This window comes from Limanda limanda, chromosome 11 (genome assembly GCF_963576545.1).
Source record: "Limanda limanda chromosome 11, fLimLim1.1, whole genome shotgun sequence".
Classification (NCBI taxonomy): Eukaryota; Metazoa; Chordata; class Actinopteri; order Pleuronectiformes; family Pleuronectidae; genus Limanda; species Limanda limanda.
In genome coordinates this window covers 23,231,593-23,374,828 of record NC_083646.1, presented here as the reverse complement: position 1 = coordinate 23,374,828, position 143,236 = coordinate 23,231,593, and the positions used below count along the sequence as shown (strand labels likewise).

Here is a 143,236-nt window from a genome sequence, read left to right as displayed (position 1 = left end):
TTTTGAAAAATTTAAATTTTTTTGAAAATTTTTAATTTTTTTCAAAACTTTTCCTTTCTCTCATTTGGTATTGATCCTGATTCGTTGTTGAAGAAGAAAATAGTTTTGGAAATGTATTCTTCTTTGCAAAGTTTTATTTTTAATTCATTTGAACTTTTACCAAACCGGTATACCAGTGCCTGGTGTATCCGTAATTGGCTGCAGATTGCAATCGGTGGTTGTGTTCTCGAAGCACAAGAATCATAAATAATTTAAGAAAAGAGAAAAATAATTCTAGGAATTTATTTCTCTTTGAAAATTTTTATTTTAATCCCTTTGCACCTGTCCCAAGCAGGTATACTAGTGCATTGTGTATCCGTGGTTGGTTGCTTCTAGCATATAAGTGGTTGTGTATCTCAATGCACAATAATTATGATTAAAATTTTGAAGAGAGACATAGGTTCGAAACTAATTTCTCTTTGAATTTTCTTTATTCTTAATTCCCTTTGCTAAGCAGACTTTTGTGTAACTTTGGTTGGTTGCTGACTGCGTTTCAGTAGTTGGTAATTTTTATAGGAGATTTTCTGCATGCTTTTTGATCTTAAGGAGACAAACTAGATTTGAGAGACTAGTTTTGAGGAGACTAGTTGTTGAACAACTAGGTCTTAAGGATTGAGCCACCGAGCTATCCTTCATTGACACTTTATAGACACAGGGTGAAGCTCACCTGTGCATCTTGTTGTGTAGTTTTTTTAATTAAGTGTTTTACCCACTTTTTCTAAGCAAGCGTGAGCAGTCCACCAGGTGCCTTTTCGCACTCAGAAGATGAGTAGCATGTAACACCGTGGGGCAAGTGCTCCCTCAGGACCAGAGGTCCTATTAGAGACTGTAGCCAGTCTGAGTAATTTTTTTTCTAATGATGCGGTGAGTGAGTTGAGTGAGTATGAAATAAGTACCTGCGATCGTAAGATCAAGAACTGTCCATGCACTCATCAACCCCACTGGCCCGCATCCAAAAATACCCCATGCTCTGGGTCAACTGACACTCCTCTACCAGCAGAGAGCCGAGCTGCAGACCCAAGAACATGCGAAGGCGCTCATAGCCACGCAAGCAGCATGTCGAGCGGAGCAGGAGAAAAAAACTCCCACCTGCGGCACATCATCGAGACCCGCAAAGAACAGGACCAGGCGGTGCAGGAGCATGCGCAGGTCAAAGGTCAGCAGAAAGGGGGGCACAGTCAAACAGAGCTGTCCCCCCCTCCAGCTGAGATCCCTGATGACAGGGCCAGGAGCTGACGTCATTCCCGGTGGAGCCAGCGGAACAGAGACACTGGGAGAACAGCTGCGAGCACAGCTCCACAACCCTCATGCAGAGGGAGCTTTGCTCTGGAGAGCCAGACACACCCAGCAGTCCACCGCTCCGACCCACTCAACACCAAAGGGGGAGCAGGACTCAACCCCTAGACGTGCAGTGACCTGCGACCGCTATGAGGCAACATCAAATGCCTGTCCAGCGGACACTAAGCATCCACTCCAGCCAGAAGGAACACATCCTGCACGGAGCCATGCTGATCCACATCACAACGACGGAAGGACTCCGTCCTGGAGGGCTGAAGGAGATTCCCAGTCTGCCACTCAGGCAGAGGCGCACCATGACTCACGGTCGCGTCCTGGATGGTCCGCCAACCCCGGTGCAAGAGATGGTGGCCACGAAGATGAGTACCGTGGCACATTCGAGTCAAAAGACACTGATGACTCAGCACCCCCTCAAAGAGAGGAAATCCGCAACCGGCGGCAAGAGCCCCTTGAAAAAGACATTTATCGCTTCGACCCAGACAACCGAGGGTGTAACGAAGACGACACCGTGGTTCTGGCAGTTCAAGTCCAACTCAATGTGGACCCGGCGCTGGAAGATGACAACTTTCCCCACGCCAGGATGAACCCCAGCAAAGAGAACCAGAAACAACGACCCTTCCAACAGGGTGCCCCTCAAAACCAAGGGGGTGAGGATTTCAACCAGCCCCACAAACAGTTTCGACCTCAGCACCTGAATCCCTCTCCACAGAGAAGTAGGGGCTGTAACCAAAGGAAACCTCATCAATACCAGGAGTATAGTGATGGTGACCGAAATCCAACACATGGGATGCATCCTGGCACAGAGGAATTAATACGGAGATGTGTGGATGAAGCAATGAGAGACATTGTGCCACGTGTTCCTCCAGGCTCCCCTAAGAGACCAGACACTGAACCCCGTTGGCGAAACTAGAAGCAGTTGCCCTCCTTCTCCACTCCTAAAGATGACTTCAATGACTGGGAAGGACCGAGGCGCTGCCAGAAACCCCCTCTCACCTCCACACCTGAAAGGGGGGGGGAAGAAATCCCAATTTTAAAACAAAGACCGCTCAAACCACTCACTCCATCAATAGCTGCATGCTTTAGACCCTCTGTCAGTAAATTGTATAACGTATGTTCAGGTAGTGAACTCCTTAGACCTCGTTGAGGATTTTGAAGTCGTTACCACTACGGTTGTGCAGCCCTCACGGGTACAGTTGGCAATTCAGTCTTGGCAGAAAAATTTCAATATCTGTAGATTTGCAAACCTAGAAATAGGATTTACCATATATTCACAGATTAGCGAACAACAGAACGTGACTCGCCGTTCTAAATGTTTTGGTTTGACAGAATAACACACATGTTTACCTCAAAACACCAGCACCTACTCAAACATTTTCTTCTGTTCCTTTTTCCACTTTTCTTTCATTTCACTCTTCACCGAAATTCATCAGTATGTTAACAATAACTGCCGATAAGCATTATGTGAAATTGAAATGTGCGCCGTGTTTTAGAATATATGTTGTTTAGCCTCTGTCTGCCCAGACAATTACCTCTCTCTGTTTAGACTCATGCCTCAAAGACATTTATGCCTCATGATGAACTAACTTTCAATGCTTCAACTCCACTCAAGGATTACCTCTCATGGATTATCACTGGACTCTCGACCCTAGCGTGCCCTGGAAACTGGGTAACGACCCACTTCCCAGGTCAAAGGGGGACTGTTGGGCAAGGCCCAGTGATCCGACTTAGAACAAAGGGTCGTAAAACCTTAGGCCAGGCTCGGGTAACCCCTTACATTTAAAAACCCAGCATGGACCCTTATCTCCATGTGGCAAAAGATCACGTCCTGGTCCCCCACGGTAAGCCCGCCCCTGGGGGCCAAATCCTGACAACTCAATTGGCTGGAGGGCCACACTGACCCCTGACCCCTCCTCCCAGGGGGGAGTCACCTGAGACATGACTTAAAAGGGCTGAACTCACAGACTTCTCTCTCTCTTCACTCAGATGCCCAAGCGACAACAGAACCCCTCCGGGGTTCTACTAGTTAACTCGGTATTTTTAAGAGACTCTTTTTGTCTTCTTTTCCACGCTGCTCAAGTTGTTTTCTGACCTCAAGAGGTCTAACCACACGACTCAGTAGCTAATGGAGGCGATAAGACATTTGTTTTGTTCATTTCAATTCATTTCATTCATTTCTTCTTTTACCTTAGATGACGTTTTTATTTTGAAAAGGACTTTTCCTGTTTTTAACTTAAAAAGACCAAAACAGGAAATTGCTCGCTGGACGATCTCAGACTGTTTCCTTATCCACACGGACTTTACTTTATTCTTTCTCCACACGATCTACAACGGCTACAAGCAGCCGAACGTCCCTGTGAGGCAGCACGATCTCCGCTGCTGCAGAAGAAGACGAAACCTCATCTCGCCACGGAGCACAACGGATCGGCTCCGGCCCAGCTGCGGTGCTCACGAGAGCCCGTCTGAGAAACTTCAAGCGATTCACTGAACCTCCGGGGATTCGCGCCAAGTCGCATGCAACCCACGAAATCACGGTCACAGTAAGAGGCTTATGTTGTCTGGGCAGATGTTAGTTTTAATATGTAGCGTGTTGATTTAATACTTGAGTGTATTTTGTTGATGGAACTTCCGTGTTCCATTGTTTTAGCCGGCCACTACTCCGAGCCGCTACTTCCGGTTGGATCGCAATGTTTTGTGTTGCAGTAAATAGGGCCGCGAGAAGCGCCTCCGCCCGCACTGTTAACGTCTGTGTGAGTCTGCAGTGATTTCACCGATCAGAACCTCGGCCCACAACGCTCGCTTGAGGGCTGAGGGGTGAATCACTGTTAACTCATCTCAGACGTATTTTTAAGAGCTTCTTTGAACTCTCCTTACATGTCTTCTCTCTCTCTCTCTCTCTCTCCTTCTAAACCGACCTATACACACTTCTGACCTGTATTTATAATACAGGTCATGTCACATAGTTAAATCTATGCTTAGAGAGGCTGAACACATCTGGAAACCATTCGGCCCCCAAAGCCAAGCAGAGATAAGAATTCTCTTTGTCTAAAATTTCCTTTGTGTAATTCATGTGACGACCACCAGTGTGCGCTCCGGCCACATGGTGTCATTAACATAGACTCCATCTTGAATAACGCAAGTTAACCCACCATTTTGAGTCTATTATTGCCACGCCTCCGCTCTCTCTCTCCTCCCATCCTGGCTCTAAATTCATAACGGCTCCGCCATCTTGTTTTGTAGTCAATCCGCCATTTTGAGAGTTTTTAGGCCTTGATTCCACGAATCATGATCGGCCTCCATCTTAGATGTGATGTCACTACGCGTCATCGCCACCCCCCTTCTTTTTCTCTCTCTCGCACACACACACACACACACACACACACACACATTGATAGACACAGACAGATACACACACACAGAGACACATAGATGGACCAGAGGTTACATGCGTGTTCTAAATTGTGATAAGCTGCTGTTGTTATCTTTGAAATATGGGAGTTTGTTAAGATGATGAATCATTAAATAACACTAACTTTATTTCACACACACACACACATAGACACACACACACAGAGAGACACTTTGACACAGACACACACACACATAGAGACAGACATACATAGGTAGACCGCAGGTTGTCCATGTATTTTCTGAATTGTGATAAGTGCTGCTGCTGTGTTTACCTTTGAAATATTGGAGCTTGTTAAAATGATAAATCATTGAATAACATTATAACTTTATTTCCCCTTTTTAATAAATACTTTTGTAATTAAAGTATCTGTAGTCTGTGATTATTTGTGCATATGTATGTGATTGCAGCTGGATTATGATCGCCTGTGCTCGAACTTAGAAGCCTTCACTGTTTATTAAGTAATCGTTAATATTAAAATATTGACATTATTAATTTGACATTTATCATTATGAGACTGATAATTATAGCTTGACATCGTTGGTCCCTGGTAACCAGGGTGGTGCCCCCCTTTCTCAATTATTAATATAGATAGTATTATTCTTAAATTGATAATTTTATTGTTTTAGACTAATTATTTTCATTATTCTTGGTTGATAACCTTATCATTGTTAATTGACAGCTTGTACTTTCTAATTGATAATTCCTATTTTCTCATTAGTGGTTTTATTGTTATTTGATTACTGATCATCTTCAATTAATAATTTAATTATTTTTGATAGATAATTTTTATTATTTTAATAATCCTATTTCATGATTATTAATAATTAGCCAACGTCAAGTCTACTCCTATTGCACAACAATATGTACTGTTACACACAATGAGAGCATTCCGCTAATTGGGCAAATTGTCACATGTCCACACTATCTATTTGAATGACTGTAATTCTGTACTGAATCAGATTGGAAAATCAAAACAAAATATTTACTTTAGACTCTAGTGGGGCATTGGGTATTGTGGGACACCTGAGCTTCAGTCTGTTTATTTCCTGATCATACAAAATCTAGTCAACAGGACTTGGAATGTAATTTAGCATGGATATCATGTGACTGAAATTACATGACTTCATGGTGGCGATGTCACAGAAAGTGGCAATCAGAAGACTGCCTCTTGGCATTGAATTACATGACAATAACTAAGGATTCTGACAAGATTACTGTTAAGGATATAAATATGTCTTTAATAAAACAATGTTACAAATTGTTATCAAATTGTGTTTGTGATGTATTCAAGCAACAAAATATGCACTGAGTTGTTTAAAACATGTTTTAGATGTCCCACTTTATCAAATCTGATGGATATTCTGGGAAAGAATGCTTTGGGTATTCTAGGACAGTCATTCAAGTTATCTTAATGAGGGAAATGTGTATTTAGGGGCTTCCTGAAGTAAAAAAAAAAAAGCCTTTGCCAAGGGTACAGACTGAATTATGGTGATAGTATTTAAGAATCTGAGTCCAAAACAAAGGACATCCCATCTCTATGAGGGAGATAATCAAAGCTGTGAGTAATGAGTTAATAAGAAGCTACAGCCTGGTCAGTTATACGTCAGCATGTATCATGTTTATGCTTTAATAGAGTGAGAAGGGTCAAGCTGACAAACATAAACAATGAATTTCTACAGCAATCCCAAAACACAGAGGAGTGTTATTTGGGCCAAGGGTTCTTTATGATGATTCATTTTACATGTTAATTTGAATTATTGCCATTTCTATAAATTGAGTGGCCCAAATATCCCAAAACAAATGTGGGCCTCTTTTGGAGGTGCTCTAGGCAAGATTTGATCTGGATGTGAACCTAAGCGTGGCCCACTAATGGTGAATATGGCCCAAATAACACAGAACATATTTCCTTTGGCTCCTTTGGTCGACATGTTGTGGCCCAGATCTGGCAAAGTGTGGAAAATGGCATGTGGGCCAAATGCCTCCTCTGCCTCAATAACAGTGTTTGTTTTCTCAGATTTCGAAACACTGGCTGGCTCTATATGTTGATGTTATTTCTTAAGATGCCTGTCGCATGTAAGATCAAAGATTTTATTTCATTTTTAAAACGCAATTAACAGCCTCCTCATCCTGGCGCCGGGCCTGATGTGAAGTTATTCAGTAACGCCAAACTAATCTTATTACCGAGGAACCTCCTCCTGACAGTCGGGGGCCACGCTGCGGCCGCGGTGCGCTTATATAATGGCAGACCGAGTGCGCGCGGCGGCACACACCTCCACGCACTGCGCATTGATCCGCTGCCTGTATTCATCCACACTGACCCTGCTGAGCTCAGACCTGGACAAGACCACAGGACTTAACCATGGAGAAAGACGCAAGACCCAGCTGGGACAACCCCCTGGAGTTCCTGCTGGCCTGTGTGTCTTACGCAGTGGGACTGGGAAACGTGTGGCGGTTTCCATACCTGTGCCAAATGCACGGTGGAGGTGAGTGACCGATTCCACAGTGGACACCACTCAGGCTCCATGCTGTATAAACAAAGTGTATCTGATGATTTCCATTGAAACCAGAGGGGCTGTGTTCTCCTCCAATATGCTCGATCCTGATGTGACACATCTGGCCCTGAATATTCTTCTTTTAAGTGTTGTCTGACTCTTCGTGTCAGTGTAAACAATCTCCTGTAGACACATAAACATAGCTGGGAAAAGAACATTTGAAAAATAAATAGCCTAAATAAATAAGATCTTAACCACTGCTTTACTGACGTCTTGCCAATAATCTGAGTCATGCAGGTGGGCTGTATCTGGTGGTTAATATCCAAACGAATCCTTATCACGCTGAATGAGCTATTGTTAAACACTCAGTTGACTCAGAGTCTAAACTGTCAATAACTAACTGGAGTTCAAAATAGGGAAGCCTCAGCACAGATGTATACAGTGTAAAAGCCATATTCACAGACACATTTAAAATAACACATAGTAGGAAAACACAAAAATGGATAGAGGCTAAGAGACAAATTAAAAGGATCTTGGTGGAAAACAATAGTGTACCTTTAAAACATTCATTATAATTGTATTATATATTATATATATTTTTTTACACTAATAATAACAGTGTTTAACTTTTACAAAACAGGTGTGAAAGGGTGTTAAAGTCATGATTTGCTCCTCTAAAGGACTTCTTGACATTCTCTCTTTAGTCTGATTTGGTTTTGGATTTCACTTGTGTGGACTTTTGAAAGACATCTGAATTATCTTTGTGAAATTCAGTGCTGGACTTGTTATGTTTCCTATAAAGAAAACACTGAGCCTTATGCAAGAATAGTTTAATATTTCCTTAATCTTTTGTATCATTTGTTGCTATGTTGAGTTTGCACACATGCCACGTCAGATTCAGCCAGCGGCTCAAACTTCAGATAAGGGTGTAAATAATCTGAGAAAATGCCACCTGTACATAGTGGAACAAATTGCAGGAGGATAGCAAATTAGCATAATCAGCACCCAAACAATACCATATAAGGTCATACTTCCTGCCCCATGTGACAGAAGTGTTCATTCATCCAAACGGCTTCAAGAGTAAAAGAGAAAAATGAGCTGATGATTGAAATCCTGCTTTCAGAGACCCTGCCAGGGGAGACTATCATTTTTAACAGCATCAGAAGTGGAATTAAGAGACTGACTAAAGCAGTGCTGTTGATGCTGTGTCAAATGTTGGTCGCACTCTCACTGAAGTAAAGTAACAATAGTTTGTTGTGAAAATAGCTTTAAAATGGAATGACTGCACTTGGAGGAGGTCAAGGTAAAGTCTCCATCAATGATATGGATAAAATATATATGTGCAACATATTCACTTATGTGCTGGTTTGGGATCAGGCAATTTGTTCACTGCAATATTATACAATATGCAGCATGTAATAATACAATTATAGTTTGGCTTCAGGCACCACAACACTAACTGGGGATTCTACCAGAGCACCAGTGCACTTTTGACCCTGGTTGTATGGGCGCTCCTGTCTTGTCTGCAGGTTGATTAGAGGTTTCATGAGTCAGGGAGTTTCAGCTCTCCCCTGGAGATTGTAGTACATTTTAGACAAGTGATCTGAATGATTGCTGATCCACCTGATGGGGGTCTGCAGCATGTCAGCAACATGTCTGGGACATGTCTGTAACGTGTCTATGAAGGGTTGGTCAGCCTCACTAACTCGATCTTCTAAGACTGCACACAGCAATTGATCGAGGGCTTTCGTCGGCTTCTTGCAAAATTCGTCAACGACTTGCAATCGGGCTGATAATTAGTTGTGTGAACTAGCTTGACCCCTAAAATTTAACCAGTAATAAGTAACATGTAAAACATGAAACATAAAGAATATAACAGGTAACGTGTACAAGTAACATGTAACATGGTCGTCTGCTAGCTAGTTTGGCTTCAACTGGTAAAACATAACTAACTTCAGATGCAGTATCTTGAATATAATAGAGCTCTGTGAACATGGTGAACAGTGAACTGATGCACAGCCTAAACCGTTTTTACTTTCTCCTCCATCTTTCTCTTCCAATTCCCAGATGTCATGAATTTACTGTTTAACTATACATTTACAATCATTAATGCAATATCTTAATTCAATTGAAACACTTTATGATGTTGCTTCACAACATTTGAATCATGTGATTATGATAAAAATGTGTAGATAGGCTGTGTAATTACCTTATTTCGACTGAAGCGGCATATCTGTCCATCTCCAGGGGGGTTCCTGATTCCATATCTTATCATGCTGGTTCTGGAGGGCGTGCCCTTATTCTGCTTAGAGCTCGCCATCGGTCAGAAGATGCGTCTGGGAAGCATCGGGGCGTGGACTGCAATCAACCCTTATTTGGGAGGAATCGGTAAGTACTGATTGAAGTGGCAGTTGGAGGGTAAAGATTCCGGAACTGAGTGAAAAATGAACAGAGATCTTCCTCTCATCGACCTGCTGCCACTGCTGCAGCCTGTTGAGCCCTCATTCCTTTAATAATGGACTAATTTTCACGTTGAACAATATAACACATGTAAATCCAGAAATTCTAATTCTAGTTAAAGTCAGTTAAAGCTGCATTACACATGACTATTTCTAATCCTATTGGATGGATCACACCTGTGGTAAAGGGTAGGCTAGTGTTTTTAGCTCAATATGGATAGTTGCCCTTAGATTGACCCCCAGGGTAAGGAAGCAAATGTGAGGGACTGCTTCATCCTTCCCAGACGTCTCCATTTGACCAAAGTCAACAGCCCCAGAGTTTTCCAACTAAAATGGGATTAGCAGCATTTTCAAACTTCTAGGTTTTACATGCTCTGGAGTCCTGTGGACGGGAGGCGTGAAAGTAGCGAAAATGATGCATTTTCTATCTGAAAAGGATGTAGCCTCTGTCATAGCGCTTCAACCTACAAGAGCAAACTGACTTCGAAGCATTACGGGTTGAGAGGTGGACATAGAATGTGTAAAATGGCACAAAAAATGTCATATAACAACAGTATAATAATTTGTTTTCTTTTTAGGTCTCGCTAGTGTTGTGACCTCCACGTATCTGTGTCTCTATTACAACATCATCAATGCCTGGAGTTTCTGGTACCTCTTTAATTCATTCCAAGTGAGCTGCTATTTAACTAACAACTTTTCAATGTTTACAACATGTGGGGGTCGACATTGGTTTGTAAAACTCTTCTGTGTTCATATCTAACCCAGTCAGTCCTGCCCTGGGCAGACTGTCCCATCAATGCCAATGGAACAGGATACGTAGAGGAGTGTGAGAAGGCCACACCCACCCAGTACTTCTTCTACAGGGAAACACTGGATATTTCTTCTTCTATTGAAGTGAATGGAGGCATTCGAACAAGCCAGGCATTGTTACTTCTGCTTGCTTGGACGATTTCTTACCTGTTTATAATCCGAGGAATAAAGTCAACTGGAAAGGTAAGAGAACTCAGAGGTGCACACACACACACACACACACACACACGCACATATATACACACACACACACACACACACAGATATGCCTCATTGTACAATGTCGACTTTAGTTTGCCAGTCATGACTGATGACATTAAAGTAGTAACACTTGAAAAATCAAGGACTGTGAATATGATGAGAAACACTGGCAACAAAGTCATAAATGATTATCAATATTCCTTCAGAATAGTACTTCTTCTACATTTGTATTTCTACATTATTATTGAATACAAACTTGTTTGTTGTTGTTGCTAATAGTTCTTATGACATTTTATGATAGCAACGCTATTTTTGATTGATTAAGACAATGGAGAATAAGGCATGTTCATGTTACCAGTTTGAAGAATTTTACCACAAAGCCACTATGAAGACCTCGATTTCAAATGTCGATTGATGCAACCTTATATTATGACAATTATCAAAACTTTAACATAAGTCAAAACATGCCACCACGGTGCTACACCCGTTCACTCCTGAATTTGAATGTTAACATTTGGCTCCATCCTCAGGTGGTGTACTTCACAGCCACATTTCCATATGTGGTCCTTCTTATCTACCTGATCTGGGGCTTCACTCTGCACGGTGCCGTAAATGGTGTCAAATACATGTTCACACCCAAGGTAAGTTTTCGTTGCAGATTTGACAGCAACAAAAACAAGACCATGCTTATTCTTAGGTTGCATGAGGTGTCTGTGCATACTGTTGACATGATGTTAAGGAGTTTATCACCCCATTATAGGAAGGGCCAATAAATGATATTTATAAATATGGTGTTATAGGTCATATAAACCACTGAGTGTAGTTTCTATCTCGAACATAACGGAGTATGGACCCACACATCTCATGAATAATCAGCTTGAAGGTGTCACATTAGATTCACATTAGAACCCTCTGCAGAACTATCAAATAAATGTGTTATGAATTGGCAAATGTATGTATGCTACAATGTGCTTGAATATATCTGTGTGTGTGCCTGTGTCCATACATGATGTGCATCTGCTTTTAGATGGAACAACTTGCCAACCCTACCACGTGGATCAATGCGGCCACTCAGATCTTTTTTTCTCTGGGTTTGGGTTTTGGGTCACTCATAGCTTTCGCCAGCTACAACGAATACAACAACAACTTTGAGCGCCAGGCCATCATGGTTTCCCTCATCAACAGTGGAACGTCCGTCTTTGCCAGCATTGTCACCTTTGCCATCTATGGGTTTAAGGCCACATTCAACTATGAGAGCTGTCTGGAGAGGTGTGTGTGTGTTTTATATATATATATATAGAGACAACCTCAATGGCATCTATAGCCTTGTATATATTTTATATATATGGTTGTGTGTATGGGTGTGTTTATAATCTGGATAGGTATGGGTAATAGACGGCCCTCCAGGGCAGCTGCAAAGAGTGGCTTTGGTAGGAGTTAAGCACAATTCATGCATTACATTTAGTCAGAGTACTGTTCATGTAAGAGTCTGTTTCTTTGCTTTTCTAGGACACGCTTGCTGATGCTGAATACCTTCGATCTAGCAGAGGACACCATCTCCATGGACACTGTCTTTGAGTGGATTGAGAAGCTGAATGCAACATACCCGCAGGAGTTTGCTGAGATCTCCGGCAAACTGGAAACGTGTGACCTGGAGAAGGAACTAGACGGTGTATGTTCCTCTTAATTACACTCTTCTTATATAAATATCTAAAGCACTTTATAAATATTTTTATTTTTATTTTATTGTTTAACTTTTTAAAGAATGGGAAATATCGTCTTTGGAATCACCAAAAACACAAAAGTCTTCAATGAACATCTATGTAGTTTAACACAAATAATCAGTCCAATTCAAGCAAACAGTAACAGAGGGAAATAGGGTGTAGACAAATATCAAATCTCACAACAAAGAGGCAAAACATTTTCTAACTCAAAGAGGATGAACAGACAATCTAGTAAGGGAATGACGAAAACAGTGAAGTAGTATATACAATGTTGTACAACAGAAAAGAAACAGAGGCAGGTAAAAGTGATTGGAAGCAGGTCTTAAAGATGATGGGATATTAGATATGTAAAAAAATAAATCAAATTAATTTGTGACTAATGTTTGACCTGACTGCTACTGGTCAGTTAAACGGGGGCAGACAACAATATTTGGCCATTTTTGTGATGCCAGCAGATCCATTTGGAAACCTTCCAATCAAGCTTTAGATAAAGTGCTGCTGATTTTACCTAGTGTGTGAACACGTCTACAAAACATCATCAATGGAAACAGTAGCCTGACACATACTGTAGGAAACAATTTTCCCTCTGCACGCACTTGCTTATCACACATCTTTGAGCTGTTATCTTGTATAAGCCCATATAAAGTTATAGACATCAAACCATCAGCAGACCGAGGAGCATAAAGCAAGAGGTGCGGACTGATCTGTCCTCGTTTTCTATTCACACAAGGCAAAAAGTTACGGAACAATTTGAACTAATACATTCTGATTAATGTTCTTTGGAGAAGCAATAGTCATATGAATGCAGCAAATTCACGTCTGTTCTCTCAGGGGTGTTCAAGAGGCCATGGTCAAATGGGTCAGCTTCCATTCCAGTCATCAATTGTCTCTTTCGTCTGTTTCAGGCAGTAGAGGGGCCAGGTCTGGCCTTCATCGTGTACAGCGAAGCTATTAAAAACATGCCTTTGCCTCAGCTGTGGTCTGTGCTGTATTTCTTCATGCTCCTGCTGTTGGGAATGGGCAGCATGCTGGGCAACATCACTGCCATCATCACCCCGCTACGAGATTTCAAGGCCACGTCCTGCTTGAGCAACGAGGTGTTTAACGGTAAGATCCAGGTTGATATTGTATGTGGCGCATTAACAAGAGAGAAAAAACATGCTGAGACTCTGCACTACCCTTAAAGTAACCAGTCTGGCTCGGGCATTTTAGGAAATGCTGTTTTTGCCGTCACACCCAAGTCAGAGTGAAATCTGGTTTCTTTCTTCAGGGCATAGAGAGCAGGTGTCTGTTTTAATTTATTTATAGAGGTATGAGACTTTCCCATAAGTATAACAGACAAATGTATGTATTATTGTGACCAATTAGAAGATGTAGTTAAGTCCTTACTGCATTATAGTAATCCATGTGTTGCTATGTGAATGTTTAAGCTTACTAATTGTAATTCAATAGTTAACAGTGACTGAATTGTTGTGTTCTGCTCGCAGGTTTAGTGTGTTTATTCTGTTTCCTGCTCGGCCTGGGCTTCACTACCACATCAGGGAGTTATTGGTTTACCATGTTCAATGATTACGGAGCCACTTTCTCGCTGCTGTTCGTTGTCCTCTTTGAGGTCATCACCATCAGTTACATCTATGGAAGTAAAAGGTTTGTGCATTTGTGTGTAGTACAGTAATATCCATATTTGTTGCCTTCAGTTCAGCTTAAGTTTTAGCTCAGATAGTGGCTTGTGCTATCTGCTTGTGTATAAAGTAATCACCAATGCTCTTATAAATTTTGCCAGATTTGAATACAGCCTCTTCTCATTTTAGGTTTGAAAAAGACGTAGAGGATATGCTTGGTCATCGCCCAAACTTGTACTGGAGAATCATGTGGAAATTCGTCAGTCCCCTTCTCCTTATTACAATATTCATCTTCTACATCGTCAGCTATATCCAGGGAGGGACACCTACTTACCAAGCGTGGAACAAAGAGCTGGTAAGCTAAGGCTTCTTTTGTACATATATCCAGGTTACTTCAATGGAAAGATTAGCCTGTAATAATACACAGAGACAAGGTGAAGTTAGAACGAAAATGTATTAAGTCCAAAATAATAGTAAGTGACAATGAGACCAGAGAACTGCTGTTTGTTTCAACTGCATCTGGTTGGGTATACTGAAATTAGCTGGAGTTCGGAACAGAAATGGCAAGTGATGGTCCAAAAAACCTGAACATTACTAGTATCACACAGAAATATGAATTGTTCCACATCATATCCTTAACAGGAACATGTGTGAATGTAAAGAAAGACGACACAGCCCAGAAGTTGGATGAAGAAAAATGTCCAGGAACACGCCAAATCTATTTAGTGGCAATGAGATGATTATTTGTTTTCGTCAAATGTTTGCTGTCATTCTACTGTTGTTTTTTAAACTTTTATCATGTGACAACAACCAATCGACCAATGTCAAGTCAATTAAATGATCAAAATCATTGTAGGCTACATGAGAACCAACAGTAAAGGTGCTGCTGTTTACTGACAACTGAGACCTGCTTGTTTGGAGTCAGCTGAAAGGGACTTAGAGAGGCTGTGCTCAAACGAAACTTTTCTTAATACTCAGACAAAAAGCTCTGTTATGGGAATTTCCAGAGACATAAAATGTTGAAAAGTGCAAAGAGCATTAGGTCAGACTTGCTGTTACACAACACAAGATCCCCTCCAGGTTATATAAGGTTGTGTGCACTCACCATCGGTAATAATGATATTGCTGGCCTGGACTGCTTTCTAATACTTTAGGAAGCTTCAATATAGTGGATTAGGATATCTAAGCTCTAGGTTGGTTATAAAGAGGTTTTTAACAAAACGACAGCTGACCTACGTTGTTACCTCAGGGTTGTAACACCGTCCAGGGATCATCTCATGTTATTTCTGACAGGGACAGTACTCGTTCTAAAACTGCCCGTTTGACCTGTAGTGTTGTTCCGGAGCTACTATCATTCTGTGTCATTAATGAGTCCTCCGTAAACAGTTACTACAATACACTGTCATTTCTTTCTGTTTGTGTGTTGGACATTGTACGCAAAGCTTTTTATAAACAGTCTAAGGTGCACAATTAAGATCATAAACGTTGCGTTTATTACCTGATTTATCCACATTGAAAATGTTATCGTCAATGTTTTTCATAAAATAAAACTGACATACGTGTCAGCTATATCAGTGCTCTGATGATAAGAAATCAACACAATCAAAGGAGCCAAGTTCACAACTTTTCAAAGTAAAAGCTTTGTAATTCAGCTCAATGTAAAGCATTGCAGCAACAATTAAAACATTCCTCTACTGTGAAAACAAATTGCCAAATAGGAAGGGATTGGATGGATCAGCATCCATCACTGGCCAGTTTGTGATTCATGATGTCAGTCTGATATATTGAGATAGCAAAAGAATCCAATATTCAAAAGCCATGAAAATTGCCCTGCATCTGCATTTGTGATAACAGGGTTTAACACAGATGCATCTTAGTGCCAGCTATAGACTGATGACAGATTTACATGTGAAGGCTGTTAACTGTTCCTGTGGTTTCATCAGGGTAAGTCTGAGGTAACAGAGTATCCGGTCTTTGGTCAAGTCTTCATCGGACTGCTGCTGCTGTCGTCAGTGAGCTGTGTTCCCCTCACAGCTCTCTACGTCTACTGCAGGAAGAGGAAACATGGACACCATCCGAGGGAGCGGACTGTAAGCACAGTGTGTGATTAGGGGCCACACCATCTCAACACAGCAGCAGAACACCATCGATCTGCTCACACATGAACGGACAGTGGCACACAATCAGTGCTCATTTGTGTTTTCTTTCCTTTATTTCTCGACTTTCACCACAGTTTGCATTGCTGAGAGCATTTTTGATCTCCTCTCTCCCTGTCAGAGGACTTCTTTAAGTATGGACGGTACAAATACCCCTTGGAAATGGAAACAGATCAACTGGAGGCATGGGCAATAAACCCAGTTGAAGGCATCAAATAAATCTGCTCCTTAAGATAAAGAAAACTGGGTATCTGGTAAATGAGCTGTATTTATATAGCACTTAACAGCCGCTCAAAGTGCAGTATGAGTCACATTCACATGAATTCTTCTGTCAAGTGACAATATTTGATTGTATAACTTCTTCCAGTATTAAAGTCAGACTGTTCCGGTCAGTTTTCAACACTGGAAGAGATTCCAGCTCATCACATTCCACAGAGAAGGAAGAATTCCTCCCTCAAACTCAGCTAGTCCACAGCGTTATAGTGGAATATGTTTATTAGTGTAGATAGAGTTTGTTTGATTATTCAACTTTTATGGCAAATGTTGCTGTATCATATGACACTAGTTTCCTAAATGGTGTTAATATGACGGATGATTGTATGTAGATAAGTATCTTGTTCCTTTGTGATATCTAGGATTTGTGTACGGTAGTTATTTGATGTTTTAAATCATGTTTAACAGCTAACCTCAAATATTAATGTCTCTTATCAGTGGGATCAAGCCAAACACGTTTTTGTTAAAATATAAAACCCCACAATGGGATTTTAGTCCAGCGAGATTATTTCAGAGGGGTTTTGAAGAGAAGATGAGAGAAGGAGAAGCTCAGTTCACACCACACTGACTGAATGTTTTCACTTGTCTTTAGAATGTATGCTGGACTTAATGATTAGCAGGACCTTGCTTGTATTGGCTGTCTATATAGTAAGCACATTTACGTTTTCTCCTTGTAAGAACTCTGTACAAATGACCTGTTTTACTATGTTAAATATTTTGGATAAGTAGTTTTATATCTGTAATCTATCTATAAAGGACTGATATCTGCTTTCATATCCTCTCCAAAAGAGTAAAGCTGAGCACTTGTATTAACCAGCAGAGGAACTTCTGTGCCAGATATAAACAAAATACTGAAATATTTGCTTTGTACACCCTCAAACATGTACACTGTGTACATATTGTAGATAAGTCTTCAAACTATCTCTTGAATACTCAATAAATATGTGACTTTTGCTTTTATCCTGCCATTATTATTTACGAGTCAAAACCCTATCATTCAATTGTCAACATGAACATAACCAGTAATCAATAGTATTTTATGTCATTATCCATCTATATCATAGGGATTATTATTGGATGGGGGCTAATTTATAAGTCGACCTGTCTGTGTGTGCATCAAGGTTTAGTTGTTATCACAGGATTGAAGTGTGGAACTTTGGTCACATGCTAAAGGTGGTTTCATAAGGGGGGGGGGGGTTTCAACCAATAGCCTTTGTGTACCATCATCAGAACATACACCTACATATCCAGTTGAGAGCAAGAAGATGATGTTAAGCTACAGTTTAACCCTCACTTTATCTGAGAGTCTGGAACTGTTAAATTGTTACCGTCGGAGGATCTCAAGGTGCAAGCAGGGTTGTATGGGGATAACTGATCAACGACACAATGAGGAGTCAGACCATGAAGTGCCTTATAAGTAATAAAATAATCTTAAAATCAATTCTAAAACGTAAATCGTGACGATGTGTTTCATCCTGGAGACATCGACGTAGAGGCCGTCAAACCAGATTGTGGAGAAGGTGAGAAGGAGGAGGTTATTCTCTTAAGAAATAGAGTCTTCGATTGGCCTTTTTGATATTAGGGTCTGTGTTGGTGTTCCATTTGACTGTGTTATTAATGGCTCCTGTTGTTTCCAAACCACCACTACACAAACAGAGGGCACAGCACAGGAGAGTCAGTTCCTCAGGCCAGAACTCAGCAGTTCACCCACTCATGGACGAGGGACATTCTTTTGAGGATGGCTACGTGGGTATTATGGCCAGAGAAGAGAGGTGTTTTGAAAGAGGCCATCTTTGTCAACCTGGAAAAAACATCACTTAACAGAGGAGGTGCAGGCTTAAACCATAACAGGGTGGGTGTACGACACACTTTACACACTCTCTTTACTATAGAGGAGCCCAAAGACCCACTAACCGATGGGGGGGTTCAACAACCTGCCTGTTTAATGTAAGAACTCCAAACACAGGTACAGACCCACAGGTTAAATACCTGAAAATTCCCACTGGTCAGTTAGAACTGAAGAAGCAAAATGCATGATGGATGTGGATGTGGATGTGGATGATGCTGCTCCTGCACAGCCTTACAGGCTTCACGAAAGATCTTACATTTTTTATCAAGACATCTGGATACTGTATTTTATTGAATGAATTGAAGTCCTTGGTTTGACCTGTGGCAGCTCCACCTGCAGGTTTGTCCTCCTGCTCACTGGGGGCTAATCTGAACCGGTATTTTAAGCTTGTTGTTTCTTCATAATCTGATCCCCGTCCTGGCAAATGAGCCAGAAAAACATTACAGTGTTACCAGAGTTAGAAAAAACACTAAAATCCTTTACAGAAAAACAAGAATTAATACCCCAGAGATTATATGGCCTACTACCAAATACATGGATTCAAAAATAAAAAGAGGATTTACAGCACAATGTACCACTTGGGTGAAACAAGTGTCAAATTAATTATTTTGCGAGGGGCACACCAGGAAAGGCTGGATGAGATGAGTCACTAGAGAATAGACTGAATAGAAGTAATGAATAGTTCATTGGTATCTGGGAATCAGAATAATGACCACTTTCTGTGTTTATAATTTCTGATCAAATCAGAAACAGCTCCTTCATTACTGGTTTTGTAATCGTTCCTTCCTGTAAAGTATCATCAAATAAAACAGGCACTTGAATGTTGTCTGAGATGTTTGTGAAGCTTTCTGAACCACAACGCACTTCCTGCAGTCAGTGTTGCGTTAGAAGTTTTTTTTTACAATGTTACAAAGTACAAATAAAAATGAAATTGCACGAGCAGTAAAGCACTAAATACAGTTACAACAAAACAGTAAACCGGTTTGGAAGCAATGAGGATATAATAAAGCTACCATTGAGGAATCAATGTGTGCATCATTTACTGTAAGATCAGGACTTACCAAAGTATGATTATCATTACAGTGCCCAACCTGATATAGTGATCATAAAATACACTCTAGTTGTAAACTTGGTTCACAAGCTCCAAACCTTTCAGCATTTGAAGACTTTTTACTTGTGGAATGGATAACTGATCAACTTATCGCCTACTGGAGCTTAAATAATGTCTAATAACATGTAATGCGTCTCGTTTCACCTCCGATCTTAAATTGTTTCAGTCATAACAAAAAAGCACAAAGAAAAACTGGGATACAGCAAAAATCATCTGCCCTGTTTATGACTGCTCCGCTACCTCAAAGAACGCACGTCATTAACAGTCTTGAGTTTTCTTAGTGACGGAAACATCAGGCAACAAGAAGGAAAAACATTAATGAGTAGCTTTCTACAATCTCACTTCGGCGGATGTCATATATGCCGATAAGGAGGAACTTACCTCTGCAGCAGTAAATGATTGTGTACACTCAGACAAATGTCTGACTACTTGAAACAGCAGCGTGAGGTGTGAGGAGGGGTTGAACTGAAAGGGCAGAAAGGTATGTAGCCTGAGTCCGTTTGTCCTGCATCAGTCTGTACAGGTTCAGACCCAATGTACAGACTGATGATCTAAATCTGATGTGGTCACAGCAAAGACTGAACATTGTTGTTTGTGACGGTGTGTCCATCCACTTCATTCTTTCTGCACACTGGCATCTTTCCGTAAAGGTGATATTACTTCACTTATGGGCTCAGACATATGAAGCGAGAGAAGGGTTAGTGAGGAAAACGATCTTCTTGTGAATGCCTCCTTAGTCAGAGCCTGAAACAATCGTCTTGAGTCAATCAACTGAGCTGTTTAAAATGTTTCCCCTCAGCTGTCCTTCAGCAGTCAGTTCACTTCAGTGACACTGAATGATCCACCCCTGCACCACTTCAATTCTGGACTCCATCGGCTACAAGCATCATCCAGAAGTCCCTCATTGACGTCCCAACTCTTTGCTTTATTGCTCATCTTCACCACCCGTGTCTGGCCTCTAGGGGAAGTCTATTTCATAAAAAGTTCACTATCATTTTATTTTTCATTTTAATTTATCCTCTGTCACCAGTCTGTTTGTTTTGACTGAGTTACACACACAGATCAATCAGCTGCTACAAATACTCACTACAGCATCAAATAAGGAATCATTCACCACGGATAATAGTGCCTAAAAACTGTTTTTAAAAAGGAAACTATGTATTTAAGGTTTTTTTTTACACATAGCGTACAGATGTGGTCCACTTCAGTGATGATGCAGCACTTCTGGCCTTGTTGTGACCAGAACAAAACAGACGTGAGCCTAAAGTGGCCCACTTGGAACATAGCAAATGCAGCCGAATAACCCGAAACAGATGTGGTGCTTCAGGCAAGGTGTAACCTGGATGGGAACCTATGGTGGCCCATGTGGTAAAAGGAGAATATAGCACAAAACAAATTTGAGCCACCTTCGGCTTACGTTTAGTAGTGCTATGGCTTACCTGTGGCTTACAGTAGAGTACAGGCTAAAGGTATTGTGTATAGTGTGTTATCATATCATAAGCTACAATACATAAATAGAACAACCTCAAACCAATAAAGAAGACTCAACTCAGGTGTTTAATCCTACAATCAGGTGGAACCCTCAGAGGACGGAAGTGGGCTGAACCAGTATTTCCTCCCAAAATGACAGTCCCTGTCTTCAGGCAGATTCACATGTGTCCATGAAGGTGGTGCAGTCTATCCAGAAAACATCCACGTGATTCAAACTGGACCTCATGCAAATAATTGTATAACAGGCTAATTATTCCCCTCCGATACATTATCAAAATTGTTATCAAGGAGTGAAAATAATCATTTAACTCTTTGCAGCTTCGACAGACAAAATGGCAACCTGTTCAGTAGTATCAGCAGTCCTAATAAAGTATCAAAACAAAATATGAATACAGCTTCCCATCATCACTGTGACATAAATAAAGGTGTGATATGTTTAACAGGTGATGCAACACTGTCATGTACAACAGAGGATGACACTGGAGAGAGCAGACCCTCAAACACCTAGTTTAACCAAGATGTTGATTTGATGAAAAAAAAGAAGAAACCTCATGTGTGGCAGCTGTGATGAGGATCACAATATTCATCTTTATTAAGTCTATTTCATTTATATATTTTATTTGAGTTAAATACAGTAAAATACCTAAACCCCCCCACACCAATTCATTCTGTTTAAGGCTTTAAGATTTCAAGTCAGATGTCGAGTCAGAAAATGTTTGACAGATCTGGACCATAGCTCAGGAAATCTTAGAACAAAAAGAAAAAGTGGTGAATGCCGAAAATTACCACGAATCGCTCATAGAACAAATATGTTCTTGCATGAGCCTGATTTATAAAGAAGCAAAAATCTACAGTCAGAATTTAGATAAGAATGTCCACTGGCTGTGTTAAGTTTTACTTTCAGACATGCACTGATCTCCGGATGGGCTGTATGTGAGAACGCAAATATCCGACTGAGAGCCCCGAGACTTTCTGCTGAGTTTCCCCGGCCAGACCCCTACTAGACTCAGAACGTTTGGAGGAAGCGATGTAAGAAATCAGCTTGATTTCCCTAATCGCGAATGAGTGGGTGTGTTGATGAGATTTTTAACACACAACAGGTGCAAACATCAAAAATCGAAAACAAACAACCCAGGACAAATTCTTCCAGCCTTTGGACACCTTATTGACCCGTTACTGCTCTGGAAATGACATAGTAACTGCAAATGGACAGGAACATATTTGCAATGACAAACATAAAAACACTAAAGGAAAATCAACAGTAGAAACACTAAATCATTTGAAACTGTGCTGTGATATCACAGTTTCTGTTCTGAATCTGATCCCAAGCATCCATTAGGAATGCAGGAGGACAAACATGGAATTTAACATGGGTCCCACCACAATCTTCTGAAATCAAGAACAATGACATCCAGTTAGAACAAACACCAGAGGTTCAGTGTCCAGTAAAACGTGTGGACAGACAGTCCTGTCCACAAACATCGCTACAGTGTGGACAGCAGCAGGCTCATGCACTCCCAGTCTCTTTCTTTCCACCATCATCGCACATGAGGCCGGCCCTGCTGCTCACCGCCCTCCTCCACTCCCCCCTCTCTTAGTAAAGGCTCCAGGTCCGCTGATGCTGGGGGTAAAGTGATGACGAGCTGGTGGATGAGGCGGTGAGCTCGCCAGGGCCTAGCTGCTTTCCACACACACACATTCAGTCCAGCTTCTCCTTCTGGACCAGTTTAGGAGCATCTACAAAGTCACGTCCATTGAAGAGGATGAGGCCACCCGTCACCACGCTGGCTGATCCCCAGAACAGAACGTAGGCCAGAGTCTCAGTCCACGTGTCCCCTGAGGAGGGACAGCAGGTCACAGAGTCAGTGGAGGAATCAAAAACTACATTTTCATTCAACAAATACTGTATAAAGTTACCAAAAATACTTATAAGAGGATTAAAAAAATAAGTAATAATGTGGGCATGAAAATGTCAGTTAACCGGACTTAGCTGCAGTTTGTCTTACCAGCCATTAGCAGGCAGATGATGCACATGGAGAACGCCACCACCATGACGATGGGCAACTAGAGAAGGAGAAAACAAGGTTCACATTAAACATATTGGGAAAAAAAGATTGGTCAGTCCAACTTCCTGAGCTTCTCTTACCGTCAAAAACTTCCAGTCTTTGGGGTCACGCAGTGGGGTGGTCCGATCAGCTTCATCTGCAGCATAGTTCCCCAGGAACAGATCAATGGAGTCCTGTGTAAAAAAAGAACAACCGTCTCCAACTGTTTCACCAGTTACTCATTCCTGCATTGATGGTTGATATTTTCATCCAGCATATCCAGCACTAACTACTCAGCTACCCTGTGGTCATTAATACCTCTGATTAAAGAGTGGATGGGTTCTGAAAAACATCAACCTGATCCAAGGGAACAGCCCCGTCCAGGTGTGGTTCAAATTACACTAACATTACACTAAAATCAATAGGATATGATGCCCCTAAAACTAATACATTCATTGTATTTATTTGACTGTAAAATACACATCACTATCCACGAATATACTGTAGCACTCACATCTATGAAACTTTGGACCCACCTGTCTGAAACCATCAGAGAAGTTGTTCTTGTAATATCGAATCATGGAGTTCCAGCCGTCCATCAGCAGGCCCCACTGAGTTCTCTTCCCCGTCCTGGAAGATCAACGTGTCAACACCACATAGAAACTCTCCACAGTCCCCAGAGGATTAATCTGAACCAGGTATCTGAAATGAAGCTTGTTGAGCCAATTCGTGCTCCCCAGAGTATACTCTTTTTACATGTGACCACAATTCACATGTATTCCAACTTCTCACTACAATTTTGCCCTTATCAAGTGAAATGTGGTCAAAGCAAATAGTGAATGATAATAAAGGGAGATGGTAATGAAAGGTGGTATTATTATAATTGTTTCTGAGGATGGAACTAAGGGACAGTTAAGAATAACCAGAATATATCAGGAGGTATCTTCTATAATATTTACTTCCCCAAATCTCTATTTTTAGAAATCTGCACCTTGTTTGTTGCAATGTCTGCACTGGAACCAGGTGTTAGGAGGAGTAAACAGTTGCACATGTATGTATGTGATATATAGACAATCTAACCAAAATCAAGATGATTTCTATGTCATTAGCAAGCAGTGATCATGTGTTTAACTGGATGTCAGCTGTGTGAAACTCACCTGGTGAAGTCTGTCTTCAAGGCCCCAGTACCAGCATACTGCTTAGCACAGGCATCAGCATTGTCGGCCCAGGCTGCACGAGGACAGACAGGGACAAAACACAAACCAGAAAGAGAATTAAAAGAAGTAGATCATGTTAATATAGTATGACTTTAAATGTAGCTGTGCCACGTGACTGAATTAAAAAACGACACTAGTGGAGCCCACCATTCTTGTAGAACTTCTCAAAGTCCATCTGCTGCTCAATCTTCTGGCCCATGTTCAGGACTCCCATTTTCTGCAGGCACAAACATCCATGTCAACCTAGTGACTCATCTCTCAAAAGGCTATTTAGCTAAAAGCTACAGGTAATGTGTCATGATATCTTAGTACAAGACCTCCCTATTTTCTGCCCCAATTGTAATTAATATAACACTTCATCTTTATTTATCTGGGGTTTTGATCTGTTCAGTGTAATGAAGATTCCAACAGAACAAACTGTATTATGTGAGCTGAATCCAGGCAAAATCCAGACCTACCCACCCAACTTTGCGTTCATGAAGTCAAGTTATTATTTGAGAATGATTGGTAAATATACAAACAATGTGCAATTATTCAGTCAAGCAGATTAATTGAGTTTTAATAGACTCTCATTGAAATAATGGTGAATTCTAATTATTCTGGCCAAATAATATCTACACCTTACAAATTACAAGAATTTGTGGATAAATAGTAGTCAGAGACTTTTTTCCCCACTTTATGTGATACAGAATGTCAACACTGGAATTATTGTATCCGACATGACTTTGGGTAGAGCACAGCTACTGCTCCCCCTTGTTCAGTGCTTTTTATCATTGTGTTCACAACTTGCATGATTGGCTCCTACCTGCAGCTGTGATTGCAGTGACTTTCGGGCCAAAAGGCTCTGGATGACATTGGTGCGGTCCAGACAGTCCATGCAGTTGCTCCGAAAGATCCCCTCCTGACTCAGCTGCACCTTCCCATCTGCATCCACCAGGAAATACCTGAAGCCAGATGCACAACATTACGTCTGATGTTATTTGCGACTGCTGTAATCAGGAGGTAGAGCGGGTCTTCCCCAAAGCGGAAGGGTAAATCGTTTGATCCCCTGCTCCTTCAGTCTGTGTGTCAAAGTGTCATGGGCCAAAACAATGAAAAAAAAATACCCATGATGTCTGTGCTGTCAATGTGTGATAAAGAAGGCGCTGCACATGGAAGTGCTATTTAAATGTGAGTGTGAATGAATGAAAGCACTTATAGTGATCTTAAGCAAGGATGCAGGAAGTAGGGGAGCTGAAGTACCCCCTGCTGCCAAGTGGTGTGAATGAAAGACAACACAATTTAGTTTTATTTATAGATAAATCTTTAACGTCGCATTACTAGCAATTTTGTATTCACATTTGTTTAAAATTTTGGAAAAGTTAGTGTATCTTGTGTGTAGCTTATCTGATCCACGAATGTTAAACATGAGTTTAAATAACATTAGACACAACTCCTGATGAAGAATAAACCTTCATTCCATATGTGAACTGTCTATTGCTGAATATGCTACTATACTGTAATAACCTACAATAGGTTTGTTGAAGTGCAACTGTTATAAAACTGATGTAAAATGTTGTTGGCTGTTAGAACAACTACTATTATCATAAATATTGCACTGCTACTCTACAATTAATATATTGACGTTCTCCCTTCAGCATATCAATTCACACACAATGCAAAATACACACTGACCCAAATTCATCCTGCATGTCAGCGACCATGTCCAATAAGAGCTGCAGGCGGTGCCACCTCATCCGACTGCACTCCTTATGGAAGTCAAACGCGATGTACCTGCAGAAAAGTGAGCACTCCCTGAAAATACAACAACCTCAACCATACCTGGGGTAGAGTAAACCAGAGGCCCTAAAGGAATGCAGCCATACATGAGGTGAAAAGTGATGTAATTGATGGTAATCTTACTTGATCATGCCATTTCCCAAACTGGTCACCATCTTCTCAAAGGCCAGCTCCAATGGCTTTTCTGAGCCCTTTTGGTTGATCTGACAAAATCATCACAAATTAAGTGTTTTTATATGGAAAAAATATGCAAACAACCATAAAACAATATGTGCTTTTGTTATTGCATTATATCCCCTGAATGTTTTTTTTAATCCAGGATAATATCATGGATTTTAAAATTAGGAACCGATATCTAACTGGTAAATTGGTCGCATAAAATGAAAGCAGTAGAAGAGTGAAATGTATCTTTTTACCCATCTTACCAAGTTCAAAATGACTTGTCTTCCATAGAGAATAATCTGTGAGTCAAAGTGTCTCTGGAATGCATCCAACTACAGAGAGAATAGAAACTGCATGAGAAATCAAGAAAAAATACAAACACAATGATGGCGGCCTTGTTTTGTAGTAGAGCTTACATGGTTGACTGTTTTGTTGATCTGGGGTTTTGGCTTGTACTTGAGGTTGGGCCTTTGGGACCAGTAGAAGGGGATGGAGCCTCTAGTCTGTGCATAAAGAGTGAACAATACATCAATATACTATAATCCAGCTTTCCTTCATCCCTCCATTATAGCATATACAAAATATATAAGCAACATCCGGAGTAGGAATACTGTCAGAGTTTCATATCACTGTCTTCATTCTAATGGGGCACAATTCAATGTGGGAATGACCATGGACCACAACATGAATGTGGACTGAGTGCAATGATCTGCACAGCAAAGTCAACACAGCATTAGCACATCATGGGGGGATATCACCACACAAATTGGCCACAAACTTCAGATCTGCTCAAATTGTGTATGCAATATTCTGAGGGATGATATTTTAATACTGTAGTTTTTAATGATATAGTTTTTACAGTGTTGGGATTAAAACTAAAAGGAGAAACCTCAGCAGTGAGAATTCTTCACTTACTGTTCCTCCTAAATGATCTTTCACTTCTTCCTAATGGTGAGACTGAACAGCAGACTTCACTGTGTCGCTACAGCAGCATTATTGACTTGAGTATCTGACTCACCTGAACAAATGAAGCCTTGGCACTGTTGAACTGCACAATCTGCTCCGTTTCTACATAGTTAGCAGCGTGGCCTTCAGAATCGATGCCTGCAGACAAAAACACAGAGACCCTTTTAAAATGTTCTACATTGTAAAGGATCAATGTCCCACTACTGCAGAGACAGTCTTGTCATCTTTGACTTAATGTCCAGCACATGAGCCTGAATAGCATAGATATGCATGAAATTCACTTAAATATTTGTTCACCCACTATTCACACGAAACTAATATGAAATGACGTTCATCATTTATTGTTTATTGTCTTCTCGTATATACAGAATAAGTATTTTTTGTCACAGCAAGCAGTGGTAGAAGAATACCAGGATGTGACGTGTACAGGACAGCTGTGACAAAGAATGTGAGGTGGATAGGTGTCTGGGATTCTTTGACTCAATGCATTAAGTGATGTGTATAACATATTATGGGCCTGACCACAGTTCTGTCTCATGAGGTTGACCAGAGACTTAAGGAAATGGAATATTTTAAAATGGGATGTTGTGTTTTTATGTTTTGTGTCATCCTTTTCTTAAAAATGAGATAAGATGAATTCACGAGTCTACTCTCTCAATGAGATATCAACAAAACTGACAAGACGTATACTGTAGTGACATAGACCTGTGACTGCTATAATGAACATATAATTTACTCATATTCAAAAGTGAGAATGGACAAGTGAATCCTTGTTTTCAGTAGTAGTATAATTTTTCCCCAAACACATGAATTGTTTTTTCTTCATCATAAACAGTATTACCTCTGACATAGTAGCGGACACCAGCTCTGAAACAGCTCCTCCTGGAGATTATACTCCACTCAAACATCTTTCCATTGATGCAGCTTGACTTCATGATGATGACTAGTTAACAGAATGTGTTAAGGAACCAACAGAGCTGACATAAAATAGAAAGGAGTCACTGCTATACATGTAAAAAAAAAACTGATATAAACAACAAATATCTGATTTAAAATTTGGCTCTCTTTCTGAATCACTATTAAATACAATTCTCAATATACAGTAACATTTAAGGCTGTATTGTAGACTTTAGTATATTTAATAGCCACCTGTTACTCATCCTGGTCAAGTTAAAAAAAAAGGCAAAACATTTTTAAGGTAAGAAATGTAAAAATAAAGCAATACAATCTTCAATAAACTAGACACTTAATTTAATGCTTCACTCTGATAAAATGGTGAGAAAGGACAGGTCTCACACTCCTTCACCTAAATGCTCAACTCATATATTTTATGAGGATAGGAATAGACTCTAGCAGTCAGAGAACAAAAGGATACAGCCATGGACGACAGGATACACAAACTTGTGTAACTGTAAGATTAGAGAAGTGTTAAATGATTAAATGCTTTACTCTTATAGTCATTATCATTCATTTCAATGCAAATACTATATGAAACTCTACCAAAATAACATTTGAAGGTACTTATGCAACCATGGCTCTAAGAAAATATACTAATAATACCCCCCTTACTTTCACTCAAGCACATACTCCATAACACAAGTTGCAACACTGGAAAGAGGCCACCTACAGTGCCAGGGTTACACAAGCATGTCTCACTATGGAAAAGGGAGAGTCATATAATGGTGGACAGGTTTATCTTGAATGACAGCTATTTCCCTCCACCAATTACTTTAGAGGCCATTCTCAGGGCAGGGTTAACAAGTCTTGTAGCAAGAAGTATAGTGATGCACAGCATTTGAAAGACTACAGCAGGATTATTTTTATCCTGAGCTTAAGTTCCAGAAAGAAGTATTACTGAGAATACTCGGGGAACGAGCCCAATAGGGAGAAGTAAACACAAATGCTATGAAAGAGAACATTCATTCCGTCTTACCTCTGGCTGAGCAAGGAATTCCCTCAACAGGTGGCCATTCCAGACGAAACGCTGGTCTGCCTGTAACATGGACATTTGGGACACATCAACATAGGCACAAGTGCAGAAGCAGAGAAGGTTGTATCCTTTGGATAAAATAAATGTCTCTAAACATAGATGACACAAATTGTACTAAGATACTTATTAGAAGAGATGGAATCAGTTAACAACTCAAATATCTAATTATTATTCAACTATTTGTGAATTTAACTTTGTTTCTATCATTTGTGTGATTGACTAATATATAAAAGGTGTATAAAGTTATTTCTAACCCTCTCCAGAATGCTCATCTCCTGAAATTCAGGGCTGGTGTTGGCCAGGCGCTGCAGACTGTGGGTCAGGTCGTAGTCTGTTGCAAAGTAGAAGCTTTCTGTATGAAGGACATTGTTGATCATGGACAAGAAAGCCTTGTTGTCTTGCATCTGAAACAAGAGACAAACAGTAGTGGAATGCAGTGAGGACTCTAGTCAGTAGGACAAGCTGAAGCTTGCAGTTTGGACACTCATACATCAGCTTTTGTGCACCACATTTTTCTCATTTGCACTGGTCAGTGGTGGCGTGAATGGTAAACAAAGAATGGAACCTCTATAATTTCACCCATTGGTTTAGGAAATTTACGTCTGAAGCCGTGAGTTTGGTATTTTGTCCAGCACCATTTTAGTTTTTAGAAACCAGAAATAACAATATTTGGAAGGGGATGAGGGGGTGCATGAGGACACTGCACGCCCACATATGCCTACAGCCTGCACACATTTGACAGAAGTAGCTGTGCATGTTTTATGGGTCACAGTGTGAAGCTACGGAGCTGTATAAAATATATTGTTCAGTTATTTATTTGTCACAAAGTACTTGGTAATTAAAAAAAAATTGCAGTGAGGCACTTTGCACAGTATTTTCTCATAATTAATGAAAGGATCACCTCCCCTTCCATTAGCCACTCTGCAAAAGAAATGTAATTCTATGGGATGCAGTGAGTAGGACATAACCATAGCTTTATAAAGCAGTAATAATTTCTGTATACTTCTAATAACAACTAGGGTGAGGTGTCTCAGATCAGATGCTTTTATCTTTCGGTACATGTGAGTTTAACACTTATACAAAAGGTGCTTAGATCCAGTGTCTCTGGATTGTGGACAAATCAAGGTAGCATCTTTGACCCCCTGTCAGCAGGAAGACAATATGAAAGATGCTTCTGACAGTTAGTTAAGATCAAAATACATATTATTATAAAACATTAGAAGCTACCTGGTTGTCTGTCATGTGCAGTATTGTCTTCTTATAAGAGATGATTTCAAAGTCCAGAGCCTTCCACACAGCATGACCCAGCAAATCTCCCACCTTCTGCTTCTTTGTGATGACAACCAGGTACATGCCTGACAAACACAGGTTGGTGGAAATGAGAACGCACAACACATTTCTTCTCCATTAGCTGATAGTTTCGATATTTTCCAGGAATGGGTGGAACATAATCCTCCCGCACTACAAACTGAACTTACCTGCCACCAGACGTACAGTCCCCATGACTCCACATATTGGTCTGCTCTCAGCTGAGACAGGGATGTCCCTCCTCACTAAGGACATAGCAGTGGTTAGTGTCAGTGTGTTATATATGTGATCAGCATGATCTCATTTAGTGTAACGCAGTGGTTTAAAAGACATTCAGCTCCTGTCAATTTCTATAATTTAATTTTAAATTGATACATTTGCCATCTTGTCCGACTACACTCAATAGCCCTTAAAAAAAATTTGACAAATTGAAGTAAAAATAATGGGAAGTTAACATTGAAAACTAAAATCTCTCATATACAGAAGTATTAACACTCTTAACTCAGTACTTTGTAGAAGCCAGTTATAGTTTCCACTCTTCTTGGTTTAGACTCTAAAAGATTCACAACCGTGGAGTTTGGACAGTTATCACATTCATCCTTCCAGTCAGATCCTCTCAGGCTACGCCAGACAGAATGAAGACACTCAGGGACAGACAGAACCTTGTACTGAAGAAACTTACGGACAGTAAAGTTGCTTAAAAACATGCACTGAACTCCAGAGAACCTCAGGACATTCTCTGGAGGTGCTGCGAGCAAGCTTGTGTGCTGGTGATGTTTCTAACATGCGGCAAACGCAAAAAAATAAAGGATAAGCGAAAAAGAAGAGCCCAAAAGGTAGAAGACAACAACAAGGATGACAATAGAGCTAGCTGACGCAAGTTTCTATGTGCCTTAAACAAAAACCTGTATCCCTGCAGCAGAATGTGTACATTAGTTCCTGTCTCTCTCTGTCTGCTGCTCCACCCCCACACTCCAGAGAGGTCTGTGTTGGTGTGAACATGTCTGAGAGGAGAATCTCCCATTGTGTCGTTCATGTGTGAAGGGTAAACTCCAGAGAAAGCCCGGACCCAATTCTCCAGACGTCATGTCTTGATGAGTTTCCATCGAGGAAATGAAAGGAGATTTGTCGTACTTATCAACCGCAGCTCTAGAAACAAACATATCTAGAATAAGTAAAGCAAACATGAAGCCCCTGACCACAACAAAGGGTCTGGATACTGAGGTAAATGAAGGAGTTCGGGGGTTTTATTTGAAATGTATTTGAAAAAATAAATCAATGAAAACCTGTTGGTAACTAAGTGAAGGATAAAGTAACATGGTCGCTCACCTGTGAGAGTCATCTCAGTCGACACCCGGTCGACCGTCAGGACGTCCACGGAGCCGTCATCGCAAGCCTCGATGTAAAACTTCTCTGGTGTGGTGCGCCTGGTGAGACAGAGGAAAGGTGTAAACAAACAGCAGCCGGAGCAGAGAGGTGGAATCAGCCTGTTTGAGTTGTAAAGTCACTGCGAATCAACACGGAGCCGGTGTGTGAGGCTCGGAGACAGGTGGAGGCGGAAGACACCGAGCAGACACAGGAAACCCTTGAGTCCCGGAGCTAAAGCTACAGGACGATCACTTTTCACAGCCTGAACCGCCGCTCCACAGGACTTTAGTGTCACTGTTGAAGAGCAGGTGTGTGAGGAGGCTCCATTAGCAGAGCAGACGTGTCGTAATGGAGGTGTTAGCAGCGGGGTTAGCAGCAGCCCGGGCTGGATGTACCCGGTTAGCTGCTGTGAGGTGAGCCTGTCCCGGGGACGCAGACACGGCTCTCTGCCTCCTCTGAGACGAAGGGAATCATACGCGAAATGAAGCGCTGTGTTGTTCACTTGCTGTTTACACTTACAAGTTAAAGCTCTCGTAGGCGCTCGCCATCTTTCCTCCCCAGTGACGTGTCTGCTTCTTCTTCTTCTTCTTCTTTTTGTTGTTTAATGGCGGCTGGAACATTACGTTAAAGGTGCAATACCGCCACCTACTGTACTGGAGTGCGGGTCAGTGGAAATACATAAATAGACAAATAAAATAGAAAACAACAAAAACAAGACATAAAGTTTCCTTTGATCTAGGAAGACTGACACTGCAGGAGTGGGGTTGTTTGTTTACGGCTCAGCATCAAATGAGTCATGGTCCATGTATGTCCTCGTTACAGAACATCGTGTTTTAATGGCGTGTAATCAAACTTTGACGCCACGCCACGGTCACAACGTGTGACGAAAAATCAATCCCTCAAACTGTTTTTATCTGTATCTTGTTGTGATGACACTCATCTCAATTTGAAGTTGATCCGATGAAAGCCCTGGTAAATGCAAAATAGCAGGCTTCCTGTTGTGTTTTTCCAATTGCACTTAGAGACTTTTTTGTTTGTCTGGTCATGATACACCTGTATGTTGATTTTTGTGGAGACCGGTCAATGTGAACACGTTCCAGGGGTCTTGGGGGGCACCGTTGAGCCATTTTGCGACGCCCATTGAAAATTTTTACTGTTACTTTTTCAAATAACACTGCTACCACTCCTTCTTTATTTATCTGGGTTTCTTTATCTCTGAATCATGATCAGGGCATGAATCATAGGGGAGCAGAGAGTCCTCCCTCTCTTTGCAAAACCTACTATGTTGAACCATCAGTTTGTAAACTAGTGGCCATTATTTTACACAGTACTGCTGTCTGTGTAATATGTCTATGTGACACAGCCTTTACAGCATTCCTCACAATTGATGTAGGTAATTTCATTTCATTAGCGCAATGCATGATGGTATTCATATTTCCTTACGTTTCATGATGCATTGTGGGATACATGAGTCCACTATAGAACAGCACCATGAAATGACAAACTGAGTGGTGAATGATTTCGGACACAGCTCATCATATCCACACTCCCTGTAGGAGGCCAGGCGGTTTTACTGGTTCCCTCAGCTTGACAATGAGAAAAATCGTAGTTCCCTCCAAATTTTCAACATCTTGTAGTCCCTCTGCATGCAGCCACTGGATGTCCAAACTGCCGGCACTTGTTACAACACAATGGAGGGTGTGTGTGTGTGATCTCTTACTTGAAATCTCATGTATCAGTGATTTACTCCCACTTGTCTTGTATCCTGCTTGAATGTCACCCAGCTGTACCACACTATCTAAAGCTGCCTTCAGACCAAATGTCCGAGTGAGAGCCTCCCGACTTTTATCTGTACTTACACAAACAGAAACCACACCATATTCCTCATTCCTTGTATGTGAAAACCTACTTGGCAACAAACCTTGATTCTGATTCCAGAATAGCATCCACTCATTTGATCATTTATTATCTTATTCAGCTGAGTTACTAGTCATTTCATGGGCCATATTGTGCAAAGAGCGAGTCAAAGCCCCAACAGTTTCCTGTGTTTGGATTCTGCAGCCTTCTTGTTTGCTCTGAGATAAGGAACATCGAGGCGCTGCCTTGACCTTCTGCAGGAAATTTGGTGCTGCCTGGAAAACGTGGAATTACTCGGCCTATAGTTTACATACAGTTTACCCATGTCACTTTGGTTTTACACTTCCTCGTATGTTACACTTGCATCCTTGAATATATTATTTTATATTATTGTATTTTACTTTTCTTTAGATATATTAACTTCTTTAGCTGTTTTATTTAAATTAGATGTTTGTTTTAATTGGACTACTGAGCTGACTTGTCCAACACTCTTAATTGTACTATTGACCCTGTGTTGACTTACATGTGACAAAAACTTTTAACTAACAAATTCTTTATCATTTAAAAAGGCAAATTAAAGCTTTTTTACTCTTGTAAGAACTTATAAAGTGAAGATCATTTTCAGAGTAGCCATTTTGAGTTTAAATAGTATGTTAGGCTGTTACTAAACCTCTGAACCTTCACTAATGCCAACATTTATGTTTACCGGCTATATCAAAAGCATAAACTATATATCGAGAGTGGCTGCCGTGAAAAAGATGTTCTCAAGGAGTCAGATCTGGGTCCTAAGAGTCACATTTATTAGTTGAGCAATGTCAACATTTCCTAAATCTACTGGCCTGTTTAAAATGGAACAACATTAAAGTCCTTTAGCCAGGTAATACTATAATATAAAATAAAATAAAATAAAAGTTTTTTTGACCCATTATTTTCTAATAAGGGATTATGTCCGGAGGGACACAACACTATTCGTAATCACAGTGTTTCCTGCACAGAGAGACATCTTTTCTTTTTACAAGCAGATTTATCCATAATTTTTTAAAATATTATGATAAAAAAAGTAAGGTAATAGTGGTACCCTTCATTTGAAGCAATTATGGGAAAGGAACTGAATGTAGACATCACAGATGAGCACAGGGGGGATGTTTTGGTCAATGGGGGGGTCTCTAAGTGTAATAAAATAAAATAAATTAAAATCAGGATTTTACATTTATCTCCTTTATAGGCTTGACACGTTATAAAAAATGTATGTTATCACAAATGTTGGATTGTTTGACATTTTGTTATTGTATGTGTTTGTGAGCCAAGTGTCTTTTGGTTTGTTTGTATTTTCCTATTTAGAAAATCATGATGATCATGATGACTCTGTTCACTATAATGAATCTTGTTATTGTCTGTGGAAGGCAGCGTCGTGCTTTACAGTTTACAGCATGTCGGATATTCATTTGAAGAACAAGAAAGTGAGTAAGAGTTGCACTCCAGTCCAGAAGGTGGCGGTACAGTGTAGCTGGGTTGTTTGACGTCCCCTAACAACAGCAGCAGAGGAAGAACCCCGCACATGTGGTCCTTCTCACAAGCTCAGTGCGTGTGATCAGAGCGAGTCGGAGTCCGAAGACAGAAGAGTCGAGTGAGCAGCGCTGGTTCCACCGTCACATCTGAAACATGAGGCCAGGTACAGAACAAACATGTCTTGGTTTATTGTCTTTGCTTTCTGTCGCGCTGTGCCGCTCCGGGTCCCCGGTGTGAAGTTGTGTCCGTGCGGCCTACACCGCCACGCCGCTGCCTGGACCTCACCGAGCCGCCCCCCCCCGCATGTGAGGGAAGCAGCCTCCGGGGAACTTTATCTCGTTAGCTCCGTCACAGGTGATGTAAAAGGTGGTGGTCGTCGAGTCGAAGTAACGAGCTGCCGTGAACCAGCGACACGCCGCGCACACGTGTTGAGTTTCACCCACCACGGGTAGTGCGACACAACATGGCGTCCCCGTGTGTTCGAGTTCCCCTGACCCTCACCATGAGGCTTTGGACAAGTCCCGGTCCCGCTAACCTGAGCCCGGGCTCAGGTCCGTGCCCCCCCTGCTGACACGGCGAGAGGCACCGTGTTTACACGAGGCGCAGGACCCCGGAAGCATCGTGGTGCCGCGACCACACGTGGTGATTACACAAACTTAGTGAAACTCGTGCTGAACAACAGCGATCGGTCTAAAACAGCGAGGTTTGAGAGGCAGGTACAATCCGGTCATGTCCGCCTGAGGTAAAGCAGAGCAGAGCGGCCCCGGAGCTTTAAAATGGAGCCAGGGGCCACGTGTGTCGCTTCACGTGGTAATCTCTGTGTAGGTTTCCGTCCCACACACGGTGCTCCCTTTCTAACGAGGGGCCTCCACATTAAATGTCCGTCCGTCTGCTGGTCGCCTGTGCCCGTGTCATGGGTACATTGCTCGTATTCTGACCCCAGTACCACCACTCTGTCCAGTTTGGCGTCGTGCTGTTCCAGTGTTAACAGGTGGTTAATGGCCTGTAGGAGCAGCACTTTTCTAGTCTTGATGACTGTGTATTTTACAGCACAGTTGTTTCAATTCGCACACATTCATAGAGTGCCTCTATCATCTACCTCCATGGATGGTGCAAATAGGTGCCTCACATCTTTCTGAGTTGTTTATAAGCAGAAGAGGAAACTCTTCCCGACCACACTTTTCTCTTGGTCATTCTATTTGTCCAAACAATCGACTGTATTTTTCTTTATTTTGACTTAAAAAATCAAAACCCCCAATTAAACAGCTTCGCTCTCATCCAGTGTGTAGCATTCAGCATGCTGGTCGGTGAGATATTCAAAGTTTCAGTAGTTGAGTAAGATCTACAGACACTGAGAACATTTGTTTTCATTAGTCTCGAATGAGCCCTTCACATGTCTGCCATGTCTCTACAGAAGCCCAGAACTCACAAACCAAACAATCCAAAAGTTGGCTCCCAAAAGGCCTGACATGTTTTTTTAATTTTATTAAGTCGATTGCAGTGTGTAAAGTCACCACAAGATGTCAGTACATTCCACACTGATCCTTCCCAGTGTACTGGAAACCTACGATTTCACATCTGTATTTAAAAGGGCACAGCAGCAACTTTACTCCTGTGAGTGGAATATAGCTAAAAGTGGCAGAGAAAGATGTTTTAAGATACCCATTTACCTCAGTGTTGCATGGTAACTTGGAGTTAAGTCCTTTTATCTACAGAGAAGCGCTTTATTGATCACAAGGTGGAAATAATCATGCTACAGCAGATAGAAATGCAAAAACAGAGCTACCAAGTGGAATACTTAAGTATTTAATGCATCAACAGCATTGTCCATAATCAGTCAGGAAAAAATAAAGGTGTATGTGCAATAAAATTAAGAAGATGATTAAAGCATAGAGGGGAGAGACAGGGTTTTTGGAAGATGTATTTTGCTACATGACCAAGGAAAATTTCACTTGATTTACGTTATCTTGTAAGAGAAAAACAAAATGACCAACCAGTTTTTACTTTATATGTTTTTATGATAGTCCCCACATGATAGTGTCAATAGGCACACAGTAGCTCCGGCGGATAGATGTGTAGGCTCCGTAAATAACTTTCTGATGTGCAAATTCCGCTAACATGGTTCTGCTGGCTGTGTTTTCCTCCCCAGGGTTCAGTCCTCGTGGCGATCGAGGAGGTAGAGGAGGACGTGGAGGTAGAGGTGGATTCGGTGACCGTGGAGGATTTGGTGACCGAGGAGGAGGACGAGGGGGATTCAGAGGAGGAAGAGGTGAGGCCGTTGGAGTGGTGAACATTGTTATATTTATTATGATATTAAATGTGGTGTAAAAGCAGCTTCCTCAGGGATTTAAGATTTGTTAATCATTAGAGAATATGTATAACGTTGGGGTGTACATCAGACTGAAATGGCAGAGCTTTGTCTCACAGGCAATCACCTTATCACTATGATCTCAACAAATACTGATCTGACGTTCCCGACTCGCATGTCTGTTTTTCAGGAAGCTTCAGGTCCCCAGAAGGTGGAGGATTTCGCGGGCGAGGCGGTGGAAGAGGCGCCCCAAGAGGAGGGAGAGGCGGCCGTGGGGGCTTTGGAGCTGGGAGGAAGGCCTTGGTTGAGCCACACAGACATGAAGGTTTGTGTTACACCTTTTTAGATATTATTCTGGATTATTATTTGGGATGCAAACTGTGAAAGCTGGGGCCCTGCTTTGACTAGGTGTTTAGTTGCCAACTTTCCGGCTGAGATCAGGTTCATTGACCTTTATTCCTTTGTGGCAATTGATATTGTATTAGAAATTAATGCTTAACTCTACCTGTAGATAATCCATAGATGCACTGCTGTCCCGTTTCTGTTTGCGGAATTGCTTTCTGTCTGAATAGGTAAACCAACAAGTGATTTTGTGTGTCCGATAGACACTGACTCTGTGTCTGTGTCTGTGTGCCCACTCAGGTGTGTTTATCAGCAGAGGGAAGGAAGATGCTCTGGTGACCAAGAACATGGTTGTGGGAGAGTCTGTGTACGGAGAGAAGAGAATCAGTGTGGAGGTAAGGTTTTGATTGACAGCAGCACAGTAGTTGCAGTAATGAATGTGAGATGCTTAATAGCTGATCTCTGCTGCAATACATTAAAAACTCACTTAAATAATATCTGTCTGTCTACGACTGTAACGCTCAGATTCATTCTGTTTCAGGAAGGCGAAACGAAGATTGAGTACAGAGCCTGGAATCCGTTCCGGTCCAAGCTGGCAGCAGCCATCTTGGGAGGAGTCGACCAGATCCATATCAAACCTGGATCAAAGGTCATGTACCTGGGAGCAGCCTCTGGCACCACAGTGTCCCACGTTTCTGACATTGTTGGACCGGTGAGTACAGTATGCTCAGTGGATGATAAAGTAAAATGACCTAATAAATACAGAGTAGTACGACACAAAGCTAGACAACATACAAACGTTAGTGCTATAATACAACACCAGTCTGTGAATGTCATGAAATTTTCCTAGTGTAAGCGCCTAAAAGCTTTTGGTTACATCGGTCACGTTTGCCTTGTGTATTACAGGAAGGACTAGTCTACGCTGTGGAGTTTTCCCATCGATCAGGTCGTGACCTTCTCAATGTTGCAAAGAAACGCACCAACATCATTCCGATCATCGAAGATGCTCGGCACCCACACAAGTACCGCATGTTAGTTGGTAAGTATCCCTGAGCCGCAGAGGATGAGTTGTCTAGGTGTCGCTACAACCTCAGAGGGGTTAGGTGTTCCTCTAGTTCAATCTGTGAGCCCTCGATTTTAAATTGAAGGAAGACTAAGACTCATGTCACAGCAGAGGAAAGCCTCTGTTGGTAATTTCTTTCAGACATCAGAACCTCACTAGGGTTCCGGATGTTAATCTGTTACAACTACACAAATTGGTTTAACAGTGTGAGACATCAGATACACTCAGGTTGTTGAATGAGACTTGAGACAGCTATGTTCATCTTTACAGCCCTCTTTCACATTATGTTAGTATTGTAGGTTTTGAGGGGTATGAAGTTTGTAAACCGTGAAAAAGCAAACTGATAAGGGTTTTATTTACCATGCAGGTATTAGAAATACTCTTGTGATAAATATAACCATGATTTTATTAAATACACAGTTAAATGGTATTTATGGTTTTACATTATCCTGTCACACGTGCACAGCAACACCAACCGAAGCATGAACGCTCATTTGTTTACATGAGTTGGTGACACTCAATGCATCAGTTTACTCTACTGAGAGTCTGTAAAGTTAAAAAAAGCAATAAAGGTTACCGGTGTTGTATTTTAAGTGTGTACGCTCGACAAGGTGACGTCTATTGAATCAAATGTTTTTTTTCACCAGGTTACCTCAGAACCCTCTGCTGTTAACTGTGTTGAATCAGTTTTGTTTGCTTCACAAATACTTTCTTAATGATATAGTTGACCTTAACCGACAATAATTCAATTGTTTGATCTCTAAACTTCTGAGAATTTCTTGATCCAAACAGAATAGTTGAGTCTGCCTTAGCGTCACCAAGCACAGCAGTGTTCTTACTAAATCCACTGATGGGCCATGAAGTGTCGGAATAACATTTTCTGTACTGAATGACTTACATTATTCACACATGAACTTTTCATGTTGCTTAATACATCTGCTTATTCACAATGGACAGTGAAGAGAAGGAGAATGCAGCCGTCCGGCTTCTCTCAAACATCTGAAGTCACAATGATGCTGTGAAACACAAACTCATGCTCTCTTTTCTCTCTCTTTAGGCATGGTAGATGTGATCTTTGCTGATGTTGCCCAGCCTGACCAGACAAGGATTGTAGCTTTGAATGCTCACAACTTCCTCAAGAATGGAGGACACTTCGTTATCTCCATCAAGGTACAGCTATGACTGCCCTGTCAGATGGAAGCTCTCCATCCTTCAGCACATTAAGTCAAACCTCCAGTTAGCATGTGTAAATTCATTATTTGACAGAAAACATCTATGTTTATAAATATCTCACAATATCTCAACAGAGTTCATATGTTATGTCCTGGATACTGAGTTCTCTAATTGGGTGCCTCTAAACTGAAAAATGTCTAGACTCTATTTTTTGTGTGACTGGTGTCTGAAAACTGCTAGAATCTGTTAAAGAAATGAGTAGACACAGCCCCCAGCTGATAATATAATTTCATGTACAAGTGTTCCCTGAGGGTTTTGTCAACTGTGTGGACTGTTTATTTTTTACTACAGGCCAACTGTATAGACTCAACAGCAGCTCCAGAGGCAGTGTTTGCCTCAGAAGTGAAGAAGATGAGCTCTGAGAACATGAAACCACAGGAGCAGCTCACACTAGAGCCCTATGAGAGAGACCACGCTGTGGTGGTGGGCATCTACAGGTACGCCAACATACCACCCCCCCTTTTCAGAGTCACTCAAACTGATACTGATTGTGTAAAAAAAAAAATAACAACCTGACTTATTTTCCCCCATGTTATATCCCCATCTGTCTGTTGTAGTTACTAATTTTGTCCTGTTCCTGAAATAATTGGTTAATATTACTAAATATCTTGCTCTTAACTAGTTTATTGCTAGAACTTCGACATGGTGTTTAAACCTATGAAAATCTACTATGACTTCCTCAGTTAGAGGTCCAGAGTTAAATTGTTAGTCTTCATACATGTTTAGGTTTATTATAAGTATTTCACTCTTCTAGGCACCCAAATATTAAATTGACTTTAGCACCACCAGGTTAATAATTTGTATAAGCTGGGCCATTGTTTCTATTGATGGAAATAATGGCCCAGTTTATCTAAATGATGTAGTCCTGCACATTTGATCTGGAAGTAAGAGTGAGTACACCAGGAATGTCACTGCTCAAATGTATTTGCATATCATCAGATCAAAAAAATACATTGAACTAAAGGCACTTAACCCAGCTGGGTTGAGATGATGGTTTTCGAATTCGTCTTTTTTTTCTCGGCAAAATAACTTTGTCAATCCCTGGAATCGGTGTCCAACCTGAAATTGATCTTCTACAGTAGTGCAGTATGTTTGGGAAGCCTAGTGGTGCAGGATTTAAATCAGGACACAGTGGGTTACACGTTGATATGGTGAATTTGGAACAACATGGACATTGTGCTGAGGTTTAGCAGTTTCCCTTCCCACTAATGTTCCTATAATCAAGTTGTGGTGACAGGTTGAGACCCTCAGTTCCTTCAATGTTTCATGTATTGTTAACATGCTCTTCTTTCTCTCTCGCTTTAGACCTCCATCTAAACAGAAGAAATGAAGTGGAAATGGATTCCCGTTTTCAACCACCACCTACTTTAGTACCGTCTGTCTGTCGCCCACCTCTCCATCTGGCCTGCGCTCCACCTGTAGATTCTGAAGTTGAAAGCATAACTAGCACTCAGGGTAAAATTGATCTGTTTTTTTTTTTTTTTTTAAATCTGACGACAGTTTAATGTACACCTGATCCACGGCTGGAGATGCATTAAATGACATTTTGTACGACTGTACGTTTGTTATGCACATGTGCTCAGGTCTGTGTCCAGGAAGATTACAAAGTAAATGAGAGCAGTCAAGTATTGTATATTGCAGCCATCACCAGCTGCTGCCCTGACTTATTCGGTAAACATCAATCTGAAATGCTTGGTCAAGACTTGTTCTGTATGTAGATACACAAGTTTTCATAACTACTTTTTTGTGGTTAGTGTTTTTATTTCAATACCTCTTTGCTTTTCTGTGCTCCTGGTCCTTTTCTTTCTGTATTGTCTTTTCTTTCAATGTTTTCCAGTTCCTTGCTCTGCTAATGTAGGGCACATTGCTGGATGTACCATGTATTCAAACATCACATACCCCAGATAGCAGTGTTTTCATTGTATAAGTCATCTGTTCAAACATCTTTTATGGCGAAATATACTTCTTAATTTGTCGTGTACCCACGGTGTGGAGAGTTTCAGGTCGGGACAATTTGTAGGCAAAGAACCATTAATGCTGATGTGTTTAGTGGAGAGGTGGTAAACTGACCCCGTGTGCCTGTGTACAAATATAGAAAGTGATTTAGTCACTCTGGCTTGTAATTTGAAACTTGTATAACTTTTGTGTTTAAGTAAGAAGCAGAATGGTTGTAGATATTTTACAACAAATCATGCTTGAAACTTTATTTGTCATAACCAACAGTTTTGTTTAAATAAAATGTTTTTTTTTATTATAATCTTTGATCCCACACTTCCTTACTCACGTGTTAGCCGTGTAACTGATTTCAGTTCAGGGACCAACACATGATGACATGAGGCCAGATGTGCTGCACGGAAACCCAGAGTTACTAACCCTAACCCAGGGCTACATGAGCAGCAGCTGTCCGTAGGAGAGCATGCATGTTCCCCTCAGTGTTAACTCTGACAGCCCGAGAAAACGCTGCTTTTCTCCTACCGTTTTCTACACAAATGCTTCGAATATGTGTCAGTGCAGTTTGTGCTACATGTGAAATAATGTTGGTAACTATAATTAAACCAGAGCACTAACTTTCGGGAGTAACTTGAGTCACTGTCCGCGGTGGATTTGTTTTGGCAGCCATTTTGTGGGAAATTTCTCTGGAGCGCGCTGGGCCGTGCTTGCCTGGTGTCGGGAGTGCGCTCTCAATGCAGCCCCTCTCTCCTTTGACCGATATTACCATCACGGAGGGGCTGGCCGGCACAGAGCTAGCTGGAGCCGTGCGTGCTAAAATACGTCAAGTTTCTCCATTGCTCCCGCTGACACGGTCCATCGGCTGGCCGCTGCCCGCCAAGCAGCCTGCAGTGTGCGGACTGTCTTCAAATTCCAATGGCAGAGTTTTATTAGACAGCTAGCATGCTAGCTAACAGCTAGCTGGCTAAGGTTAGCATCTTTCCTCTAAATTCATTTAAAAAAAAAACGAGCTCGTAAAGGCAGCTGACCCACGCTGCTGCTGAACCGCGGTGTCGTGTTTATTTGAGCATCGATCTCGAACCAGTGAATCCAGTCTGCTGAACGGAAGAGGACTCCAGGAGCCGTGGTCGCGGCGGCGAGCTGCCACCTCCCCTCCGGCTCGGCTAGCTGCGCTGCGCCGGTGAGACCCGCTCTCTGAGCTCAGGAGAATAACGCTTCTTTTTTTTTTTTTTTTTTTTTCACTGGAAACTAATCTCATCGGGGGGGCTTTCCTTTTTTTTAATATCGTCTAACAATCCTGCACCATCATATTTGGATTTCTGCTGTGGAAGGACGCCTGACCCGGGGGAGGGGGCTCGGTTCGTGCGGACAGAGGGAAATAGGGGTTCCGAATATGGCTGCTACGCGGAACCTGGTTCGACACACCGCCTGAGGTAAGACACAAGACGACCGGCTTTGTCCAATCTTTAGAATATCAAGTGTGCATTTGCGGCTGGTGGATTCTTGTCGGTAATATGTGTGCATTGACAGTCAATGAGAAGCAACAGTGCTCGGTAGCGTGATGTTTCCTCTCCGCTCCGTTATTCGCCCCTGTCACCGGCCTCGTGTCACCGCTCCTCTGCCGCTGCTGGTGAATGGGTTCGGGGCTTGCTTCGGTCGTGGAGGGGGGTTAACATGGTCGGGCCACGCTGAACAAGTAAGCCTCGGCTGCAGCAGCTGAGATGGGCATTATGATGATGGACGACACAAGCCATTCAGTAGCGGGCAATGTCCTCCAAGTCCGGTGATCAGCCCCTGTGCTTCTCCCCAAGCCCCTGTATCTGAGGGGGTTTCAATCATGTAACGTGTGGACTAAAGGGCTGGCCGGGGGAATGATCGATGCCATCAGTGTGCGTGTATCTGGGCAAGTTTCATTAGCAGCGGCATCGCGACCTGCCCCGCACGGCACCGCAAAGACTGGGAGAGGAAGCCGGCTGAACAGAACGGAGGGAGAGACGGGGGGGGGGGGGGGGGGGGATGAATGGATGCGGTGGTACCCTCCCGTATATGCGGTTATATCCCGCATGTGGCGTGTGGATGGCGATGACTTTAGGTGTCAGCGGCAAACCAGCAACCCCCGACTGTCCTCTGTAGATCTGCAGCATTTCATCTGCTGTGGCAGCTCGGGGTAGCCACTAGCTTAGCTACCCTGCCCTCTAGTACAGGGGGGCTCAGGCGCTAAGGTGCCGGGAGATGACGGCTCCTCGGCCGGGGACACGACCGCGAAGAGAGCCGGGCTGACGAGGAACCGTGACTTGACATCTCTCGGTTTGCCTACGGGTGTTAGTGGCCCTCTCTCTGAGCAGAAGATGCTGGGGTCTGAGATTGTTGGCCATTTAAATAAGAGGTTTGTCATAGATGCTGTGCCCCACTCCTCCCTCCCCACCCACCCACCTCGCCGAAGTTAGGTGGCTGTTTTTCCTCAAAATGTCTCAGAATGGACATCTCTCACCAGGCACTTCAGCTTCCCCTCATTTGTATTCATTTTTTTTTTTAGATCTGTCTTCTCAAATCACGCCTTGCTAATATTCAACCACTGGTGTGCATGGCTGTTTCATTTCGTCATTCATCCAATCAAGCAAAAAGGCCACACACAGGCCATGGTGGAAAATTTCTGATGAGAGGAAGGTGCACATTTCCCCAGATTGAAGCCTCTGTCCGAGGTCTCACAGACCACCGGAGATGTGCTTCCTCTATATGTGAGGTTAGAGTGGAAGCACACCAAGAATCCAGGTAATTCCAATTGTGCTACACAGGTCTCCAGCAGTATCGTTTGTGTCATGTCACAGTAGATACAGTGAATCCATTCAGTTTGTGCTGACCGCCCGTTAAGAGGCTGAGCTCTGTTCGTCATGAAACCAGTTCCAGCTGAACCTGATGCTAAGCTACAGTCAGCCACCAGTAGGTATAAATGTGAAAACCACCTGATCGTAGCTGGCGGATTAGCCTCTTTGTGGAAAAGAGGCTCTGTCAATGTGTCACAGCCATTTAACCATCATCATCACCACCACGAGCATGTATGTAAGCTGAGATTTCTGTGATAACATTTACCATCTGTGGCAGTCATCATATATTAAAAAGGGACAGAAGGCATACAATAAGTGACTGTAACAGTCTTGGACTTAATTCAAATTGAATGTACAATTAATGAATGTCCCTGTGTTGCAATACTGCTGCATAATGCCACAATGTGCACTAAGCACAAAAAGAACTTCAATGTCTGTCTTTTGGATCAAAGACTGGGTGCACGGCCCGGCCACATAGGAGTGGCTTTATCAGTGTTCTTTTTCACTGCAAGATAATACCTCATCCCACAGACCCTACCCTAATGTTAAGTAATTATTTTGGCTTGCTTTGATGGAGTGGTTTTCCAGTCTGTGTCTTTTGGCCACAAACAGCCAATGGACTTCCCTGACTGACAGCAGCTGTGGCAACACACTCAGACCGTGTGTGTGACAGCCTTAACACAATGTCTCTGATAGACCAACTCCAGACCCCAGGAAGTCAAGTAACACTATGTTCCCCATCGTCTTATTCATCTTGGGATAACAACATGGTTACTCAAGATGAAACTTCCCACTGAAGGGACTGCATCTGTTTGTTATCCTCTTCCATGTATTGCCAGTGGTGTAGTGTTTTTTTCCTGTATTCATATCCCCTAACAATACCTCATAATAAAAAATAAATTTCAGCACTCACAATACTTCATCTGGAAATGTGGGTTTTGGGCTTACTACGGTATGTGGAGAACATCAGCACAACCATGTTCAGGATTTTCACTTCTTAAAGTAATACAACAACCAACATTATTTTTTTGAGCGTTAAACCCTCCCTGTCAAAGGTGGGTGTGGAAATTTTAGCATGTTCCATAAAGTTTCCTTTATTTTTTATTATTATGTACTCAAAGAACTTCAATTTGACAGAATTGGTTGGTCATCTGCAGAGCACTGCATTGAGGATGCAACAAATTGTGTTTTTTGTTATAAATTGTTCTCATTATTTAATTGATTATTTGATTAGCTGTTCAGTGTAAAAAATGTAAGAAAACTCTAAAAATTGCTGTTTAAAATGACAGATGTCAACAGCAGCAGATTGGATCAGCTACAACAAATGCAAGGTAATTCAGTAATGGCTTAAATTAAACATTTGGCCGCTCTCTTGTTAATATTGGTATTCTTGATTAATTTCTTGACTTTTTTTGTGTTTAAAATGTCTCAAAATTCAGGACAAACCCCAATTCCAATTTCTTAGAGTCCAATGTGATGTCATCAATTAGTTGTTTTCCCAAGCAAGCAGTTCACTACTAAAAGAATACTTGTGAATAAAAAAATGAATCTTTAAAAAAACAAGCATCACATCCTGACAATTGAGAAGCTGAAACCAGCTGATTGGTATTATTTTAATTTACCATTATCTGATGAAGAAGGACCTTGACTCCTTACAAATGTATCCCCTTGGATTAGTTAACCTGAGAGTCAAACAATAAATGTTATATTTAGCATGGATATTGTTTAGATCAGGCCGTTGACAGCTAAATTGATCATGAGATAAGATTGGCCAGGAGTGGTGTGGTTTGCCTTGGCTTAACTATTTTGTGGGAAATAATAGCGCAAGTATTATTTTGTAGAAAAAGCAAGAGAAATATTGTCCAATAAATAAACGGCCTCTGTTCGGTACAGATGAGGCAGAGGCACAGTTGTCCACTTTAATAATCAGTTTCAGTTTAGAGATGAATTAATTTTCTCTGTGTTTCCTGACATATCAGTCAAAATTTTCATTAGCATTAGCTTCTGGAAACCGTCTCACAACCTCAATACTACCTTTTTACCAACACAATCTGGGATGCAAAAAGTGTGTAGCCTTTTCTGAAAGAGGGACCATTACACTCACAATGATATAACCAGTAGCCAGCCACCTGTGCTGATTAATGACAGGAGAAACAGGAAATTCAGCCCAGGCTTGAATCAAACCTGGGGCACTGAGTTGTAAGAACTCAATCTTACCAGGTGAGCTACTGAGGGTTACCACAAGTTCAGAGATAACTGGCATCACAATGCAACTGACAAAGTAATTAACTTTGTCAGTTGTCATCTACTGTGAAGGTGAATATAAGTGCAAGCGCCTGTGCGAAGTGGCTAATGTTGGGCTACTTGAATGTTTCACATGACGTGCTATCTTTGAGCTTGAGAAATGATAGGGATAGTCCTTTACATTGATTCAAGGCAGTAGTATGAATTGGCTTAAAGAGTTGCAGTAAGGTTGCCTCAAGGAGTTATTGTCAGAGTCACCAGACAAATTATCAACTGATGCAATAAATGACCTTTTTATAAAGGTAATTACCTTTTATGCTACTCTTCTCTTTGCCTGGGTGCAGTACTGTCTCTAAACATGAGTTAGTCAGCCAATCCAGTCTTCACTGTTTCTGCCTTCCTTGTCAAAAGGATTTGGATTCAATAAGTGGAACTATAATTGATTTTTAATTTAGTACGATGCTTTTGTGAAGCGCTAGATGGCAGCACATGGAGCAAGGGTATATCTAATTTTCTGCACTTAACGGTTACAGCTAGCTCTCAACTCTTTTGCGCAAGAATATGTTTGAGAGCATTTAAGATTTGTATTTAATGTTAGGTCTGGTCATGTAAATCATCAAGTTACATTCATTATGTTGATATTTCAGAATCAGTTATCATTGAAAGAATAATATGATGGTATAGTCTGCAATTTGTCAGTTGGCAGATATCTTGCCATTGTGGTTGTACCATAGTAAAGAACCATTTAATATCTTAGGGTCTATTATGCCAGTATGGGAAATCAAAGAGCAAGTCTGCTTTATGGCAAATTAGATTCATGATTTTTAAATCAATGATTGGGTATTTACAAAGTCTCCTCCTGGTTTTTAAAGAGCGGACAGGGCCAATTAAAACTAAATAAACTTTTGATTGATGGTCTACCAATGCAGTGGTCTACCCTAGTATTCCCTAGTCTGAATATTTACAATAGCGTTTGTATGGGTCTCATATCTTTTCAAACTGTGGTGATTGTTAAAATCTGTTTAACTACACTACACCATTTCTGCCCAGATTGAAACCCTGACACTACAAGCCAGAGCTCACTTTTCTAACCTAACAAGAAATGCAAGTCAGTCATTATGCTCTTCCAGCGTTTTTGTTTGGGGACACATTCTCTATCTAGACCTCTATTAATTGAATACTCCTACACTAAACTGATCACTCTCCTAGACCTCGATGGTCTGTTTTCCTCCCAGAGACAGAAGAAGAGTCTGCTGAAAACTGAACAGTGTGCACAGCTAGCTAGTGTTCGCTAGTGTAGCTGGCTGTTTGGGACAGACTGAACAAGGGAGAATGTCCAAGCTGTTCAGCCAACTGATGGGTTTAACACCTTGTTGCCAAACATAACCAGAGTGCAGATTATGGCTTTGAGATATGACCATATCTCATATCTTGATAGAGCTCATTACCTATCAAGATAATGAGACATATTGTTACTTACTTACCTTTTCTCGACCACGTAAAGTGTGTCATAATCACTCTCCTCCATGTTTACATTGCTTCAATGCTTATTTCCGCCACAACCATGCCATGTGAAAGAAGTCTTGTGTAAATCACAAAAGATATGGCTGTAAAATGATTGTGACGCAACTAGAGAAATAATAGGGAATAATCTGAAACAGACTTTTTCCATTGTCATATGATTATATATTATATTGCACCTCCCTAGTGCAGCTCGGTGTTCAGAATCTCTTTTCAGCCTGTCCCCCTAGCAGAAGTTACTCTTACATTTATGAGAACACAGCTAGAGACAGCTAATCATTTCTAGTCTGGAAGTCACAGCAGCATTAACACAGTTAATGAGACTAATGTACACAACTATTATCTATATTACTATTCGACAAAAGTAAAACTTGGTGCAAATTGTCTAGTCCTAAAATCACACTAGACTATGTTTGTGTGTTACTCTGTGCTTTTATCCAATGTGTCTTTGTGTGCATGTGGGGAATGTTGTTATGTTGTGTTGTGTAAGTGCCTAGATTGGCACGCACCATGCAGCAAAATACTTTAAAATTGTCTTGTTATATATATATAAGTGTGGTAGTAATGTGTGAGCACGAGCAACACCATTAAGAAAGCAGAAGACTGGGCCTAAAGTTGCAATACAGCTCTTTTTATCCTATACTCACATTGCCTTTATTGTCTTAAACAGGGATTCCATGACACCATGATAAAAGTTGAGTGTGTTATTAACTGTCACAACTAAAGAGAAGACAGACGGAGCTGACACGAGAGAAAGACACTTGGCACTGCGTCAGGTTCTGGTTTTGGGGTTTGTGTGTAAATAAGTTACTTTTGGGATGTCAGGAAGAGGCATTTGGTTCTTTTATTTTATGTCTTTGTTGTGTGCAGAAAGTCTAAGTCCTGGACCCACAGCTCTCAGACAGCTCGGCTGGAGAAGAACTCCAGGCCAACTATGCAAGTGGGACGAGACCACTGGAAACATAGCAATTGGTTTTTGGCACTTAATTTGAGACCCTAAAATAAATGCATACAGGACAGAGCTTTTAAAAATGCACAACTTTTAAACACAATTAAACAAAGTGAAAGTCAGATATAAAATCAGAATGATCGTTGTCAAAGTCAGTAATTTCACTGCAATGAATCCAGTGGTATTTCAGTTATGACTACAGTTCGAAATTGCCAAACTATTTATAGCAATGATTTGCCTCCATAAGAGTCAATATAACTGATGGATGTTTTTTGTAGTAGCAAAATCCCTAAGGTGTCTGCACTGAGCAACGCTGGCTACTCTTTGCCCATGAATTCAACACTTTTTTTGTGTGATTATTAATTATTCTTTGAAGTTGTATTGTCCTGCTTTGATTAAAGGCAGGTTAGGTTGTAACAGTGGAACCATGGCGTAGATCAGTTAGCCAAATAGTTAGGGCGCATGCCACATGGGCACAAATGCCCTGATTTCAATTTTCAGCAGGCCAGACCTTCACTACATATCGTTCTCCCTCCATTTCCCTTTTCCCCACTGCCTCTATACAAGAAAGGCATGGACGCCATACAAGTACTTTGAATAGATTGAACTTAGTTATGGCTTCTTTCTTTCTGCTGTCACTTTTGTTAACATCCACAAGTAGTCGAAGTGTGGGCCAGTGGTGACTTTCACATCATGAAATCTTAAAAAACAAAATGACGGAAGTCTGGGTTTTCACTTCGCTCAATTATTGTATTTATTTTCAGCAGCTGGAGTAAAACCGGCTGCTGAAAAAAAAATAAGAGCCTTGACACTGATGAAGCAGTAATATTGCAATCACAGTGACTTGAGTTTTGAAAATTGACCAACCCTGGTCTGTTAGCTTGTGCCTCTATTGTGTAGAGCTCCATTTGAACTGTGACAAATCTGAACAATGTCAATGTTTGGTTCTCATCTGTCCATCGCACTCCTCTTCTCCTCTGCTCTCTGCTCCTTTTCTCTCCTGTCATGCTCTTAAAAAAAGATGATGAATCTTACTAATTCTCTCATTTTTAGTGTGATGATTAGATTGTGAATACATCAAATTGATATATATATATATATATGTGTGTGTATGTGTGTTCAGGCTCAGGGGGAACATGAGAAAACCCTTCTGTCACTCTCTATTCCATCCAATACCATTGTTGGTCTGTGTCTTCTGTCCGATTTATGACAATTTATAGACCTAGAATCATATATGTACCATGTGACAAAAACGTTGGAGAATTACTGGGCTAGACAAGTTGGCTAAATAAACCTCTTTACCACCGAACTCCTGACTCTGCACTACAGCAACGGGAGAAAGCTTCACCTGTTGCCTTCATCCTTTTTCGGTTGAAAAATATTGTATCCATGTCCCTCAAGTCTCACCTCAGTGAAATAACTTGCTAGCTACCATCTTGAGATGACAATGATGAGTAAGAGGTGCAGCCCCTCACTTTCTTTCTCTTACACAAAATGAACACGTGCCAAGAAGAACACAAACTATCGGCAAATTTGTAATGTTGACCTTGTGACTGTCGTGGCAAAAGATAAAATAGTTGCCACTGTCATAACTCAAAATGTCTTAATCCGTTTCTCAGACTGGACGTCCTGGATTGTCTCACCAGTACCATAACAATATACCCAATCAACAATCCCCTTAAACACAATCAGATTTTCGTCCTGCTAAACATTTTAGATGGCTGTCAGTTGACATGTAAGAACTCAAATCTTTTGAAATCTCAGTTGAAGAGTCAACATTTGAACACGTCATGTTTATGTGTTTGGACTAAACACAGTCACCTGAGAAAAAAGTGAGTAAAGCAGTTGAGATGTCAGTTAAATTGTTGAAAAGGCTGGAAAAGCTAGTTAGGGGATCTTGAGTTTAGATTTTTGTCCATTTACCTTGGTTTACTTTAAGTGTTTGATAATCCCTTTGTTGAGGCATGCCCTTAATTTGAACCCTAATCCCAAACATTAATCTAATTGTAGATCTAAGTCACTTTACATCATGTTGAAGGCTGGTGCAGTGGAATCGGATTGGAGGCCTCAATTTTCAGACAAATCAGACAAAATGTCTCCATTTAGTTATTTTGTGGTCAGTGAACCAGTGACATAGGCTAATGCAAGCACACATCCATTGATCCTATGAGGAGCGATTCATGCTGTCCGTCATTTTTCATAAACATATTTCATTAAGTCTTAATACATCTAGAACAGTGTGTAACAATCAAACCAGTGGGACAGACTGGACAGCCACCTTCTGGTTAAGCTTTTCAGCTTCTATGGCTTTAGTTTAGTCTTACTTCAGGTCTGTCAATCTCTCACTCACGTGTGTGTGGTGGTAATTTGGGTGTGAGGGTTGTTGCATGTGGCCCCTCCACCTGTCCTTACTTGGACTCTATTTCTGGGCCTCACGCTGAAACTGTCTATGTCTCGCCTGGCAACAGTACCAGAGTGTATATATATATATACATATGTATATGTGTATATAAATATATATTTATTTAAATATAGTCTGTGTGTGTTATTCTAGTCTTGAGTGCAGCCGGACCAGAGTTGTGTATGTTCATATCCGCCAGCTGTAATGCCAGAACAGTGACCCAACTTAACTCTTCTGTTAAGAAATAGAACTAATTCTTGCATCAGGATGCAACTTTAATAAATGTGACACCTTGGTCTGATAAAAAGTGTTTTTTTTATTGTGTGCTGTGGATCCCAATTAAAGAGAAAAAAACAGCTATCAATCAAATCAACGATCTTGTGTGGGTCATGTCAATGTTTTTTCTGAGGAACTATTCCTTCAGAATATTCACATGTCGTCTGTCTTTTTTACATGATTTTCCAGTTAGGGGCCAGCAAGAACCAGTACTTTGGATGTGCAGCATTCGTCCCTTTAACACAGGTCATTAAGGTCGTCCTTAACACAACAGATCTTCAGGAAAGAAACAATAAGAAACAATAAATAAGCACAGGAACAGTCTGCCTCTTCCACTAGCCGTCTCAGTCAGACCAATGAGTTGAAGAATGTATTTACTTATTTTTTTATCAACCAGTCAAAATATTGACTACTGCAGCTCTTCATTTGAGCACAACTAGAGATTTGGGCTATTCCAGTCTCAATTAATTGAATACTTTGGAATCAAAATAATAAAGATGCTAAACCACTTTTAGTTTATTAAGACTATACAGGAGTTTTCTTGTGCATTAGGCTGCAAGGGAGAGTGAGAGGCAGCAGGCATGAATCAACAGGTGTGTTTTTGTGTGTGCATGCATGTGTGTTAGCAAGCTGACAATAGATTTTGAAATCCGTAGACCTGAGCAAATCTTTTTATTCTTAAGTTATTACTAGCGTAGTTTAGTGTGAAACTTTCTGCTACCTTGAGTACGTGAGGGTCTGTTATGGCCAGAGTGATGTAATATTTGTCATAAGGGGTGCATAAAGCTCTGTGATGAGGACACCCATTTACCATCCAGTTTGGTGGGACAGAGTGGATGGTGTACAGACACTAGAATATAAGAGCATGCACTGCATATGCATCCTCCAGCAAAGTAGCATAATAAGAGCAGCTGCAGGTTTTTCTGTGTGTTAAAGGGATCATAACAGGCTTTTAATTTTACTATTTTAAAGTGTGGCTGTGTGCATTACATAAGTAGAGAAGGACAGAAAAGTAACATCTGTCTGAGTCAAACAAAGAACTGGTTAGTTACATTCAATGTCTTTCTACTACAATCAAGCAATGTTACACTGAATGGACAGTGAATTGTTTTAATATCTGTTTGTCCAAGGACTGTGTGTTTACTCTGCAATGCATATTGGTATGTAAGTAATATCAGTTGAGATCGCATTGTAAGATGACCTATTCTAATTTTGCCATCACTTTCCTGCTGGGCTCTTATGCTCATTGCTTGAAGATTTTGAGACTAACCTCATGTTATGAGCAAAGACCTTGCACCCTGTTTCAGGCTTTTACAGAGCCAGAGAGAGCTGCATCCTCATTCTTTAGAATGGCAAGGGTAAAACCTGTACACAGATGCAGAGACGGTCTAAGGAGTGAATGCTTGCACCAACCGAGGTGGTGGGTGCAGATGAGAAAACCCGAGAAGAAACTTCCATTATCTGACGCTTCCTTCAACCATAAGGAGAGAGAAGGCCCTTGCTTTAGACGTATTTGAGACTCCTGAACAACTGAGGAAGGTGGATGTCTGTAGCTGTGCATGAATCAACTGAAAACAGTGATATAGCACAGCTTGGCCTCTATGATAGATTATTTGATAGCGAATGCTTTCAGGGGGGATCTCCTTGGCTTAATTGCGTTAGAGGGATACATGACCAGTGAGATAATGTTTGTCTCATTCTTTGAGGACAACAACTTGGATTTGGAACATATTATCATGCTGATAACGGATGGTGCGTGTCTGCTAGGTTGGTGGTTGTGGCTCCAAAGCGGAGATATCTATATTGCATTATTCACCAAAGCCTATTGTATGCAAAACTAAGTGGTGACTTAAAAAAGACAATGGTCATGGCAATTAAGTTAATTTGTTATACCTCCAGCTTACAACAGCGATGTTCCCTCTAGTTGTTGTCAGACATGTCAGCTCAATATTTTGTGAATCCACAATGACATTAGATCTTTTAGCAAATCAAGCTCATTGAAACAATTTTGTGAACTCAGGCAGGAGAATAGGCCCATATTTTTCTGTCTCTAATTAAGAATTGTGACTTTTCCTCTGCCATTTGTTTTTTGAAAAATGTTTTCCATCAGTTGAACCAACTCAACATGAAGCTGCAGGGTAGATATTGAGTGGTCACACAACTTGTGGAGAGACTTCATGCATTTCAAAGAAAGCTCACATTGGTTTCTGCTGATCTTTGTCTAGGCAAAAGGCTCCACCTCCCCACATTGCACATATGAGGCCTAAAAATCACAGAGGTGATGACAGGATTCAAGCATTGAAAACCAGCAGGTCTGAAAATTCAAGTATACCCACTTAAGTAAAGAGATTTGTGAAGGAACATGTTTGTGTGAATGCTGAAAGTTGCATTGAAAACACTGTATGCTTATTGCTGTTACAACGTACACACCTTTACTTCAATGCTCTTGCTCATTAGGTGACAAATGTTGGCTATAGATTACAAATAGGAATAATGTACCTACCTGATATGTTGTAAATCTGTTCAGTACCATACAACGCACTGTTTTGTATTTGTTGGTACAGTTGTGTGCACTGAGGTGGATGATATCTGTTACTTAAATTAGGGAAAATCTACATGTCAGAAGAAGATTTATATTTGCCATTTGAATGTATAAATGTATCTTGATAAATAACAATGCACTGATGTTATGCTTAACAAAATACAATATATGCACTCACTCGTATATTGTAAGTTTTAAGTGTTGATGTGATTAAAGCCATACTATTACCCCATCCCAAACCAATTGAAATGCCCTGCCCTTCATCATCAATTAATACATGGAATTGACATGTTTTGTTTATATTAACAAAAACAACTTTTTTTGGACAGTTGAAACACATCTATTGATGGAAAAGTCAACAGTCTGGGACAATTTGGGGTTTGATATCTTGCCTAAAGTTAGGTTCCAAAATCCGGAGCCAATTAGCACTGGTTCTTACTCGGCAGGTAACTGCCAGACTGAATCACAACGCACATTCTGGCTCATTTCAGATCAAGCTGAACTGATGTAGTTGCCCTTCTTACAGGCAATATAAACATGCAACGATAAAGCACAAGGACTCTGGGGAGTCAAGTCAGTAACATTTATTGATGAGACATTAATATGATGAAGGAGGAGAAGAGGAAAGAGAAGCTTCATGTCTCATATATTCACCGACAATCTAGGCCTATAGCAGCATAACTAAGAGCAGGTCCAAGGCAGACCTGAGCCAGCCTCAAACGTAATGAAGAACCTGGTGACGTACAGGATACATTTGAAATAGAGATCGGCTTTGGCCTTATTTGTTTGAACTTGCCCAAAGCCTGAGAGAAAACTTACCGAGCCTGACCTGAACCTGATGGGCATTCTGTTTGTGTGTCGAAATGAATGTGAATGGATAGTGAGGAATGTGGTTCAATGCAAGTATGCTTACAGATATGGTCTCCAAAGGTCAATATTATATTTCCTTGCTTAAAAAAGAACATTGTTGCTAACTTTGTGATTGTCTTTGTCTTGTTTATTGACCATCTGCTTACAGACTTGATTTGAATTTTTCTTGAATTTATCATTAGGTCAAAGACTTACCATGTAATAACTTTTGTTTACATTTGCGCTACACAGTAGTAGGTGTGTATATTGTAATTGGTGGTTTCTGTCTGTCTGTCTTTCAGTCACACCAATAACTGTGGTAGGTAATCCAGATTGGATTAAACCTGGCTGATTGGTTGGGAGTGGGTTCAGGACCTGCTTCTTTTTTTCAAATCTATCAAGGGTCAAAGTCACAGCATGGGATCAAAGTTGTAGTCCAAAGTAGAATTCTTTACCTCTAAACCTTATGGTCAAAATCTTACAAAATATGATGTGCATCTAGAGGCAGGTAACCAACATTTTAAGTTCAACATGGATTTGTGCAAGTGGGTAAAGCCTTTTTACATAACATCTAATAAGTCAAAATGCCTTTGAGCAACCCTGATAAATTTCACTGGCTTGTCACTGGCCTATCTCATACTTGAACATACACACATAGTTTCACATCTGATGAAGGGAAGAATTTAAGTAGCTAAAGAGAATTCAGTTTTCTTGAGCCTGAAACCTGCTCATTGCTTCTCAGATTAAATGTATGCCCATAGAGCTGCTTCCCTCTGTTGAGTGCAAAGGGGTTAGAACCTGTGTGTTGCTTCTTGTGGCTGTACTTACACTGGTTCTTCTACACCACAAATATGCCCACAAAATACATTTAGTATACTCATCAGGTTTTAGAATGTCATTAAACAATGTCATCATTAATGTATTATTATTTTGCTGACCTGCTTCTCTATTGTGAAGTTTGTCAATAACATTCACCTGTGCTTAAAAGTTAAATTATCCGATACTTACATATTGACTATTTAAGACTGCATGCAGCGCCGGTCTCTCTGAAGGAGGGGAGGGCTCAGTAGGCCAATATCACTTGCCAATTGTCTGCTGCTAGATATTGTCAGGCAAACACATTTTAATGCAATGTGGCGGCATTTTAGACAAGTAAGCCACCCGAACGAAAAAGCACAACCAAAGTAAAGAAAGCCATATAACCTACAAATGGAAATTCCAGTGACAGATGGAGGTTTGGAGATGATGGGGTTGCATATAACTGGCTCCCATATGATGCATTGAGATGATTTGAACAGTATGTCACCAGGATGCAAAAGAAAAAAAACTAAACTTGCTTTCTCATTGGATATAAAATGATGAAACAAAAAAATATCTGTGACTGTGAACGCAGCTACTGTCACATAGGTTGTATGTCTGTATCCCGGACTCAGTCGGAGCCTCCCCTGTTAGCAGATTCTGTGACAGCGCTAACGGCAATGTCTGAGCACACCAGCAAAGCGTGTGATTGCAGTTCATAGTAAGGAGCAAAGGAAGAGCTTTTTGATTATACATTCTACCTTATTAATATGATATGTGGCACATATTATCACTCTGGCTGGAAACATTTTGCCTGGCCGCTAGAGCGTTCATCTACCAGGCATTTTGGCCAATGGGTCAAAAAGGTAATTTCAGACCCGGTCTGTATCTGTTTGTTGGTTTGTTTCGATACTTGTCAGCAGGATTTGACCAAAAGTAAAGAGATGATTTGTACCAAACCTGTTGTAGGAATGCAGCCTGGACCACAGATGAACCCATTCAATTTGAGTGCGATCTGGTTAAAGCGGCAGATCAGGATGTTTTTCAGGGTGTATCCTGAACCTTGTGGGGTAATTTTTCAACATTTTCATTAGTTTCTCAGGAGATACTGTTTTGATCTTGACATATTAAGGCTTATTTGACCTTAGCAGAGGTATGTGCTCTATAGACTGCCATTCAAATTAATGAAAAAAAAATCATCACACATACCTGTTCATACAAACCACTCCTACCTTAATACCTAATATATATAGGGATGATGCGTGAAACTAAGCAATAAAATAATAATAGAATCCTGAAATATTGAGGCATTTGTGTGGGTGTATGTTTGCGTGTGTGTATTTCAGACAGAGAGAAACTGTTAGTCTGATATTGAAGAGCACCCAAAACTTATGAGCCATATAGCCTGTGCTTGTTAGAGCTGGGGACTCGTCTATACGTATATGTTATATTTTAATGTTTCTTAAAAAGTCCAAAATGTCAGCAAAAAGTAGATCTTGACCGGTATAGATGTTTCGGGGCTGATTCTGATATAAAGGAGTAAAGCATTTCCAACACTGATATTTTGGCCAATATAAACTTGGCTCATGTTGGCTCCAGTCTTATAATATAAATAAATGGTAAGATGTAATTATGGCTTTAATTTACAACTACTTTACCAAAACCTTAATCATAAATAACTATTAATCTAAATAAAACACAAAAAACACCAAATATATAGAACATATATATATATAAAGAGAATATCATGTTTTTTTTACATAAAATGTAAACATAAATTCATATGTTTAGTTTGTTTTTTCTGTCAAATAAAGTTTCCATATCAGTCGGATAATAGGACATGCCAATACCAATATGTCTGTGAAACCTCATATCGGCCAATAGATGAACCTGCCAGGCTCTAGTGAGGTGGTATTGTCAGTGTTCAAAACCGATCTGAGCAGCCATACTTGAAGGTAGAGTGAAAAGCCAGTGGTAACAGAGAGACAAGGTTCAATGTTTAACTATGGGTAGAAAAGCTCTCAGTTTCAGTCAGTCATCCTGTCGCTAGTCCTGTTGCTAGTGTTGCTCACATGAAAAGTACAGTAGCCGAGAAGTAGAAGAAAGAGAACTTGTTAGCTCAGCTCTTGCCTAATTTCTCAATTGCACACAGCTGGACAGTCACTGAATGAACTGGGCTTCAAAGTCATATTTTTGGTTCTGGGGGATTTCTGAGAGACTAGATTCCAGCACCAGAAAGGCTGTCAAAGCACCCGGTTGAAGTGTAGCAGCAGCTTTAGGGTTTGGGTTGAAAGGATATTATCCTTTGAAATGTAGATGTATAATGTTGCAAAATACTGAAACACCCCCCAAAAATACAAGTGTCATTAGATTTGAACCACAGTATGTAATAGTTGAGTAAATGTTGGTAGTTGCATTCAACCCCTGGGTTGAAACACGTTTGAAAAAGTTGTGCATCATGAGTAATGTTTGGTATGTACCAAGTCTGAGGTTGATTGGTCAACGTTTTTAATGAATGGACAGTTTCCTTGTGTCTCTATAAGAACATACTGAAAACACACACTTTGTATAGTGTGATACATGGAAGTCAGGAACATGCCACAGTAGAGGGCTTGAGAAGTTGATGATGTAATGTAAATTGATTTCACTTAAAAGTCAAAAACAAACTACTCTTTAAAACATTATTCCCCAAAAATATGTGACATAAAATCAGTAAGGACTTTACTGTTACGGTTGGACTCTACAGTTCCTGACCTCTACAGTGTTTTTCATTTCTTTTCAGTTTGTCAATTGCATTCTCATACAACTGTGATGGAGATGATGTTGGAGTTGCAGTTTCTCAACACCGAGGCAGGTGGGACCCCATGTGAGGTGACCTGATCTGCAGATATCAATGGCTTGGAATGAATTGGAGGATCCTGAAATGAGTTCATGGGAAGCTAAGGTTGAGAAAGTGTAACACGATATTGAATAGTTGTGAGTCATTTTCTTATCTAAACTATAATTACACACAGCCAGTTGATGGGCAAGGACTTCAAAATAAATAAATCAACACGCCTATGGCTGCTACAGGGGTACACTTCATTAATACCTTTCCAAGTCAGTGTTGTTTAGAATACTAGTTACTTTTTTTGACTTAAAGATTTATTTCCAGTTTAATTTTGTGTCATTTTTTCTTTACTTCTCTTCCTGCTGTTAAAGGTTGTGGAAGCGGTTGGGTCGTAATATCTTGTACTTCTAATTCCCAATAAAAACATATCAGGGGGCAAGAAAATAAATAACTCACTACAGCAAACAGTGTCACAAAGGAGGTTCATATGAGCATACATGGCACCAGTAACTGTGTATCATGGTGTCTGGCAGGCCGAGTGTGCAGCCTCTTTTACCGACTGATGCTGCTAACTTACTGTACGGGCAAAAGTAAAGATGGTGCATACGAGTGGAAGCTAGCTGAAGCACCTGCACCCTCTCTTCTGTGTCTATGTGTTTTATTGTAGTTATTTTAGCACGTTTTCTTTCACCGTTGTCTCTGTATTTGAATTTAATCTTAAAATTGTATTCCATTGACTTATTTTATTCTCTTGTCTACCTCATTGTGACTTGTGTGTTGCTGTAACAAGTGAATTTCCCCATTGTGGGATCAATAAGGTTTTATCTAAATAAGTTACTACACAAATGACTATTTGTCCATTTGTGTTAATTTATTTAAACTATTTTCCCCAACCCATTGTTGCTGTGGTGGTTTTGTACACGTTAGTAGTTTGATTCAAAACTTTATTTATCTGTATAATTGTCAAGTGAGTCTTCATTTATTGAAAATATTTTTTCCCACTAAATTTTTTGGACATTGTTTTGTTTAAACTGAGTTCAACAGGTCATGGCATAGTTGAAAACTTTATAAATCTATTTATTTGTAATTGACAGCGAGTCAAGTTATTTAAATAAGAGGGAAGCACACGTGATTCTTACCATAATTCGTTACTTTAGACTGTTTCTCCTTGTGTTTTAATTTATTGACACTATTTTTGCCCACCCTATTTTTATTAACATTGTTTTGTTTATACCTAGTTCACTAGGTCATGGCATAGTTCAAAACTTTATTAATGTATTTATTTATAATTGAAAGTGTATCAGTAAACCCTATCAGTGATGTTTTATTTGAAGAAAGCAATGCTTCCCATTTGACTCTGAAGCCAAGTCTCCCCATCGGCTGGCTTTAATGTGCATTAATGGCATTTGTGCAGGCAGAGCATTGGCAGGCCTGATCCCAGAGGCTGTAACCCAGTCTCATATCCTCCTGTTTGCCTGTGTCACTCCGGTGTTCTCGTCTCTCTGGCACCGCCCAGTGCCGGCGAACAGAAGCTATCAGTGCTCCTCTCTCTGAAAGCTCCCTGCAGTAGCACCATGGTAATTCTGCTCCTCTATCTTCCCTCTGCATCATGTTTACCTAGCAACAAGCATCACCCGCGGCTGGCCATCCCATTGGTCATTTGAAAACGCACCGGGGACCAATGGCAGGGCTGTTGCCATGGTACAGCGTATAGTTGCCGGGTGGAATTTTGCTGCAAGGCACGTGAGTCTCGGAGTCTGCTTGCCTCCTCGCGCTGCCGCTGTAATCTGCGTTAGTTGCGCCGAACGTGACCGCGTGGAAACCAGTCAGTCTATGGTGGAAACCAGTCAGTCTGTGGTGGAAACCAGTCAGTCTATGGTGGAAACCAGTCCCTGTGAAACACTGACGCTGGTCCACGCGTTCCTCCTTCCACCCGCGGTTCACAGCAGAGTCTGCCGCGGAGACGACGGGAAGCTGCTGCAGCTCGTGCCACAGCCCGGTTCCGTCCCCGGTTCATCCGTGCAACATGCTGCATCACCGACTGAACTGACGCACCATGGCAGCTCTTAGCGACGTCTAAAACCGCCTCAGTGTTTCCAACCAGACAGTCGAAATATACAAAATAAAACGATTATTTATTATATGCATTTATTTACTTCTGCAAATTATAGCTGTTCTGGAATTTATTTGTTTCATTAAATACTTTTTGCATAATTCAATCCGAGTTCAAAATGTGTTATTAAAACATTGCCCTTTTTGAATATAAATTTCTGTGAATGATTTGAAAATAATTCCCTTTCCTTTGTTGTGACCCTGGAAACGGGTTTGAATGAAATACGCTTTCTATGCAGGACGTTAGGTCAACATGTAGGATATGTGATGGGTTAGAAATGATTAGTTCATGGAATTTTATTTTAAGATATAAATGTATATTATTCCTTATTTTTTTTAGTCCCACTTGCTATTCTCTTGACATTTTTCTTTTTATAATCGGTGCACAAGGGCATACTGCATGTTGTGCAACAGTTCGTCTATTCACTCTGTAATTTGCAGAGAAAATAAAGGAAACTTGTGTAGGTCACTCAATGTATGTGTTTGCACAAACACACTTTTTAACCTGTTGCTCCAACCTCTGTAATTGTGGAGCTGACATAACTGTAGGATTTGCATTGCATGAGGATGACAAAAAATGCGGCACACTCCATGTTTTCTCCACAGTGCAAACAGACATATGCACACAGTAAGCTAGTTAAAAAATAAGGTTTGTCTCCTTGCCTCCTTGTGTTTATGCCCAGCTACCTTCTTGCATCCTGTCAGGTGTGTTTCTGATAGCATGCCTGCCCATACAGAACTAGGCTTGGCATGAAATCAAAATTATTGTGCATGCACAGGTGATAGAACCTGTTTTGGGCCCAGAACAATGTGGCTATTAATCTAAAGTCACTGTAAAGTCTGCACATACTAAGTTCTTTTTTATATGTTTTTTATTTGAGTGTCCTCTACATCGCATATTTCATTTATTTCTCCTTCATTTACTTTGTATTTGGTTAAGATTTAATTAAAAGCTCATAGCGGCAGACATTCAGATTGAATTGTCAAACTTTTAGGAGTCAAATCGACAGCTTTGGCTAAACTGAACTATAATGTGGACATGATTTATTAGACACTGCTGTGTGACCATTAAGTCAACTGTGTAAAAATACTTCTTGCAAGATGATTCCTGTTGTGTTGATGCTATATCATGTATCCTAAAGATGAAGCTGGCCCCTGTCTGGGGTGCTACAGTTTCCTGCACATGCTGAACTTAACTTCAGTCAACCTCTCTTACTGTCCTTATAACTCTGACAAAATAAGATTTGTACATTTTTTATTACACTGGAAAATATATAAATCACTATAATATAGAAGTCTAAATCAAGTTTTCATCTAAAAGAAACATTGACAGCATGCCAATTACTTTTTAACTGTTTATTGTGATGCGAGTGATGAATTTCTCTTTGATTTGATGATTTTTATTGAAGTTGTCACTTGTAGCAAGTGTGCATTAAACCTGACACACACTCATATCCACATATATGCTTCTCATGTACTGTGATGAACAATTCCACCTCGTCTCGTCGTTTGGCTCAGGTTGTTTTCTATATTTTCTAAGTAAGAAAGTAATAATCTTCTGGCTCCTACATTTGCATAGCGCATGCAGCGTTTGTTATGGATTCCACTCGTACAATTTATTTCTGGGCTCATCACAGCTCACAAATTCCAACTTCTGGTGTGGACGGACAGAGCTCCAGATCTGATGTCGGTTCTGGCATTTGCACCCAGCACTGTATTCAGAACTTTAAGCACATGACAAGCTCAGTTTCTTTTTGATTATTGTGGAGCCCCTTTGAGTTGCGGTCACACAGGAAGAGTCCCTAAAAATGGGACGCCTGACATAGTGTTGCCTTCCTGTGGAACTGTGGGCGCTATGTACTTCTCCTCTGCGACAGAAACGCTTCACACTGTCCGGGCTGCCACTCCGACCCGACAGGCGCAGTCACCCTGAGCTGGGCATAAGGCATTTTTGAAGCAGACCACCTGTAGTGATGCATCTGGATGTGATTACCATGTTAGCGTACATTGCTGCTGGGCTATATTGCTCTATGTTACTTCCTGCTTGTTTATGACTTATCTCTGAAACAGATCACTTCAATGCAAGCTGTATAATTATAGCATGTTTTTAGGCCATGCCATCCTATTTTAGCTGTGGCTGGTCAGCTGTTATGCAGAGTGTGGGAGTGCAGTGATTTGGACCATGGGTACTGGAGCCTGGAGCTTCAGTTGATTATCAAAGAAACCCGCAGAATCTGGAGTCAATGAGATTACTTAGCCAGAATGTAGTAATTAAACTTGCTGATGTTTACCTTGAAAGTTGGTCGGCCAGTTTTGACCAAATTGTTGTTACTGCAGCTTCATTATGCCGTTATTAGGTTTCATGTACAGTAGCAGCAGATAATACTCAGTTCAAAACAATATTACAAAAAAGCTAACAAATTGAAAAGTGCAGCACTTAACATTGGGTGAGCCTTTCATGTTTTAAGTTTATTTCTCCTATGTGCATTGCTATAGGATTATCACAGCCCTTCACCTTTTGTGTGGAAGGTTATTACAGTAAGCATTACTTTGGTATAACACATTACTGCGTGATCAATCCGCACAAGTTCTAGATTCGAATCCCAGAGAGAAAAGGAGGAAGAATGAAAGAAAGAAAGGAGGGTGAGCCCAAGTGACACACATTTGTCTGTGCAGTGCGAGCTGCGTTTGACGGTGAGTTTCCTTTAAGGGGGTGTCAGCTGGTGTGTGACAGTGTGTGTGTGCTGAGCTGTTCCCGGGCAGCATTGTGCCTGATTTAGCCGGAATGCTCGGATAGCAACAGTAACAACTTTTAGCTTTGGCTGCTTTGTGAGGAGAAGTCACCGCAGATCTCAGCTGTGGAGAGTCACTCAGTGACCGTGTGCTCATGGAGGCCTCCGGCCCTTCCCCCCCTGCCCCCGCTCCCCGGCTGCAGCCCCCCCTCCCTCCATTTCTACCTGACATCTTCAAACTATTTCCGCGTCATTCCTGCCTCGCGCCGTTTGAAGAGACAGTGGGAAACTAAGCCGATCGCTCCTCCCACACACCCAGCCGCCAGCCAATGGCAGCCAGGGACGGGACTTGGAGGAGCCAATGGCCGCTCAGCTGCCATGGCGTCGGGTAGCAACAGAGGCTGAAGAGGGTGCGTGCGCCCGAGCACAGAGAAGTCGAAATATTTTCAAAGACTGGAGGAACAACACGAGCCAGTGAGAGCTGCATGGCAGCAGCAGGAGAACCCAGCTGTCTGCTCCTGTTAGTGTCTGTCACATAAACAGTTCTCAAGTCTAAGGCGGCCATTACCTACGGGCCTGTGTGTTGTATTAAAGTGTGTCCACCTCAAGGTAGTTCTTTTGGAATGACCTGTATGATTGTGTACACGTGTGAATAGCGTTGATCAATGTAGGCCTCTGTCTCCTGTACTTCTGGCCCGGGTGTCCATAGATATTACACAATGAGCTTCTTGTGAGCACAACACAATACAAATAGCACTCATTTCTTCTAGAGGTTTATATAGATATGTACAAACACACAAACTGACATTTGTTCTCTGTACTTCTTTAGTTTCAGCTGAGGCTCAGAGTAACACGTTTAGAAAAGTACCATTTACTCTTTATTACTCTACTTTATTAGTATGTGTCACACCATCTTCTCAAAGAGTTTATCAATGAAACTGTAGAAAGAAGTTTCAGTAAATCAACTGAAGGTTGTCTATGTCTGCGTGTATATAAAGTCCCAGTATATATATCCCGCTGTTACTATAAATGGACAGGACAGGAGAGGTCTGCTTGGGGCAGACTACTGTGGTCAGGGGGAAGGTTACCGTCCCGCTAACTCACTCGGGTTGCTGACAATGCTTCTTAAAAGAACTCGGACTTTGGACACTGCTCGCTCTCAAAACACCCGTGAAATGTCGCAAACGTCATTTTAAGTCTCTGCGCGGATCCGTCGTGCGTTTGTCGGCACAACGCGAGGCTGCGTCAGACAGAGCGGCTCCGACCCCCGCCACGGGCACATGGTACAGTCCCGATCGCAGGGTGGGGAGCCGTGTGGGAGAGCAGCACAGATTCTGTCTAACGGAGAAGCACGGAAAGAGAAAACGGGCGAGAAACATGAGTCGCAATCGCCCCGGTGAAGGTTTCCACCACGAAGGAAGAACAAACCCCCCGTTCTACATCTGAAGAGCAGCAGAGGGGAGTAGGTGTGTGAGGACGGAAGAGCGGAAGCGGACGGAAGAAGAAGAACGGGCGCGTCAAGCAGCGAGCAGAGGCGTCTGACAGCAGAGCGCAGGAACTCCGCTGGATCGCTTTCTGTTGTTCTCTCCCCAGACCAGTTTTCAAGTTTGGCTCCGTCGCAGTTTGGACTTTGTTTGTGATTTAACTTCGGTGCGATCGCCTCGGAGTCGGAATCCCTCTTGGACCGAGTTGCTGTGGTAAACAGTGTCGGGAGTGTGGAAGTAGCCTGGAAGTGCAGGCCGTCAGCGGCTTGTCATGCCTGCCGCCCCCAACACGCTGAAGCGTTTGGCTCATGACCCTCGGGCCTGGATCTAAACTTTCTCAACCCGACCCCCCCCCGGCGGTAGCCCCGAGGACAACACGCGTGTAAGTGAGGTGAAGTGTTTGTAATGGTTCGTCCCGTCGGCCCGTGAGTGTGGAGATCCCCGCAGAGGAACTTTGTCTGGAGCTACACGTCTTTGTGAGATCAACACGTTGAAGCGGACTATTTTGTTTACATGTGTTCGCAGAACTGCTCGTTGTCCCAGATACAAACTGTACCGTGTCCGTGGATTACATTCTTGTTTGGCTACTGAAGGGCCCCTCGTCGCCCCGGTGTGGGCCGGCACCCCTCTGACCAGGTGGGCGGGTGAAGGGGAGCTGAGTGACCGCAGCACTCCCAGGCCTTGTGGAGCCACGGTCGCACAGGCTCGGTGACATTGCCAGTGCAGGGCCGTGTGTGTGTCACTGGATTAATCTGAGTGATAACATCACTCTACACCGCTCCACTCTGTCCAGTGACCAGTCCCCCCAGAAAGCGCCAGTAATTGGAGCTATTTTTAGTGTAAGGGATGGGGTAAAAGCAGGCAGCTGGAAACCCAACTCCCCTCCACCTCCTTCTTTTCCACCCCTTCTGTCACACTACCTCGCTCAGCCCACCTGGCAGTATGCTGGGCGAGCCTGGTTAGCACAGACTCAATTTACAGCTAGTGAATGATCTTCCAGACAAGTCGTCTGGGAGAATAACAAAGGTTGGATGAACTTCTTCTGCTGAATAATAAGAGATCTGTCAGGGCTATACTGACATGGACTCTTGGTAGCAGGATTCTAGCTGCACTGTGTTCCACTGGTTAGGACTTCACTGGACACAAACTTTTTCTGGAATACCACTTAGAAGATGTCTGAAGGACTATTAACTGTGAAGATTTGGTTGTACCTGCCCTGGACTAAGTGAACGTATCATAAGCAAAAAGAGTCTATGCCTTTACCCCTTGGACATTAAGCTCAAACTCATAAATAAGAGTATTCGCTTGTTAACCTTGAAGAAAAGCCTACCTTTGACTACCTAAAGCATCGGTCACCAGCGACCTGGAGTGGCACAAACCTCCAGCACACAGAAAGAATGCATGAAACTGCCGAAACCAACATAAGTAAAAGCTAACCTGACTAACCAAATATTATATTTCCCCCCACTCCCCATACCCACAGAGAAACAGAATATATATGTAGAATGAGAGATTATATCTTTAGTGTAACTCCACAGAAGACAGAGATTGCATCCTTTATATTTTTACTTCAGAGAGACAAGCTGCCTGTACACCAGTTGGTTGCCTTAGAAACCACAGTCACAAAAAAATTTACAAAAGAAATAAGCCAGAGAAGACGGTGCCTTTTGATTGGTTGGTCGGTTTCCCACCATTTCAAGATTCATTGATTTAGTTGGATGTAAACTGTTGAGGTGAACTCTGGGATTGAAAACACGCCTGATGACAGTTACCTGACCCCTTTCAAGTCCCACCCACACGTCAGAGTGTTTGATTGACATTTCCTTGCTGGATTGAACAATTGCCAAGCCTTTCTATGGTGATCACATCATCATCCGTGGAGGACAAGACTGTGCCCCCATGCAGGATGGTCCAGTCAGAACCCTGGATCGCCTCTGCCCTGCTTCGGAAGAACAAGAGTCAGTACACACACACAAACACACACTCAATGAAAAGAACAACTCTTTTCCTATTGTAGCCACATTTTTGTGTAATTCTGTTGCGGTGTGTTGATCGTTGATCATGCGTATGAAGATTCTTTTGCGCTTAAGAGAGTTCGGACACGTTTTAGTTAACAAGAAAGACATAACATTGGTTTTATATATGTCACTATGGTGTCATGCTGCTGTTTGTGACAGCATGTGTTGGCGTTGAATCGTGATTGCTCTGGGTCCGAATGGGAAGGGGGGGGCAACAGGAAGCACCATCATTGTCAGCTGGGGAGACTGTGAAAAACGAAGTTCTGCGAAAAAATATACTTTGAACTGTAGTGAATTTCCGTGGCCCTACAAAATGCAGCAAGTTGTCTGTCAGTCATGTGACCCTTGTTCATTAACCGCTGAGGTCCTTTTGTCGTCTATGCCTCTCACAAGTCTGACAGAATATATTCGGCTTGGTTTTATGGACTGTGAACACAAAACAGGGGGAAAACATAGTGTGTTTTATGAAAGGAGTTGATGGCCTGACATGAAACTGACCTTGAAAAATACTTGTTAATAATTATCATATAATCATCAGTCTATTTACATGTTAGTATTAACAAGTGCTGTAGAGCCTGAATTAGTTGCAACTTCTGTTGCAAACCTGTTAATGTTGTTTTAAAGGTGTAATAGCGCTCTCTTGCAGAAGTGTTTTATCTTTTGCTGAGTTACAAGACTCGGTGGCGCATGGCTGCAAATAATAAGGAATAGTTGTGTGTCAATATATTGGTTGTGGCCTTATGTTGGTGGGGCCATGTTGCAATTGTCCAACCATTATAGATTTATTGGGGAATGAAATTGTTAAATTTTTACAATACATTCCATGCACATTTTTTGTTGTTTATTTACATTTACACTGCACTTTATTAGGAACACCTACAGTAATCTGCTGCAGTCTAATCCAACTGTCTAGCAGTTAATCCCTCTTCAAGAAGGTTGTATGTTCAGTATATAGTGGGTTGAATGGAATGTATGATCATAATGGAGGATCTGGTTTGTGGTTCTGTTCAGCTGGGTTGTTTTTTGTTGACAGGTCCACTACATTAAAATAAAGAAGGGTAGGCACATCTCGCTATTTAATGTTATAAAACTCAACAGCAGTATAAACCTAATTCTCCAAAATGATAATCTATCTGAACCAACACCTCTGAAACAGTCCGAACACAATCTGAACTTTAGATGCTTCATGAAGGAAGATTTACTGCAGAGCTGCTGTAGCAGACTGCCTCAGTTTTAAGTAGGTGTTCATAATAAACTGAGAATTGAGTGTATATACAGTAAGTGAAAGGAATCCAGATAGTGATACAAAGGTTTTTATTGCCACACATTTAGGCTTTATCTCATCTGATAATGCTTTGATAGGCTTTGTCGATTATACTATAATATAATAATGCTCATGTGACTTTGGGTTACTGTGTCCCTGATTGTGTTTGTCCCCAAAAAATGGACATTAATTATTGATATCAGTCTGAGCTGCTTGTCTGTGTAGGAGCTTAGGTGCATTTAGAAATTGAGAGCACACATGACCTAAAAGCAAAGTTTGCGTGAGTTTGTGGCACAGGCTGTGAGCTATTCATCAAATTAAGGCTGAAAAACGTAACTCAAACCCATGATTTGTGGACGTACTGGTTGGAATGCAAGGATATAGATTAACATTTCACACTTGAATCCCTTCTGTTTTTTTCTGGGCTTTAAGATGACTTTTATTCTGGACTAACTGATTCTGTGGATTCCCCCCATAGTCCCAGAGTGGGATCCCTCACGTCCAGGCTCAGTTTTAACATCCAGCTGGGAATTAAATTTGAGCCCTGGCATTTTGCAGCTTGCTTGTTCAGCTTCCCCTACCTGCTCACAGTGGCTCACTCATTTCCTTCCCTTCCTTCTTGTTTATCAGTTTATTCAGTTTTGTGTTATGTTGTTTGATTCAGCTTGTAACATTGTTACTCTGATAAGACAGTTGGAAAACTAAAGTTAAATTTGACCATAGATTTTAACATTTTTCTCATCATTTGAAACAGTGAAGTAGTGTTACAAATTATCATCAGGATCTATGCAGTTCAACTGTTTGAAATATGATAAAGATGAATAACAGCACAGTGTCAGGAACCCCCTGTAGATTGTGCCTTATGACTCTATGTTACCTGTGGTGCTTAATGGTAAGACTCACTCAATTGTTTTATTATCTTAAATCTGCCAATTGTGTCGTCTCACCTTCATCATGATGCAATCCTCCACACTCAGGAATCAAACTGAAGCAACACAGAGGTTTGGTTGTTGGACTTGTTGCCTACAGGTTCAGTGTCAGATGTAGCCCCATACAGCTGCTATGTGTTCCATATCTTGTGTGTCAAGGAAGAGTCAGAAGAAAATGAAGGTGGATGAATTTCTTTTTTTACCTTTCTGTGCTGTTTTTGATCATTTGAATGAATGTTTTTCACCTCTCATCTGTCTCTTAAAAGGTCCTTGTTCACTGTTTACGACAGTATCTGCTGAGTTCTTTACATCATTGCTTGGAAAATCTTCTGGATATCTTTACCCTAATATGGAGGTCCTGCCCTCTGGTCACCTATGGCAATATATCATGTTTGCTTGTTTAGTTTTAAAGTAATCTAGGGTTTGAGCGTAAAACCACAGGGATCAGGACTTAGAAAATTCTGAAACTCTTTTTAGAGACTCTCTCACATGCCCATTTTTCTCAGTACACTGTGAATTACTTGTTAATAAAAAGAAAAACTTAAGCCCCTGCTTATGTTAGAGGGTTGAGCTTCCAGAACTGTATCCAGAGCTAAGAGGTGTCACCACCTCAAACTTTTAGGCATATTTACACGGACGGCTTGCTACAAGGCGTCATGGTCAGAGTTCTTGCCAAATTTCAGATGTTTAAACCCTGTACAAGCTCTGGTAGAGGTCTTCGTCTGGTTCAGACTCAGGATCTAAACTGAGAAGCCCTAACTTTGTCTCCAAGGCCCAGAGGCTCAACCTAAACCTTACTTAACTTACCAATGTTCTACATCTCTTTATATTAGTCTCTTCATGTGAAGCACTTGAAACAGTTCTTTGTAAATGAAGATGTGAACACCTGATTGGTGTTATTATTGTCCGGTATTCACTCCAGGACAGATTTACCCTCTGTTGGATGTTTGCTTCTGTGATAGTGACTGGTTAATGCTGTCTGTCAGCGGCTGTGCAGTGAGTGATTGTTCCTTTCTGCCGTGCCCCCTGCCAGCACTGTAAGTTTCATCACTCGGTATGTTACTGTGTGTTACTGCACTGCTGTTAAGGTATTGTTTTGCTGGCCCGGGGAGAACATTACAGTGTCTTATTGGAGAAAAGAAGGTGAGAATAGTTATTTCACAGTGGGATATCTGTATGTTATCTCTCCTGCTGCCACCTGGTTTTAAAGAGGCACCTTACTGGTCAGTAGTTGCCTGGTCGCTGGAACTTTTTGTAATAATCTCCAGTGATGATGCAGACAGGTTCATCTGTCTGTATCATTATCATTTGAGATTTGATTTGAACCCTAATCACCCATTTGCAGGCAGCAGGCTTAGCCTTACTTCATCATGCCAGCTGTCCATTCCCCCCATTTATCCAACTGTGTATTCTACATCAGTCTGGTGATCTCTGTATATGTGCTTATCTGTATTAATGACCGCTTTTTTTTTGATACTTGTATACACACGATTGTCTCAAGGCCCAACCCCAGTGTATTTACTGTAGACCCACAGCAATATGCTGTATTCAGTTTCAAATCCAAAGCCAAGATACCCCACTCCCTATTGTAATGAACCTTCTCAAACCCTAGTTCACAGTGTCATATAATATAGGAATAATAATATCAACATGGCTACACGCACATTCAACAGTTAACTGTATAGTTTAATAGAACTTTTTCATAAAATTTCTTAAAACCCTGAATTCTCATTCAAGCATCACATTCTTAAAACAATCAAACATTTCTGTTGCTAACAAGTGGCCAAACATCACTTCTCCTCATCTGAGATTTGGACTCAGTCTTGTAATTGTCATAAGGGAGGGCAACAAGTAGTTGATTTTTTAAATTTTATTTCAACTGTACCACTAAAATGCATCACTGGAGCAGTTTTCAAGTCAAGATTGTCACTAGCAAACCGTGGTCAGGCAGTTTGTGTAGAGCAGGGTCAGTCTGCTGAATAACCATTGGGACTTGGTGAAGGTTGTGTCATTGAAATGAACTTGGTTTTGGTAATAATAGTGTTTCTAATATTTAACCCACCACATTTCTATCAATAAGGCTAGACTTACTTTTAGCAACTTTCCTTTATCATTCAATAGCAATGCAAATTGACTTCCTCCACATAGTCTGTAAAGTTGAATTCACACCCTCAAACTATTTAAAACAAAACATTAATTGAAGTTGTTTTATTGTATGTTAAATATTATTTTATAAGGCACATTGTTCTTAGCTAGATGTGCCTAATAAACTGAGTGTGTTGATGTTGTCCGCCAGTATCCTACATACTGTATATTGGTGTCAGCACATAGGCTAGTCAATAGGTAATTAAACATGTTTTCTTGATGTTTTCATTTTGTTGGACAAAGAAAACAAAACATTTCAACAAATTTTGTTGACATTGTCTGCTGGTTTTGCATAAGTTACATTTGAATAATTGTTTTGTGATCTAGCATACAGCACCATATTCTACACAATGAAGCTTTAATAAGTTCAGGTGATGTCTACACATTTAAACCACATTATTGTGAAAGTGCCCTGCACTGCTGTAATGCCCCTCCCACCACGACACACCTGGTTAGGGTGGTCTCTTTGAATAGGCCAGCATCCATCAGCAAGTCCTCCTCCTCCTCCACCTGGCTTGGATGCAGGTTGGCAATGGCCTGACTCAGGTGAACTGGCATTGCTGCAGTGTTAATTTCGTTGACGATAACGATAACGAAAAATATTTGTTAACGCCCCTTTCCCATGACTAAGACGAGACGAAGACATAACGAAATGGATCTTTGAAAATAAAAACTATGACGAAATCTATTTTAATTTTCGTTAACGAGACGAGACGAAACGAAAATGTTGGCGGTTGACTAAGTCACAACAATTTTTAAAAACATAATCGTATCAGGCCGTCATGAAGTACCCGGAGCGGCGAGTCTGTGTGTGTGTGCGTGTGTGTGTGTGTGTCTGTCAGACAGAGCACCGGTCCCGAGGCTCCGCCCCCGCGCACTTGCTCAGAGAGACAGTGAGATCAGAGCTCGTTCATGTGAAGCAGGCCGGTCACTGACTCCCCGGCTGCTTCTTAACTATGGAAACAGTGAAAACACAGAGTTTCTCTGGTCTCAGCTGCGCTGAGATCAGCGCCGCAGCTTCTGGATCAGAGCAGAGGCTGCAGTTGGTTTCTACCGAGCTTCAGTTTCCTCCTCCGGTCTGATCTGCTTTCACTTTTTGTTTTCACATTTCGCCAACGCCAACTAAAATATATAGGCTGCAGCTATATGTTTTTATTTATTTCAAAATAGGGTACTTCTTATTTCATACATTTCCCACAAATATGGGGATGACTCAAATAACCCTACATAGTTCTGCGTTTAATTTATTTCAAAGTAGGCCTACACTTGCCTGTGTATTTTCTTCTCCTCTTCATAAGCATTTGGTGTTTCCCTTTGTTGTAACAGGTAAAAATAAATAAAATGTCAACAGTTTTCTTTATTGTTGTTCTATAATTTCATAAATGCAATAATCTACAGATTAGTATAGTATAACTTTATATAATATTTTATCAGCTTTGTTATCAAATATGTTTTGCGGCTCCAGACAAATTTTATTTGGGGGAAGAGGGGGCAAAATGGCTCTTTTGATAATAAAGGTTGCCGACCCTTGCTATAGACCTATAGGAGGGACATCTAATGGACAACCTAAGTACTGCAAGTAGACTAGTACGCAGTTGTAGACACAACACAGGGGGTCCCTGGACCTGAGAAGGGAAGATAAGGAGTTTAATGTGGCTATTAAATGTGACTAAAACTAGACTAAAATGTAATTTGTTTTCGTCGACTAAAACTAGACTAAAATGTAATTTGTTTTCGTCGACTAAAACTAGACTAAAACTAAGAAGGATAAAAATGACTAAAACTAGACTAAAACTAATATGCATTTTCGTCAAAAGACTAAGACTAAGACTAAATCAAAAATAGCTGCCAAAATTAACACTGCATTGCTGCCAGGAAGCAAAATTACTTCAGGGGTATTGACATTTAAACATTATTTGATCGCTCACCAGTTTCAGCTGTGCAAATGAGATGGTGTCATTTCTTCTGTTTGTTTGGGCTTTAAAGTTATTTAAGAACACTGGCTGCTGGTAGAGTGGAACCTTTAACTTAACACATATCTAACAGTTTTTGATATGGCATTGTATGTACAGTATGTGATGTATATAAATATGAATGTTAGTACCAACAGAATACTCCTGGCCCAATACACTGATACATGTACTTACAGTTAACCTGTGGATTATAAATCTAATCTGATCTTTCCTCACCACCACCACTATTTAATATTGATCCTGATGTCACCTGCATTGGATGTGTAACGCTGTGTATATAGATGAATATTGTGCAGTTCTTCATTACTTCAGTGTGTACATGTAAGTTTTTAATCTTTAACACAAACTGCCAACTCTGCAGTATTAATTGTAACCTAATGGTGTTTGACTGCTCAGATACTGATTCAGTCAAACTTCTTCTTTAAGAGGATGTTGCATATTCATGGTTACATTTAAAATGTTTGAATTCACACAGTTTGTTACCTCATTACACAACTATATTACATCTTTTTGTGTTTGCAGTTATGCATTTTAGTCTTTGCATATTTTAGGTCGAAGCTTAATGTTTCTGTGCATGCGAGTATTCTAGGTCATTGGGGATATAGTGTTTACATGGAACACGAGAAACCTGGTTGCTTAGTAAACGCATGTATGTGACGTGTTATCGTGTCATAATGTCTGAAACATTGTGGTAAGATCCGATTGGCTTATGCTTAAAATGGTTCAATGCTGCTGTTGAAGTGTTTGTGTCTGGTCGCACCACTTAGTTTTAAAAAGCAGCCTCGGTGTCGCTGTCCCGCCGATACATGCACTTGAACAATTGTGTAGGTCTCAGATCTCAATCAGGACATTTCATCCGTTCCTAAAGCCTCAAATAAGTAATTCAAATTAAAGATTTGGCCCGTGTCCTGTCAACTAACATGGAGGGTGAGTGCTTTATGACTTGAACTGCACCCTGCCACCATTGGGTGATCATGAAGTTTTGGCTTCACTTTTGGTGAGCTGTCATGTCTTACATCTTTTTATATAGTGTATGGTCCAGAGTGGAAGTTGAGTTCATTGGGTTCAAACGGGGGATGAAGCACTTCTGTCCAGTTGCCATCTGTCTTAGATGTGTGTTGTTTTTGGGCTGGATGGTAACAGAGAGGCCAGCAACTGTCCCTGATGGACAGACTGACTGAGTCATTGGTCTGCCCCATTGGACAGGTGGGCGAGTGTTTCCTCATTGGCTGTTACTCATTCAAAATGAGCATTTGGGGTTGTTTACAGTTGCTGTTTCCATCTAAGCACATTTGCCTCTAGATTTACTAACTTTTTAGACAACTTTAAAGAATTTCAAAAAAGCACCCAAATCTCCGGCCTTTTTGTACAAACCTTAGCCACTTGTTGTAGAAGACAGTCAGCAGTATTGTTGTGGGAGTGCGATGTCAGTCCTCACCTTCATGGGTATCTCTCTCTCTCTTTGTCTCATTCAACTGACCACACAGCAGGTGACATGACGCTAAACAAGCTCTTAACTTTCTCCTGGAATGATCAGAGTACATGTAAATACAGCTGAAATCCCAGCACAGATGTTTCTTTAACTTATGTGTCTGGGGATTTCTGACAATGCTGCTGTTACAGATCAGGATTTTGGCAGAGCAGAGCAATGACTGCTGAGGAACATGTCATCTTAATGGGCCATGTTTCAGTCACTGTTTTATACTTTTTCTGTTGTCAGACACAGAAAACAGTCTAAATGTTTCACAGTTTCGTTGGGAATCTATGCGTATTATAATACTGTATATGTGAGCACAGGAAGGTGAAAGTAGCTGAGACTTGGCAGGATTTAAATACAACACCATGACATGAAGAATATTTAAGAATATATTACATTTAGCTTGTTATAACTTAGTTTTCACTTTTATTCAAATGCTTGACTTCCGCATATACTGTATGCTATTATATTCTCAGTTAACAATGTTTTGGTTCTGTTCATATCCAAAATTCTTTGGACTCTTTGACTCTGGTTTAAACAGATTTGTGGTTACAAGCTAGGGTAGGATATCTTTGAGGATGCATTTTTTGAGAAACTGGTGCTAAATGGATACTCTTAACACAATGCGGCTGCCTAAATTCTGCCAGAAACTATACTTTTCTTTAAAAATAATACAAAAAGTCTATAAGTTGATAAGCAGCATTTTTATTGCTAAGGCAAATTTTGAAGATGAAATTTAACATATTAACTGTAGTATAGTTATACTTAAGTTAAATATATATGCAGTGCTTATTACAGATCCAAAATGATCATCATTTGTTTCCAAACAGTCGGGGCAAAGGACGCCCACACATGTGTCTCCCTTAGCTTTATAATGTTTCCCGTGTGATTCAAAATCGGCACTATGTTTGTTGTGTCCCTCCCTTACTTTTCTCGGTTTTCTGGCGGATTGCGAACAACAAGGTGCAAACCCCCACCAGTTCTACAAACTCCCGGTACCGAGCAGCAGCAGCCAGTTTCCCGGTTCTCGGGTATTGCTCGGATATTTGCTTCACGTTCTGGATTTCGAATCATTTTGCGTGAAATACGGCCGTGTAACTTTAGGCAATTTGTTATCATGTCGACTCGAGTTTGAGGTAGCTATCATGCCAGAGCTATGTAGAGAGTCTGTTGACACCAGATTTAAGTATAATGTTAACTAGACATGTGTTTGTTTATGTTGCCTGTAAGCAGTGCGAATATTTCAGTGCATAGCCGAGGCAAGGAAATGAGTCACTGAAATCTGCGTTGTGATTCAGTAAGGTAGCTATTGCCCGTGTAGAAACCGGTACATGGTTGGTACCCGATTTATTTTCCTTACCCTAGAACACGCTGGGGGTGAAGAGACCATTCCTCAAGGCCGTGTTGCACAACTGTTGTTTCACAGATGTATTTCATCATCTAGGAACTTGTGAGCAGAAAGTGTTAGATTCTGATTGCACTGTGTGTTGATGTGCTGCCTGGAGTGACTCCTCACTATTGCCCTTAATATTGTTACATCATTGTTCATCAACACAACACTGATTACGAGATGAAACAGTCTGCAGGAAAAGAAAAGATGTCTCTTGTGGAGACCTATTGAGCAGTCATTGAAGGCAAGTCATGAAGGAGGGAAGAAAGGAGTGAAGAATGGAGGGATGTATAAATGATAGATGGATAAAGAGGAGCAGAATCAGATGTAGAGAGGTTTTTCAGAAAGCAGGAAGGATGATGAAGGAAAGGGGGAGGAGAACACGGCTGGTAGGGTGGGTTGGGTTGCTAGGGGAGAGTATGTCAGACTGCTGCTGAGAGCCAGGCCTGCTATTGGAAGCTACTTGCTTAGCAGGAGAGAGGCGGAAGAGGAGAGAGAGAAGTAGCTAATGAGTATTGTAGGGTGGTTGCTGAGACAGCACTGGGTTTATTTATAGAGTGCTGGCCAGCCAGCCCTTAGATACCAACAGCGAATCAGCTGACAGAGAAAGAGGGGGCCCCAACCAATGGCAGCACAAGAAGGGGGATGCCAGATTGAGGAAGTGCTGTGAGTGCCTCTCGGTCTCTTAAAGAGACGGTGCAGATTTCTCAGTACTAGGCAGATATTCTCCCTCTCCAGCAGTGTCATGTCTGTAAGCAGGCCAGGACCCAGAGCACCACAACAGTCCCAGTGACTGTGATTGGATTACTTTCTCTACCTCATCACACAACAGAACAAAGTACAAACATGCAGTGCAACACAGAGGTTCAAAGCTGTTCTCAAACATCCTCATTTAGCCACAGAGCTCTATTTAGAATCTCAGGGAGCCATTTGGAAAAATATGTAAAGTGCTGAATAGAGCTGTCTACACCATGTATGGAAGATAATCGTGGTGAGGAACCTATAATTACAAAGGTTATTCTTACATCTTCACTGAGAGTGTCTGCCCTGAATTATGTTTTACTAGCATAAAAATAGACCTAATTTGGCCCCCCTGAAATCTCTCTTACTTTGACGAGAACAGAGAGCAGTGGCACCGCTCACAGAGGGCAGGAGCTCTGCATTACTGACTGGCTTTTGTTCATCTAAACCTATGTAAATCTAAGGTTGTCCATCTAATAGCCTTTTCCCAAAGGCACTGTATAGCCTGCTTTAGCTGCTCCGACCTCAATATTGTCAGCGTGCTTGGTATCCGGGCCAGTCCACACTGGAATCCTAAACCAAGCTGTTTCTTGCACTAAACTGACAGGCTCTTCATCTGTGGTCATGCAAGGGAATGGATAGAAAACTGGCTCTTGGTCACATCTCAGTATCGCAGCTTGCACCTGAATCTCTGTGGTTTGGAGACAAGTTTGTACTTTTTGTTCTTACTTTGAGAAAACTGTTTTCTGGTGTGTTCTTCTCTTCTCTCTTTTTGATATTGCATCTATTACTATTGCACTGCAAACATTTTTTTTCCTGCTCTCCTACTTCACAGTGAAATCCATAGACATACATATATAGATTTAATACTGGTATGACAACTCTGCTTCTGTTTTACATAATTCTTCCCAACATGGATGCTGATGTTGCATTTATACAAGCCCAGTCATTTGTTTCTTACATGCAACAAAACAGTATTGTTCACATCCGTCCTTATGCTATAAGTTTCTTTCATTACGGTGCCTATCCAGCTGAGGAAAACCTATTGTTAACAATAATGGAGCTTTGCAATCATTTAAGTGAGCGTGATACAGGTGTCAACAGTGATTCATTTGCACGTACACATTTTTAGGTTCTCCTAGGAGGTAAGGGAAGAGTAATGTTTGCTTGCTCTTTTGTTTTTGTCTGAGTCAGCCTCTTTTGGAAACGTGCCTGTTAGTCTACAGAACTGAGCACTGGTGACCCTTGGACCCTTGGTTTCAGTAACTTCAGACAAGCTCCTCCCGTAGCTGTGGATCCGATCTGGGTTCAGGAGTAGTTCTTGACCAATCTCCTTACAGAGCTGCTGCAGCTCAGGCTTGTTGCCATGTCTTGTGTGAACATATGCTTCTCTGTTGGAGTAAGGTCTAGACTCTTTACTCCCAGCAGTTGGATTTTCCTTGGCCGAGGTTGTTCTGTTGTAGATTCACTTTGGTATTTGCATTTGCCTCTGCAACAACATCTTCTACTGATCTTCCACTTGTGTTAATGTATTTTCTCCTTGATGATGCTGAGCTGTCCAGGCAGAGCTAGCAGATACAGACATCAGGATGTCCCCTCCATTGTACTTCACCATTCTAGTGTTGGTCTACCCTTCCACTTTTACTTTATACATAGTGCTGCATTTTCCTCTCAAACAACCCCCCTCAGCTTCATCAGTGCACAACACATTTAAACAATTGCTTTGCGGAGAGTCAAGCTCCTATTTGACAAACTTTAGGTGCACTGGTGGTTTTTAGAGAGGAGCAGCTTCCTCTGCTGTGTCCTGCTCCATGGCGTGTGTGGTTGACTCATGAACAGAGATTCTGCTTTGTGCCTTTGGAGTTATCTTTGCTGGATGAACACTTCTAGTAATTTGTAATCTTTTCAAACTTAATGCAGATCAACAACTCTTCGCCCTATGTCGTCTGAGATCTCTTTCCTGTGACACCTATTTCTGCCAAACTCAAAACGTTTCAGTGGTTTTTTTTTATCGGTTATCGCTGCTCTAACGCACAACCTCAGTCTGCATTCATTGACTGGACTCTAGGCTTTCTGAGTCCCAACTCCACTGAGCTCCCCATGGTAGCAGCTGATGGAGCACGTTGAACTGGCCCGCCACATTTGCAAAGCAAAACGTTTAGTGCAGGTTGCAGTTTTATTATTAAATGATGAGTCTTAGTTTGAATCCATTATGTGACAAGATTGCTGAAATGTAATGTTCATGTTAGTAGCCCACAACAGGCAACATATTAAAACACTAAAGCATTGAGTAGATTGTTTTTTTAGTTTAGCCTCTGAATCCAGGTGAGTGTGAACTGCGTGTTAAAACACAACTATAGTTTACTGTCAACATGAAGAGATTGTCAGCAGTCAAACATCATTGCAAGTAAATGGTGTCCCTAATAATTAATTAAATAAATGCAGTTCAATCGAAGGGAAGTTAGTTGCCTAAAAGAGTAGAGAGGTTTGTGGACTGCAGCTTTGTTTAGTTCCCCACTGTAAATGGAAGTTTGAGTATAGATTTTTACTTGTACAAACCTGGCAAGTCAGTAAATCCTCCATCTGATCCTGCTGTCTCTTCAATGTGAGGGTAAAGACTTAAGGAACAACCCCAAAACATTTCAAGATTAATTTGCTAATTTGTGAATTTAACCAATTTTTGTTTAACTCCCAGATAGGTTTGTCTGTTTGTCTGACTTACCAGTACTTAAGTAGAGAGCACTGACAGGTAGACACCATAGTTGGTACATATCAGCTCTTCAATGATCAGATTTAAAGGTGTTTATCAGACTTATTCATGTTGTTTTGAAGATTAAAAACTGGATACATTATTTACAGGTGATTTAAGTAATAGAAATATTAATATTTTTATCATCCTCAAAAATCAAGTATCTATTGGGATCTAGCTTGAAATAAGTGTGTAAATCTAAAAGTTCTCTTGTGCATCTTTGCAATTGTCCATTTTCTGCAGTTGGATATGGTATTTTGTACAATATAAATGGGCAATATGGAAAGCCATAATCAATGTATTTGATTGTGTTGTGATGTACCTTTGGTTTATGGCGCAAAAGCTGATAAGCAGTAGGTGCGTTGTACCAAAGATGGAGGCAGAGAGGTGGATTACAATGTTGGAGATTCCCTCTCTGATCATCTCTCTCTCTCTCTCCGTCCCTCTCCCTCTCTCTCTTCTCAGGTGTAAGCAGCTCAGGATGTCCGCCCACCTCCTCCTCCTCCTCCTCCTCCTCCTCCTCCTCCTCCACTGCCCAGGGCTTCTCCCTCGCTGAGCCAGCCATGACCAGCCAGCACACACATACACACCCCACCTTCAGCTCCATCCACTCCATGGCCGAGCAGCAGCAGGTAACACACGCACACACACACACACACACACACACAGCTTTGGCATAGGAACTGATGTGTTGTTCACCAGTTGATGGTATAGATTTCCCCTAAAGATGTAAAGTGCAGTCTTATGTTAGTGTCTAAGGCCTTAAACAAACAAACTGTAACTCGTCAATACCCACATGTTCTATTATTATAATGTAAAATATCCATAAACTGGTAAAAGTCCAAACTGAATATAAAAATTTGGCGCCAACATATCAATAATCATATCTCATGAGTCCGGAGTAAGATATATTTCTGTATTGATATTGTGTCCCGCCAATACCTAAGCTGAGGATCTGAGCAGCAAAAGTTGAATAAAGTTAGCATTTAATTCCTGTTTACTAGATATGTGCTCGCTATCGTTGTAGGTATTCTATCGTCATTTGTTTATTTCTGTAGATATGAATTAGAAAATGCACCCATTACACAAATGCTTTGAAGTTAGAAGTCACAAGTTTTGTTGATTGCCATGGTAATCACGACCAACATCAGTATGCAAATGCCCCACCCACACCATGTCCCTCTACACGGAAATACTTATGGTGCTTTCAGGCAGTGAGCAGTCGCCTCAGGCAACGCCAGTGTTCTGTAGTTTGAACCGGCAGCAGCAAAGTGCACTATAGCTGCAGTGGCTCCAATCCATGTCCAGTCCTAACAGCCTTTACACCACAGACTGCTGCTATCCAATAGGTTATAGGTTCAAGGGCACTGTAGCAACACAACTAGCTTTGCTAACTAGTTAAGGTTGCTTATTGCCTCAGTCTGTATAATTACTGACTGTATTGGAACAACACATGTCAGTTGCGCGCTGGTAAGGAAGTGTAAAAGTCAGTGAAGTCGCAGTAAAATCAGCCGCTGTATCGTTGCCGTATCGGCCGTTTCTGTGGTCGCCGTGGCCACAAGATGAGCCACCAGTTGAATTCCGATTTACAAGCATGGCAGGCGCCCTCCCTCTGCCAGCTGCTACCTCAGTCACCTCTTCCTGGGAAAGCTACTGATGCATAGTTCAGGAGAAAAGCAACTCAGATCCAGGAAGAGTTATGCTGGTTTTTATTCTGGCTGCAGAGAACTTACAGAGCAACTTTTTATCCTCTCAAACATAATCCACAGGTCATGGGAATTTGTTGATCACATGTCATCCGTGGATTTGGAAAAGGTTCATAATTGTGTTTCCAGGTTACTGTGGGAGGTGCAATAACTTTTTTCAAGTTGTTTGGGTTGAGTCAAGAATAGCTTTTGACTCCAACAAGGTTGCTTCATCTTACATCTTTGGTTTACGGCACACTACATTGCCTGTGTACCACAAATACAAACAACACCTCAGCTCCTTGTATTTGTCCTGCATCCGTGCCTCTGCAGCCTAAACTCCCCTGCTGAAAGAACGAAGCTGCTTCCTCACACCAGTGGAGCAGATTGAAGTAAATGTGATAAACACAGCTAAATTAGAGGAATTTCCTTGTTTGTGTATGCTCAGTAAAGTTGGCCATTAGCTGACAACACAAGCCAACATCTTCACTTTTGCTATGGTCAGACTGGAAATTTAAATCAAATTCTTGAGTGTAACCAAAAGATGGGCAGCACGTGAATGCGAGCAGCAGTTAACAATGAGGTACAGTGAAGACTGATACACGTTGCCAATGATTGATTCAAATAACCAAACAATTAAAAAAGGGACACTACACTAAAATACTTGTACTTGTTGTAAACATATAGTCAACAGCACATGATTTAACATTACTGGAAAAAAGTTGTTACAGAAAAATGTTATATCGTAATAATAATGTCAAGTGTTAAAAAAAATGACCCTTAAGCAGTAACAATAACTAGTTGATTAATGCAGTAAGAATTTTTATTTGCATTCTTCATGAAAGGAGGTGGAATATCTCATTGATTACTCAATTAATATTAGCCCATGTTAAACAGTATGTATGTCTTTGGTATCTGATTTAAATGTTGAGAGGTATTTGTTTTTGTCTTTTACAATGTGGCACACACTGGTGCTAACGTTAGTTGGAATTGATTGTCGTGAACAAATGTAAGTATTAATAAATCGTCACTAATGGAAATGTTGCTGTTCTCTGTAGGTGCTGTCTGATATGACCATACTCCAGCGGAGGATCCCCCCTAGTTTCAGAGACCCTGCCAGCGCCCCACTGAGGAAACTCTCTGTTGACCTCATCAAAACTTACAAGCACATCAATGAGGTAACACACACACACACACCGTTTTATGTGTTGTCATTTGTCTTTATTTGTTTGAATTACTCTTTCACCACCACCAGGGGGTTTATGGTTGGGGAACAACTGAACCAAACAGACCTGAAGGTGCTTTTCAACACAAAGTGTCCATGCTTCTGTCAGGGTTCTATTTAACTGTTATTGGCTTCGTGAGATCTTAGAAATGATGGTCTAAGAAGACCATGACTTTAGACACTTTAGTTTGTCCATTGAAGGATTTTTGGAAGAGAGTTATATCCGTGTAGCTCAAGTCATACCTTATCATACAACTAGTGTATTTAATGTTCAAGGTAATAAAGCATTACATTTATTTGAAAGAATGTGTGATGTGCAAAAAAACACTCCAAACATTCTCATGGCGGCAGAGGTGTGTGTAAGGTGACCATTGAACCTGTGCAAGAGTGGCCACTGGTGTGAACATAAGGAGACTCTGCTTTACACCAGGGACTAACAGCTGCAATGACCACAGGTGTGACAGTGAACGTGTCACAACATCTGTGAATGTCAGAAGGCTCAGCTGAGAGAGACTACAAAAACAAATGTTACACATTTTGATAAGGAATTTTCATTTACAAATAGATTTCCATACTCTGTATCGATAGAATGAAGTGCTCACCCGCACTACAATTAGAAGAACAAGTTAAGTAACCAATTAGTGTTAATTGAATAAAGATGTTTTAGTTTTCTGTGCTGTGAACTTGTTCTGTGCTTTGATCCACAGGTGTACTATACTAAGAAGAAGCGGCGGGCCCAGCAGGTCCCCCCAGAGGACAGCAGCACCAAGAAGGAGAGAAAAGTCTACAACGATGGCTATGATGACGACAACTATGACTATATTGTGAAAAATGGAGAGAAGTGGCTGGACCGCTATGAGATAGACTCGCTGATCGGGAAGGGCTCCTTCGGACAGGTATGGACGACAAAAGAACAGGAATTGATCACCCCATATATGAGCACATGAAGAAAAACATGAAGAAAATGAAAAACTGCGAGTATATGTTTGTATCATGACGTGATGTAAATGCTGGTGATGTCTGTCTGCAGGTGGTGAAGGCCTATGACCACCATGAGCAGGAATGGGTTGCCATAAAGATCATTAAGAACAAAAAGGCATTTCTAAACCAGGCACAGATTGAACTGCGCCTGCTGGAGCTCATGAACAAGCATGACACTGAGATGAAATATTACATAGGTAAGATGGACAAGACTCCAACACACATTACAGTGAAGTGGGTGTAGGTGGCGCTCTGGTTGCAATAAACTGGTTGTCTGCATATACGTTTGTTCACACTGGGGTTTGAATTAAGTTTAAAGAAAATAATTTTTGGGTTGTTCTCATGGTACATGCATTGTAGTCCCACTCATTCTGGCAGCACATGAGCTGCAAGGCATGAAGCATCTGTGAAGTGTTATAAGATGTCTGTCACAGATGCACTTCTGTTTCTATAAATGTGTCAATCCACATGACTCTGACAGAGTATCACTGACAGTCACATCACACTATTATCATTCTTCAGTAGACATTAGTAAACTGCAAACTGCCAGTCCAAAAATACATTGAAATTGTCGAGCTCAAAAATAAAGTTTAAAGTTAATTTCGATGGTGGTCCTCAATAAAAAGGGAGAAGTATAATGGGATGTCCACACAGGTGGTGTTAGGGCTCGGTCCATTTTCATGTGTTTTACACTGCACAGCGTTTCATGAGTCAGTCTTAAAGTGCTTCAAAAACAAAAGCCCAATACTGTGAGTGGCTCAGTGTGGACAGATCTACAATAAGCAGTAAAATATGTCACCTATATTTATCACCATCACTCTGAGATTCATCAAAGATTCATTATGGGAACAAAACCCATGTCTTGAGAAAATAAAGAGAACTCCCAACGTGACTTCTGATATTTAACTCTGTGAAACTTGTTGTATAATACACAGCCTATGAAGTGAAAAAAGGGTCAAAGTTCAATCTTAGTGTTGGAGACAGACATTTGTCCAAATAAGAATAGTAACTCAAGGTCCACTTACTGTTGATGACTAATGTCACAGTCTTCATCAGCGTTGGAATTTGCATCCAAAAGTTAGAAAATTGATAGAGGTCCTGTTAATGTTGATGTCAAGTTCTCACTGTCACTGTTTATGTTAACCTTCCTTCTTTTTTCCCATCTGTCTATGTCTGTCATCTTGTCCCTGTGTGTGTGTGTGCCTGTGTGTGTGTGTCTGTGTGTGTGCGTGCGTGTGCAGTCCACCTGAAGCGTCACTTTATGTTTAGGAACCATCTCTGTTTGGTGTTTGAGCTGCTGAGCTACAACCTGTACGATCTGCTGAGGAACACCAACTTCAGAGGAGTCTCCCTCAACCTCACCAGGAAATTTGCACAGCAGCTCTGTACAGGTGGGAGCATGGAAACACCGACATGAGGCTCATGGTTTTTTTTTGTTTGTTGTTGAGATCTGCCCCCAAGTGGCAAAAAGAAAAATTACAGTTTTAATACATAATCACAACAGCACAGAAAAATATTTTAGGTCAGATGCCATTCAGTAAGACAGAGGAAAAAATGTAGGAATTAATTATACAGTGGTCTCTGAGAGCACTTTCTTATTCACTTTAATGGCAAAATGATGTCAGAGTTTTGAACTTCAGTATGATGAAAGAAGATCTTCGACAGTTACCTTTTCCCATTCCATGTGGGTTTTCATTACTTATGTAAATTAATTGAGTTTTATTGCAGCTGCAATTCAAAATATTATATCTACAGTATGTATCATATCAAAAGAGGTTGGGTTATAAGTATTGTTTACACCCACTAATACAATAAGTTTCCAGTCACATTAAACAGTGTAAAAACGGTGGTCCTAATTAGGAAAATAAGAGACATGTCTGTTTTTGGTCACAGCATTATTATTCCTGGCCACTCCGGAGCTGTCAATCATTCACTGCGACCTGAAACCGGAGAACATCCTGCTGTGTAACCCCAAGAGATCTGCCATCAAGATAGTCGACTTTGGATCCTCCTGCCAGCTCGGACAGAGGGTGAATTCACGCACATACACATCCGCACACCTTCCTATGTCTGTCAAATACTATTTAACATTTCGTCATTTTGGTTTTGATGCTAGGTGACTTAAAGTACGATATCATACACATTTTGTAGTTACAGTACAGTTCTAGTTGCAACAAGTAGGAGGAAATAACTTGGAGGTGAATTGATCTGAATCTACTGAATGTTACCTCTTCTTTAGTCGAATAATAGTAGATGGGTCGGCAACGATTCAGAACATTAACCAATTGTGCAAAAACACTAAAGATTTGCTCACAACGGGATCTGATTCCTTTCCTTGTATATTATTGTGAAGTGAATTCGTTTAAGTTTAAACTATAAATAAGAAAAAACAACACACCCTGATATTTTGGGCCATGGGAGACATGGCAGGCATTTTTTATTTTAATCTGCTATCTTATAGACAAAACAAATAAACGATTAACTGACAGTGTGCAGATGAACTGATAAGTTAGTGCTTTGTCCCTAATCTCCTGCCCCTCCTCTCTCGTCCTGCTTCTAGATCTATCAGTACATCCAGAGCAGGTTCTACCGCTCTCCTGAGGTTCTGTTGGGAATGCCGTATGACCTGGCCATCGACATGTGGTCTCTGGGATGCATCCTGGTGGAGATGCACACAGGAGAGCCTCTCTTCAGTGGCTCCAATGAGGTAAAAGGAACATTGCTATAAAGCACGAGTCAGGCTAGAGATGATTTAGTATTATCCATGTTAACATGTGATTCAATATGTTCTCAGGCTGTAGTTTGCTTGTACAGGAAGTGAAGAATGTGTTTTCCCATTAGCAACTGATATATATTTTATATTTAAACAATATAGATTATTTTCCTTGTTGGTTTAGATTTAATAATTAGTGAACATGTATTCAGGATGCAGGATATTTGTTTTGCAGTATGTCACAACCATAATCCACATGTTCTGAACGTACACAATACAAATACTAATTGTGTGTGTGTTTGTGTGCGTGCAGGTTGACCAGATGAATAAGATTGTGGAGGTTCTGGGGGTCCCACCCAGCCACATGCTAGATGCAGCTCCTAAAGCCAGGAAGTATTTTGACAAGCTCTCAGATGGTCTGTGGACAGTGAAGAAGAACAAGGACATCAAGAAGGTATTTGATTTCAGTCCCATTTCTTATGTAATTGTAAACAGCAGACAGAAGAGTTACACTTTTAAAATGCAGAAACACTGGTGGTTTGCATGAGAAGGACTGAAGTCTTTGTGGACTTAGTGTCTGCTCCAGCTCAATGGGGCTCCAATGCCAAGTCCAAGTGAGAGTGAAAAGTACCTCAGTGAAAAGTTCTTGGGAAAGCAGTCAAATGTAACTAAAGACTTTAAATCCCAGATGTAAATACTTTATTAGAGCCACCTCTGCAAGACGTAGATCATAGTTTTCACTGGGAACTGTTTTCTCCTGACGGAAATCAATGACCAATGACAGTATAGATGGCTGTGCAGGAAATGTTGAAGTGCACTTGTGTGTGTTTTAGAGCAGCAAGTCCTTCACCACTTGTCTATTCTGTTTGATTTAATGGAGGATCCTAAGTTCATGTTTGACTTTACTGAAATATTTGTGTGTTTTCCAGGAGTATAAGCCCCCAGCCACGCGGCGTCTCCATGAGATTTTGGGTGTGGAGACTGGGGGCCCAGGGGGGAGAAGGGCAGGGGAGCCAGGACACGCCCCCTGTGACTACCTGAAGTTTAAAGGTAAACCAGCGCTAGTGTGGAGGACACTGGATTCGATGACCAAACATTATTAGAACATATTTATATTTTCCAGATGTATTAATGTTGATGTACAGCCAACATTTCACTTATACATTCCAATACAAATGACAATGAAAGGAATATCTGGACTTGAACATCCATGCACATGACAGACATTTAAAAAAACTTGCAGTTGGCAGGCTGTGTTACAGCCATCGACCTCTTTTCTGTTTGCTGTGGGGACAAAAAGATCCTTTCCAAAAGTGAAGAATTAAAAGTAGTTCATGTATTTTACAACCAAATGCAGTTGCCCTTGATTCAACCTCTCTTAGCTAAACATGACCTGGAAGACTGAAATGGTACCAGGGTAATTTATTTTGGTGAATTCGACTACATTAAACATAGTGGATTATTGTTTGTGCACCAATGCAATACATGTTTGGCTAACATGGGGGTGGTGGTCAGTAGGTGAGGCAGCAATCCAGCTCCCTCCTGTTTCCTTGTAGCTACTACAAAATATTATCCTCTTCCTCTTCCAGACCTGATCCTGCGTATGTTGGACTACGACCCTAAGAGCCGTATCACGCCATTCTACGCCCTGCAGCACAATTTCTTCAAGAAGACGACAGATGAAGGAACCAACACCAGTTCATCTACATCCACCTCTCCTGCCATGGACCACTCCCATTCAACCTCCACTACTAGCTCTGTTTCTAGCTCTGGTAAAATACACAGCACCTGCTCCACACACTCTTGAATCCTCCATCTGCAGTTTCACACCAGGCTATCCTTTATCTCAGTTGTCCTACTCAGTAGAGGAGATAAGTCTTGATAAAGAACAGGTTGTCCTGGATTTTAGTATTATTAATTAACCCGCTAAGGAGCAAAAAAGGAGTTGGGCTCTTTAAGTGTCCTAGGTGCTATGAAAAGGGAAAATGGAGGGAAATAGGTCTCCTCCAGCTGTGTTAGTCCAGTGAAGTAGCTGAGAAGACATGCAGATACCCGGCTGCTGCCTGCTGACCACTGAAAACCGGTGGTTCAGAATGAGAGGATTCCCTTTACCTCAAGGAGGGAGTCAGCTTACCTGTTGCTGTAGAAGACCACAAACAGCCAGTGCACACCTGAATGGACTGAACCCTTTATGGTGTCCAGGATCCTGTGATTCTAGACAAATGCCATGTGGGTGAACTGAAAAGGTTTCCTTCATCATGTTTTGAAGTAAGATGACTTGTTTTATAAACAGATCTTAGTGCGACACCAGAGGGAAAGAGTGAAGCTGAGGTGAAGTGCTGCTGGACTTCCCTTTAGCTGTGTCTCAGTTCAGGGGCTGCATCCTTCAGAGGACGTGGTCCACATGGCCCATGAAGACCCCCTCCTTCGGGGGCCGTTTAGACCGTGAAGGCCAAACCATAATGAGACAGTCTGGTTCATAGAGGCCTTCAATAATCAGCATCCCCAGCTCGTTCTGCCACCGAAGTTGAACACGATGATACATACATACAAGGTTTATGACTGAAGGGCATGAGTTCTGGGACAGGTTGGGCCAGGAAGGGTCCATCTGTTCAAGCCTTCGTTTCTCAGAGGCGGAAATAAGGATTTGTCGGCTGCATTTAGAGGAGCCCTTCAAATGGGACAGTCTAGTTCTAGTCTAATTGCCACTGTGACACAATCTGCCTTGAGCGCCCCCTCCTAAGGATGCAGCAGCTGAATTGAGGGACAGCTTTTGACATCAGTAACAGGAACACACATCAGTCAGACTATTCTACTTCAAGTTCTGTTTGTAATAAGTCAGTGTAAATCAGAATAGGGCAGTACTACAGGTGGAAAGTTTTTTTTTCTTTGGTCCAGACAAAGTGAAACAAGAAGCAGGTATGAGAACCCTCTCGAGAGGAATCCTAATAAAAGCATCTGTGATTTATCCACACATGTAATCCTGTTTCAAAGAGTGTTTAAAAGTCACATCAGATGATTTCATGAATTTCTGTCAGAGCTGCCAACCTCAGTATGAGTTTAATGTTTCTCTCTTTCATCGACAGGTGGCTCCAGTGGTTCTTCCAATGACAACCGCAACTACCGCTACAGTAACCGCTACTACAACTCTGCTGTTACACATTCAGACTATGAGATGACCAGCCCTCAGGTATAAGCAACACTGCATCACTGTTTAACACAACACCTCTTCAAGTGACATCTTACATCCCAATCCCATTCCACCCACTTGACCTGTGATTTGGACCTGCTCATGAAGCTTCTTTACGTTCCTCTGTCAGAGCAGGACTCTAAATGTGTTTCATCTCTGTGTTTTACTCTCGACTCTCCCCCACCAGGCTCCCTCCCAGCAGCAGATGAGGATGTGGCCAGGCAGTGATGGTGGAGGTGGGGGTCAGGACCCAGCATACACCCAGTTGCTGCTCCACAAGCCGGCTGCCTCCCAGCAACACCAGCGCCACTTCCTGGATGCGCCCCACCACCCCCACCCAACTTACTCCCACCACGGAAACGGTGGGCGTGGCCTGCGGCAGGGCGGACAGACAGGCATCGGAGGAGGGGGGGGCCAGCAGGGATCCTCGCCCCAGATGAGTGACAGCATGGATGTGGGCGTGTCCCTAGGGCTGCACCACCTGGGTGCGGTGTCTTCCATGGAGGCCTCTCAATTTGGCTCTGCCTCCCTGCCCCTCGCTCTGCCAATTGGACTGTCTGCCTTCCGGACTCGGACGGCCCCCACCGCCCCAGGGCCACAAGCCCCAACCCCTGAGGACTACTACCCTGCCTCCAACAACAATAACCCCGCTGCGGGGGGCAGAGGGAGGCCGGACTCAGACGAGGGGCCAGCCAATTCTTGATAAAACCTGAACCATGCCCTAAAGCCATACAATTTTAACTACAACTACTACAACTACACACATACAGCCAGAGTTCAGAGACAAAGAGGTGAACTTTGTGCTGAAGGAGACAGTTTGTACTGCATGAGAGGAGGAGGAGGAAGGAGGAGGAGGATGCTGGGAAAACTCTCCTTTTATCCTGTTTTAGTTTGTTGTCTTTTGTTGCAACTGTAATTGGAAAGGAATGATTGTGACAAGTTTGTTTTTATTAATATTATTATTGTTGTTTAATATTTGATTTTTCTCGGGTTTGAGGAGTTGTGTGTTCTACTTGGTTGTTGTTTAAGCCTGGAGAGGAGGAGGAGGATGAAGAGGAAAGAGAGAGGAGCCATGCTTTTCCATTTTACTCCACATGGTGGCTGTAAGTGGACAGAGAGCACATGTTCATGTTCAAACCGGTTAGTTATGACATAATTATATTTGCAGCTCTTAGAGACGAGCAGTCTTAACACACACAGACAAACACACACATGTATACAGTGTGTATATATATATATGTATTATGTACGTATACACACACTGCTGCATCAAGAAGACAGAAGCTGGTTTCAAGGGTAGAAAACACCAACATATGTGTGATTCAGGACTCATGGATTCTCTCTCGTGTCTGTGTTAAACTCACTTTTTCTTTGAGTTTGTGTCCTCCCTCTGTCGCTCCCAGCCTGGTTGTCACAGAGTACGGAGAGAGGGAGGGAGGTGGAGGGAGGAGAAGGTGACAGGACACTGATGCCGTGCTGGTGCTCATAGGGATCTCCTTCTCCTCCTCATCCTCCTCTTCTCCCCGCTCTCTTCTTCATCTCCTCCTCCTCCTGTTGTGTTTCTCCTCCAGACAGCTCCTCCTCTCTGTGCTGCTAATCACCATGACAACTGGTCCGGATTGCTGCTAAAGATCCAACACAGATCAATTAAAGAAATAAAAAGAAATAGAAACAGAAATAAAAAAAAAAAACTTTTTAACCCTTCTGCTTAAGAGAAAAGGATAAAGTAAGAACCACTGCATCTCAATGTATTTATTACTATTTAACAAGAAAAAACAAACTGAAAGTAACCCTTTTTTCTGCTCTTCTTTGTTTGGTTGCCTTCTTTCTGCAGGTGAGCTCTGATTGGCTATTGTAACAGTGACAGTAACTGGTGACATGGGAATGCCACCGGTTGTGGGGGCTGGGTGGAGGGGAGGGGTTGGGGCAAAATAAAGTTGGATATATAATAAGAATAAAGAGTATACTTTTGCACACCAAAGTCAAACAAACATCAGATCTCCGCTTTTCTTCCTACTAATATGACCTTGTGTGTGGTCAGGATGAAGCTCTGATGCTTGGCCTCTCTCCACCCACGCTCAGCCATGGACACCTAATGTGTTCGTTATTAGATAAAAGAATGGGACGTGAAATAATCATATGAATAAATACACACGTGATATGTCACACAACCATTGGTAGACAGCCAATCAAAAGCTAGTGTTTGACCGAGACAGATGAACAAAGGATGGGGAAAAAACACAAAGAATTTGGAAAACAATGTAAAGCAAGAAATAACATGACTAATTGATTTTTTTATTTTTATTATTATTATTCATATGACTGTTTTTCCCTCATTTGGTCTTATTTACTACTGAAAACTTTTGGTCAAATACAACAGTGGTCTAAGATGTTAATGTTAATTAAAAACGAAGTGGTAGTGGTCACACTTTTAAAGCAATGGTTCTTTAATCTCAGATTTCTGTATGACATGTTCAGTTCAGTGGGAAACAGGAGCATCCCATTCACCTTCAGAATAAAGAGACAGATTCGTCTTTACAGCTACAAGACTCCAGCAGCACAGCTCATCTTACTGGTGGAGGAACAATGAGCCTGGTGCAGAAGATACAAATTACATCTCTACTGTGCAGATGGTATTACTAAAAAGGAAGGTGGGTTACAAACAATATTTACCAGATGACTGACCTCATGTCATTAGGAGCGGGTTGATCCCAGTCTCCATCATTCTGCGTGCTTAAGTTTCAAGATACTGAACACAAAACTGCCCCTGACAACTGTGCCACCACTGTGTGTGCGTGACGTGTGATAGAATAAGTGCTGCACACGGATGCACTGTATGAATGTGTGGGTGACTAGAAGTGCACAATAGGAATTTACTGAGTGTTTGGAAATTAAACTTTATTTGTGTAAATATGTTTGTCAAATAACAAGACGCAGTATAGAAGATCACATGATTACAGCTCTTAAGTGAACTCCCTAATGTTGGGGCAAGTAAGAGAGAAGTCTGCTGTCAGCGACGACTAGAGATGATCACCTTGGAAACCAGGCTAGATGACAACCCTTCATTCTGCACAGCTCATTTGCTCTGGAGCCGGAGTCTGTGCCATGAGGTACCACCAAGCAAAATGAGTGGATTATCCAGCTCTCTGCTCTTAACGCTGGTTCACTAGCAACACAAAGCTTGCACAGTTTTAGCAGATATACAGATCGTCACCATGGCAACCTATGCTGCACACATGAGAGGACCATCGAATCATCATTCCCACAGGATCGGGACAAGGATACGCTTACTGATTTTATAATAGCGACGAGTACTGTGATGATGACTGGAAGTAGAAAGTAGATGAGGCCATGAGAGAATACAGTCATTGCCCAGGGTCCTGAAAGATGCTCCAACACAGAAGCAACAAGAAACACAAATGAAAAGAAACAGAATACCTTCAAACAATGTGTCATTTTGTGTGTCTAGTAGAATGACTTTCCAACAAGTAAAGTGAGCTATCGGTGTAAACAGAGGCTCCAGACCCCCTCACCTCTCCTGTGATGCAGGAGGAATCCATAGGACCTAATTCAGATGTCTGATTCCATACAAACACAGCCACAGTGACACTTTTCTAACAGAGGCTGGTCCATGGAAGGCAGACATGCAGTGTTATCATAGATGTTTAATGAATTGTTCATCCATGAGTCACACACACACATAATCATGGTTGTAAGAAGTGGACGGACTGTCTGAGCATCACAAAAAGCAGAAGCATCAACAGAAGGTTAGTGTATCAGATCTCTCTGAGTACACTGAAGATGTGTACTGTTGTTCCTGCACAGTGGATCTGATTGTCTTCAGCTTCTCCCCGGAGCTCCAGCACTACAGGTCACAGGTCAAAGAGAGGAAGGTGCAGCTGCATGCATAGGAAAAGCGACACAGAAACTGTGATAAGCAATGTGAACAATATTTATCTGCACCAAGGAGGTTATGTTTTCACCTCTGTCAATTTGTTTGTTAGTTGGTTTGTTTGAAAGCAAGATTGCACAAACACGACTGGACAGATTACCATAAAACTTCTAGTATGGGTCCAGGACGAACCCATTACATTTTTCGAGATAGGGAGCACATTAATTCAACATGTCGAAATAGGGTATTTTTCAACATTTTCCTTGATTTCACAGAGAATAATTCATGGACTGCGTACAAAAAACCCCTGATAATATTGGATGTGTGAAATTTGGTTCAGATCCAAATTAAAAATATGGATCTAGTCAAAGTATATGTGGATTTACCACGACTATTGGTGGATGTTCTACCAAGAGCCATTATCATTTTGAGTTAGTTCAGGAGACTGGTGTTTGAATTCATTTGAACTAGATTATTATTCCTATTATCATTCTTATTCTTATTCTTAGAAGTAGTAGTAGTTTTAGTAGAAGTATCATTATTGTTATTATTGTCATCTACGTTATCATTATTGGTTCGGATGTGAGATTCCCTCCACACCAGCTGGTGGCGGTATTGCGCATTTTCATTGATTGGTTGTTACCGTAACACATGATGCGGAAGGACACTGGTGGACGTTTCTGTGAAGGAGTCAGCGCTGCCGTCAGAACCATAGATATGGTCAGAACCAGCTGGAACTCAGGGGATCCGTCTGACGTCACTTGTTAAAGGTCAGAAGTGTCTGTCTGTGTGTGTTTGTGTGTGTGTGTGTGTGTGTGTGTGTGTGTGTGTGTGTGTGTGTGTGTGTGTGTGTGTGTGTGTGTGTGTGTGTGTGTGTGTGTGTGTGTGTGTGTGTGTGTGTGTGTGTGTGTGTGTGTGTGTGTGAGTGTGTGTGTGTATGTGAGTGAGAGAGACAGTTGTTCTCAGTGTCTCTCTCTCTCTCTGCCTGTCTCTCAGTGTGACTCCACGACTCCTCCTGTCAGCTGCTGTTCACCTTCTTCATGTGCAGCCTCCTTCCGGCTCCACAGACACGAGCCCTCTGTCATAGCAGCGGAATAACCCGTCACACCTGCTGCTTATTACTGGTTCCTGTTCCGGACCTCTGTTAAACTGTCTTGTGAGACCAGACATGAAACATTCCTGGTGCCTTTTAAATACTAAATCTTTTTTTATCGGTAAGCTTTTGTATATGTTTGACATATGTTTGGTTACATTTCATTTTTATGTCTTCTGTTATTTTAACTGCATACCTCTCTTGTTCACAACTTTTTACAAAGGAAGTGCTGTAGAGATACAGTTGTTTATTGTTATAACTGTTGTTATTATTAGGGTCGGTAAACGCAAGGTAACTCTCAATACGACATGCAATACATGGCCTGAGATAATATCCCTAAAGAGGGTGTAGTGCAGAATTTGTGTGTTTATTCATTGCAATTTGGTTTCAAAGATACAAACTGAGATGAAACATAGCTTTAATTAAAAAGTATCAAATGTTCTGTAACTTATCAATTTCCACAACCATAAACTGGCAAAAATGTGTGTATAAAATCATATATATAAACATATATATTAATATAACTAAATGAGTGAATATCAATGTTTGGCAGCAGCATATCAATTATTGTATCTCATGAGTCAGGCGACAATATAAAGCCGTACTGATATTTTCTTTCACTCCCAAATATTATTGTATTAACTCTGTTTGCAGAGTAAGGGTGTATTTTAGTTGTTGACAAAGAGGGAGGGGGGAGATAATATATCATTGGTCCACAGGAAGTATTATAATATTTAAATATTTAAACAGGAACACATTCATTGGGTTGATTATACAAGAAAGTCCTGGAAGTCCTTTCAGTCTGCGTTGGGGGGGGGGACTGATAAACTAACTGTTTTTCATATCACCATCCACAGGCCTCTTCAGCAGACACACCCTGTCCCAGCTCCATACTCACCCGCTGTCTCCTCACCTCCCCTCACCCTGTCAGTGGGTTGCTGCACGCCAATGACAACTGTAGCAGTCCTTGGAGGGGGGATCGGGGGGTTGGCAGCATCTTACTACCTTTGCAAGAGCCCCCAGGTTTCCAAGGTAACACCGACAAACAGAAACACACACACACACCACATGATGGAATGATGAAAAGGAGGCCAACACTTAATCTCTGATATTCCTTCCGACCCCCATCCACCTGCCTTGAGTATAATAATGTCTATAATAATAGAGAAAAATGAATAGCAAAGGGGAATGTCGTTTATTTCATCCACTATGCAGGAGTCCTCTTGAAAAGCTGCACTGCACTTTGAATAATATTCATCATTAAGGCCCCCTCTTCTAAAAAAAAAAAAAAAAATACAAATCAAAGCAAAGTTTGAAAACATGTCTGATTTGGAATAATCCCACCTTTGTGTGGCTTGTTTAAGTTTGTTTTCACGTGTCTGAATGACATGAGGATGACTTGAAAACTGACTTTACACGCGTGCATTTGAATGGGGTCTTGTGTTCTTCTCGACCTTAAAGTTTGGTTCAGATCTCTGACTAAAATGTTCCCACACGGCTGATTTGAAAATGGCCCTGGAGTTTTGCGGTCTCAGGGTTATTTATCCATCCTGAGGTAATTAAACTAGTTTAACCTGCAGGCCGACCAGTGACCTGTTTGTAGTTTGCATGTTCTCTCTGTGGGACCCTGCAACCCTCACAGGCATAGATAATGGACGTATTGGATTTCAATATCAAAACATTTGAAGTACTTAGGCAACTAGATTTCTACATTTGTTCTTCATCTGTGGACTATGTTTGTACGAGCCTTGGTTGTAGTATCTATTCTAAGCAGTCTGTCTCCTCTGTGTCTCCAGGTCATACTTGTGGAGGCCAGCAGGCGTGTGGGAGGTTGGCTGTCGTCCACCAGGAGGGCGGATGGAGCCGTGTTTGAACATGGACCCAGAGGGATTCGACCTGCTGGGGCGGTTGGACGCAACACACTCAACATGGTGCGTTCTACCACAGAAATTAAGCTATAGTTAGAGGTGTGTTAACTGATGATTTACATCTTTATCTTACACTGTAAACTCAACAGCACAGGTTTAAGAAAATGTCCTTATGATCTGAAAAAGAAATGAGCTCAACACATAAGTAGGAACTCTGAAGTAGGCTGCTTGATGTTGATGACAACTTTTGGGGAACTTGGGGGTAAATCAAAATCCTGATGGGGACCATAGTGCCCAACCACACAAGTGAAAAAGGTGGATGAAGACACATAACTAAACTGGAGGACCCATTGTTAAAGAATAATATTCACATGATAAACTAGGAGATAATCGAGTCTTTAACTCATCCAGACTGTCTAAAGGTTTCTCTGCCTGTTTTGCAGAGGTTAGTTTTAGTCAGCCTGACTCAGCATCTCAAATAGAAGCGATTGAACTGAAATCAATACTCAAACATTCAGGACTCAAACTCTTTGTGTGTGTGTGTTTGTGTGTTTATGTGTGTGTGTAGGTGGATGACCTGGGCCTTGCTGGGGAGATTCTTCCAGTCACCTACAGTCATGTTGCTTCCAAAAACAGATATCTGTATGTGAAGGGACAGCTCCACAAGATGCCCTCAGGAATCAGGTCAGATGTTGTTTGATTTGTCAGCGTTAACTTCAAAGCTATTTGAATCCATCTAAAAGAACAGAAAATTTGATTTCACACTAAATTTTGTTTGTCCATCAGTACATCTTATGCTGAGTGGCTCTGTCCATTTTTAAATTTATAACACTGAAGTGGAATGTGTTCTGCTGTCACAGCTGGGTGTGTTGTGAATATTCTACTACTCCGTTCAGTGTTATCTGGAGACACAGACTGACACAGTCACTATCAGTATAGTGACAAGAAAAAGGCTGTGAAGCCAAAACAGGACACATGTTACTGTGCGATGAATTTGAAACCTGGTAAAGACAGATGAAAGGACCTATTTATTTTCCATTGCTGACCTGCTGTAAAGTCAGACGTGTTTTAAGTTGCTGTGAGAACATTACAGGGAGCTGCTTCATGAAATTAGATGTCTTACTTTAGAACTGTTGGAAGAACTCCTGCTGACTCATCAATGATAATCCAAAGATTCAGTTTGAGAGCGAATCCCTGCTCATGCTGCCTCAGGCTCCTTTTCTTACTTCCCCAACTTTTTTAGCTCTCCTCTTTTGTCATACTTGTGGCTTATTTCAGCTGCACCTTCTCTGAATATGCAGTTTTTTCACTGGGAAAATACTTCTTTAATTCTTCTACAACAGCTGTAGCTTCAGACCTTACGTTTTCAGTATTTCTTTTCGTCTTTCTCTTGTGACTTCAAACAACATCTCAGGGAATTTCCCAAAATTTAATCCAAAGTTTAATTTACATCCAAGGATGAACTGATGTGATTTTGTGATCAACCTCACAAAACACACGTTTGGCTCTAACTCAAGAATTCATCCTCTTTTTATGACATAATATAAAATTGTATCACAGTTTATATAATACATAAACTACAACTTGACTACTTGGTGGAGGTGTACATCTGACCTACAGTACTGTTGCTCCTGTTGTGCATCAACTCCACAGCTGCATTGTTTACAACAGGGATTAGTTGATGGAGCTGAAGCTGGCCGGCCTGACGACCAGAGCAACCAGCATGCAGAAATCACACACAGAGGACACACAGAGGTTTAGATTATAACGGTGGCCACTGAGTGTGTTGTCATCACTTTGTGTGGGACTGTGTATTGACTCTCTCTGTAGAGTCTGTGTTAAGACCACATGCCTTGTGATTTTCACATGTACTACTACTGCACTACTCAACGTCTCTGTGTCTTTCTACTACCTTCTTCATTTCAGTGGACTTTTGCGGACAGTCCCGCCCTTCTCGCGTCCCCTCCTGTTGAGCGTTGCCATGGAGATACTGGTGAAGAAAAACAAGGAGGACGACGAATCTATCCATTCATTTGTTACTCGGAGGCTGGGAAAGGAGGTAGGGGGACGTGCTTAAGACATCATAATTTCTCATTCAGATTCTTTATTTTATATATATATATGAATAAACAAATGATAAACAAGGGTCACATCTTTTGTCTCAAAGTACTGACGACAGACGGACAAGACATGTCACCTGTATAGAAAGTGATGTCTTGTGGCTCACAGGTGGCTGTCACATGACACAGGTACGCACATTTAACCAGGTGAGCTCCCTGTGGCCTGGTTAAATGTGCGTACCTGTGTCATGTGACAAGGCCTTGTCACAGTGGTCTGGATTCTATACTGGCCGGAGCCTCTTTGCTGCATGTAATTCCCTCTCTCTCTCTCTCCAGCCTTTTCTATCTCTCCCTCCATTGTCTCTGTCAAGAAACACAAAATAACCAAAACAAAAAAATGAAAAGGCTGTGGGGGCGGAACTGTCCTTTTAAACCTGATTTTGGGAGATTAAAAATTAGTATTTGTCAATGCCACCAGTTGTCTTATGTGACTATTCGGTTTTGATTTGCTTGCTATCTCATTTTAATTTCCTCCTTTTCCTGTGTGTGTAGTTGGCGGACATAGCTGTGGACAGTTTGTGTCGGGGCGTGTTTGCAGGGGACTGCAGGAAGTTAAGCATACGCTCTTGTTTTCCGCCGCTCTACAACGCAGAGCAGCATAGAGGTTCCCTGACACTGGGCATGCTGCTGGGCTCAGGTACACTTTTCCACTTACTGTTACTGTTTCTGTTTCACTTTCCCATTTAGCGTTGATCTAGACAATCTTCTCTAATCCTAATTACTTCCAAATCAAATTCATTTTTTCTGTGCTCCTGATGACTATTATGTATTATCCCTTAACCAGTTGAGGCTCTGCTGCTTAGAGTGTCTTTGGTTTGTCCGCTCTGGGCTTCTGTAGAAACACTGCATACTACATGGCGGAAGAGGACCATGTCCTATCAAAGATTTATCTGCTCTACTCTGTAATATGCTAATGTTAAGATAATGAAAACAAAAAAGGTTCTTAACTCATACACAGTGGACCTTAACATGCAGTTAAAAATCCAACTGGCCTGAAGTATCATCAGGGTCTGTCCTCATACCACTGGGTAGTTTGAACACTGTAACATCGCACCAGGACTGTCCAACTCTCTTTCTGTCCATCTCAGTGACATAAGCTTGACGTGTAATGCTCATTTGATAAATATTGTGTCCTGTTGTATGTATGAAAATCTCAGGTCCCACTCCTGTGATCCCCCCTGGCCCACTGGCTCAGAGGTCTATAGACGAGTCGTGGGCCCAGTGGTCCCTGAGGAGAGGAGTGGAGTCCCTCCCCGAATCCATCACAGACTACCTGCAACAAAGCGGGAGAGTAGAGCTTCACAGAGACGCAGCTGTTAGAAACATCTGTCCCTCACACTCTGGCTGGAAGGTCAGTGAGGATCATGAATGGTTTTTGCCTGAATTTGACAATATGAATGTGATGCTCAGATGTAGCTGGTTTATTATACAGATTATACATATTTAAATAACCAAACTATGTTGTGATGTTCTGTATTATTTGCACACATTTTAGCTATGTAGTGTCACATCTCCTCTCTCTGCCATCAGCCTCAGTTTGTCAAGTTAGAATGCTAAAGTGAGATGGTAAACAAGGTGGATCTTTTACCTGCTCAACATCTGAGTGGAGTTTCTAGGCCGGGAAAACAAAACAGGCTGAGTTCTCATATTCTGCTGTTATTTGGCAACTTTCATGAAAGATGTGTGTCTGTGTGTAGATCAGTTTGGAGGATGGAGTCGTATCAGCTGATCACATCATCTCTGCTATGCCTGCTAAAGGTCAGTGGTGACGACTGGACCTCAGCTCTTCTAGTGTCGTCTGATCAGCGGCAGAAAGTCTGCTGATTACATGTGGCTCAACATGTTTGGAATCCTTCACTGTATTTTGTACAAATTAAAATTATGCAACTAGTAATTTTTACCAAAATCAAAAACTTAAACTTGCTGCTACAAAACAATATATTATATTTATATATAACCATCACATGTTATCACATCTCTCTGTTACCACAGCCCTCTCGTCAGCCCTGCCTTCCTCCTGCCAACCTCTCATCCAGGAGCTGCAGGACATCGCCACGGTAACGGTCGCTGTGGTAAATCTGGAGTATGACGGTTCCATCTTGCCTGCAATTGTGAGAACTACTCAGAGACACACACAAAACACTGTTGGGGGCAGTAGAGGACTGCTTGACAGTGGTAAACTTATTTAAAATGTATATTCATCATTTTTGTCCGATGAGAATATGACTCCACTCTCATGAGTTTGTGCCTGAGATTCAAGCACATTCTCGTCCAAATCCCTAAAAAAAATCTGTACTAATGAAGCTGAGGCAGTAGGATTGTGCCTGTTCTCATTCTGATGACTTTTCAGGTGCCAACAACATAGCAAACGATGCAAAAGTATTACTTTTGCCAACGGAAATAATTTATCATTTTTTCTGGGGTTGGTCCTGAGTCAGCTTTTGTCAGTCGAGCCACGCAGCAACGCAGAACACAGAAAAGATGGATAGAAGTAGAGAGGGGGGATGGGAAAAACAGTGTTATTCATTTCTGTGGCATACTCAGATTGTCTATGTCTGGGTGGCATTGTTATCAGCACCCTGGTAGGACAGTGGGTGTGATAGGATTCCATCAGTGAGCTGTTTCCAAGACGCCAACGTCTACTTTCACCGACTGTGTCTAAATTTGATGTTGTCATGTCCCAGATAAAAAAAAACACATCAGCTTCAATGGAACTAAATATGTAAGTTTTTGTTTCTAGAAGTGACAATAGAAATCCTTCTCTTTGACTCTGTCAGGGTTTTGGTCACCTGGTTCCATCGTCAGAGGATCGGGGTTTGCTCGGGGTCACCTATGACTCTGTTCCCTTCCCTGAACACAACAGACCTGATGGGCAGACGACTAGACTGACGGTACACACACTCACACACAGACGCACACCTTTTAGCTCTTGTTTGGTCTCCACCAGCTCCACCAGAGTGGTTCCACTGAAGAAAGTTAAGCTGTGGAGCCGTTTATGTTGTTTTCCTTTGGAATATTATTTCTTATAGTGCTGTGCTTAAACATGAAGTAGAGATGACTGGTGGAGGCCAGCACCGGAAAACCCAAAAGTTAGCTAAAAGCTGTTATTAGGCATCCAATGATTATCTGTGTGGCTTCATCACTGTCAGTCTCACGTTGAGCCTCACACATAATCATTTGACCCATATTGTTGTTATAATATTAATTTTGGCAGCTGAAGAGGTACAGAGCCGTGCATGTGGTATCTGCAGTGAACCATGTCGTTGTCAGGTGAGTCCACATCTCTGACCTTAACTCATGTGACCGTGTCGTCTAGGTGATGATGGGCGGGGCCTGGTTCCAGGAAGAGTTCGGGGACCCAGAAACAGTGTCAGAGGAGCGTCTTCTAGCGAGAGCCACAGAGGCGGTGCACTGCCACCTGGGAGTCACCGCAGCACCCAGGTGGAGCTGGGTGGCTCTACAAAGGGTGAGACAGGACAGGACCGTCTGTGGATTCAAACATGAACTCCAGACCAGCTAAAGATTCATGTCAATGATTCAAATAGGATTCTCTGTTGTTACATCCCTATTTCATTCATTCTTAACTGTATCTTAGATACTGAAGATACTGCACAGTTCATCCCCGGTCCCTGTCTCCTGGCCTTTGACTTATATTGCATCTCGACTATACTGTAGTTTGTTGTAACAGTGATGCAATTTCTGCTGTGTTTCTCTCACCAGGACTGCATACCTCAGTACTATGAAGGACACTACAGGAGAGTTGGTGAGTGTTGACTTCTGCATCACATCTAAAGATGATGTATTTACAAGCTGTAGTGAATGATGTAGTGAAACATCATTTTAAGGAGTGTCTGTCTCCCTTTACAGAGTCCATGCGTAGCTTCATAAAGAAGAATAATCTCTCGCTGTCTCTGATTGGTTCCTGCTATGATGGCGTGTCGGTGAATGATGTCATCTTCAGTGGACGGAGAGCTGTGGAGGAGTTGTTGGGGACTGGGGTTTAATACACTAGGCAGCACATCACCAGGAGGATGCTTTGTGTTGTGAAGGCAGACAGCCATTATCACCCATGTGCCAGCATGCGTCATCCTTTTACCCATAATGCCTCCTACCTCTCAGGGGCTGCACTTGAAGACCTTCTGCATCACAGCGGCGCGACAAGGCACTCCCATTTTAAAGACTCCTCAGAATGCAGCCGACAAATGCGTCCTGCCATTCCCTAGAAACGAAGGCTCCAACGTGTGGATCTTTCCCAGACAAATCTATCCCAGGATGCATTGCGCTTCAGACAAACTGTTTTTCAAAGAGGTAACGGCTACTACAAGCAACAAAAACATCCAACGCCTGAGTATCGTGCTTCAACTTAACCAAGCAGATAATGCTACACTTAGTAAAAAAAACAAGGTTCATTCAAACTCTCTTATAGCTATAAGCCTCTTTAGACAAGACCTTCTCATTTCGGTTTGGCCTTCACGGTCAACTCAGGCCACGAAGGAGGTGGTCTTTATGGGCCGGGCAGACCATGTCCTCAGAACCCCTGAATTGAGACACAGCTGCAGCCTGTTGTATTGCTGCTGCAGTGGCCTGATAAGCCTCATGACTGGTCAGCCTGGACATTGACAGATAAAGTCCTATTTCTCTACTACTGCTGTGTATAAGATTGTATTTTAATACTGCAGTATCCAAATAAAATGACAGGTTGTTTAATACATGCAGCGTCAGTCAAGCACCTGTTTCTGTTCTGATTCTAGTCCTCATGAGTTTATTTATGTGTTGATACATGATCTTTATTGCGTCCCAGTACGTGGGATTAACCTACTGATGTGACTCGCACTTTCAATAAAGCCTTGTTGAAACTACAAGCTGTTTGTCATGTATGCACACTAATCTATATAAACTGTCACCACCTGAATTCTACATTATTCTGTTACAGTGTTGCTTTTGCTTGGAGACTTTCATCAGTTCATGTCAGTATCTCTCCATGGCACAATCTGAATGTTTGTTTTGTCCTCGGTGTGGCTGTGGTCTTTAGGGGATCACAGACCACAAAAGTTAAGAACTACTGGAAAAAAGACAAATGACAAATACTTTCACTGCTACCCTCAGGGAGGCGCTAGAGACGCACATTTCTAATGAGAATAACTATCAGTTTAATGGGCACAAGAACTGCAATGGATTAGAAATTATGCTTTTATTTGATGAGCAAAAAACATTTAACATGAAGAAATCAAAATAAGTTGTTCTTTCACACAATGGTGTCCGTCCGCTTAAAAGCACAACACACACACACACAGTCCTACTGGTATGGACACTACCTCAGGCCCAGTTTCTTCTTATCTTTCTGTTTCTTGCGAACCACTTCCATGTTGCGGTCCTTCCACATGCTCTTCCTCAGTTTGATGGGCCGACTTCCAACGTACCTCCCTGGACAAACAGAGTGAGAGGGATTCAGTAACTCAGCAGTAAGTTTAACAACGTTGAAACAAAGACAAACAGGAAGAATCAGAGGTTATCGGTTACAGCTGGTTTAGTGTGACTGACCATTCATCTCCCTCATGGCTCTGACGTAATCGTTTGGATCTTTGAAGCTGACGAAGCCGTAGCCTTTGGTTTTTCCTGTGCGTTTGTCTCTCAACACCTGATGACACAAATGCACAAAAAACTGTTAACCCACTGAGATTAGACACTAACCAGCTCTGTGAGCAAAGTCCTCTCATCGAGGAAGACAGAGCTGTGGGTGAAAGCACAGGACCTTTGGTTTAGATTTGGCCATGACCTGCCTGACAGGATGTGTCCCCTGGTGGTCATTACAGATCTTTAGAGCAGCGTCCAATGTGGACTCAAGGAAACAGTTTGATCATGGGTGTGTCTGTTTCTATGACAACCAGTCTTTTGGACATATTCTTTCATTAAGTATCACCTTGCCACTACTGTCAACTGCCACTGTTGATGTAGTTACATTAGTAACTTTCATTGTACCTCTGGGTTATGTACTGTATATGATCCTGTGTTTGTGATTGTTCGCTACAGAATGACTCCAATGAGCCTTAATGATGTAACAGCAAATGTCATTAATAAATGTCTAATTAGTAAAAACAAATGTTTACAGCCCAACCTTAGCTTTGAGGAACGATGGGTATCTGCTGAAGGCTCTGGCCAGTATGTCATCATTGACCTCGTTACCAAGGTCACCACAGAATATACGGAAATCGTCTGTAACAAGGAGAAAGAACAGTTACACAAACATTACAACAGTGTTTAAGACACGGACAAGTAACAACCAATCTGCAGCAGGAACACAACTAAATAACAGGAGACGATGTTTACACCCAGCAGCTACAACCCTAGAGTGAGCACATCATCATGTTTTCCCCCCTCAGTGATATTGATGTTTAGAAAGGCACAAACTCAGACATAGCTTGATTGGCTGAATGGAACACACAGATGCTGGAGCCATGAAAGAGTCTAAGGTTGGTTTGGTATGGCTGATGGTAAAACAACACAGGTCAACATGCTGACATGTGATTGTTAGTGAGTGTTCCTTGAGCAGCAGATCACAGTTGTTCTCTATGGGCAGTGTGAGGTGGGTTTCTGTGAGGGTCCTCAGCTCCCTGCAGCAGCACTGTACCTGATTCCCACTCCAACAGACTGGGGTCCTCCCAGCTCGTCCCAGCTGCGGTACGGATACACTTCTTCACTTTGTCCGACTTCCCCTTCTTTTTGTCCTCTGTTGCACTTTCCGCAGGCTGCAACAAACACATACACAAGTCAAATGATGGGTTTAGCTCTTCTGAGTGAAGAGCTTCTGGGTGCACTATACAGATCGTACATGTACCTCAGAGTGGGAGGGCTCCGGCTCTGGCATGTTGGGTCCAATGGATGAGCTGTCGTCACTCTCCTTCCTGTCCAGTAGACCTGCTGCCCTCACTGCAGCCTGCTGCTCTGCAACCCGGGCTGCCAGCTCCTCCTGGGAGAACCACATCACACAGACTCAGAGAGGCTAACGAATAGCTGCCCCACCCTCTTTCAAAGTCAGTGTCACACAATGACCCCAAAACCCCCTGTTAATAATACATGACTAATTTTACACAGTTAGTGCAGTCAGATTTCCTCCCCATATTTTCTCATGTACATCACATTACAAAATACACTTTAAATCAAAAGTCATGTACTGATACTATACATGTAGCAGAGCACCTGAACATCATATTGGAAATTAACAATATAAATACCATTCTGGCTTGTCTCTGAGCTCTGACGTCAATTCTTTTATGTCCAATTGGGGCGGGAGGAGCAGAGTATACAGTCGGTGCCGCCTGGATAATCGACTGCGTTGGTTTGACAGGAGGCGGAGGTCCATGTCTTGGGCTCGGGCCTGACACCATCATATCACCGACCTGAGTGAGACACACGGCAACTTGAATCAATCAAATTGAATTTGCATTGCCCATATTCACAAATCACAGTTTTCTCACATCCTCATCAAAACAGTCGTAGAAGCCCGAGAGAGGTTCATGTGAGGGATCCTTTTCCCAGGACAAAGTGCAATAGATGTCACGTGTAACAGAGCATATCAACAACATTTTAATATTTACAACATTGATGAGAAAAGACAAGTTTCTAACATAAATGGAGGGGTATCAATGTTCCAAGTATTTATGAATAAATACATGAAGGGAGCAGCAAATACAATTGAAACGATAAGGTTGGTCACATTCATCACAAGATAATGAGTGAGTAAAACAATAAGCAATTATGTCAACACAGAGAGAAGGTTGCCCCATTACAACTAAGATCTGCTGATTATATGACAATCAGATCGGCCCCCAGCCCTGTGTTGTCTCTGAGCTCTGACCTGGGGGGGGGCAGCCATGTGCTGGATGGGCTGAGAAGGACCCTGTTGTGTCTGGGCCTGCATGGAAGGAGGGAGCATCATGGGAGGAGGTGGAGGAGGCCGGGGCATCGGAGGAGCCATTGGAGGACCACGCATCATATGCATCCTCGGACCAACTGACAACAGGACAATAAACATATGAACCAAGAAAGGCGAGTCTGGCTGAAACCAATATTAGATTTATTGGTTATCATACCATAACATCAACTCAATATTTTGCATATTCAACTGCCTACATAGGGTGTTGAATACCCACCCTCACCTGGACACAGCACTTTTCCTGCACTCCTGCAATCCTCTAACCATATTCTAACACTATAAAAGCTCATTCATGTCACCAAATGGCTCTTTAAAGGATAATAAACTGAAACATAACCAATAATGCTTTAAAAATCCCAAAAGAAAAGTTTCCTGAAGAAAAGAAAAACCCCACCTGACCTTACTATAAAGAAAAAAAGAACATTTCTGCCATAACTATTTTAAGGGGAAATAATGCTAGTAATGATAAACCAGTAAACTAGTAGCCTGATGGTAACTTACCAGGCCTCTGCAAGATATGTGGGACGAAGGCTGGTCTCAGCATGGGAAGAGGAGGAGGAGGAGGACGTACTGAAGGGACGGACAGACACAAGTCACACAGCGAGTGTTACATAAGTTAAAGTTAGTGTTAACACCTGAGGAATCCAGCATGGCAGCTTTGTTATTTATACACACATTATATGTATCTGGACAGAAGCAGAAAAACACAGAGCAAACCCTGTCATCTCACCTACAAATGAACCAACAGTCTACAGTATAAATGCATTGTTTAAGAAATTGATATATCAATATGTGTAGCATTAGGGGTTTGAAAGTAATTGGACACTTGATGAGACAATTGTTTGAGAGACCCTAACCCAGAGTGAGGGAGACTTGTGACAACTGAGGGGGGGATGAATGAAGCTAAATGGAGAGGAGCTTGAAGAGAACCAGGCCCAGTCTCCAGTTCACAGACACGTCTAATCCAGTCTGAGCCAATCTGACAGGATGATGGTGATAAACAGTGACGCCTGAAGAGAACAAACCAAGAACTCTGGAAGCTATAAGTGGCTTCTACAAAGTACTGAATTAAAAGTCGGTTGCAAACATTTTTTTTTAGGTTATTGAGTGTAGACTGACAGAGAAGATAGAAATTTCATCCATTTAAAATGAAAATTAACAATAATAAATATTTGTATCATTCAAATCCATTAGATGACAGTATTATAAAAGCCTTAAACATTAAATGAGCCTGAATGATGTTGAACAGTTTTGAATTCATGGTTTATCTTAGTGCCAAAAGCCTGGGTGGTGTATATGTGTGGGAGTTTGTGTTCACCTGGTCCCAAGAAGACAGGAGGTGGAGGACCAACAAAACTAGCAGCTCTGGCATCTAATGTCTGCTGGACCTATGAGAGGAGACAAACAAGAGAGCATTTAGAATGAGCTGCCTTGCTGCATGACTTTAACTGATTAATAGCATCTCATTAAGACAAAGAGTACATTTGCTGCATAGTATATGACTGTCCACTCATTCACGTAAAATAGTACAAACCTGTCTGTAGGTGTTGGTGCCTATAATGGATCGCATAATTGGAACGGCCAAAGCAACCGGTACTCCCTCCATAGCTGGTGGGCTTTCTGACACTGGACCACCAAGAACCTCCTGCTCGAATCTACAGCAGGAAAAGAAAAGACACAGACCGACGTGAGGACAGTCCAAAGATTACGTTTTGATGTAACTTATAGTTGGATCTGGACCATTTGGGACTGAACTGATTGTTAAAGCGGTGTCTGACTAATAAAACCAGAAGTAACAATAGAATGGCAGAGACACTTTGCAGTTTTCCACCAGGGTAAAGGATTAGTGGTTAGGAAAGGAGAGTATTTGAACGCTGCCCAGATTCTTGGGAGCGGTTGTACTCACAGAGCCATCTCTGCCTCCATCTCCTTCAGACGCTCCTCTCCTGACTTGAGCGCCATGCTGCGAAACACAAACACTGATCAGAGAACAGCCACACACTCAATCCAGTTTCACAGCAAAACAATACAACAACTCAAGTTGTTGATACACCAGAAATCTCATGTGTAAATATATATATATATATCGGCTCACTGACTGTGAATTCTTCTTGGTGGTATCACATATTAGGTTTTGCAGTTAACACTACCAATCCCTAGCCTGGGTGCCAGACGAACTTAGCCCCGCCCACAACATTTTTTGGTCGGGAAGTTCGGCCTGGAGTCGCTCCGTTGGCGAGAAATTATCTCTGAACAGAAGCTGTTCGGACCAATCAAATTGTCAGGGCGGGCTTTATACTGATGATGGACATATGATCAACAGTTACGTAATCAACTACGTCATCAAAGAGCGCTTGGGTTGACTTTGTTTTCCACAAACATGCCTGCCGCTGGAGAGCTGAGATGTGTAGATGCTGCCATTGAGTCTGTTTTAGGACACATCGACAGCGCATTCATTTTGAAAGAGGAACAGAGAAACGCGATCAAGGCATTTGTAGATTTTCTGACTAGAATCATGAGTATGACAACGTCAGGCTAACCAATCCCTACAGTGGTATAGTGGTCTCTATGTTAAACATTAATATATCTACTTTTAGCTATCTTTTCTCTTTACGGCTTTTGTATGCATTTTAATCTATGTTGTGTTGAATTCCCTCTAAACCTTGAGTCTGAATAATAAAACTCATCATCGTCTCAAACTGCTCTGCTCTTGATATTTGAGCTGTAAACATAGGGCTACATTAGGTCGTTGATCTGATTTACAGTGGGAAATAACATGAACTCTTTCTAACCAACAATGAGTCGTAAACCTTTCTCCATCCTGATAACGATCCGCACTCACCTTCATGTATGGTTCAGCCGCTTTGGATAGAAACGCTCAACTCTCGTTAAGTTTACCGGACTTTTCAGAATCGCTAGCCAGGAGCTAGCGATAGCAACTAAGCTAGCTCTACAACTGTATCAACCAGCTAGCCGCTAACCTACTAACACTGGTGTTGATTAGCGTGGCTCTGTAGCGACGGAGAGTTAATAAGAATCTACAGTGCGAGCCGAGGAAACACTGGACTCATGGCTACTTTAACAACAACACACAGCTTTTTGAATACAGTCTATGGTTGTAATCGTGCGATGAGTAATGGCGCTTCCGACTTCCTCTTTGTAAATCGGCATTACTGCCACCTACTGCACCGGAGGAGCGGCAGCACCACAGCACACAGACCAGCTCACTTCACCCGACTGGTGGGTTTTCTATAACACTTCAAAAGACAATAATCTAAACAAATTAACTACAAATAAACAGAGAGACAGAAACATACTCAAACAGAATCTCCCATAGTTGTCCTGTGTGCAGATGATTACTTGTGAATATTATCAGTGTTAATTAAATCAGCCTGAAACATGCACCAGTCACTTCATGTAGTAATTTCATCAACTGCCTTTTTTATGTATCTACATCACACAACATTATGTATATAAACATTACTTCCCATATAGTATTTTTGCATTGCCCAATCTACTATTGCACTGTTCCCGTTTGCCCTACTCTTATCTTATCTACCTTGTGCCCTGACTGCTTTGAGTTGCGCTTCTTATATGTTTGATCGGTTAGTTATATGCTGAATGCTTACAGTGTGTCTTAACACCAGGGATTAGAGAGAAGTGGCATTTATGATAAAGTTGATCTACACTGTACCATTGTGGTAAGATTTTGTAACGTGTCTGTGGATATGCACTTGCAGTGCAGTTTTCTGCGTCTTTGCAAATCAGATTCAGAGAGAGAGAGAGAGAGAGAGAGAGAGAGAGAGAGAGAGAGAGAGAGAGAGAGAGAGAGAGAGAGAGAGAGAGAGAGAGAGAGAGAGGATTCCCAGTACCCTAACCCTCAGAACTGGACTGTACAGAACTCAGGAACTAGAGTAAACAGTTTGGAACACATAATCCCAATTTAAGCATCTTTAAAGTTATAACACCTAAGTGTCTTATTCCTCATTATGTCGCAGATTTTCATATCCTCATAAAACCATGCTCGCACTTTGAAATCCTCTGGCAGTTGCATTTTAACAGTTTCAGACTCTCAGATAAAGACTAAAGGGGACAAAGGTTTAGAAATAAGAGCTTTGCCCACATATTTTGTGCATACAATTAGACCCTCCTCTGGAAATATAACATTTAATGCATTGTAAATAAAATCTGTGTTTTTGATACAGCAGTTTCTGACTCCAGTTCATACTGGGTTTAGTGTGTTTATTATCCCCAGGGCCAGATCACATTTACTATTACATTTCCTCCCCCGGCCTGTGACGTAGCAGCAGTGGGCGGGGGTTGGAGGTGTCGCTACGCCCCCCAGCGGCGGATCGGAGTACACCGCTCACACACCGTGACCCGGACGTGCAGGAGGACTCGCCATGATCCGCACCGTATTGTCTCGGACTTATCCCGGACTAAGTGGACTGTCTGTGCGGCTCTACTCGGCCGCGGCCATCCCTGCACCCAACAGCCAGCCAGAGGTCCACTTCAACAAGGTAGGAGCCGGACTGGCTGCAAGTGCATGGCCTGTTAATGGACATGGCCAACTGCGAAACAACAAGTGTGTGTGAGTGCGTGTTGTATCCGAGTCCACACAGGGACAGAGTTCCATTGCTGTAATCAGAGAACAGGGACAAGCTCTAGTTTGGTCTCATGTGTCGTCGAGATCTGAGCTGAGATCCAGATCAGCTGGTCTGCTCCTCCTCACAGAGACACGGGTCGCTGCACTAATGGACAGCAGCACGGACCAGAGAAGCAGTGGGAGAAAGTAACTGCTTTTATTAAATACTGCCTGTGGGGAGAAGTTACACATACATGGTGCTTGTGAGGTTATGTACTGGTCCCTGAACTGGTCCCTGTACTGGTCCCTCCTGTCCCACACCACTGTCCTGTGACCAGGGTCCACAGAGCTGTGATCCTTCCAGAGTCTGCTACTGAGATACAGTACTACTCAACTACAGTACTACTTAGTTACAGTACTATCTATGTATAGTACTACTCAACTTAACAGTGCTACTCAACTACAGTACTATTCAGCTACAGTACTACTCAGATACAGTACTATTCAGCTACAGTACTACTCAGATACAGTACTATTCAGCTACAGTACTACACAGTTAAAGTTCTCTTTGTAGATGTTTCTACATTCCATTTTATTTTTACAGGGTGTGTGTTTTTTTACACACACCTCACATGTTCAATATGTACGCAGTGAGAGTTATTTAAATGAACTGCTTTTATTAGTAAGTACAAAGTGCAGTACAAGTCAAAGAAAAGTAACTCAAATAAAAATGAAGTCAATAAATCTGAGTGGCAAATGAAGTACGCATCACAATTTCAACCCCAAAAAACTACAAAATGGTAACCATTATATTGCTCTTGATGGCTGCTGCTGAAAAACAATCTAATCTCCACTCTGAGCAGGGACTGAGCTTCTCTCTGAACCCTGGCCCCAGCCCTCTACTTTCCTATAATTGACTCTTGGCCCTCTACATGCTCACTGCGGCTGTGAACTTGGGGTCATGTGGCCAACGCATGTTGTCAGCTCAGGGAGGTTTTCACCTGCCATTAAAAATAAAATTTGTAATAAAAGTTACAAAATTCTTTGCTGTGATAACGTCAGTTAACTTAAACTTTTGCCGAGAATGGACAGATATTTTTGTGTGTCAAATAAGTCGGATCAAATCTAATGATACATTTGAATGTTTCAGCTGTTCATCAACAACCACTGGCAGGATGCAGCGAGTGGGAAAACGTTCCCCACCATCAACCCATCTACCGGTGAAGTGATCTGTCAGGTGGCAGAGGCTGATGAGGTGCACACGCTCTCTGACCCTTACTGACTCTTATACACTTATGTTCATGCTCCAGTGAGGGCGGATGCATGCAGCACTGTTTTGTGTTTGAGGGTGTGCTGATTGAGATGTTAACTGGTTAAAAGCAGTCTCATTACAACTTACCAAGTGTCACTTGAGTAACCAGTTTTTCTAAAGCTTTTCTAAAGTTTTAGTATGATCATAAGCTTTGTAATGGAAATTTACTTAATGTCTACTTAGTTTATGCTTACAGCAGACATTTCAAACTAGGGTACAGTTCAACATAAACTTGATGGTACACCCACTGTCCAGCATGTGAGCCCCTTGTCTATTCATGTCTTGCAGAAGTTGATCCTGAGATCACCTGAATTCTATAGTGACCTTTGCTCTACTCTGGTTTAACTGTCATTGTCCTTTTGTTCGAGGACATCAGCTGACTGTAACAACACCTTAACCAAACATGCTACTATTTCCTCTCCAACACATTTAGTATGCAGCCTATAAGTCACACCTTTACAGACGATAAGTTCCAGACACAGAACCACACATTCACACACCCCCCTCTGCGTGTTTTGGGTTCGGGAGTTAACCCACACAGAGAAACTTAAATTTGAGCACAGACACTTCCCCTTTCATCTCACTTGCAAGCTCCACTTTTCCTGTGTGATCCTTTCTGCTGAAAGCTTTTACAAATACATTTGCAAACACAACTTGTCTCAGAACCTCATTTGCTGACCAAATTTCCACCACAGCTTCTAGTGGTTATGTGTGGTAAAGTTGAACAGATCTGGCTTCAACTGGAAATTACGAAAATTAGACTTATAGCTACTGTATGGTGATGATGTTTTTTGTTATATAAATTGTTATACAAATTAAAGGGGATTAAATGTATGACAGAATTCAATGTTTTGACTCTTGGTCACAATTATAATTTTTTTGTAACAACCATGTTTTAATCATGTTGTGGTGTTAATATTTCCAGGCAGATGTAGACAAGGCAGTGAAAGCAGCACGTGATGCCTTTAGGTTTGGGTCACCATGGCGACGGATGGACGCCTCTCATCGCGGCCTGCTCCTCAGCCGATTGGCCGACGCCATTGAGAGGGATTCTGCCTATCTGGCTGTGAGTCATTTTTAACTGTCCAAAAATTACCAAACAGATCTGCCTTTATCTTAATTCACAGGAGAACACACAATTTACTATTCACACAATGTTCATATAAAGCTGATCATGCCAAATTAAAAACAAACATGCTTGATTATAAATCCTGTGATAGACAGTAAGAAAGGTTCAACACCGACCATACAAGATTGATGTTTCTGGTATGTTTGAATCATTCTCTGATAAATCAATGCCAATGTTGAAAAACACCTGTATTGCAATGTTAAAGAAGGTCTTGGATCTGCCCCCTGATCCAGATACACACCAAAATGGAATAGGAATTGGTTGAATTCATTTTACAGCGAAAATCAAACAGACCAAGGCAGATGTTACCTCTTTGTCAGGTCTAACAATTTGATCTTAAACGAACTTAGGGACTGAATGGAATCAATCAGTGAATAAGTTAGTCTGTGGATCAGACTGCTAATGACCCTCCTGTCTATCTTGCATTGGATTTAATCCGACTGTATGAATCTCTCTCCAGACTATCAAAACCACTATTTGATATTGAAATATATTTGTAGGTAGCATGTCAATTTGTAATGCATGCAGAGCTGACATTGTGTTGTATCAACAGGAGCTGGAGACCCTTGACAATGGGAAGCCATACGCTGTTTCCTACACTGTGGATCTGCCCACTGTGGTGAAATGTCTCAGGTAACAAACACACAGCATCCAGCTCTTTTGCTCATCTCATTGGTGAGACCAAGTAGCTTTACTGTGACCTTGTGAAAAGAAAACAGCTTTGACCTAAGGTACCTGCACAGGTATTGTTGTGTTTAAACCAGTTGTGTTGTGTTTAGATACTATGCAGGCTGGGCTGACAAATGGGAGGGGAAGACCATCCCAATCGATGGAGATTATTTCTGCTACACCAGACATGAACCCATTGGAGTCTGTGGACAGATCATACCGGTGAGGGAGGTGGGGGGGACACAAAGATAATGAGTGTGTTTTGGCACAGTGGACGTAATGAAAGAATTTACATTTCATGAGGATATGTGGTCCTTGTTTAGGTTCTTAACAATCAAATCAGACAAAAAAGTTTTCAAACATTGTCATAGCAATGATAAATGGCTGCCTGAGCAGGGGCGCATTAAACCCCTTCTTGTAAAATCACCCTCCCACTTCCACTTTCCACACTGTGACACAAACTCTCTAATCAACCTGCCACAAGCAATCCCCATCATATCTTTACACAGCATATGGGCTCCACACCCCGGCACAGCTATGCTCAAGATGCTAACTAACTCCTAGCTGCTGGCAGGTCCACACTCTATGTGCTCAGGAATGCAAGATAAGCACTGCGCCAAAATGAGTTTCAAGAACACTTGTTTATTGACTGAAGCGTCTCACTGATGAGGCTCAGACTGACAGGAGCACCAACCTGCATGAGACATTTAGCCAGTCTGCACAAACTGGATGGATTTCACAATAAAATCATTAGTCCAATTTTTATTCATATTTTTTTTATTAAAAGACCCCTTGCTGTCATTAGTAGTATCACATCTATGGTCTTACTTTACACAGTAGCATTAGTAGTCCGGAGCTACAGGTTAACGTTGCTTGTAAGCTCACACCTGAAAAATAGAAATTTGAGAGCAATGGGCCGGTCTGTTTTGTGAAGACCGGCCCATTGTTTGGAATGTGGAATAGATGCCCAGATTGGCGCTAAAAGGACTGGGTCATATAAGGCCATGTCATTCTAAACTGTTAAAGTTCACAGGCAAAAATAGACCTCGTGTGTGTGTGTGTGTTTATTTATGCATATATATCCTTTTCCCCAATTAGGGCTTGAGCAAGTCTGATCGTGAGTCTGATCTTACATAAGCAGGAAGTTCAAATCTTTCAGGGAGCATATCCAGAGCTCAAAAAGAGACATGCAAATTGTGTGTGAGGCTGACACTTTATTTATCAAACAGTTAAGAAAATTTACTTTCTAAATAATGCAGCAGTTTTTCAGTTCCCATTTGCTGACTAACCACATCCATTTGAACTTTGTTCAAGTTCAAAAGTTGAACCGTGGAGCAGTCTGAGCAGAACCCACGCAAATTCCTACCTCGCAGGGGCCTCAGAAAAGGGAAAGGGAGAAAGAGCAAATACTTGTGTATAGAAGTATCATGTGATTGTGTCTTTTCTCCTTCTTCTCTCTAGTGGAACTTCCCTCTGCTGATGCAGGCCTGGAAACTTGGCCCTGCACTTGCAACCGGTAACACTGTGGTGATGAAAGTTGCAGAGCAGACACCGCTCACAGCCCTATATGTAGCCAACTTGATCAAAGAGGTACTCTCACAGAACATTGATCTCTTCATATTTCTGACGGATGCAGTATTTACACTCTCTGGCTAAAGAGTGAATCTTTATTGAAGCTTGCAATCGTCTGCCACGTGTTCCCATTGGCAAAGTTGTAGAGGTATGCAGTCTCTATTTGCTCAGCAGGAGATGGAGCAGATGACATAAGTTACTTTCCTTCCTTAAGGATGAGAGATTCCTTTGATTCCTCTCACAGACATGGATCATATTAAACTGTAGGAGCTTGTTGTATTTTATATTCCTCCTTCCCCACATTATTTACTGACTTTTAGTTTTAATGTCATCCGGAATAATGGCCACAATTTCTCAAGCCTTAGTCAACTCTGATCTGTTTCCAGGTGGGTTTCCCTGAAGGTGTTGTGAATATCCTGCCTGGCATGGGGCCGTCAGCAGGTGCTGCCATATCAAGGCACATGGATGTTGACAAGTTGGCCTTCACTGGATCCACAGAGGTAGGATCACTGTCACACTTATCTTTTTATAGTTGTACTATAAACACGTTCATCCTCTAACCAGTGGGCAGGTGGTCCGATCCCACTCTTCCCCGTTCCACCCCATGCTGTTTATACTATGGAGAGTTTATACCCACCATTATACATACTTAAACATATGTCTATATACTGTATATACATAGCATTTTTTAACTCATATTATTTTTATTGTTCCATACCTGGAGGGACACATTCCTCACCTATGACTTCAGTTACACCTGGCATTTACATATTATATCCAGCTTTATATTGTTCACACTGAGGTCTGATTGTTCATCTATCTATTTATGTCTTTTAAATTAGTCTTGTGTGTATAGTCTTCATATATTCAGGTGCATATTCACAAATGCCTCTACTTGTATTGGGAGAAAATGTCTGCATTATACTTAGGCATTTATTAAGGACAGGCATATTTGCATGTGATTATACTTAGGAAGATGTGCTATGAATAATGTACAGACATCTATGTAGGTATGCATACGTGTGTTAGGGGTTACTTCAATGGGTTTTTGGGTCAGCAGACACTATAACTACATGGATATGCAGAATGCGTATGAGTACATGTATATAGTATAGGAGGACTGTGGTGCATATTTGTTATGTTATTGTGTGGATGGAACTGCAGATACACACATGTTTAATGTAGCTTGAATATTCTCAGCCCATCTCATGAAATCCACATAAAATCACTCCCACGTTATAAAAACTGTACAGCGTTCACATCGGTCAGACAGTGTAAATGCACACATCATATGAAATCATGATTCATTTATCGTCAGACATGTTGACATTCCCTTTAGTAACCTGGCTACTGTAGCATCTGTTTACATACAGTAGCTAAAGGAACCATGATTACTGATTGTAAGTGCAGTGTAGTGATTAAAGCTGCGCGGCACAACTTGTGTGTGTCTCAGAATGCTTGGACTGACACTGAGAGGAGACAGGCTTATGTCTCCACAACACAGAGGAAAGAAGCATTACATTTTCTGTTTGTGCTTGCATGTGTCTGTCTATCAGCACCATTCTTATGCCAGATCACACAGACTCAAAGAGGAACTGATTAGATTATGGTGGACAAAGGTCAAACCAAGAAGAGAGAAACGTCAACAGTGTGTGAAATATTCAACTTGCTTTCATAGTCATTTGTTCACTATGTGGGTAAACCTTCTTTATGAAGTACTTGCATATATACAGAATAATCTACAGCATAAATACAGCTTATTTTCAGTCTATCTGTATGGCTAATGGCCACTTGTAACATGCATATCTTCTTAAATAAACTGTCTTTTTCAATAATATCTCCATTAATTAGTGTACATTTTCTCTCTGTCTTTCCCATCAGGTGGGTCATCTTATCCAGCAGGCATCAGGCCAAAGTAATCTGAAGAAAGTCACACTGGAGCTGGGAGGAAAGAGCCCTAACATCATCCTGTCTGATGCCAACAGTATGTAACCTGTCTCTGTTTTCACAGCAGCAACATGCTGTTTTATGTTTTACAGTCGCATCCTAATCAAAGCTGGATTATCTCTATTGCTTTGCAAAGCAGGAGCTGGTAGAATGTGGGACCACTGGTTTAAGGTCATTTGAGGTTATCTTTCCAAATCAAAGCACAAAACCTGACGGGGTGCATGCCTTCAGGAGAAGTGTGGGAAATGACCAAGGCCCAGCCTCAGATTTACAGGATAATCTGGCAAAGTGTGATGTGGATGTGAAATGTAGTGATTAGTAGGTGCACTGTTCTCACAGTTTCCTGAATCAAGTGTGTTCATTGAAAGAATTGTGCAAGAAAGTCTTTAAAGCCATTGTGTTATATGTTTACACGGACTGTCTGGCTGGTAAACATACCTATCTGTAGTCATGGTATGTCACACCCTGATTACATTTGAACCGTTTGCTTCCTTCAAGAGACAACAAGTCTTGAAATGCATCAACATACACAATAACATACTGGTAGAGGAGTATTTTTATATTGTTTTCCCAGTGAAGTTAAGGTTGTCTTTGTCATTTCCTCATTCAGTGGAAGAGGCAGTGGAGCAGTCCCACTTTGCTCTGTTCTTCAACCAGGGTCAATGCTGCTGCGCTGGCTCTCGAACCTACGTCCAGGCTGACATCTATGATGAGTTTGTGGAGCGCAGTGTTGAGCGCACTAAGAGACGAGTCGTTGGAAACCCTTTCGACTTAAAGACCGAGCAGGGACCTCAGGTAAAACACACACGCACTCACCTTAAAGTAATCCTCCATTAGCTCAAGGCAATTAACATAGTAAGATCAGGATGATAAAAACGTCTCAAGACAAAACCAACAGTTCGCACAACAAAAAACCACACCCAATGTAAGTGGAGAGAAAAAGACCCCCTCATTAAGAGGAAGAAACCTGTACATCCAATGGGCGGGACATCTGCCTCAACCAGTTGCAAAGCGAGAAAGGTGGGTGGAAGAGAGGGAAGACAGAGAAATCAGGAACGATTGTGCAACCATTATTAATTTAGCTCTGTCAGACTGGTTGTTCTAATGATTGTGTTGGTGTCTGTGACACAAAATAAATACATAAAACAACCCACAAAGTTTCATAGAGCTCGGAGTAACTGTAGAATTCTTCATATCACTACGAGCGATTCATTTAAAATAATCATGCCACCCATTAATCTAAAAAGTAAACATAATAAGGAGTTGGGGGCGTTTTCACTGCTTAGACCCCCAGAGATAATACAGTCCTCTGTGGTGACCCTTCCAGGTGGATCAGGAGCAGTTCAACAAGATTCTGGGCTACATCAGCACCGGGAAGAAGGAGGGAGCCAAGCTCATGTGCGGAGGTGGAGTGGCTGCGGACAGAGGATACTTCATCCAGCCCACTGTGTTTGGAGAAGTCCAGGACAACATGACCATTGCCAGGGAGGAGGTAGGATAGGACTGAATATTTCAAATACAGAAAATATAACTAAATTCAGTAGATATTGTTGTATATATGATTTAACTGCATTTCTTAGTATCATTATTGAAAAGATAACATTAAAAGTGAGTGTTTTTTTTTATTATTTAAGCAATCTGTAACGTAGCTGTGGTTCTGCATTAGGGCTTGAGCAGCAAGACAGTGGGTTTTCATTTACCCCAAAAATCAAAGAGAGAAAAGGGATTAACAGCTAACCTGAGCTCTAAAACTCAGTAAAGCTAAATGAACTGCAGCACAACTGAGTAGCTATTATCCTCAATGAAACCCAACACTGACCTAACGCTGTTTTTATACAAGAACACGGGTGGAGAACCTTATTTCCCACCAAGATCATTTCCATAACATCCTGAGAGAACAATACTTAATATTTGAATGCATAAACCACACTAACATCTCCATAGTGGTGGCTGGTAATAGATAGATAGTTGTGATAAAGATGATCCTCACAGCTGCTCTTAGCTGAAACAAGTCCTCACCTTTGATAGTCATACAGTAAATCTCCTTTTTATCAAACTCAGCAGTGATACAACATCTGTATGCAGAAAATATGAATCACTGTCGTGATGTTATTTCTATTTGCTTTATTACCTGTAGTCATGACTTGTCGTGTGGTTCGGATCAAATGATCTCGCACACTGTGTATGGCCAAGAAGCAGGAGTTTCACATAAAGTTGTATCTTTAGCCCATATTCACAAATCAAAATGTGCCTCATGAGGGTTAACAAGGTGCAACATCCTTCGCCTTAACCCTTGATTCACAATTAAAAAAATACTTTTAAAAGGGAAATCTTACTGAGAGTAACAAGTGAGGGAGCCTTTTCCCAAAAAGGTCAGAGGTGCAGTATGTGTTTTGTGGAACAGTGTGGAACTCCAGCATTTGAAGATGTTACACTGTGACAATGAGGGCCCATGTGGCTGGTTCCTGAGGGTTTGTGACTGACAGAGTTGGAGAAGGGAGTGTAAAATGTGAAAATGTTGTGTTTGTGAAACGGTTCGGTCTTGTCCGTTTAATTAGCGTTAATTATGAATGGGTGTGTTCTCTCCTGCAGATCTTCGGTCCAGTGATGCAGATTCTGAAGTTCAAAACATTGGAGGAGGTGGTGGACAGAGCCAATGATACCAAGTATGGTCTAGCAGCCGCTGTGTTCACGAAGGACATCGACAAGGCCCACTATGTCTCCAGTGCGCTCCGTGCCGGCACAGTCTGGTAAGAGATTTACTGCTGAAATCATTGTAATTTTAATCACATTTCAAGTTATTAAACATACATACATCCCTCTGCTGCATTCTGTTTCAGTGCATTCAAATTATAATAATAGAATCTTGACTGTTCCTTCTCTTGTCTCTGAAGTCTGTGTTGAGGTTCTGTGTGAGTTACAGCAACAGTTGTTTTACATCCGTTCATTCATTATTAATTTCATCTCTTGTTCTTGTGTGTCTGTGGTGTTTGTGTTTGTGTCGTATGTGTACACGTGTGTGTGTGTTCGTTCCCCTTACAGGATAAACTGTTATGACGTGTTTGGGGCTCAGGCTCCGTTCGGAGGTTACAAGTCTTCAGGTAACGGCAGAGAGCTTGGAGAGTACGGTCTGGACAACTACACAGAAGTCAAAACGGTAATTGATCAAAACACACCCACATAGTGTGCTGTATAAGAACACTTACTGTGTACTCACACTTCACATAAGAAACGTTGCAGTGCATTCATGGAACAAAATAACCGACCACACCCAGGAAGTTCTGATCTGGAGCATGTGTACTCCAGGGGGTCAATGGTTCTTGTGCATGTTTAGTGGTTCATGGTCACCCCCTCTTCTCCCTGCCGATGGTTGAACAATGGACTTTCATTTCTGCAGACATTGCTCTCAGTGACATTCCTGCAATCAGCATGCTGTCTGCACAGTGCAGGCTAAAGACATCTTGCGACGACCTGTTTTGTTCATCCACAGCCACAAATGTCAGATTGTCTTAAAAAAAGGAGAAATTCTCACTAACACTCATGTAAAGATGAAAGATTACATGTTGCTCACTGTTTGACTCTAAGGATTCGGAGCAGTTAGCTCTTCCTGTCTATCTGTAAAGCTAATACTAACTTGCTAAAATGTTGAATTGAAAAAGCTACCAGAGCCATGTGTTTGTTACAATCAGTAAACATAGACAATAAAATATAACATAGCTTATTACTGGACAGGAGGAAGTTCAGTTCAGATTTATTTAAGGACAAAATTGCTGTTTCAGATGAGTCAATGTATTTCTAGATTCAGCCCACCTTATATATAAATATACGTACATAGTATATATTATAAATATTCATTTTGTTTAAAAAATGACAAATCAAACATTGAAACACGTTATTTGTTGTATCAGTGAAATCAATACCACACTGAGATATATCAAAGCACTGTCACAACTGTAGTAATCTTGTCATTACACTGAAATAATTAACTCACATTCAAAGACAGAGATTAGTTCACAATAAGAAACATGACAAACACATACTCTGATTCGTCTTAGTGCTGTTGTATTACCCTGGGTTTGTGTGTATTTGAATCATTGGTTATACACTGCGTTACATTCATAACTTAATATTCTTTCTTTCATCCTGAGAGTAAATCTTGTTTTTTTGTTTGTATTGTCAGGTGACGACCAAGGTTCCACAGAAGAACTCATAGACGTGAGCCCAGTTCACCATGAGGCAGCTGAGGAGACTCACCCTCTGTGATCTGTCCTGAGTAATTCTACTGCTTTCTGTCACACATGTTGTAGCAGGAGGAGTCCCATTTGTTTAGTACTGTTCACTACTAGACCTTCTCTTGGTTTAAATGTGTGAAATCTATGCCTTGAATAAATCATAATTGTGAACAAAGTACTACAACCTTGATTAATTACTGATGATGTCACCAAACTATAGAAAACTCTGTTCATGACTATGTTACAGATACCTTAGTTTGTCCAACTGCTTTGATATAATTGTAAAATTACATAGTCACAGTATCTTTTTAATCTGTGGACTATGGGATTTCTCATTTTTCAGAATAAATCATTTAAACCAATAAACTTGTTGTCATCTTTGTGTGTTAATCCTAGAGAAGATGTTAATGGGTCTTATTAACTTTAAGAAGGAGGTTATGTTTCCCACTGCCTATGTTTGTTTGAATAGTCGTAAACAGGATTACGCAAAAACTCGTGGACGGATTACAACAGAATGTGCAGGAAAGATGCCGTATGGGTGGGGAAAGAACCCATTCAACTTTGGTGTGGATCCAGAGCAGGGGACAGATCCAGGCATTTCACTTTCTTTTACATTGCGAGTTTGTATCTCAGTGAATAATTTATGGATCTTGATGAAAAAAACAGGGGTGTTTCAGGGACTGATATTAATGAGTGTGTGCAATTTGATGCAGCTAAATTGTATTGGATTTGGCTGCAACGCTGTTTACCTCTGAAACTCCAAGTGTTTTGTAGACTCCAACACTTCAGCCACCTCTCCATCAGCATTGTGGTAAGAAGATAATGAGTGCATTTTCGGATGAACTATCCCTTTAATACTATGAGTCCAGGCAGAGAAAGTCTGCAGAAACTGTCTCGCCCCGAAATTTGCGTTTACATATACACCTCCGGATAAAATACCACGGACCTGCAGAGTGCAGAGGATTCACTGACATTTGAGTCCACAGATACAACTCCTGCTGGAGAAGGTCCGAATGATCTCCGGAGTTCAGTGCATGTTGAGAGCATAGACTGTATATATATAGGTTGAGAGCTACACAGTCTATGGTTGAGAGCAGCTCGTGCGTAAATCATTGGAGCTTTTTGGCTGCTCGCAGCGCCTGTACCTTAATGCCCGTAATAAACGCGCATGAGGATCTAACCGCCCGGCTCCATCACCCTGCTCTCTGATGAATGATGCAAACAGTCACTTAACACACTCCAGCTTCGGGCAGTGTGTGTGTGTGTTTGTTTCCGGGTCACGTGGTGGATGCACAATAACCGTATTTAAAACAGCCCTCGCGCACTGTAGACCACCGGGGGGGCTGGCCTCGGTTCGGAAGCGGCGGCTCACGTGACCGCGGTGGTGCAGCGCGGAGCAGCGGAGCTCTGGTGCCGGTGGTCGCGGTGGTCGAGGTGGTTCTCTCATGGGTTCACCGAGCCGAGCGGAGCAGTGAACCGAGGCCCCGCGGAGCCGGTGGTATGGTCCGGGTGTGTTAGTGTGTCCGGTGGTCGGTGCCCTCAGGATGTAGGCCGGTGATCCTGCTGGAGGTGGGTGGTCGGTTATTGTCGTTCCGTGTGGTGTATATGTGTCGATCGGATGTGAAACGATGTAACGGTGCACGGGGAGAGGCGGCGGGCACACCGTGTACTACTGATCCCACCGGAGGGCAGCGAGGCGCCCGGAGGCCGGTGATCCTGCTGCAGGTGGACCCACAGTCACGGTTCTACCCGAGCTTTGTTCCAAACTGTCCGCTGTGAGCCACTGACACACTGTGGACCAGGGAGATGTGTTATATGAACCAGCTGGGTCTAAACTAGGCAACAATAAACACAAGGGGGCCTCCATCCTCCTGCAAACAAAGATAGGTTAGTTTTATTAGATCTGGTTATAGATTGTCAGATCAGTTAGATACAAGCATTGTTCTGCTCATCAGCATCCTCAGCTTCCATCTTTGTGCCCTTGAGCAAAACTGGTTGTGTAGGGCATCACACACTGTGGAGGTGTGGCAGGTTGGTGCTGGGCAGGAGCATGGAGTCCCTGCCTAGTTACCAGAAAACACTAGAGGCGAACGCACCATGCTGTTAGAAACTGCAGTGAAGATTCATCTTGTGGACCAGTCTACTGGAAATTATCTTTAAAGGTTTAGTGTGTAGTATTTAGTGACATCTAGTGGTGAAGTTGCATCTTGCAGCTGAATACCCCTCACACTTCCAAACACGAAGGAGAACTTGAGGTAGCCTTTAGTTGTCGTAAAACTTAAAAGATGTTTAGTTGGTCCAGATTGGACAATTGTAAAAAACATGGTGGCCTCCGTAGAGAGGACCCGCCCCAGATGTTAATATTAAATTATTCTTAATCCAAACTCTAGGATTTTCTAGGATTAAATATTCAGAGCTAGGGGTTGGAATCACAGGGTAACTCACAATTTAGTGATATCCATACATGTGTCAGGATATCTAACTAAAGAAGACAATATGTCCCCAGAGAAATAAAGTGCTGGATTTATTCACTTGAATTTGGTGTCCGTTTCACAGAGATTGACCTAAACTGAGATGAAACAATGAACAAGAAATTCTTCTCAGTGTGTCTGTCTGTAACAATCACTTGTCACTTGTCACTTGTCAATGTGCTAATTTGCCATCATGCCAATGGAAAATAGAGATGAACTAGCAAATGTCAAAAGTGGCAGAAAGTAGAACAATTCTGCCTTCTGACATTTCTTGTATTTGCACTGAGTTTAATGCATATTTTAAACGCTCCTGCGTATATTTCTCGACTCCTCTTTTCCAGGACAGAGCTGTGAAATTCCTACACCTGTAGAGAAAAAACAGCGCAGGAGAATCAAAGGCCAAAGACGCAGGCGTCTGTAATTCATGTGCTGCTCAGTGTCTGCTGGGCAAGATGAGTACAGACAGACCCAAACGCAATATCATTAAGAAGAAATATGTAAGTGGTGTTTCTTTCCTCTTTTTGTTTTATAACACAGTCATAGTGGTTTTACAGTAACATTTGAGAAAATAAACATTATCTTTGCGACTGTTAAATTGACATAAAAGCACAAACAAATCTGAGTTCTTTAGAAGTATAAGTCACAAAACTGTTTTGGTCAGTTTTAAGAAGATGTATATCTGATAGCAGTTTTGTCTCTGTTGGTATTACACATTGAGCCTGCAGTGTTTCACCATCCTTGTGTGCAGAGCTGCAGATAGAATGTGGGCCACTTCTGGCAATGATGTGGCACTTCTGACCTTCTTGTGGCGTGAATAAACACTTGAGGTCATGTGATTTGATGTGAAATGACCATGGGCTGGTTGTGTCTGTGTCTTTGACTCTGCAGGACATCAGTGATGGGATGCCATGGTGTGAAGAACGTCTGGTTCGGAAAGTTCTTTTCCTCTCCCTCAGGGAATTCAGAGACACCCACCGTGCAACACACAAACACTCACCAATACACACACGTGCACACAAACACACGTCAAAAAGTACACTTCTACATGGTCCGCGAACACAGACATCACCTAACACGCACACTCAAAAAACCACACGCACACGACAGAGTGTCCAGGGCTCACAACAAAGAGTCCCACACAGACTTCCTAACACACATACACAGAAAAACTCACACGGCACACAAAATATACACATTTCAAAACACATACACCGTCATGAACACACCAACCAAGGGCAAAAAACAAACTTGTCTCAGGACTTACACACACCAAAAACTAAATGTACTTACACACTATCGCACATCCAGACAAAGTCAAAAATGTATGCAGGGAAAATTACACATAATGAGCAGCATACAGACACACAAGACCACTCACACGCGTTCCAGAGGAAAACTGAATCGACCAGGACACTACGCTCACACAAAACACAACATACTCAGCTGCTGCCCATCGCCAAATACTCACAAACTGAAAAACACAAGCACTCAGTGAAAAACAACTGCACTTCTGGAAACTCAAGGATGTTGCTGAGCGGTGCTGTCCCATCCAGGAGTCTGAGATCACACACTCCCAAGAGACTCAATGGTCAGTACCAGCACTGTTCTTCACTTCTGTCCAAGTCACAGCTGTCATTCACCAGTACTGCTGTTACTCTGGAATTTAAAGATAATTCCAGCCCATTGCATGTCTTTCATTTATTAACAATAATGTAATGTAATGCTGTAATACAAACTATTTCTCTCACGTCACGTAGTGTTTTTGTTACAGTCTTGTTCTTGTTGCTTTGGTTTATATGACACTGTGAGTAGATCATTTCTCAAGGTGATGAAAGCGCTTCATGTAAAGTTCGACCTGTTCTCTGAAGGTGCTCTGGTTAACGGCCTCAGCCGCTGTCAGTCCCTCCTGTCAACTGGTCCCAGTTGGAGCTGGCCCTTACCGACACGCCCTCCACAGCGACGCCCTGCCAGCATTCATCTTGACAAGGATGACCCCAACAGCAAGAGGTCAGTCACTGTGGTGTGATCTTAACACTGACATGTTTTGTGTCAAATCTTTCTCCCAAATTGTTTCTGAGCTCATTGTAGCTGAGACACTGATGCAGCAGCTGATAATGTGCTCACCCTAATCCCCCATTTGCTCTGCTTCGACCACCCTCTGTTACATTCATAAGGAGGAAAGCACTGTATCAGTAGCCTTTCTCATACATTATATCCACTATAATCATATGTCCATTATTTTCATCAGATTATCTGTGACAACCTAATGAAATGAGCGTAGTCTAACTTATGCTGTTTTCAGACTTGAACTTAAGTCAAGACATTTCTAAAATGTCTGAGTGAGCCCCTGAGAGAACACAGCTGGAACATCTCCAGGAAAATCACAGCGTTGCATGTTGATGACATTTCGAACATATGACGGACTGGAAGAATGACATAATCTCGGGATGAAAAAGACGGTTACAACAATGTCAACTTGGAGAGAAGAGGAGCGAGAGCTTTTGGGAGAGAGGAGAGAGAAAATGCCCAGACCTGATTTATTAGACATTTCCTGAAGTCCATGTCACAGTATTATTATACGTCAATTGAACTTTTTCTCTGAATCACAACCAACATGTGACATCCTCTTAAAAACAGCAAATTAACTTGTCTTTCTTCAGATGCTCCATCAACTGTGATTACCACCTGACACATAAAGTGTGCACACATGAGAATAGACATATTATAGTGTTGGTTTAATAATTTGGTCAATGTTATATTTTATGTCAATATTAATTTATGATTTATTTAGGCTAATAATGGGACCAGACAGAGTTCAATGGGGGATTGTGTTCATTCAGATGTTGAGGGCAGATTTGTTTTGAAGAGTAGGTACAATTTCAGTTGATCAAGTTTCTCATTGGTTGACTAAAGCCTCACTTGTCATCTGTTTGGTGCTGAAAAGGTTTAAGAAGGCAATTTCATGCCATGTTTAAGGGCAGGAAAAAATAGTGAACTGTATGTGTGTATTTGTTTGTGTGTGTGCAGACCGAGGCTGCAAGCACAGAGGAAGTTTGCCCAGTCCCCTCCCAGCTCTCCAGGACCACCAGCACTGATGACATCAGCACAGAGCAACCACAGTCACAACGTGGCCGTAGTCACCTGTCTGACCCGACGACGACCCAAGACTGAGGATTTCTTGTCTTTTCTCTGTTTGAGAGGTGAGCTTCAGGCTCAGACACTGCCTGTACACAAGTTACTATTGATTTACATGTATAATATATAGGTGCCAAGAGCTCGGCTACACAACCTCACAAATCCCACAGTTCTAGCCCCACAGTTTCTGCTCCTCCGTTTCCTGATATATATTCTAAAAGAGTAAAGAGGAGTGTTTGTAAGAGGTAGCAGTAGTTTGTGGCCAAATGGCTCCCATAAGGACCATATGTAGTCCTTTTATGGTCTGTACACTGAAGCCTGCTGGATGTGACGCTGTCATTGGTGCATGTGACAATAAACTTTGATTTGATTTTGATTTGTGTGTGTGACAACGGCCACATCTGTATAGTGAGACTGGCCATAAACAACATTGTTTGGTCTTAGTAGAAATACAAAGTAGCTTGTAGAAATGACTTGCATGCTTATTTGCTCATCGCAGGGAAGTGAGATACGATCACAAGTGGACACCTGAGAAACATTCAGGACACATTTAAATTTTATGTAGACTGGGATCGAGCCACCGACCTTCTTGTTAGTGAACAACGCCTCCTGAGCCACGTGTGTGTCTGTGTGTGTGTGTGCCCAAGTGTTCCAGGTGGGAGAGGCTAACGTGAAACTATGGTGGGGCAAATTAAATTCAATTATCATTCAATGTTACTACTACTACTAATAATGCTCTGTGATCGCGCTGACCTCCTTTGATCCACAAAAACCCTGCTATAACCGAGCATTTTAAACATGTTTCGTTCCTCAAAAATGTGAGCAACTGTCCAATTACAACATGCCAAGGCCAGGTTTAGACTTGCTTAGATGGTCAGTGCTGCCTTTTATTCAGTGCTACTGCCTGGAGACAGCACATGAGGCACACAGGGCTCAGGTCCAATCATTTCAGATCTTTGAGGCAAGAGAAAAACTAAGGTTTCCTTCCACTCCAAAAATTCCCAAAAGGTCTCAGTTGGCATCTAGACACAGCGAACGTTTGTCCTGGACTCAATAGGGATCACCCACCAGAATCAATATCGTACTTCCTCTTTTACTTCAGGTTCAGCAGCACTGCCCAGCAACATGTCCTTCTTAGCAAGTGGACGAAAGAGGGAGCCATCCGGTAACCAGCGTCTTGATGCCTGTCTTTCCACCAATCACAGGACTGCAGCTGATGGGAAGAAAACAAGTATATTCAGCCGACCAGCAGGTACACAGCTTCCTGTCTGTGTATATGCCCCGTGGAGCTGAACTCGGGCACTCATGTTTTCTTCTTTGCTTAAAGAAATATTCATATTCTTATGTATGTATAATATTTATTGATCTCTGTGCCTCTGTGTCTTTCTTGTCCTACAGTGCAGAGGGACTCGAGGCCTCTGAGAGGGAGGACTGGAGGCTCGGAAGCAGTCGGCTCCCTCTGTGCTCTTACTGCTCGAGAACAGAGCAGGAGGGAAAGAGGGGGGAGAGAGGATGAACATCGGAGGAGGAGAAGAGAAAGGATGGAGGAGGACAGGAGAGGGGGGGCTGGGAGACACCTTGTGAGGCCCGGCCAGCTCTCGCTACAGGTCAGGAGGACAAACAAGGTCAGATCATCCTTTCTACCTGGAAAAATAACAATTACTCAGTTTGAGTACTCCGAGACCACATGAATACACACTAATTATTATCCATACCCTCTGATCTATATTCCACCTCTGCCAGCTTGTTCCTTTTTCTCTGTGTAATCCTGAAAAAGCAGGTGGCTTAGAAACCCAAAGTCTGTTTGTTATTTTCCCTGATGATGAGAGGAAGCATTTGGATGATTCATCTCTGCAGCTTTGCACCTTGATTATGAGTTAAATGTTCTTATCTGGTTATTTCTGTAAGGCTGTACAACTTAATTTATGGCTAGCACACTGCTATGTTTCTGTTTATGGTGCACTCATTTAGAACATTGTTTGCTGTATGACAACTTTGAAAATCAAATGTGTTTTACAGATGGTCATATTTGAAGATGGAGTGCAGGGCCCCTATTTGAATATTGCGATAATATAAAATCCCCATACACACATTCATGATGTTGCTTTGGGTTGATGGAAATACTTAGAGAAACTCAAACTCTGGCCTCTCTCTCAGATCGCTGATTTCAAAAAGTAAGAGAAAAGATTGGATGCAGGCTTCATTATTCGATAGAAAATGTGGGGGAGGGGCTTCTGAAGGTATTTAGCCACATACACTTCTGCACTTCTGCAAATTTAACTGGCAGTTAAAGTCACACCCATCTTTGAGAAATCAAATGAATATTTATTCCTCACTCACCATAGTACTTTTCTAATGAATCACATTAAAGGTGCTAAATTTGCTCTTGATGGTTGTTCACTGGACCTGTAAAGAACAATTGTTCATCCATTAACAGAATTCTGTGTATAATTGTTTTTTTGTTATTTTAATCATTCTTAGGCTTCAATGACCACCGTCTTGGTCTTTTTCTGTTGCAGGTTGCCATGGTGACTGGAGTTGCTAAAGAAAGAACTTCCTGTGTGAAGCCAGTCCCTCCCTTAAAGCCTAGCGCAGGGGTTGGCAGCAGACGATCCCCCAGGTCCTGCACAAAATCAAGCAATACCTGTAAACCAAGAGACCATCCCAAAAGCAAACCCCAGGAAACCAGCAACAAACAGATCTCCCTGCAAAGCAACCACCAGCTGCCTCGAAAACACCACCTTCCTCTCCACCACCGAACAGTCGTTAACTGCCATAGCAAGACCTTCCGTAGTCTTCAGAACTCAGGAAAAAAATCCAACAGGATCCCGGCTCAAATACCACTGACTAATGGCTCAGTCATCCCGGAGCTAAGTGAGAACCCTGGGGTCCTGAGGTTATCCAGAAGGAGGAGAGGTCTCCCACCAGACACCAGCCCTGCCCCTCCCAGTCAGGCTCCTTTGGACAAGAACTCAAAGAAGTGCAGAACAGTGCAGAACAACAAAGGTGATGTCTCACTGGAGAATGATTGCCATATTGGTGGGATGCTACAGGAGGAGGCCAGCAGTGATAAAGATGTCAGAGAGGGGTGTGTGAACCATGTGGGTAAAATCGCTGGTAGCAACAGTGAAGAGATGAGCCTTGAGAGGGATGGTGGTATTGGTGACGACCTGCACGACCAGGCGACTGTTGGAAAATTGAGTGTGGCAAGCATTATTGCTCCCGAGGCCTCTCAAGAAAGGGCCAACTTTACCAACATCATCTCAGACTATGCCCTTGGCCCTGTCAACGAGATCTTAGTCAAACATAAAAGGCTCCAGAGAAATCAGTCCACTTTATCCACAATACCCAAGCCAATCACCAGGACGACTGACTCTAGGACTGTTGCCAGAGCTGCCACTCCCAGGACCCCTCTAACACAAGCTGCTATCAACTCAGAGACATCTGCATATGTACACACTGAACCATCAGGCACATATTCTGCCAAGCACACTGCTAAGGCAACTAACAAATGTACTAGCAAGGACACTACCAAGTGTACTTCTCCAACCAGCAGTTACTCTATCCCTAATTCCCAAGGTGCTGTAAAAGACTCTTCCAATGGTACTCCAGAGGACTCGGCTAAGGTCATTGCACCTGTCAGTAGCTGTTTGAGCACTTCCAAGGGCTCTACGAAGGGCCTTACCCAGACCAAGTCTACTACCTCAGCTATGAAGACCAGGACCAGCCCTCGAATTCTTTTGAAACGATAACACCTGAGCTACATCTTAAATCGAGTCAGTGTTCAAATAATAGATAGACCATAATTAGAACAATATTTATTGGATCATAATTGGATACTGATAATAATAGGTGATGTAGGGTGATGGCTATTGGCTGGTTGGATTTGACATAGTGGCTATGGCTTGCCAGTGATAGTGGGATCATTTTAATTCATTATAAGTATAATAGATTATTGAAAGACAGCATAGAGGGTAAAGTGTAAAGCGAAATCACTGATTTCTGAAGCTTCCCTGCTGTATCCTACATAGTAGCTTGGTGTGTGTGTATTATATTCAGAAGGAAAGGCTACTGGCTAAATCAATGCACATTAATTAAAGCTAGGGTTGGCTACACTTAAAAACTGATACATCACTCCCCCTTCCCATCGGCCCTATCTTCAAAGCTACGTCCTCAAAACCCATCAGTGTGCACTGGCTGACAACTGCTAGAAGCCGACTTCTCCGTGACTATCGTCTCTGCTTACCAACCCTACCTTTAATTTGAGTCAGTCTGCTGGTACAGTTTTCAGTAGCAGTTATTCTTCTTTGCCTTTGCTCTGGTGGTTTCGTTGTGGTCGCTGGGAACCCACTGCCATTTAATGTAAACAGGAATCATCTGTTCAAGGTTGTCTGGATTCAAAACATTCAAGTCTTACGAGTTCCTCACCATGAATCCTCGGGAGGAGCAAAGAAGAAGTTCAACTTTTTAAGACTGTCAAAGTACAAGTGAAATGCTCATGTGATCAACGAGACAGGTTTACTGGCAGTTATCATTTTCCTGTTCATTGAAAGATTCCTTCCTAAATCACTTTTAGTGGAAGTGATGGACGACAGAACTGTGTCTCAGACTGCTGAAACCTTGTGACATATCCATACAAACTATGGAATGTAATCTTGTGCAAAGGAGGAGGATGGCTGTTCCCTTCATAATCATTGAATTCAGATAAAGTTTCTTGTAATAGCCATATTGAACAGGAGAAATGATTACAGCGAGAAAACCTGTTTTAACATTCATATGGGCATCCAAGTCACCAGCTCTTCACCAGCCTAAAGCTGCTTTCAGACATACACTGAACTCTGGAGATCCTTCAAACATTCTTTGGAGAGGCAAATGTCTAAGGGGGAGCCTCTGGACTTTCTGTGGACTCTCCCTAGCCAGCCCCCTCGTAAAATGTCCGCAGATGGTTCATAGTAGGCGATGTGAGAACACAGCAGGAGATCCTCTGCAAGATTCACCATGACAGATGCAAAAATGAAAAAACATGAGGCAAACAAATATCTCAGGATGAAAAAGAGGTGCCATACACATAGAAGACTCTGAAGATGTCAAGAGTTTTTGGTGCTAAGAGCCGACGCTTGGATGGAGGTGCTGTAAATAAATGCACATGTTGGCTGCAGCAGAGTGATTACGTGGCAACCACACTTCACCTGAACACTCCGGAGATTTCTGTGTTGCTGTGAACGGGTCTGAGCAGAGAATCTCCTGCTGTGAAGAAAGTCCGGACCCAATTCTCCAGACATCCTCCAGGGGTAATGTCTGAAAACTGCTTGTGTAACATCAGGAGGACACTTCAGTCCACTGTTCTTCTTAATGGAAAAAAACATTTTGAAGTAGGTCACATGGGAAATATACAGGAACAACAATGGTGTTTTTACCTGTGTTTTTTTGATCTTTTTACGTTTTTATTGCCCGCTCTGTACCCACTGACCTGGTGTGTGAGAAACAGCGGTGGCTGCGTACTCACATGCAGCGTGCTTGTTTCTGAGTCGTGTGGTCTGATACTTTTGTAAATATAAGAGGACATATGTTTTGTGAGGCGGCTGTAGACAGAAACTGTACAAAGAAAATCTTGCGGTTTGACCTTCACTGTTAATGTGACCATCATATTTGACTGTATGAACTCTGTAGATGTTGTGGATTTTACTGGACCGTCAGAAGGTATTAGGATGACATCAGGTGCTATCCGGTGCTATTAAATTGCTCATTGAATTTTTTTGGGTTAAATGAGTAGTAGAGCTGTGTGGCTCTATTGGATAATATGAGTCAGCATATTCATGTTGCACATTTCCACACAGTACAAAAAACCTGTGTACAAGAAAATAACTGTCTGACAGCGGTGGACACTGCTGCCTTTGTTTTATTTTAAACACTTTCCAGGAAAAATATTGTTGTTTCCACCATTAATGAAGTAACTGACAAATGTATTTGTAAATTAGCTATTTATGCTCCGTTCATATGTATCAGTCTAAATCAGCAGTTAGTGTGTTCATTTAAAACATGTTAAAAACTAAGTTATGAATAAAGGCATGAATCAGTTTGAGCTGCAGAACTTTGATCAAACATACACTGTTATTTCTTAATGTAAGTGTGTGGTTTGTAGGGGAAGCAGTCGTTTACAACTCACTACAAAAGCTACTTTTTGAATACTTCCGTTTTAAAGTGAAAGTTCTTCCACTTGGTGATGATACTGTGAAGCATTGCTTAACACCGACCCATCAGAGTGCTCTTCCATAAAGAATAAATCGGTTCACCCCACAATGACACTGTCAAACCCTAACACCACAGCTTTGTTGTAAAAGTGCTTCCTTTTTAAACCAAACAATTGTTTTAAATATCAGCTGTTTCCTCGTGTTTGGTATTTCAATAGAATTGTCACAGTTTCATGTGTTTAATGCTTCCTGCTATGTGAAGTGAATTCATCAGTGATCACTCGTTCCACAGTTCTTTGCTGCAGACTATCACTGGATGTAATCGGTGTATGATTGCCGAATGGATCTGCAGATCTGCTATGTGCTGACATTTGCATGAACATGTGCGTATTATTCAGCGCCTCACACAATTAATTTAGCTGTCGCAACGATTTTCAATTGCAAAAGTTAGCAATATAATTGTGTTTCTTGCAGCGACTGTGTCTCGTGGACAGAGACAAGTTTCCTCCGAAATGGGTCCTCGAATAAATAAATTCATGCCTTGTTTCCATTAATTCATGTGTTATGTATCTCATGCTAGTTAACGGTAAAACAACTTTAAAGTGTTTGAAGTTTATGAGCAAACTTGTTCAGCCTCAACTGAACATGAATACATGTGTGCAGGGAAAGTGTAAGGAAAGTGTAAAAAGTCTGTGGAAATGTCAATGAAATGAATGAGAATTTGTAATAAAATTTCTTTGTGCAATTTTTCTCCATTTGCATTTGTCTACTTTAAAATGAAGCTGTTACAAATTGCTACTTAATGCTGATCAGACAAAATTCCATCCTAACACTCACCCTCAACTAACTCTTGACATACAGTTATTCCCATTAAGTTTCCCTCCAGCTCCAAGGTTACTGAAAGACCAGTGGCATTGCATATTTTTCCTATTTACAAATCACATGTACTTTAAATCACAGTTTTGCAAACCTTGCTATTTTGTTTTAGAGACTGATAAAAACTCTCTCTCTCTCTCTCTCTCTCTCTCTCTCTCTCTCTCTCTCTCTCTCTCTCTCTCTCTCTATCTATCTCTCTCTCTCTCTATCTCTCCCTGTCACGCTCTCAGACATTTGCGTTTGCACGCACAGAACAATAGTTCAGTGCATGTCTGAAAGCAGCTATATCCTGCAGACCTACTGTGATGCCCACACATAGCCACAGGGGGGCGGTAGCGCCTAGTCCATCAAGCATCTCTGCCCTATTTACTCCAGTAGAAGAGGCAGTATATGGTGATCTTATACCCCGAGTTTATCCTGTCAGGCAAACTCTCGGGCTGCTTGACGCTCTTTTTTTTTATTTTTGCGACAGCTCTCACAACTAAAGACAGTGTTCAGGTTCAAATAGAAAGAAGAAGAACAACAGCCAGTGTCGTCTGTAACTTTTCACATGGACACAGCTGCTGTGAGAGTGGAGGTGATACCTGCGAGACCAAGAGCAGGACAAATAATAGGGAGCCCAGTTAAATCGAAACAGGATACAGCAGTGTGTGTATCACAGTGGGTGTGTGTATGTGTGTCTGACAGTGTGTGTATCACAGTTCTAGGAGCAGAGATCTGGTGTGTTGCATGAAGCTCCGGTCAGACAAACGACGCTGAGAGGAACCATGTTTGAAAACTTCAGAGAAAGACTTCACATGGTGCAGCAGGATTTCACCACCGGGTCAGTGTGCTTCAGTTAGCCTCTGTTAGCTTCAGCTAACCTCACATTCACACAAACAGCTCGTCTCTGTGTGCACAGCGTCAACATGACACCTCTCTCTGTCATACGTGTCCTCAGTGACATGTATGTTAGAGTCTCAGTGACATGTATGTTCGAGTCTCAGTGACATGTATGTTCGAGTCTCAGTGACATGTATGTTAGAGTATTGTGGAGCAGAAGCTCTGCTGCTGCCTCTGATGTCAGCTGAGCATCATGTGATGAAGTGTGTTTCCACTCAGCTTCCGCCGCAGCACACTGAACCCACTGTCGCTCATTTAAACAACTAGGAAAGCTTTGGACGAATCCTCTGCATCATTTATACATTCGTCCTGTATACATGATGCTGAGGATTCGCTGGTTGTTGATGTTTAAGGCTGTGGCTCAGGGGGAGAGTGGATCATCTGTTTGACGCAGCTTTGAGGGTTCAATCCTCACCTCCTCCTGTTCTTAGATTATAAAACTGTAATAATCCCAACGGGGAAACTCATTTGCCTCCAAATACAGACAACAAACCATAAAAATTACATTCACACAATACACATACAAACAATGAAAACAGCTGACAGATGCCATGGATCCAGCCCACTGGATTTAGACACAGCTCATGTTTCAACAGAATCAGAAGCTCATCCGGTCATCTACTGAACGACTAAGGTCATATTTCCCAGTAGTGGTCTGTTTATTTTAACTACTGAAAATGTTCATTAAAATAATCAGACCACTACTTGGAAATATGACCTTAGTCACAGCAGCGCAACTAAGTTGTCCCATTTTGAAGGCTCCGTCAAATACAACCTATATTTTGAGCTTCTGTTCCCGAGAAGCTCCAACGGATGGATCCTCCTGTGGTTCAGTGACAAACCGTATTTTGAAATAGGTTTATGCTGCTGGCTGACGACGAAACCTCTGATACTTTTAGTATGGTGCTTCAATTTAACTAAGCCGTTAACGGTACACTTGTTCAAAAAAACAAAGGGTTTTAAACTTTCTATTAGTGTCCAACTCGTCCTTCTCATTTTAGTGTAGCCCGGCTCATGAAGAGAGTATCCCCGTGGGCCGGTTTGACAGCATCCTCTGAAAGATGCAAAATTGAGAAACAGCAAATGTGTGCCTTCAAAGTACAGGACTGGTTAAAGCGTGGTCCTTGTTCTCTTTTCTGATGTGTTCTACGTTCTCGTTGAACTGACATCCTCTTTCCCTCCCTCCAGCTTAAAGACACTTGGAGATAAATCAAGAGACACCAAAACCAAGAGAAGACCCAGGTGAGCAGAACACTGTCCTGAATGTGATATAAAGGATCTAAAGATATTACTTGCGAGGTCAAACATTCTTCCACACAGTGCTCCGATCCCCATCATGCCTTGTATCATCTCTTAGTAACTGGTGTCATGAGAGAATTAAATGTATATGGTTGTTGTAATTTTAATTTAATCTGCAGAAAGAAGTTTAAATTCAATGGTTAGAAGTTTGATCATGTTCCTCCTGTTTGTTGTTCAGGTTTGAAGAAAGCCCTCCAGTTTTTAGTGCTGGACTGGAAATCCTGAGCAGGTCTCTGCCCACACGAACACACAGTCAGTGTCTAAGCAGCTTATGAGCAGCGTATTCATGAATATACCATTTGTTCCTGTAGGTATGAAGAGAATTGGTTTCTACTCCACAAAAGAACTAAAGACTGTGCTCAGGCCGCAGAGGTAGGATCAGTACTTCTTTATTCTGCACTGTTATGTAACATCAGTGAAAACCATTAACGATCAACGTACAATCTTCTTCTTTGTGTAATTTTGTTAATGGATGCTTGAATATAAGATTAAGATATTTATTTACAAACAGATTAATGTATCATATGGTATGTGGCAGAAGGTATACTGAGCACAGTGCTGGGGTTCCAATACTCCGGTCAATTGATATGGGATATACTGCATATTCAAATGTTGTTGTGTGTGTTTGTTAGTCAGTAGATGGGGACATAGTGATGCTCTCGGCGCACTGGGACAGGAGAAGAACAGCTCTGACACAGCTACAGGAAGAACTGCAAAGCTTGCCGGCCTTTGTTAGTGAACTGGATGCCATCACTGCTAACATAGGTATGGAGTCTGTTTCGTTTCTATCTAACAAAGCCAGGCAGCACCACCAACAACAGCATGGTACCATAACCTCAACAGTGGAGCTTAATATTTGATGACTGTATTTCTTTAATTCATCACAGTCAAGAATAGACAGGGACACATACAGCACACTTAAATACAAAGTGCTTTGAAATGTGAGATGAAGACAAACAACTGTCTTACCTCCAGCACTCTGTTTGTTTGTGAGATAGGGGATAAACATTTAATCAAGACAAACACATTGATTAGGAATACTGGCGAATCAAAGACATACATTATCTATGTGTATATGCAACACAAAAGGCTGGTGAAGGAGCATTACTTGTTATTATTGTTCAAGTGATTATCTATTATTTTGTTTTTTCTCTCTTAAAAAGCTAAAAGTGTGACACCTGTTTATGCAGGTACTGCTTTTACGAATAATGTATGTATCGATTTTTATGGTTAGATTTAAAGCATGAAGCTATTCATTACAAAACTAACATATACACAATATGTCGTAACAAGTTACCTCTTCAAGCTAATTGCTCATTTCATAGCAAGGATGAAACAATTCTAACAACAAAACAAAAACAAACAACAAAACAAACAGTTTTATTGGTTGTGGTGTTGTAAATGTAAAAATGTGGAATTCAGATTTAGTTCAGACAGGCACTGACCTTGCTGCAAAGTTTGTCTCTGCGTATAATTTTTATTTCATTATATAATGTTTTTATTGTGACATTTTATTACAATCAGAAGCCATAGTGATTATGAATAAACCAACCACTGTTGTAATCAAACAGTACGCAGGCCTGTATGTGGGAAGTTAACTTACAGTTAATTATACCTTATCCCCACAACACTTCCCATGTTCCACACCTTGCACGCTACTGTAACTAGATGGTGTGTTAGTAAAAATACAGCGGCAGAACGAAGAGCCAGTGTGAGTTTGCCTGAAGTTAATGTGTGTTTGTGTCTCCAGCTCATCTGGAAGGGGACTTTGCGGAGATGGAGAGCCGACTGATCTACCTGGAGACTCTGTGCTGTCAGTGTGAACAACAGACGGTCAAACAACATCATGTCAACCAACTGGAAGTTTATAAGAAAAAGAAGAGGTATGAAATGTGCATATTATCCACTAATTCCCTGCGTATCTGATCTTTTTTAATGCATCATTTTAAAATGTGAAATATTTCAGCACATGTGAGGTCAAGCTCACAACAAATAGTCTTATTTTGTGTCTGCTTTGTTCTCTGTCAATGGGTTTTCATCTTTATGTTCCCATTTATTCACATAAGAAAAATAAAAAAACAGTCGGGAGTCTGAATCTCTTTCTTCCGGTCTTCATGGTAGAGGAGAACAATACTCTGTTTGTTAAGTCAGAAGAACAGAATGGCATCATGTTAACCTTGTGTAATCATGCTTGTGCTTGTCCAATGTTTGTCTTGAAACAGGAGGGAGGTGGAGGCACTGGAAGGTGAGCAGCAGTACTGTCATTATTACACACTGGGGTGCATCACACTGATTATGTTCCTACTTTATACAGTGCTGTGAGAAAATAGTTTCAGATATGGATCAATGGATGATAGATGGATGGACGGATTTATTAAGTTATTGATCCCAAGCTGGGTAATTCCTGAACATTTACTCAAAATATACGATTAGATCAAGGGAGCACATGATTACAGTTTATTAAAGCAACACCAAGCCTACATCACCCTCGTGAAAAACAGTTTTCCCCTTTTGTTGTTTTCGATAAAGTTATACCTGATGTAGTATGTCAGCGTTAGTAGTACATCACTGAGAGTACTCATGTGTTGAAAGACAGTAAAGCCGTTGATGATGTGAGGCAGCAGAATAATGCTACTGTTTATAGTAGGATGTGGATCACTACAGAGATCACGGGGTATATTCTAAATTATGTCTCTTCTTTTTTGTAGTGGAACTGAATTCGGAGCATGCTCAGAAGGTGGCGGAACTGGAGCAGACCATGTGCCAAAAACTGCGAGACCGACAGAAGGTCTATGAAGAAGCCTTTAACCAAGACATGGAGCAATACCTGTCCACTGGACAGATACAGCAGAGAGGTAAGGTATTCCAGGCAAGTTCAAGTGACAGGGACAATTTGCACACTAAATTTTTCATTCACACTAAGCTGATGATTTCAGATCAAATCTCCAGATTGGAGGACAACAGTCGTGCATTGCAGTCAGAGAAGGGTAAATGTATACTTTTAATGTTTTAAACGTGGTCTCATCTATTGTAATGTGATATATTAGGATTATTTTATTGTTCAGGAAAATAAATCGGTGTTCTTGAAATCTGTTAATTCCAGTTCCTGATACTAACAGGGATAGTTCAACCAAAAATTTAAATTCACTAACTATCTACTCACAACTATGCTGATGGGGGGGTGGGGGAAGTGTTTGAGTCCGCAAAACACTTTTGGATTATCAGGGGTAAAGAGAGTTGCAGCCAAATCCATAAAATTTAATTAAATGGTAAACAAATCTTCTTCTTTAATTATGTGAAGAACACTATTATTGGGTTAAACTTTTTTAAATGTGTGTGTTATGCCTGTGTTTGTATTTGTAGAACCATCCAAACCTGATGTGGGTGTTCTGGATCACATGACGGTGACCAACATGTCAGACCAGGAGGCTTTGGATGACTTCCTTAACTCCAGCGGCGATGACATTAGTACTGGATCATCACTGACCTCAGGTAACCCCGACTTACTTATTCTACAACCTCAGGAAAGTTCAAGACAAACAGGAGCTGCTTAGATATTGCACGTTATCAATGTTTAACAAGTGTATCAATCATCTTTTGATCTATACACCCGTCAGTGTTTCAGTAGCAGTACTGGCTAATGTGTGTGTTCAAACCTTGTAAACATGGAGCAACTAGCATGTATTTGTTTTGGTGTTACGCTCCCTGTAATGACTGTAAGAATAGCCCTGTAGCTTTGTTTTGTTCACACACATCCTTGGTTGTTCTGATCCCTCAGTAACCTCTGAATCTTTCTGGAGTGCGTTGAAAAACGGCAGGTTAAGGGCTCTGAAGATACAACTGGGGACAGTGGGGGGAACTCACTTAAATTTTTTTCTGACGATGATTTTAATATCAAAATCTCACCACCTTCCCAGGAGAAGTGAATTTACTCACCGCTGATCTATCCCCAATTTTAACTTACCACACTACTTAGATGGGACAGGTTGATCTAGATCTCAGGACTCAGGTAATACTAGTCCATATATAATCGGAACGCCACTTTATGAAATAAACAAAGTCTTCCATACAGGTCCAGACCTCGAGTCCTGCTCCTCTGAGTCTACAAGAAGCCAAATGAACCAAGCCCCTCCCACTAACAACAAACCATCCAACCAGGATGCAGTATGGGGGCGAGAAGAGGAAGTAGCCAGTGAGGACAGTGATGAACCTGTGGTGCAGTCAGATGAGGACGAGATTCAGCCGGACATGTCATTGGTTGGCCTACAGGATGTCGAGAGGGCCTCTGATGAGAGTGACTCTGCAGGGGACCTGGCCTATGGGTAATTGAACAACCTGGACCTTGAAACTCACTGAACACTGGAACACTGACTGCTGTTGCTCTGGTGCCCTGTGCTTCGCCTGGCTCTCGTCTTCGGCAAACATGTGCCACTTTTCTGCTTTGAGGTCAAACTGCTCTTTTCTGATTTGACTTGAAAACATGCCTCCAACACAAATGCTGGATTTTCATATCGGACACTTGTGATTGGAGAAAATGTGGTCAGTCAGTAATGCCAACTAACCGTTGATGATTCATAGTTTTCCCAATAAAATATAGTAGCATGTGATCCCTGACAGGAAACCTTGATCATAGATGGTGACAAATCCATGCCAATCAGACGTAGTTCCTGACATGCATTAGCGGAGGAGAAGGCAGTTGCCACAGTGACAGGAGTTTTTTTAACTTGTGTAAGGCTTGGAGCACCGTGGCATTCACAAGATAGAGGAAGGTCAAGTCTTTTTAGTTGGGAGCACATATATCACTTATACATGCTGGGTGTATAGAAAGCTAACTTTTGCAATGCTCACTGTTAAAAGTCCTCAAGACGTTTGTTGTTTTTCCCCCAAAAAACATATTTGCCACCATAACTCTGCCTGGGTAACAGCTCCAGTGCCTGAGCCCATACTGCAGATGGAACAGCTGGAGCCACTGTCAGATCAAATCTAGATAAGACGTTTGGATCAAGTTTCCTTAGTTCTGACAGAAACTGTCCAACAATGACAGGACTTAAAGTATCGTGGTGATGGATGCAGTATGTTATCCTCTATTGTGGCAAAATACAGGTAAACAGTAGAGTACATTATTCACCATTGAAGAGAATGCATGGTTGGGTTTTGTTCTTTTCATTGAATCTGTTGAAACACCAGAAGTATGCTTTAACATGTCTGTCAAGTTTTTTGGTTCAAACCGGACCATCTGCTCCAGGTTTTTGTTTGACAATCAGGTGTGTTTTTGTGTCCTCCTCATTCAATAAAGTGTCAATATGTCTGTATCGTATATTTGTGTCTTGTGAGGATTATTGCAAAAAATACTGTCCAGTGTGTAAGATTCACGTGAAAGGGATCTATTGGCAGAAAGTGAATATAAAATAATTCTAGTGATGTCTTCACTGGTGTGCTTCATCTAAATTGTACGAATTGTTGTTTTCTTTACTCTAGAATGGGTCCGTTATATTGAAATATTTTATATTTAGGTCTAAAGCAGGTCCTCTCTACGAAGGCTGCCATGTTTTTAACAGTAGCCCAAACTGGACAAACCAAAAACCTTTTGTGTTTGATAGATTGGCTGCTCAGACCTAGTCAGTTGGATAATGATCGGAGCTTAGGTGGGAATTTATGCCATAGAACTCTCAGGGGCTGAATGTTTTGGAGGACGTGGTCTATGGTCCACAGGGACCTCCTCCTTTGTGGGCTGTGTAGACTATAACGGTTGACCTGAAATGAGACGGGTTTTTTTTCTTACTACTGTTGCCCACAAACAGATATGAAGTTGGACACGCCGAAAAAGGTTTTATGCCCCTTGTTTTTTAAATGTTTACCATTATCTGCTCTGTTGAGCTGAAGACTGATTGTCAGGTGTTGGACATCTCATTGCTTTCAGTTGCCATTACCTCTTTGAAAAACGGATACATTTCTCAG

The 143,236-nt window shown here is 41.7% G+C and overlaps 8 protein-coding genes across 10 annotated transcripts; 6 read left to right on the top strand and 2 right to left on the bottom strand.

Annotated features, from left to right (window-relative positions):
* The first annotated feature begins 7,103 nt into the window (after nt 1-7,103).
* On the top strand, nt 7,104-17,441 carry LOC133014733 (sodium- and chloride-dependent transporter XTRP3A-like). The gene is made up of 11 exons (XM_061081996.1): nt 7,104-7,227; nt 9,484-9,624; nt 10,274-10,365; nt 10,461-10,688; nt 11,237-11,347; nt 11,734-11,975; nt 12,216-12,378; nt 13,336-13,537; nt 13,918-14,077; nt 14,242-14,407; nt 15,996-17,441. Exons 1-11 carry the CDS (start codon nt 7,104-7,106, stop codon nt 16,161-16,163), a joined length of 1,797 nt encoding a protein of 598 aa, XP_060937979.1. The 3' UTR covers nt 16,164-17,441.
* A 4,045-nt stretch (nt 17,442-21,486) lies between these two features.
* On the bottom strand, nt 21,487-32,344 carry sacm1lb (SAC1 like phosphatidylinositide phosphatase b). Of its 2 annotated transcripts, XM_061082067.1 has the most exons (20): nt 32,287-32,344; nt 31,729-31,826; nt 30,570-30,644; nt 30,319-30,446; nt 29,346-29,495; nt 29,035-29,094; nt 28,477-28,510; nt 27,943-28,044; nt 27,154-27,239; nt 26,552-26,638; nt 26,399-26,467; nt 26,097-26,176; nt 25,869-25,967; nt 25,000-25,138; nt 24,342-24,411; nt 24,135-24,207; nt 23,514-23,607; nt 23,079-23,171; nt 22,939-22,996; nt 21,487-22,768 (listed from the first exon to the last, which is right to left on the bottom strand). In XM_061082067.1, exons 1-20 carry the CDS (start codon nt 32,313-32,315, stop codon nt 22,632-22,634), a joined length of 1,761 nt encoding a protein of 586 aa, XP_060938050.1. In that variant the 5' UTR covers nt 32,316-32,344; the 3' UTR covers nt 21,487-22,631. The 2 variants fall into 2 exon arrangements, with proteins under 2 accessions (XP_060938050.1, XP_060938051.1); XM_061082068.1 differs by lacking the exon at nt 32,287-32,344 and having other exon boundaries at nt 30,570-31,548; nt 31,729-31,792.
* Nucleotides 32,345-35,173: 2,829 nt separating this feature from the next.
* On the top strand, nt 35,174-42,336 carry fbl (fibrillarin). The gene is made up of 9 exons (XM_061082069.1): nt 35,174-35,296; nt 37,283-37,402; nt 37,632-37,766; nt 38,084-38,178; nt 38,325-38,495; nt 38,690-38,822; nt 39,904-40,016; nt 40,371-40,516; nt 41,385-42,336. The coding sequence occupies exons 1-9, from the start codon at nt 35,287-35,289 to the stop codon at nt 41,407-41,409; spliced, it is 948 nt and encodes a 315-aa protein (XP_060938052.1). The 5' UTR covers nt 35,174-35,286; the 3' UTR covers nt 41,410-42,336.
* A 23,084-nt stretch (nt 42,337-65,420) lies between these two features.
* dyrk1b (dual-specificity tyrosine-(Y)-phosphorylation regulated kinase 1B) lies at nt 65,421-91,979 on the top strand. Its single transcript, XM_061080927.1, has 13 exons — nt 65,421-67,550; nt 80,744-80,910; nt 83,022-83,141; nt 83,896-84,084; nt 84,219-84,366; nt 85,411-85,560; nt 86,063-86,199; nt 86,730-86,876; nt 87,196-87,336; nt 87,812-87,932; nt 88,472-88,654; nt 89,969-90,072; nt 90,260-91,979. Exons 1-13 carry the CDS (start codon nt 67,448-67,450, stop codon nt 90,773-90,775), a joined length of 2,226 nt encoding a protein of 741 aa, XP_060936910.1. The 5' UTR covers nt 65,421-67,447; the 3' UTR covers nt 90,776-91,979.
* Nucleotides 91,980-94,624: 2,645 nt separating this feature from the next.
* On the top strand, nt 94,625-103,907 carry ppox (protoporphyrinogen oxidase). 2 transcript variants are annotated; one of them, XM_061080629.1, is made up of 14 exons: nt 94,625-94,734; nt 94,961-95,178; nt 95,915-96,089; nt 96,854-96,988; nt 97,494-97,609; nt 98,852-98,984; nt 99,538-99,682; nt 100,203-100,396; nt 100,743-100,803; nt 101,038-101,156; nt 101,823-101,936; nt 102,362-102,511; nt 102,766-102,808; nt 102,913-103,907. In XM_061080629.1, the coding sequence occupies exons 3-14, from the start codon at nt 96,006-96,008 to the stop codon at nt 103,047-103,049; spliced, it is 1,431 nt and encodes a 476-aa protein (XP_060936612.1). In that variant the 5' UTR covers nt 94,625-94,734; nt 94,961-95,178; nt 95,915-96,005; the 3' UTR covers nt 103,050-103,907. The 2 variants fall into 2 exon arrangements, with proteins under 2 accessions (XP_060936612.1, XP_060936611.1); XM_061080628.1 differs by lacking the exon at nt 94,625-94,734 and having other exon boundaries at nt 94,890-95,178.
* A 314-nt stretch (nt 103,908-104,221) lies between these two features.
* Nucleotides 104,222-110,120, bottom strand: rbm42 (RNA binding motif protein 42). The gene is made up of 12 exons (XM_061081084.1): nt 109,821-110,120; nt 108,885-108,941; nt 108,513-108,633; nt 108,297-108,366; nt 107,480-107,548; nt 106,901-107,055; nt 106,278-106,442; nt 105,881-106,012; nt 105,674-105,791; nt 105,161-105,258; nt 104,587-104,683; nt 104,222-104,469 (listed from the first exon to the last, which is right to left on the bottom strand). The coding sequence occupies exons 2-12, from the start codon at nt 108,938-108,940 to the stop codon at nt 104,357-104,359; spliced, it is 1,194 nt and encodes a 397-aa protein (XP_060937067.1). The 5' UTR covers nt 108,941; nt 109,821-110,120; the 3' UTR covers nt 104,222-104,356.
* Nucleotides 110,121-111,336: 1,216 nt separating this feature from the next.
* LOC133013537 (aldehyde dehydrogenase, mitochondrial-like) lies at nt 111,337-122,790 on the top strand. Its single transcript, XM_061080509.1, has 13 exons — nt 111,337-111,498; nt 112,714-112,818; nt 113,801-113,941; nt 114,558-114,637; nt 114,784-114,895; nt 116,135-116,263; nt 116,632-116,745; nt 118,127-118,229; nt 118,803-118,987; nt 119,520-119,684; nt 120,785-120,942; nt 121,235-121,349; nt 122,373-122,790. The coding sequence occupies exons 1-13, from the start codon at nt 111,382-111,384 to the stop codon at nt 122,403-122,405; spliced, it is 1,557 nt and encodes a 518-aa protein (XP_060936492.1). The 5' UTR covers nt 111,337-111,381; the 3' UTR covers nt 122,406-122,790.
* Nucleotides 122,791-135,656: 12,866 nt separating this feature from the next.
* On the top strand, nt 135,657-142,595 carry LOC133013610 (dysbindin-A-like). Its single transcript, XM_061080600.1, has 12 exons — nt 135,657-135,674; nt 135,799-135,920; nt 137,168-137,221; nt 137,457-137,507; nt 137,590-137,650; nt 137,911-138,043; nt 139,029-139,161; nt 139,501-139,523; nt 139,987-140,133; nt 140,215-140,265; nt 140,642-140,770; nt 141,351-142,595. Exons 2-12 carry the CDS (start codon nt 135,865-135,867, stop codon nt 141,602-141,604), a joined length of 1,092 nt encoding a protein of 363 aa, XP_060936583.1. The 5' UTR covers nt 135,657-135,674; nt 135,799-135,864; the 3' UTR covers nt 141,605-142,595.
* Nucleotides 142,596-143,236: the final 641 nt, after the last annotated feature.

Bases quoted from the DNA above. Each gene is read 5' to 3' on its own strand.
- LOC133014733 (XM_061081996.1), top strand. From the start codon at position 7,104: ATGGAGAAAGACGCAAGACCCAGCTGGGACAACCCCCTGGAGTTCCTG. The intron at 9,625-10,273 runs GTAAGTACTGAT...TTTTCTTTTTAG, and splicing joins CCCTTATTTGGGAGGAATCG to GTCTCGCTAGTGTTGTGACC. The intron at 11,348-11,733 runs GTAAGTTTTCGT...ATCTGCTTTTAG, and splicing joins AATACATGTTCACACCCAAG to ATGGAACAACTTGCCAACCC.
- sacm1lb (XM_061082067.1), bottom strand. From the start codon at position 32,315: ATGGCGAGCGCCTACGAGAGCTTTAACTT. The intron at 30,645-31,728 runs GTGAGCGACCAT...CTATGTCCTTAG, and splicing joins GACTGAGATGACTCTCACAG to TGAGGAGGGACATCCCTGTC. The intron at 29,496-30,318 runs GTAGCTTCTAAT...CTCTTGTTTCAG, and splicing joins TGCACATGACAGACAACCAG to ATGCAAGACAACAAGGCTTT.
- fbl (XM_061082069.1), top strand. The intron at 38,179-38,324 runs GTAAGGTTTTGA...ATTCTGTTTCAG, and splicing joins AGAAGAGAATCAGTGTGGAG to GAAGGCGAAACGAAGATTGA. The intron at 40,517-41,384 runs GTACGCCAACAT...CTCTCGCTTTAG, and splicing joins GTGGTGGTGGGCATCTACAG to ACCTCCATCTAAACAGAAGA.
- dyrk1b (XM_061080927.1), top strand. From the start codon at position 67,448: ATGGTGATCACATCATCATCCGTGGAGGACAAGACTGTGCCCCCATGC. The intron at 80,911-83,021 runs GTAACACACGCA...TGTTCTCTGTAG, and splicing joins CCATGGCCGAGCAGCAGCAG to GTGCTGTCTGATATGACCAT. The intron at 86,877-87,195 runs GTAAAAGGAACA...GTGTGCGTGCAG, and splicing joins TCTTCAGTGGCTCCAATGAG to GTTGACCAGATGAATAAGAT.
- ppox (XM_061080629.1), top strand. From the start codon at position 96,006: ATGACAACTGTAGCAGTCCTTGGAGGGGGGATCGGGGGGTTGGCAGCA. The intron at 99,683-100,202 runs GTACACTTTTCC...TGAAAATCTCAG, and splicing joins GGGCATGCTGCTGGGCTCAG to GTCCCACTCCTGTGATCCCC. The intron at 101,937-102,361 runs GTACACACACTC...CGTGTCGTCTAG, and splicing joins GGCAGACGACTAGACTGACG to GTGATGATGGGCGGGGCCTG.
- rbm42 (XM_061081084.1), bottom strand. From the start codon at position 108,940: ATGGCGCTCAAGTCAGGAGAGGAGCGTCTGAAGGAGATGGAGGCAGAG. The intron at 108,367-108,512 runs GTTTGTACTATT...CTCCTCTCATAG, and splicing joins GCACCAACACCTACAGACAG to GTCCAGCAGACATTAGATGC. The intron at 105,259-105,673 runs GTACAGTGCTGC...TCCTTGTTACAG, and splicing joins TCTGTTGGAGTGGGAATCAG to ACGATTTCCGTATATTCTGT.
- LOC133013537 (XM_061080509.1), top strand. From the start codon at position 111,382: ATGATCCGCACCGTATTGTCTCGGACTTATCCCGGACTAAGTGGACTG. The intron at 114,638-114,783 runs GTAACAAACACA...TGTTGTGTTTAG, and splicing joins ACTGTGGTGAAATGTCTCAG to ATACTATGCAGGCTGGGCTG. The intron at 114,896-116,134 runs GTGAGGGAGGTG...TCTTCTCTCTAG, and splicing joins TCTGTGGACAGATCATACCG to TGGAACTTCCCTCTGCTGAT.
- LOC133013610 (XM_061080600.1), top strand. From the start codon at position 135,865: ATGTTTGAAAACTTCAGAGAAAGACTTCACATGGTGCAGCAGGATTTC. The intron at 137,651-137,910 runs GTAGGATCAGTA...TGTGTTTGTTAG, and splicing joins ACTGTGCTCAGGCCGCAGAG to TCAGTAGATGGGGACATAGT. The intron at 140,134-140,214 runs GTAAGGTATTCC...TGATGATTTCAG, and splicing joins TGGACAGATACAGCAGAGAG to ATCAAATCTCCAGATTGGAG.